Source organism: Oryza brachyantha, chromosome 3, assembly GCF_000231095.2.
Source record: "Oryza brachyantha chromosome 3, ObraRS2, whole genome shotgun sequence".
In the NCBI taxonomy this organism is placed as follows: Eukaryota; Viridiplantae; Streptophyta; class Magnoliopsida; order Poales; family Poaceae; genus Oryza; species Oryza brachyantha.
This window is the reverse complement of record NC_023165.2, coordinates 23,343,098-23,450,793: the sequence shown is the minus strand read 5'-3', so window position 1 is coordinate 23,450,793 and position 107,696 is coordinate 23,343,098. Positions and strand designations below refer to the sequence as shown.

The window sequence follows — 107,696 nt, the reverse complement described above, 5'->3', positions numbered from 1 at the left end:
GGTACTTTGGAGTTGATAGCTAAACTGTTTTAGTGATAAGCAACGCAACTTGCTCGAGATTCTTCTTAAGCAAAAAGCTGCTCACATAAATCACTCAAATCAGCGATGTTTAGATAGCTCAAGTACGTACGGTGAAATCAAACATTGCCACAGGGATATATCACACGGCTTACGTGTCAAGCGTAGCTGCAGCGCTTCCTCCCTCCTGGGCCCTACAGGAGAGAGCCAAACCAGCTCGACGGATAGCCACGGGGGGCACCAAGATCGCGCCCGACGGCGACCGGCCCCTCCCCGGCGACGTGGCCGGATCCGCCCCATGCTACGCCTGTGGCCCGTACGCGACGCGACGCGTCGCGCCGGACCACGACCGCGCGTGGCCGAGCTGCGGCGAGCCGGCGGGCGGCATCGCCATAGGTTTTGCGCGCCCCCGTGCGGTGAAGAACAAGGCAGTCATTTTCCCCGGCTGCGCGAGCAAGCGCATGAGTTATCGTGCGGGTCGCCACCGGGATGGACAGGTTCCGATCGGTCGCGGTCGCTGCCATTTGCGACCTCCGCTTGGGTCGGCAGAGAAAAGGGTGGAATGAGGAACAAAATAAAATAGTTTTTTTTCAGATGTGTTTTTTTTTTTTGTTGCTGTTGTTCTTTGGGGTAGTTGGAGAGGCAGCAGCTTGAGAGAACAGAATTAATGATTGGTGTGGTGAAGACAAGAGAAAATACTGTCGATAATGTGACTTTGGACAGGTTTTGTTTGGTGAATCCTGTTCAGGCAAAGCTCATCAGGTCTGATCTGTACTTTTCCGGGTTTGGAGTATTAGAGATGAACCACTAATTCCTCTAAAAAAATTAGACCACTAAAATTAGAGTAGCTGTTGTGTTAGTAGAATTTTCCGTTTGAAAATGTTGGTATTAAGTAGGGATAATGTAAATGATAACTCATTTTGTTGACTCATTTCTTTGTCTTTTGTACAACCATCATCGTCATGTGTGCATTCAGAACGGCAATTAGTAGTACAGCAGTTTACATAACGGCTCAAACGCAACACCACGCCTCATCTGGCCATTTCCATCCACCCCGTCTCCAAAACCGGAAACATTTTCCCTATTTATCTACAGAAAACGTATTCATCAGGCATCTAATGGACAAAGAATACAAGTCAACTATGGGTTCAGTCATGATCCTATGCAAAGATTCCTGAGATCAAACCCCAGATTTTGGTTTCAGCATGATGAAGTGAAAAACTGACAATACCCTCACATGGAACTTCCAGCTTGATTTAGAGCGCACGGGGTAGCGTCTGATTGCCAGCATCCAGGATGATTTCATCATGTGCGGGTGTGATGCTGTGCAAAATATTTCATGTTAGTCATGCTCAGCAACACAGTTCAAAATTTGAAAAGGCGATGCATGCATACCTGAGATAGCTCAAAGCTGACATTCTGTACAGCAATGTAAATACAAGGAGATGCAATCCAATGGTGTAGAAGAATATAAATGTCCGGGCATATCTGTGAATACAACGGAATACATGTTACATGAGCTACTTATATCATTTCTGCTACATGGGAGTAATTTATAAAGATAAAAAGGAAAGAAAACTATACCAACAGATCTATTATGCAATTGATTGGTGTTTCCTGGTTCACCCACATAGATTTACCCTCACATGAAAGGGCTACCATTAATAAGAAGCAACTGGTTTAAACATGCTACCGTAGACAGAATAGTATGTTTTGATGGCCACAAGGTGCATGAACTAAATTCATAAGTCATCGTGCCAATTTGCAACTAGTGTATCTCCACGATGGCATTTTTCAAATTTACTACAAGTCATAATACCATTAAACACAAGATCATAATATTGGGAATGGTCAAAACAGAGAAATTCAACATGTATAGCGCTAACTACTGTTTGCCAGTTATCATCAGAGATCAGGATGTGCCAAAAAACAAAAAAGTAAAGCCTGGAACCCAAAGAAAAAGATGGTGGCATACTTGTTACCAAGAAGAAAACGTCCACTACTCAGAGTGATTTTATCTCTTAAACCAAGTTCCTTGTACCGTTGGTCCTTTTCCTGGATATGGAAATAAAAATATGGATAAGCTATATGGAGTACCACATATGACAATTTCTCATAAAATGTAAACATTTTGTTTACCTTCTTCGAAAAAGCAGCAAAAGGATTTATGTCATCCTCATACATTTTCTTGTACTTCGTCTCGACATCTGAAGAACCACTTTCAATATCTTCTGCATACTGCAAAGCACAATGTAAAAAAGGTCAAAAGATAGAATGTTGTAGATTTTGCTATTTTCCCTCGTAAGGATGTGTATAAACCTTCTTTGGTCCTCTGGAAACAATCTTCTCATGACTGTAGTCTTGAACGTATCGAATCTTCCCATACAGTTGAACATTATCCGCTTTAGTTTTTTCCAATTCTACAACTAGCATTTCATACTTCTCTTTTAGTCTTCTTAGTTCCTAGGAGACAAAAAATGGTAACAAGTCAGTGGTACAGCACAATATGACAATAGGTCCATCTACATTAAAAAGAAGAGAAATATGAGATAAAAATCAAATTAACACATCCACAACTTCAAAGAAAAATCAAGGGCATGACTTTCTCTCACTATCCATTAATATAGTAAAAAAAGGCTATGGCAAATTAGCACATCATGCCGTTTCTCATCTGATTCACATGAGAAGTGAGAACTACACTATCTCTATTACTCTAAACAGTATGGTGCAGTCACTTTTCACAATTCCATGAAATGTACCTCCTCAGTTTCACGCAGACGTGTACGGAAACGATCCCTCTGATTGCAAATGACCTTAAGCATGGAACTTTGATCTTGGTCTTGTGGTGCATGCCTTGGATCAGTACCCTGAAAATAGGTATTATGCAAAAAGGGGGTGAAGTGGTCATTCTATAATGCAATTGCAACTAACTGAAAATAACTAGTACACATTTGGTAGAAATTGAAAAGGGACATTTTTAGCACAATTTGGTTGTTTGCATTATCACAAGTATATTGATATATATTAGTTAAAAAACAAGGCGACTATTGTTTGTTAGCTTAATTACTGTCTTGGACAGGCAAGACAGATTTTAGGTTAAAACATAAGTTACGAAGCGATTGTTCTGAACTTCTGACAATAGTTATGAAAAGAGTGAATATGAAAATAACGTGCACAGAAGACCAGCGATTATTTAGTTCTTCAATGCTCTGATCACTGCTACATATCCATACTTTCTGATAAAGAGGTTTAGTACAGCATCTCCTTACACTGACAACATTCATGGTAAATCCTCTTTATGATAGCATCAAGAGTAATTTAAAGTTGAACTTTTCAATTGAGTTTCTCTTGCATGTTTTGTCCACAGCTGAGTTAAAGCAGCCATTATACATTATATAACAAACAGATAGGTTGCTTTGAGGATTGGAATTTTGTAGAATAGGGTTTTTTCCATACAAGAGCCTCCATTCTACAACAAACTTCAACGAGATACTGTGTGACTGTAGCATGTTTTGCAATAAGTGAATCTAACCTAGAAGGCTAGAAATTACCTCTGATACTTCATTTGAGCCGATCTCTTGGAGATCCCAATCATTCAAAAGGGAAGTCCTCCTATCAGTTGAACTATAGCCCTGCAATAAAGCTAATACATTACTAGCAATTATATGTACTTCAGAAGATGAAAGTAAAATAACATTAGTAAAACATTTGATTTTCATGTTCTATATCATTGTGGTATCATTATTCAAATTCACATGCTACAGTAAAGTTGTCTATAAGTACAATATCCATAAGGATCAATTGCTACTGATTATCACAGAATCATGAAAAGTAACCTTTAGAATGTCGTCCTCAAGTTTCAAAATTAACTTCTGCTGCTCTTCAGCCTTTGCGGTTAGTTCAGCAATCTTTTTTTCAGCTTCCTCAAGAAGATCTGATTTCTCTGATATTTTGACCTTCAAGAGAGAAAAACAAGTTTACCTTGTATTTTCATATGCATGTGGAAAATCTGCTGCCCATACAGAGAAGGAATTGTCTACAGCACAGCATTTTAGTATCCAAACTAAAGACCAGCCAACCTTCAGCTGTGTTAGTTCATGCTCCATTTTACGGTTCTTGTCAAGAAGCAAAGCTTCCAACTTGCTCATTTCTTCACCATTTGTTGCTAGCTCCCAGTCTTCGGCTTCAATGGAGTTGTACCCTACAGCCTAATGGAAACAACAATAGTATGTCATCAGGAACAAGTATAGTGAGGAAGAGATGACACGTGGAGGGATAATAAAAACAACATAATGTTATCACACAAACATTATTTTAGAATAACCACCAACAACATGATGAGGGTTATCTACTAACACAGCTGCATGAGGTAACAAGGAATTGCTGATATTGTGTACAGTATAGGATATGCAAAGGCATCAAAATGGTATGCAATGATTGTCGAACTAACTTGTGGATGTAATACAGAGACAGATCAGAACTAAAGAAGTTACCAGATGTAGATGGTTCAATATCATGATTTGGGGTTAAAATGGGTGCTTTCTATATACTAGTAATATACATGTGCATTCCAACAGGTCCATACAACTGACGATGGATTGCACAGCCCATAGAGAAGAAATGGTCCATACAACTGAAGAAAAGGAACAGTTTTCTTAAAGAAAACACACGAATTTTTTTTCTGGTTTTTCAAAGCAGGGGTTCTTCCATGACGTTGGATGGAGAGGACTGCAGGACAGACAACTCCGCTTTTAAGTAGTAGAGATACCTGCAAAATCTGAACCTTTTTCTTGAGGTCATCTACCAGTCTTCTTGTTGGTCTTTCTTGGAGTTCTTTCTTCAATTCTGTCAGAGCATTTTCCTACAAATTGAAAATTGATTAGAAAAATAAAATAGTGGGTAACATACAGTTGGACAGAAATAAACCATTCCAAATAATATATTCATGGTGTTCGGTACATCAATCCGCATTTCTAATATATGACTAATAAATGTAATAGAAGAGGTAACGTCTATTAAACCCACATAACAACAGAGTCTGGTGTAATAGAAACAGATAGTGATAGAAGCAAAGAAATTAACATATACTCCCGCCTTCCAAAAATCTCCTATGTACAACTTTTATCGCCAAGACCAAGGAAACTCTCACTCCTTAGATCCATTTACTCATCTATATCAATTTAGATGCAGTCTCAAAAGGAAGTGCCATGCATGCCTGGCATCCTGCATGTGGTGACTGGTGAGCAGCAAACTTATCTTTGTTTAAAGGAAGTGCATGCTTTCTCAGGTTGCAGGCCATGAAATTAATCCAGCCATGAAACATACGGCTGCATGGCTGATTGGCTACTCCTTTGGGGCACAAGCAGAATGCGTACATCTTTTTTGGAAAATCTTCAAAACATTATACATACAAGATTTTTGGATGGAGTATCAAACAAATCAACAATGGATTGTAACAAATAAGTAAATAGACAGAGGTAGATGACCACTATAAGGTTGCTATCTACTACAGTACTGCTCCTTTGTACAAAGGCAATTTTAAATGAAGGATCTCTACATAAGAAAATATATGAATCCCTTCCATATTTGCACTAGTCTATGTTCTTTTGTTAGATGAAGATGAAAGATAAAAGATTATCTAATTTTTGTGATAGCTATTTCATGTATAAACAATGGAATTAACTACTTAAGAAATGTGGTATGATCAACTTCCATATTGAAACTTTTTGTAAAAAAATATCATTTAGCAGTTTGGGAAGTATGCAAAGGCCGAGAAATAATCAACCCTAAAAGAATGCAGCCTTAATGAATAAAAGCAAACTTAAACAAGTACATGTAGACCTTTGTCCACATCTTCAAGAAAAAGCTATCAAGTTCACATAATAAAGTCTTCTAATGACAGAGTACCTTCTCACTGAGCAAACCAGTCAACTTCTTTAGTTCATTAACATGTGTTTCTCTCTCAGAAGATAAAGTGCTCTCAATATTGCGCAGTTCTGCATTCAGTTCGGAGATGATCTTCTCCTTGGCATTCAAGGAACTCTCAAGTATATCACTTGAATCCATATAGTCACTGCAGCATAACATGATTCAGATAATAAGTTTAGCATTAACTTTTGGGTAAGCTTAAAAGCCCAAAGAAAATGGTAATAAACGGCAATACTAGTGAAAGGCATTAGTATCACTGATGTATGAATCATGGATGACCTGACAAATCTACACAATCCAAATCAATTATATATGTGTTCTTAGCAACTTACTCCCTTTGTCCCAAAATAAAACCAACTTTGAGTTTAAACTTTGTCCCAAAATAAATCAACTTGTACATTCTTATCTACCATCAGTTCATAAATCGAGAAATTTTATCCCTTCAACACCCCTTACCTACCCACCAACCAACAAGATTCACATCCTCTACCATAATGGTAGCCTCATTATAACCATTGGCATGTGGGCCCATAGGAGGGTGGGACTCACATGTCACTATGTCAGTGGTCGTACTAACATAATGGCAGGGGATCCAAGCCCCAACCAACAATACTTTCACATTAAAGCCAATGCTGAAAAATAAACTACGATGGAAAAAACAAATCAACTCTAAAATTAAGTTTAAAAATTCAAATTTTGGATATGGCTGAGAAGCTGAAGAGCAAACGATGGAGGTGCATAGACATAGAAAATGCACATAAACTAACCTACTATTGGTTGCATCTTCATTTGTTGTTTGCAACTGAGATCGTAAATCACCCTGCAGAAAAAAAATAAAGGCATAAAACGTGGCATTCCGGATCAGGCGTGGCAAGCAATAGTTATGCAAATTTCATCTACAATCGTATGTCGAAATTTTTTTATTAAATAAACCTTTTTAGCAAGTAATTTTATTACTAAACCACTGGACAAAATTTTTCCAAAACTGAACCTTTTGGCCACACCAGTGTGGGTGGCGTGGCAAGACAACGCTGCCACGCCGCCTGATCGGCATGGCAAGCCGTTTCACCACGCCAATGTTGGTGCCGTGGCCAAAAGGTTCATAAGGTGAAAATATTTTTCCCGAAGGTTTAGTAATAAAATTATTTATTAAAAAAGTTTAAAAAATAAAAAAATTTCTCGTATGTTAGTCCCTCAACTTCATCATGATAGATATTCTAGTTATTTGATTCTAAAACTCCCTAGTTTGGTTTCTCTGATATAAAATTAGACAGTAGTTACACAATGTCTTGTATACCAAATGTCTTAAGAGATTTCTTAATGCAGAAGCTGCATGAATCAGGACCTTTGCATATGGTTCAGTTCCAAAGGTTCAGCAATGATAGATCTTAAAAACAACCATGTATTTGGTTATTGGTAATAATGGTCATTGCATGATTATTAAAAAATGGATAGCACTACTAACAATGTTATGTTCAAATATATGTCTAGTCAAAAACATTGAGCTCGCATTTCAAAACATGAAGATACCTTTTCTCTCTCAAGACTGACTAATCGTGCTTGGGCCCGTTCAACTTCATCCAACAGAAGATTGACTTCAGTTTCCTTCGCTGCTCGGTCCTCCTCTGAAAGAAAGATGATACTTCATCACAACAATGAAACCTTTGAAGTACGAAAACGTATCTAACATCAATTCACAAAGACATTCAAGGCTACACAGTTAAAATAAAAGTAACCTGATTGAGTGCGAAGCTCAAACAGTTGACTTTGTGCTGATTCATGTAGCTTCTGCATATTCTTTACACTTTCTGTGGCTTGTCTGAGCTGGTCCTGCAAGGACCGCTCCCTACAACCATGAAAAACTAAAGGTGAAAATATGCTTCAGAAGTTCAAATAAAGATAAATGCAGTGCAATCATGATGGTAGATAAGTTATATTCCTGTTTACCACTAATTCACAATACCTGTCTTTCAGAGCTTCAAGAGTTTTCTGGCTATCTTCTGCCAAACTCCTCTGCTTCATTTCAACCATTTCTCTGACTTTTTCCTCCATCTAAAATTATTAAACAGAAGAACGAATATTGCAAGAGAGAACTTGAGAACAATTGAAGAATGGTGCTTGAAATAAATTGGAGAAAGAATCAGCAGGAATTTTTTTTCTACAAAGGTTACTATTCCAAGAATGATTAGCCACAACAGGCATATTTGAACAAATATCTCACTTCTAAACAAATTCAAGAGCCCTTACATAAGACATATTTATGATATAGTTTTGATCAATTGCGTTATGCTCAGAAATCAATATTAGTATCTCAGAATATCAGCAGGATAAAAACATACGTATATTGCTACTAGGTAAAATATCACATTTGTCTCTAGAATGAACGTAAAAGAAATAGCTAATACAGTGCCTATTGTGAGTTTCTGAAACTTGGTTGAAAATAATTTACACAGATGAAGCTTCCAAATTATCAGAAAACAGTATTCCTAATCAAGCAATCACAGTACTATCATATGCACAAAACACTATTTACGACTGAGAAAACAAAGGTATCCTACGAACTTATCCTTTTACCGCTTTACCTCCTTCAAGGAGAGAACAAGAACAGAAGAAAAAAAATATTTCTAGCTGAGAAAAGAGAGCAAGCAACTTAGTAGCATCTGAACAGACCTGTTGTTCTAGTTGGCGGTTTCGCTCCTCAAGTCGCCTAATTGTTGCTTGCTGATTCTTCAGGTGGGCAGCTTCTGCCCGGTACTCTTCAAGCTCGAGTTTCATCTTCCGATTTTCAGTCTCCAGTTCAGATAGTTTCTGGTCTTGTTCCTGAATGGATTGAGATCATAAAAAGGACATGTTGGGGGAAATGTCAATACCATGAGATTGAACCCTATCTATTATACTGGAAGCACCTAAAGTTAGAGAAATCAGGCTTTGCTAGAGAAATTGCAGTACCATCCCATAAAATTGAATGCTCTCCTATCTACTTGTAATTTTAGCAGTTTACTTTACTACTTGTATTATGCTGGGGCAAAATGTCATCTATATTTTGCAGTTTGACAAAATTACAATTATACTTTCAAATTTAGTAACTGGCCATATTATTGCAATTAAGTGGTGGCCGCAGGACTTTGGAGATGGGGGTATGAAACGGAGTATTTGTTCTATATAAAACTAAATACAATACCCTTGAAAAGTAGATATTGTAGGTTCATCAAAAACTTATGTTTCACTTTTCTTCTATTAACTGGTTCCTCTTTTTGTTCTCATTCTTTTTCAGACATTGATATCTATAATAATTGAATAAAATCTATTTTTGAATCAGCACATTTCTTTTTAACAGAGCTATGAACAAAATTCACATTTCACATGTTGACAGTAGAATAAACCGTTCCATTGCTTAGTGCCACTATTTCAAAATTTTCCAATCAATCCGTGACAACAGAGTACAAGTTAATATCAGAGTTTTCAAATTTCCATATGGTTTGTTGAGCATGCATGAGCATCAGCATTTGGATGCTGCTTGCTACAGCCCACTCTGTACACCATGGTCAGCTACATGGGCTAAGATTGATAGCCGTCAAGAGCCATAAGCCCATGAGGGATGGAGTTTGGTTGTCCTGTATAACTTTTAGGTGCAAAAACTCATTTTGGCCCAACTAAAAGTATTTGTGCCTAATATGCATAGCATATACTAGATTTTAGTCAAAAAAAATTTGGGGGGGTGGGGGGGGTACAGATGTACCCCCATGTCCCTATACAGGGTCCACCCTTAATAACTTCCTTGGTTGTTCAGGGGTGAGCATACAGCTAAGTAGCTACAGAAAAATAATGTTATTCTAACTACTAAGGTCAGACACAACCACAGCTCTACAGGTATATACTTAGGCTACGATAACAAGAGACAAGGCAAAATGTTAAACATTAGTGGAATGGTTTTGGCAAAGTTACTCATAACATAGCATGAAAGGAAATTCAGAAAGAAGCTACGATAGATGACATAAAGAGCATACAGCCATAGAAGCAAGAGCTGGATATGGATCAGGGGCTTCATAGAGTTTCTGGTAGATATTGAGGAATGCATTTTCTCCAAACTTTGCTCTCTTTGTGAGATTATCAACTTCCTCTTGATAACTCTTCAGTAGGGAGTTGAATAAACTAAGCTTATCATCTGAAGACGCTTTCTTAAAATCCCTAGTGCTCTCAGCAAGTCGACGTCTGTTCTTCTGGCTGGTCTCTTGATTCTCTGCGATCTTTAAACCCTGCTCATCCAAACCACTTCTTTCCTTCTCCAAATCAAAATCTGAAGTGAAAAATAAACAATAGTCAGAATATCCACAATGGATAGCGCAAACATTTACATCATACCAACCTGCATCCACATGCAAGAAAACATAACAAACTCGCCATGATATTCTTCTATAGTGCATTACCATTCATACTTGGTAGATAATTAAGACCCTAGTAGAAATTACTCAATATGATAGTCATTTTGGGTGTGTCCTAAATCAAACCTTTTCAAGTATAACCAAGTTTATGGAAAAATGCAGCATCATTTCCAACAAAAAAAATAAACAAACTATAAGAATATATTCAATGTATTTAGTGAAACTAATTGGTGTTGTAGATGTTGCTATTTTTTTTCTGTCAACTTGGTCAAACTTTAACTTAGGACAAACCAAAAACGTCTTATAGTATGGAACGGAGGGAGCACGGTCAGGAGCAAAGCAGCATGCTACCCACACGGCCACACCTACTAACTTGTTATCATTAAGCAAATGATCAGGGCAGAATCAAATGCACAGGAAGGCTACATTCATCACTAACATTGTACAAAGTTTGCTGTTACATCATCACATATTCACATGGCTATAGAGAGCTGGTTTAGGACGCTAAATGCACCTCAATGTCTATATTATAGAAATTTCTCAGCAATAGATTAGAACGGAGGTGCCAATTTGCTCAACATTTCACTGAGACTAAGATCTCTCCGCTGGCGATCAGTAACAATATACCCAAACAAATCTAGACTCATGGGGCAGAGCGGGAAACTGGGAATCACTATTCCCGGATGCTTTAATCGGAGGCGATCCAATCCATTCAGTACTCTAGACTCACCAATTCGAACCAGCATAATCTCTTAACCGACCAGGTGGAAGCGCGAGGGGGAGTAATATCAGGCCGGACCTTTCCAGAAGCTGCAGACGACGGCGAGCGGCGACGACATCACCGCTGCGGCCGACGACGACGACGACGACGACGGGGGCGGGGGAGGCGGCGGCGGCGGCGAGCGGTCGCGCTCCGCCGCGGCCGGCGAGGGCTCCATGGACTCGGGGATCTGGGCCTCCGGATCTGCGCGGTATCCGGTGGGGCGGCGACGGCGGACGGTCGGAGCGACGATGCGATCTGCTGCTGCGCGAAGTGGTTTTTGGCGCAGTTGGTCTGCTGTTGGTGCGGCCTGGTCCGGTCCGTGTGTGGAGAGTGCGCCGGGGCCAACGCGTTGGCTCCACTGCAAGCTTCTCAACTTAATAATATAGCCACCATAAGATTTTTTATAATTTTTTTAACTCATCCATATGGTAGTTAGTTCTTCATCATTAATATAGGACTCACATGTTACTCTTGGTTCTTATGCCCGAGCTGACTACAAGCTTACAGCCCGCTTACACTCTCTCGCATCCTCTCTATCCTCCACATAAACATTTAACCAATGTATAGCCTGCTATTATACTTGCTCATAGTGGCCTAGCTTAAGAGCATTTCGCAATACAATAACTATAATAGTTTTTTTACAGAATTAAATCAATTGTTATATAGAATTCTATTGTTTTCATCATTAAATAGCTATCAAAAAAATCAGACAATCTTTCGTTTTTTATCTTCAGCTAGAAAACAATACAGCCCGCTTACACTCTCTCACATCCTCCCTCTCCTTCACATAAGCATTTAGCCAGCTTATAGCCTGCTATTATACTTGCTCATAGTGGCCTGGCTTAAAAGCATTTTGCAATACAATAACTATAATAGTATTTTTACAGAATTAAATGAGTTGTTATATAGAATTCTATTTTTCCATCATTAAATAGCTATCATAAAAAATCAGACAATCTTTCGTTTATCATCTTTCAGCTAGAAAACAATACAGTCTAGATCTGGGACATGTGGACATTCAGCTCGTCTTAGAACCACAAACGTATGCCTGCATCGTCTCCATCAACCTCCATCTCCACTTTTGTTCTAATCTAATAATAATAGACTCATCTTTTTTCTTCGCCTTATACTTATAAGCCAAATTTAAATTTTCAGTCCTAAATTTGTAGTTGGTTTTAGTTTTTTATCATATATATTTTATTTTTTAGCCGCTAAGAATACATATATGTTATTTGCTTTTTCACGAATTAGTTTTCGCTACTTTATAAAATATCATTTTACGGAGAAGGCATCCATAACCTCTAAGCCAGCGAAAACCAATATGGTTTGGTCCAAGACCGTAAATTGAACTATTTTGACAATTGCGAGATATTCAATGCCTAGTTTTGGAGTTCAGGAGTTGAGGGATATAATTTACACACATGCAGAAGGGCAAATTTGACTTATCATGAAAATTAAAGGTATTACTAGTACAATGGGAGTCGGGATTATCGCTTGTGTTACTAGCTTCATTTTATGTGTGGCCTAGTGACTCAAATATTGCAAAACATATATTATTAATCCAAAACGGACGTCTGATGCATGTCTATATATCTATAACGTGTACTCCCTCCATTTTTAAATATGTTATTTTTAATTATGTATTGGATATGGCGTTTAATTGTCTTACAAAAAATATATACGTTTTATATTATAAGTTATTTTAGTTATATCCCAAGTCAACTATTTTCATATTTGACAAAGTTTATAGAAAAATATAAATATATTTTCAACATGAAATAAATATATTATAAAAATATATTCACTTATGGAATTAATTAAACTCATGTTGTGTTTTAGATGTTAGTTTACTTTTTTCATAAACTTGATTATACTTGAAGAGATTTGACTTAGAACAACATAAGAATAGCTTGTACTGTTATAATATAAACCTATTGTAGCTTATAATATGAAAGGTTGGAAGACTAATTTAAACAAATAAATCATTTGCAAAATATCTTTAATGGGATAAATAAGTCATAACAAAATAAATGATATTTATCATTTTAATCTTTTGTTTTCTAGATAATTAGAGCGGAATCTTATATTATCACCAGCTCAACTAACTCGACTTCGAGTAAAAATAGCTTGCTCATGTGTTCTATAGTTACTTGAAAACAGGCATTGAAGAGTGATTATAAAGTGAAGTAGGCAAGAAGGGTAGTTGTAACAGTCGTAGGCTTGTACTTACCTTGAACATCTATGTAAACCATTACTCACTTCCCATCCTACTAGAAAATTCAACTTTTAGACAGGAAACACTTAATAAGTTGCAACTTGCAACATCATGGACATGTTTCAGTTTCACATCGAAATATGCTGATAGCCATCGTCAGCACGAATCCATGGATGGACAGGATGCCGAGTTGCCGACTGTGCAAACATGACTCCAATTGTTCGGCCCGTTCAATGGAGGTCGAAGGCAACCGGCCGCACATCTCGCTATCTATTGACAAAACCAAAATATGATGGCGAAATTTTGGCAAGGTCAAAACTTGCAGGATATGTTTAGTTTGATATTGTGCGAAATTTTGTTAGTTTTATGAGTAGCTGGTAAAATTCCCAAATATTGACAAGATTATAATGTAAAATTTTGTGTAGTTTATCCTACCAAAAATTTTGGCATGCCAAAATTTACAAGTTGATTTTTGTTACAAACTAAAATTGCCCTTAACATGCATGATTAATTAAGTATTAACCAAACTCAATGAATTTATTTTTAACCAATTTTTATATAAAAACGTTTTTCATTAAAAAAATGCAACGTTTGCTTAAAAGCTTGGAAACGATAATCTAGCAGAAAAGAACTGGGACAGGGATAATGGATAATAAAGAAAGCGGACGTGTCCAACATCGAGCATACAAATCAAGACAGACAATGCCTGGCATGTATTCTCAATCATAACCAGCCAATGGAAAATGCTAATACAGCGGTACTAATAATGTGCTGCAAAATACAGGAAGTCCTTGAACGTTGCTAATTAACTAGTAAATAAGTCACAGAAGCAATGTAGTGCACATAACAGTGTCCACTGGGTACTTCAGCTCGACATATTTTGAAATACGCACTTAAGCAGCCCTACATCTTATGATTCCACATGGCAATCGATCCTAGTACATCTTATGATCCCGTAATACAGATAGCTGAGTAAATGGACTCAGAAATAGACTTCAGGTCTGATTAGTGACCCTCTCCTTCAGGCTTCGCCGCTTCCTTGATCTCGTCACCACCGTCCTCCTAAAGGGAGATAGCATAAGGTATGTAAGACCACATGGCGTTACATCGGTTGTGAAATTACAGTATGATAAGTACAAAATAAACATATTAGATTAATACCGCATTGTCGGAGGTCCAGAGAGTCAGATTGTCACGAAGAAGTTGCATGATCAAGGTGCTGTCCTTGTAAGACTCCTCGCCGAGGGTGTCCAGCTCAGCAATAGCATCATCAAACGCCTAACATACAGACATGGGGTTACCGTCACTCCAGATAGTACATACAGGCATCTTTCAGTACATCACTAGTTGACATGTAAGAAATCAAGCTCTAGTCTCAAGGGACGCGAAGCTTCAATCGGTGAGGTTTCAGATCAAAAACTCCTAATATCCAAAGCTCTAATGACGTGAGAAAACAAGCTCAAACATAGACATGAAGCTCTAACAGGGTCAACGTGTCCTTTTACAGATGTAACCTGATGAAAAAACGAAGGAATTGGTCTGTTCCTATGTTCTAAAATGCTCCTGCCAGTATAACTTCCAAATTTCAGTAGCCATTAATTTAATGTGATGTGCTAAAACTAGAAGCATGCCATAGAACCGGAAGAAATACACATCACATACAGCGCAGTACACATACATATTGCAAATAAATCAATTGCATGTGTCATGGCTAATTAGACCCCATAATAGAATTCTGTGCATGGCATTCAGGTTAGTTGAACAGACTACTGGTAGGAGCATAGCATATCTAATCAGGGTATTACTTCAATGTACTTATCCTAACATGCATAGTATGAACAATTTATCAGTTATTTTCCCCTGCAATAGACCAGACAAAAGAAATCAATGCTTATGCTGTTATGCATGAATTTTTGCTACATAAAAAATTGCATAGCTAATGATGAAAAATAGCAATCAAGCACCTTCAATTTAAAATATGCAAGATAGCAAGTAATACAAAGTACCATGAGTAGGTACAGACTTGATAAAAAGGAAAAAAGAACAGAAAAACTAACTTGCTTTGCAAGGTTGCAAGCACGGTCTGGTGAGTTGAGAATCTCATAGTAGAACACTGAAAAGTTCAGTGCAAGTCCAAGCCTTATCGGGTGAGTTGTAGGCAGTTCAGCAAGTGCAATATCCTAAAAAAGTAGTCAAATATCATCCTGTCAATCTTTGTTGATACATAAGCATAAAAGATCCATGAAACTGATACATGAAAATAAAACAAAGGTTGCCACATAATACATGCCATATCTAGCAGCATATGTCACAAACATGAGCACATGTGCATCACATGCATGAAAACTGTATTTTTTTTCTATAGCGAAAAAGGACACAGCATGAAGGGTACAATCATACAACATCACTGTAAGGAATGACATAAAAAAGACTAATTGTTAATCTACTCCAAGAAAAAAAATCATAATATAGCAAACTGAATGCCACTGTACACCATACATATCGGCAGAAATACATGGAGGCCAACCTGAGCAGACTTGTATGCCACAAGAGTGTTCTCAGCTGCTTCCTTCCTCTCAGCTCCTGACTTAAACTCAGCAAGGTACCTAGACATTCAAAGTAAGAAAATAAACATCAGAAATCCAAAACAAGTAAATTATTAGCTACTGCTAATTCCCAAAATACCAGAAATTAATACCTGTGGTAATCACCCTTCATTTTAAGGTAGAACACCTTAGACTCTGCAGCTGTGGCAGAGGGGACAAGGTGGGAATCCAGAAGCTTGAGGATACCATCACAGATCTTGCTGAGCTCGGTTTCAATCCTGCTACGGTACTCCTTAATTGATGCAACGTATGCCTCGTTACCACGGCTCTCCTCCTTCTGCTCGATAGAAGAGATGATCCTCCACGATGCCCTCCGAGCGCCAATCACATTCTTGTAAGCCACAGAAAGCAGGTTACGTTCCTCAACTGTAAGCTCACCAACATCAGCGGTCTTTGCCACCTTCTCCATGAATTCAACCATTTCCTCATAACGCTCAGCCTGCTCGGCAAGCTTTGCCATGTACACATTCTCCTCGCGGGATGCCTCCGCAGGCGACATTTTTCCTCTCCTTTGTTCCTCGACACAAACTTCGTCTGACCTTGCGTACCTGCTAATAATGCATTAGAGCAATTGCTTAATTTTAAAATGGATCAGCCCTTGCACAGATACAACCTATATCACTTGTGGACCATTTACAAGAATATATACCATTCCCTGAAAACCAGCCCAAGTGGAAATCAACATAATAGCCACCATCCACCCATGGAACAATGAACGAAATCCAAGCAGATCATACAGATCATCCTACTTGTGCCGGATTCCAACCAAGTGGATGGCACTCTACTTTCCCAATTAGATAACTAGCGCAAGCTTTTTCAGTGAACAAAGGGAATCGTTCCCACACATCTAAATATTCTAGTCCATCCCCTTCCACTGGAGTACTTTCTCCATTTTATTTTCTTACTTTTTGAGTGATTCCGTCAGACAAATCAACAGGAAAGTGGTTGTCAAACCAATGATCTAGTCCAACACCACCAAATTGCAAGCTAGGAAAACGACAAGGCACTGCTGCTCCTTCCACGGAACAGCAAGCAGACAGAATAACAGTTGAAAGCCAACATGAACACCAGCGGAAATGACTAGATCTGCAGTTCAACGTAGGCATGCTGCATCTAACAGTAGGAGAAAAACGCTCGACGGAGCAACCGAATTAGCTCAAACGGCAGAGAGCTACACTTGCACATTTCGTATGAAAAATCAAGCACGGGCTTTCCTCCACGCAGATCTCAAATCCTTGCTAAAACCCCCCGAATACGATCTCGAGTAAACACAACGCATCCAGCTACGAAGGAAACAACAGGACATCTCACAATCACATCCCGAAAGCTGCGCATCAGATCTGGCCTCGAACCCAACCCAACCATACTCCCCAACACTAGATCTAACGCGATTCGAACAAACATCCCTTCAAATCCATACCCGAAACGAGCAAATTAGGCAACACCGCAATCTATCTCAAACCTCGGAGCAGTGCAGTGCGGCGCAGGGAAGATCGAGGACGAACACTTTCAACCTCCCTCGGATTCACGCAACCAACCAACGCACCCACCAAATCCCCCCAAATCCCAGCAACCGTAAAGGTAAAAAAAGACACCAAAGAAAGGGAAAAGGGAACGGGGATAGAGAGAGAGAGAGGGAGCACCTTTCCCTTCGCGCTCTTTCCCTTGCCTCTCCTCACGAGCTCGCTCTCGCCCTGGCCGCGGATTTGTTCGCTGCGGCTGTGGGAGTCCGGGGCGATCGGGACTCGGGAGCGGGTAAAAGAGGAGGAGGAAGGAGAGCGGAGGAGCGGAGAGCGTGGGGAGGGGGCAGTGGTGGAGGAGAGCGAGAGAGAGAGAGAGGGGGGCGAGAAAAAAAAATTAGAAAGCGACGGGTGCGGCTCCTCGGGAAGCTCGCCTGGCCTCTCTTGCCGCGGCCGGCCAATGGGGTGCAACGCGTCGCGCCCGGGCGACGCCACGAGGAGGGCTGGAGCCGCGAGCGCGAGGCGCGGTCAAACCGAACCGGGAGTCCGCGCGGGGCGGGGGGGCGGGGGGATGCGTGGGACGGGCGCACTGGACCGGCTGAGGGGAAGGAGGCACGTGGCGGTATTCCATTGGACCGGCCGCATCCCCGGCGGCTTTGACCTGAGGGGTGGGGCTGCGGGCTACGGACCAGGGAGGAAGCCGTGCGCCGATCACGTCACGTGGTTTCTGCGGCTAAACAACTGCACCGACCTTGTAGCAGCAGTGAAATTACTGTAGAACGTAGTCTTCCCATGTGGCATACAGGGATTTTTTTAATACGTTCCATCGAATATTTAAATACTAATTGTATAAAATATAGACTATTAATAAAACTCACTTCATACTCTGGACTATTTTGTGAGACGAATTCACTGAGTCTAGTTAGTCCATGATTAGCGAATGTGATGCTACAGTAAACATTTGCTAATTGTGACTTAATTAGACTTAAAAAATTTATCTAATGAAATAGCATGTATTTATCTAATTAATTTTGATATTAGTCTATATTTAATACTCTAAATTAACGTCCAAACGACCGATCGATGTGACAAGGGAATATAAAAATCCGTATGATTAGTGGGCTGCGTTCATGTCTCCCAATTTTTGACAGAGTTATTAAATATGGTCTAATTATAAAATAAATTTAGATTTCGTCTAAAAACCACGAGATGAATATTTGAGCCTAGTTAGTCCATCACTAGCACATGTTGGTTACGGTAGCACTTATGGCTAATTATGTACTAATTAGGTTCAAAAGATTCGTCTCATAATTTTTTCCATAAATATGTAATTAGTATTAATCTTCGTGTATATTTAATGCTTCATTTAGGTGTCCAAATATCCATGTGGTGTTTTTGAGAAAAAATTTTGGGAACTAAACATGGCCACCCGATTTGTTTTCACGACTTTTTTAGTCTCTATCATATCAATGTTTGGAACTAATTAGAAGTATTAAATATAGACTATTAATAAAACTCACCTCATACTCTGGACTATTTCGCGAGACGAATCTATTGAGCCTAAGTAATCTATGATTAGCGAATGTAATGCTACAATAAATATTTGTTAATCATGGATTAATTAGCCTTAAAAATTTTGTCTAATGAAATAGTCTTTATTTATGCAATTAGTTTTGTTATCAGTCTATATTTAATACTCCTAATTAACGTCTAAACATCCACCGTGACAAAAACTAAAAAAAGTCTATCGATCCAAACAGCGCCTAGATCTTGAATTTTAAAATTTATACTTAAAAGTTGATTTTTGAGGTTTTAGGTTATATTTCAATCTTTGATTTAAACTACTTAGAATGCATATATTAAAAAAATGTGTCCATAAATTATTTGTAATACTCCCTCCGTTTTATGAGATTTTGGATCATTTGCCATCCTTCCGGAAGGCGTATTTCCAAATGCCACTCTCTTCGTCAACTTTAACTATTTGCCACTGGTATAATGGTTTTCAGTGTCACTTTTGTCTAGTTTTGTAGTATTATAGCTATATAGGATCATTTATCTTGATAATAATTATTTTTTAATTGTTAATTTGAATTTAAAATTTTCTAAATTATATTTTTACATGGAACCCATTTACCTATATTCTAAATTGTACTGGTTCGTAAACTATTTTCTACATAGTATTTAATTTATAATTCGAATTCTAGATACTTCTAAATTGTATACAAATAAAACAATTGATATTGAGGGAAGAGTCCATCTACAAATACAATTTGTAAACAACTAAAATTTCAGTTAAAAAGAATCAGATTAGAAATACAATGTTGGTTACTGTAGCACTCATGGCTAATCATGGACTAATTAGGCTCAAAAGATTCATCTCAAGATTTCTTTCATAACTGGGCAATTAGTTTTTTGGTTCATCTATGTTTAATACTTTATTTAGGTGTCTAAAAATTTGATGTGATGTTTTTGAAAAAGAAATTAGGAACTAAACAAGACCTTAAACCTTTAATATATAAAACTGGATATACCATTCCTTAAAGTACGGAACTAGTTCAAATACCCCATAAAGTGGTTTTATAGGTGGTTTTGTCAAGTAGATGTTGACGTGGTAGCGCTATTGCTTACCTGTCATAAAGATTGACCTATTAAACATAAGTTGAACCAAATATTATTTTTCAGTAATCCTAAAAATTGCATATTATCATCGATGGGCGATAGTGGTAGAGGTGGCCATCGGATTTCCATTGTATGCTCCACGCTCGATTTTCCAGCAACACAACTCCACTGTCTTTCTCTGCAAGGCCACCAATGCTTGGTGAGATCCAGCAGGATCTGGTGAGGAACACCTACCCCTCCATTCATCATCAGCTCCTTCCTATGCTAGCCACCAATACAAAGAAGAGGTGGCACACTTGTGAGCGAAAAGGGCAATGGCAGATGACAGTGCTGGGGAGAGGGGAATGACGGTGATGGAGGGGACCGAGGAACGACATGAAAATGAGGGAGATGTGAGAGGGGTGAGCGGTAGATTTTATATTAGTTTATGATCTTTAAGGTTTTATTGTAAAGCTTTGGATTTTCATATAAATAGGGAAAAATATGAGACTAGAAAAATACGAGAGGTAGATTGTGTGTGGCCTACGCCTCGATGGCACTAAGCTGGCTGGAGTGTGACAATGTGTGGATGTATGTATTTACCCTGGCGACAGATATATGGTTACGATTCAAAGGTTTGTTTCCTTGATGAAATGGTCTGATGTGCTTGCCTCAAATAACTATTGGTTCAAACTACGAGTGAGTTGAAGAGCAAGTGAAAAGAAACAAGACCACTTCAGACAAGATACCTTATTAGTGAATGATAAATTAAATAGTAGTCATTATATATTAAAAATAGATCAGTACTTATCCGTATTTTAATAGACAATGTTATTGACTTTTTGTCACACATTTGACTATTCAGCTTAATAAAAACTTATATAATTATTATTTACTTTGTTATGATTATATTTATTTGGCAAATATAGAAAAATATGGTTATAATTAAAATATATTTTGTTATAAATCTAACCACAATGATATGAATAATGATTATAGAAGTTTTTTAATAAGATAAATAGTTAAAGGTGTGGCAAAAGTTAATATCGTCATCTCTTACCATACATAAGATAGTATGATTTTTAAGGAAATTTTAAATACATAATTTTTTAAGTGCAAAATTTAATTCATTTTTAAAAAACTTTTAATCGTTTAGTAAACATGCCTAGAAAATGAGGACTTTTACTCTTTCTCTTCCAGTAACAGTCGCCCAGATTTTTTTTCTTTTTTTGGCAATAATGCGCAGCATGTGCAGCTGTACACCACCAGCTCATCGACAGTTTAGACGGTTGTGCTTTAGCGGTGTCACTGGGCCTGGCTAAAGTGTGAGCATTCCAGCGTGCAGGCTGCGGTTGCGTCGGAAAATCATACGACGGCGCCTGCCCGAAGATGCGATATGTTCAGAGTTTTCCAAAAGGATATCCTGAAATCCATAGGGCGATAGGTAGCAACAGAAGTTCCGGTTGTTGCTACGGCTACAAGCAAATTAGGTGGTGTTTACTTGCCAAATTTTTTTTTTTAAAAAACATTATATCAAACGTTTGATTGGATGTTAGGAGAGGTTTTCGGACATGAATGAAAAAACGTTTGATTGGATGTTAGGAGAGGTTTTCGGACATGAATAAAAAAACGAATTTCACGGCTAGCTTATAAACCGAGACGAATCTTTTGAGTCTAATTAATCCGTCATTAGCACATGTTGGTTACTATAGCACTTATGACTAATCATGGATTAACTATGCTCAAAAGATTCGTCTCAAGATTTCTCCCATAATTGTACAATTAGTTTTTGATTTATCTATGTTTAATGCTTTATTTAGATGTCCAAAAATTCGATGTAATGTAACAAAGCCTTAGTTCGAACATAAAGAATGCCTGCGTCTTCACATGTTGCATCGCATATTCGCATCGTGCCGATTTCATTATTTTCGGGTCGGCTTTCTTGACTCGTGATCATTTGTGTGCACGACAATGGTCCAGACTATTCAGTGCAGCTTCCTAACGAAGCGCCGGAGGAAGCGGTACCAGTTCTGAATTTCTGGTACGGTACAATAATTATTTTATTGTAAACACGTAGCTTTGCTTTTTTTTCTGCGCCGGAGTAATGATTAATACTGCCTGATAGCAACAGTTCTCTCCTCCAATCTCGTTCCACGGTCGTACACTATTAATTTTGTAGCTCACACATATAAGAAGAGGCTCTAATTTTTAGCCTATTACATCATGATAATAATATTATATTTTTATGTATCCTATCACCTCTCTTTCTTTATCTTTTAAGTGGTACTTTTTCATGATTTATGTGTGCAACCTGGCTCTAAATTAAACATTTATCCATCTTCTCTCCCCTACTTTGTTTCTGTCAACTTGGTAATAATTTTTTTGGAGTCTGCTCTTAGCTTTGTTTTTTTCTTTTTTTGCTGGAACGAGTACTTGTTCACTTTCACAAACATAAAGTTTGTTTAATCAGGAAGGTGATAGTATCTTCGGTGATACTCTGGTCTCTGAAGTGGTTATTATTGGCTTATTAGAAAAAAAAACTATCATATTTACCCAAATAATAATAATTTATGAACAAACTTTTTATATATAAGTTGTTAGTGATATACTAGAATCATTGAAAAAAGATTACGATGAAAAAATATAAAATTAATTTTAAATTTAAGATATAAAATTTGAATTTTATCATTTAAATATAAGCCTATGAGAAAAGAAAAAAGACTGCTACTCCAGATTACTTTGGAAAGTCGCTTACGCCTCACGCGGTTACCCCAGTCAAAGTCGCTTAAGAAAGAAGTCCCCAGATGCATCTACGTGCTTGATTCAACGGTCAGTTCCGGCTCATTGCAAACATCTCCAGAAGCTTCCCTTTGTTTTTCTTTACTATCGGTAAAGAAACTTTCGGTCCCGTTTTTTTCGTTTTTATTTATTCTTACAGTTAAAATTTAAAACTTTAATTTTTTAAGTTGATTTTAAAGTTCTTTCATCATAATTTATTTTTTAACAATTTAAAAGATTGGGTAGCGTTTACTTTTAAATTACTATAAACATGTATATAAATTATTGTTTGTTTGTAAATATATCATTTTGTTTTTTTAAAAAAACCAAATGATGACCACCGTGAGTAGCACATAGGTTTTGACAAAGGACATACCTTCTTTTCAAAAAAACATACAAATAAATAGTAATAATAATTTTTGAGATGAGTAAATAGTCAAATACTCTCTCCGTCAAAAAAACGAATTCTTAGTTTCCGTGTCCAACGTTTGACCATCTGTCTTATTTGAAAATTTTTTAGGAAATTAGAAAAAAATTAATCACACGTAAAGTACTATTCATAATTTATCATCTAATAAAAACAAAAATATCAATCGCAAAAAATTTTAAATAAGACGAAGAGTTAAAAATTAAAGTTAAAAAGTGAAAAATTGGTTTATTTTGGGACGGAGAGAGTATGTGTTAAATAGTTAACAATGTTATCTATTAAAATACAAGTGATAAAAAAGTTAGCAATGCTATCTATAAAAATAAAATGGGTATAAAATAGAGTGCCATAACCCCACACCCACCCCCTCCCCCACAAATCAAGTTACGTTCTTCGTATAATAGTATAGATATGTGGTAATTTTTATCCATTTGGCTCTGTGGAAAATTTGCAGGCCTCGTGACTGTTTTGAGTTCAGCTATTTTCAATTCGCTGACTCCATCTCGTCTCGTGGTCGTGGCACGTCTCCAGCACGAATCTTTACGGCAATGATCTGGATTAAACACCCGATTTTGCCCGAAAGATTAGTCGGCCCCCCTGTGTTTATCTACTACTACTCACCGTCTCACAAAGCACTTGTTTATCCTGTTGTTCCTCTCGACGTTCCTTGAAAGCCAGGTACATGCATGCCTGCATGGCAGAGAGCTTGTAAGACAATTATGATGCATAGATACCTGCCTGTATCAGTTCTTTATCCCTAACCCATTTTAATCTAACTACCCATTAGGCCAATCCTCCGAATGGAGAATTTTATTTTGCTGTTTCCAAGAGTGCGTGTCATATAAAGTGTTCTGAGTTGATGAACAAAACACTCTCCAGCAATGTCCACAGAGAAACTAAATACTGGTTCCAAAAATTTTCTACGTGAACTACAGCCAAATCAAATTGTATAATAGTTATACATAAATATATATTATATTATTCATGTATAGTTCATTTCTCATACACACAGTACTGGAGTTTGTGTCGTATATGACTGTAAATTTGTAACTTATTTTTCTTCTTTCACATTTTCTCCCTTCTTCATGTAAGCATAAATATAATATGATAATTTTTAAAACTCGTTTATATTTCTTATTGTACTCGCTATAATGTATATTGCCATGTCATGATTTTATAAGATGACTATAGTTTTTAATGCAAAATGCATGTATCGAAGGTTTGTTGGCTGAAACTTGTCCCCAATGCCATTGTGGAACGATATAGTCTGACCGGACAATTTTTTCTCGTAGGTGCAATAACCCCCGTTATTTATATGTGACTTAAATAGATACAGACTGTTTTGAAAATGATGGCAGTCGCCTCTTATCTTTTCACTTATGCACAATTTTATTTTAACCTTAAATTTAGAGTTACTTTTTAATGTTTTCGTATAATTTTATTTTTTCAATCTTGGCTTTTAAAATCGCTAAGAATATACATATAAAAGTGCTATTTATAAATTATTTATTGTTTGTAAATATACGATTTAACTTTTTTTTCATGAAAAGAATCAATGCGCATCACAAATAAATTTTATCATTTTTTCTGATATACAGATCGAATAGATCACGTTTAAATTTATAAGTGTGTAATGACTTATAACAGGGGCGAAGCTATAGTAGCCATGAGGGTTCCCACATATCCGGTCTAAAAATTTTTTAAGTTAAAGTTAGTGTATTAAGAGACGCCCTCAATATTCTATTCTAGCTCTGTCTAGTTTAATATTATAATCTAACCTATTAATTTTTATAACTATTTATGACACGCTAGGTTACTACACGTATAGGTTCAAGAAAAAAAAAAAAGAGACTTTTTTGCTCCGAATCTTTAAGGCTGATGCCTATATAAAGCAAGCGTCCGATGTGCCGACCAGCTCGCCACTGCTGCTGTTCAATTCTCTCCTCGTCTCCCACGGGCAGATTCCCGGCCGCGTCCTCCTCCCCTCCTCCGATCCTATACATAGGCGTCGTCGCCGCGTCGGCTTTGCCAACCTCGTCCAATCCCCCCCGCCCCCGCCTCCGCACGCGCCGGTATATTTCTTGGGGGCGCGCGTCCATCCCGCGCCACGCGCGCGCGCGTCCTTCGGCCCCCTTCCCGCACCGTCCGTTAGCGGGGGTGCTTGGCTAGTTTGGCCGGCGCGCGCGGGGAGGTGACAGGCAAGGCGGAAGGGACATGCTCGGGTTCAGGTCGCAGATGCCGTGGTCGGCTGCGGCGCCGGCGCCGGCGGAGCCGGTGTGCGACGCGGCGGCCGCCGTGGTGGCGGCGCGGAAGGGGATGGAGACCCCGCTGACGGCGGTCGCCGAGGCGTTCGAGGAGCTGGCGCGGAGGATGGAGGCCGACGGCGGGGAGCTCCGCCTCGGGCCGTTCGGCGACACGTGCGCGCTCGTCTCCGTGCTCTTCAGCTGCCTCGGGATCGCCTTCAGGTTCGCCGAGATCGAGTACGTCGCCAAGGTAACGGCCGCCCCATCCATCTCATACCCATTTCTGAGTTCTGTCTCGAACTCCTGATCTGGTTCATGGCTGTTGTTGGTAATTTGTTTTCTTTTTCAATTTTTCTTTTCTTGGATCCCCTGAAAACGCATCCAAAAACAATTTTTCTTGCGGTGACGGAGGTAGAAGAACAAGAACCGTGCGAGCAACGCATCGATAAAATAGAACAGATACCATTTTCGCGTTTGACTTTGGTTAAGGTGGTGTCTAATTGTCAAAATTTTTTTTAAAAACATTAGATCGAACTTTTGATCGGATGTCAAAAGGGGTTTTCGGACACGAATGAAAAAACGAATTTCACGGCTAGCCTAGAAACTGCGAGACACTGCGAGACGAATCTTTTGAGCCTAATTAATTCGTCATTAGTATATGTTGGTTACTGTAGTACTTATCGCTAATCATGGACTAATTAGGCTTAAAAGATTCGTCTCAGGATCTCTTTCATAACTGCGCAATTAGTTTTTTGTTCATCTATGTTTAATGCTCTATTTAAGTGTCTAAAAATTTGATGTGATGTTTTTGAAATTTTTTTTAGAACTACTCAAGGCCTAAAATCAATTCATTTCTTATTTATTTTTGCTGTTAATCAAATTTCTTTTTGTTTTTTTCTGTCGAACACCTTGGGTGAGTGTATCGGCTTTTTACTTGCGCTTGCACGCCTTTAGATTATCGTCCAACGACCGTTACCGAATTTAACTGATAAAATTAAAAATTTTAAACATTTGATCATTAGACTGATCATTCTTATTTATTTATTATTGCTTCCCTGATTTTCATTAGATCTTGCAGCGTTCACCATCTTCTCCTGCGTTGGAATATCCTTTCCCATTTTTCGTACGCTATAAAAAAAGCAAAACAAAACAAGAAAGAAAACGAATCGTTACTCTTCCATGAAAACGCGTTCGCAGCTTTGCGTCTGTGTGCTTTTCTAATTGGCCACGAAGAATTTCTTGTGGCGGCAAGAAACATAATGGCGATTTCCAATTTTCCATCATCCAGGTGAACGACCTCATCGGGGCGGCAAAGTCGTACGGCACGCTGAACGACATCCTCGACAAGGACGTCGAGAACGACTGCGTCAAGAAGCAGGGCAGCCACTCCCGCAACCTGCGCAGGGTCCGGCTCGGCCTCGGCCTCATCAAGGTTCTCTTCGAGCAGTTCCTCTCCACCCAGTACGTCGCCTCCTTCTCACCCCCAAACACGAAGTTTTTCAATTCGAAATCTGAAGCATTTCATGCGATCTAGGACAGTTCTGAACTTTGTCTGCATTACTGCGTAGCAAATTACTGGTAATATTTATTCGTCAACTTGTCAGTGTGCCTTTTGTCTTCCTCTGAGACAAGGCAAGCCGGCGACAATTGCTACATTTCAGCCAATGTGTCTGCGTTGGTAGAATTATTCGCCAGTTGGCATTCATAATTCACAAGATACAACTGACAGGTAGTTCTGCTACAATGGACGACAGCTTACGGCCTATCTGGCATTCATTTTTTCTGCAGGGGTTGTTCACTGTATGATGCTGCCACGACAGCTTACGGGCAGGTTTGCGCGCCGTTTCACAGCTGGGCAGTCAGGAAGGCTGTTGGTGCTGGGATGTACACTCTCCCAAGCAGGGAGCAGTTGATCGTCAGACTGAACGAAACAGGTAGCCAGATGCGATTTCTGAAGAACCCTGAACTTTTTAAGGGATTAACGAGAATTTTCTCCGTTGGGTGATGATCTTTTTGTTTGCATTCTTTGATGTTAAATAGTTGTACGTTGCTCTTGCAGATTGCTCTGTGCAGAAGGAGATGAGGAGATACATCGATGCCTCTAGCCCCATCATAGACTACATCGATAACCTTTTCCTCGCGAGGAACATTAGCCTAGACTGGTGAAACTGAACTGAATTAAGTTCATATTTGCAGCTGTTGACAAGCTGTTGTTATGCCATTGTTTTGTTCTTTCCATAGTTATTATGTAGCCTTGGTGGGTGGTGGATGCTCTCACTGACTCATTTCAGAGTCTTGTGTAATGTATAACTGTGTGGTGATTCAGCACGATCATGGGTAACCTGTTTTGCCACTTGTACGCCTATTGCACATAGAAATGGTTTAGGAATTCCATGTTTACAAACCAGACATAATTGGGGCACACATTGATTTGACAATACACTTTGAAAAATTCTTTTTACAGGAATCAACTTTGAAAATCCGTTATTTTCAGCTTATTGACAGGGTTATCGTCGCATGTTACTTTTTTCACGCTTCTAGAAGCGCGTTTCTCAAAAAGAATTTCTTATACACTCCAATGTTTAAACTATTTATTATAAGCTAGTATTTGTTCATTTTATTTATTAAAATATTTAATTTATCCTTATAATCAAGTGGATGATCCGAAACAGTCTCATATGAATAATCAGTTCCAAACGCCATTATGATGTCATATGTAACTAGATAGTAGAAAACTCATGGTTTCATAGAAGCCAAAAACTTAGCTTTGACACAACTAGGGGCACAAATGGATCGAATTTGGATAGATTGTGGTCATACCGGATCCTAAGCCATAATTCTAAGCAAATTCAGAGTCGGCACAGATGATGTATGAATGCATGTACGAAGCAGATTATTTCGTATGGTAGATACGGTGTGGAGTCGGTTCATAAACGAATTAAAATTATTGGATATGACGTGTATATACAATCGATACATCATTAAGTCATGATAGGCAATAATACATCAACAATATCACAGACACTACATAGCAAGTCTATATGAATACAACGATACTAATAAAATGCAACTTGTACAGATAGCATTGGACAAACGACAAATATTTATAGTTTTGGATCTCGGTTACAAATACACAACATTATAAGAATGATATATAGATGGTTGATTGGGCTTGGGTTGAAGTGATTGCATAGGCTAAAAGTTAGATTACCCACAAAAACAACTATGGGATAATCTGTATACGCATACTACTGTCCACGTCCATAGGATATCTAACGTTTGCACCCCTAGACACAACCATTATATTAATATAACAAGATTTCTATTCAAAATATTTTAACTTTATTATTTAGTTTGAAAACATACCAATGGTATATGTAAGTTTGTTTTGTAACATAATTTTGTAATCTCATAAGCTTTGGTTGGTTTGAGCTACAACTAATAAGCCATAAAAAATATGAATGAAGCCAAAAAAAATTATAAATAAAACTATATATATATACACACACATATGCATTTTAAAAGTATGCCAAAAATATATTACGAAGACAACGTAACCCTAAATCAACTTCAAAATTAAGTTTAAAAATTAAATTTTAGCTGTGGCTGACAAATCAATAACAGAGGATGAAAAAAATACAAATTTATTTTATAAACTTATTCTGATAAAAAAAATATGATAGTTATACGATGCCAATGCCGAGGAGAGTACAGGATCTACCTAAATTAACTCATGATTATTTTCATGAAAATCTCACACAGTATGACAGATTGCCAGTAACATATTTTGGGAAAGCCAAAATAGAGAAGCGGCAAGCGCGACTAGAAAACGGAGGAGGAAAAGGAAAAAAAAGAAAAAAAAAAGGAAAATATCTTATCTCATCTCCCTCCTCCCGGCCATCAGAGATCCTGAGAAGCGTCGACAGCCAGGAGGAGCTCGCGGCTCCAGCCTCTCCTCTCCACCTCCACGTGACCTCTCCGGCGCCGGCTCATGTCTCTCCTCGCCTCGCCCACGCCGTTCGGCGCGGCCGTCCGCCGCCGCGCCCCGGCTGCGTCCGCCGCCGGGCTCATCCCCCTGGGCGGCCGCGCCGCGCTGCACGTGGCGCTCGCGCGCAGGGGCGGCGTCTCGTCCCGCACGCAGCGGCGCCTCGAGGAGCGCGGCAAGAAGCGCCGTGGGGGCGCCAGCGTCACCGCGCCCGCGCCGCCCGACATGGACGAGGAAGCCGCCGGTGGCGGGGTGGACTGGGAAGGGGAGCCGCTGGGGTTCGAGGTGTCGACGACGCCGATGCCCGAGCTGCCGGACCCGGAGAAGCCCGACTTCTGGGAGGGGTCCCAGTGGGACGCCCTCGGCTTCTTCGTGCAGTACATGTGGGCATTCGGCGTCTTCTTCGGCGTGAGCACCTCCTCCCTCCTTATTACTTGCCGCCGTGCAGTTGATGCGTTTTAGTTTGTGCAGTGTTATGATCGGTGCTCTGTGCTTGAAAATTTAGTAAATCTTTAGCTTCCTGCAGCTGGAGAAACTTAGTTTGCAGCTAATTGATACGTAGTACATATTAACCTGAAACTTAAACGTGCAACTGTGCAAAAGGGAAGTCAGCATTCGACGAGCACTTTCAAATGTGACAACCGGTGCCATACTGCCATGGCACTGTCCGGGTCCGACGTTAGAGGTTTTCAAATTGTAAAGTGATTATGTGAGCTTCATGTGCCAACTATAAATCATGGAGTAACAGGCTTCATGCTCATTCAAATTCATTTCCTGTCACAAAAGTTTAACTCTATGCACACCCATCTTTTGGTCTATGCTTATGTTTATAAGCCAAAAGTTTAAATTTTCAACCTTAAATTTAGAGTTGATTGTGCGGTTTTTTCATCAAATTTTATTTTTCAGCGTTGCCTTTTAGATCACTAGGAATACATACATAAAAGTTTTATTCACAAATTATTTTTCGTTTGCAAAATATGCCATCAAACAATCATCCCTATAATGTTTATGATCTGGTCTCGTTGTTAGCACTTAGCACACTGACTACTTGACATATCTAGACCAAAAAGTGGTTCCATGATAGTGTCTAGTGGGTTACAAAGAAAGTGCATGTAGTTCATTTGCTGAGTATGTGCTGTTTATCAAGACATGATCTAACATTTCTACATTGAGTTAAACTGATGATGGCATGTTCCTGACGTTTATTCATTGCATGCATCAGTCTAACATTATCGAGGCAGGTCTCCACTTGATCTGCAGACAGAACTTGTCTTTTCATTTCATCCTCTTACCATCAAATCATTTCCATTCATGTTAAATCTCAAGCAACTGATAACGTACAGTCTTATCTTAGCGCACACTCTGTATCTGACAATTCACGTTGCATACTTGTGCAGCTGGTTGCCTGCGGGTTTGCTGTGGCTACGTACAATGAAGGGGCAACAGACTTCAGAGAAACTCCTTCTTACAAGGAATCAGTCCAAACGCAGGAGTTCCCAGAAGAGTCAGAATCATCAGGCTCCGATGTGTTTGAAGGTAACCCAACTGAGGTAGCACCGGCTCTGGAGTAGGAGGTTGAGAAGGCGTCGCAAAGGAAACTGAAGGCTGGCTACTGGAGCTATAAGATTGTGCAGGAGTCAGCAAGACATGTACACGACCGTACAAGAACAAGGTTCACTCAATTGGAACGGGGTAGTTTTATGATAATTAGCTGGAAATTACTGTGTACTAAAAATTTCCCTTGATTATCCTATGTTGGAAATCAGAAAACACGGATATAGATCATAGCGGTGATGAAATTCAGCAGTGATATTTATTCACGCTTGTTGGTTGTGCTCTTTTGCACATATTTTTTATCGGTTTTGCGCGCACGCTTTCCGAATGGTTAAAGAGAATGTTAAAAAGTTCATGTATATAAATTCATCGTCTTACATTTCTAAAGTTAATTTTAAATTTTTAGTAGTTAATAATATTGTTTATATTATTAAATAGCTATAAAAGAATCGAATATTCTTTATCTTTCATCATCTTATAGTAGAAGAACAGGAACTGTCTTTGTGCATGAATCTCTTTGCATACTCCAACTGAAGTGGCTCTGGCTCAGCCAATCAAGTCTTAATGCTCTCTGTAATTCTCCTAGGGTGCATTTAGTTGGTGGCTTGGGACGGGTTAGTTTGAAGCATATCAAATTTTTGGGTTATTTGTTTGGATACGTGTGAGATGAGTTGGACCTTAAAGAAGGATATTATTTCTAGATCCGGTTCTGACTAATCCTTAAAATAAGTGACGAGCAAACTCGACCCGCATGGATAGCATTAGCCGGTGCTATTCACTCGTCACGGAGCCACCATCTACCTATATCGTCATGGTTGTCGCTGCTCCATCACCCCTCATCGCCGCCTCTAGATCTACCGTTGAGTTTCCATTTATTTGCCTGTCCTACGATGGGGGAGGAGGAGGAGGCTCGGTTGATGGTGTCAAGCTCTTGCGTGTTGACGGTCGACCCCGCATCATCTACTGCCATGGCGAAGGATAGGGGGCACATGTGACAGGACCGTATGCGGAGGCGGTTCTAGAAGGATGGACGAAGAGAATGAGTCTCACCTTTGGCACCGCGCTCTACTCAAGACGTTGTTGGCCTCTAGGTTGCATATACCACGAAGTGGCCGTCCCTCCGAGGCACTGAGTTCATCGTTCTTTGTCACTGTGAGCCACCGTCGTCACCGATCACTTGATGTCGCCTCAAACGGGACTAACGTTGAGCGTACCACCGCAATCGTACCCTCGTCACATCCCAACCCATTCTATCAAGTATAAAATTAGATCTATATCATTTTACAATAAACACACAAGTGAGATAAATCACATCACAAATGGTCTGAACCCATCCAATCTCGTTCTCAAAAATCTCGTTCTCAAACGAAACACGCCCACAAACCCGGTTAGGCCGCGTTTGCTCGGTTGATAAGTTAACTCATCCCTTTCGTTTTTCGTGCGCACGCTTCCTGAACTGCTAAACGGTGTATTTTTTGCAAAAGAATTCTATAGAAATGTTGTTTTAAAAAAATCATATTAATCCATTTTATATTTTCAATAATTAATAATTAATTAATTATGTACTAATCTATTATTACGTTTTTCGTGCCAGTAAGTATCGATACCTCTATCGAAAGCGGCCTTAGTACAGTTTATTGCGCGTCCGAATGTAGCATTTAATCCTTGTACTTTCGTGCGTCTCGTGTATCGACTACTACCAAACTTCCAGCGAGTAATGAATCGCCCCATCCAGCCAATTACCCCATGATACGAGCACTGGAGAGTGATTCCCACAAGGCCAGGGAACCGTAAAGCTGAGACGACGAGCGACAGACAAACACGCACGAGAACGCAGCTAAGCTCTCCCGGGTTCTTGGCTTTTGCTTTTCATGACCCGGGGAGCCGAAAGACGGCGAGGCCCGCGCGCCCCGGCTGCTCACGCGATCCATGGCCCGGTGGTTGCGCACGAGAAAGCTACGCGAGGCGGACCTGTATATATGTAGGGGCGCAGCCGCCGCCGTCGCCGAGAGGCCGTGGGGCGTGTACAATCGCTGGGAACCTTCTGACTTCTGTGCGGTGGCCGGCTGCCGCGCGCGCGCGCTATGATGATCGCCGAGAGCGCGGCGCAGGTGGCGTCCTTGCTGGCGCCCCTGCTCGTCGTGGTGCTCGTGGCGGCGGTGCTCGCCTCGTCGCGGGACGGCGGCGCGCGGGAGGAGGCCGAGGCGCAGGTGGACGCGAGGGCGAGGGAGTGGGCGCGGTACGTCTTCGGCTCGGAGGCCGACGGCGGCGAGCACGTGGTGGCGCCGCCGCCGAGACGGCGGCTCCTCGTGGTGGCGCGCCAGGATGGGTGCGGTTGAGCATGCGATGCGGTGCGAGTTGCCCTGGCTCGCATTTGTTCGTTGCTGATGATGTCACGATTCGTTGGTGACATGTGTAAATGTCGGTGGGCGTGCTCGTCGTCTCGTGCGTCGGATCAAAGTTATTATTAAGGATCCAGCGTTATTGCAATTTACAAGTGTGTTAGTGCGAGCCACTTCGCTAATTGTTTATGTGACCTGTCACCTGTGTTAAAGTGTAGGGCCAAGAAGCACAAGATTTATCGAAGTGCAAGGCTTCCATTTCGTTATTAATCCTCTAGGTGATGAATAGCTTAGATACTCAAAGCTTGTCCATTGATTCAATCTAGATTAATAATGCTAATTAAAACACAAAAATATTAGTGTCTAATGATAAGAGATTAAGAGGCTCGTGTACACCATTTGTCCTTCCCTAAGTGGCGGACAGAGTGAACTATACATGGAGCGGCGAGAATACTCTAGAGCTCATTCACATCGTCGTCGTCTGCGGCGCCGCCTCCGCTCCGCTCGTAGACCTGCTTGATGATCGGGCCGCACACCTGCTCCACCTCCTTCAGCTTCTCCTCGTAGTCGTCCTTCTCCGCCGCCGTACGCGCGCCGCCGTCGTTGTCCTCTAGCCACTCCAGCGCCTCCGTCAGGGCGGCCTCCATCCTCTCCTTGTCGTCGTCGCTGATCTTGCCGGCCATGCCGTCGCGCGCGGCGCTCCGCATGCGGTACACGTAGTTCTCGAGCCTGTTGCGCGCGTCGACGCGCTCCCGGACGCGGCGGTCCTCCTCCGCGAATTCCTCGGCCTCCCGCACCATCCGGTCGATCTCCTCCTGGCTAAGCCGGCCCTTGTCGTTGGTGATGGTGATCGACTTGGACCTCCCCGCTGCCTTGTCCGCCGCCGTCACGTGTAGGATGCCGTTCTCGTCGACCTCGAACGTCACCTCGATCTGCGGCACGCCGCGCGGCGCCGGCGCGATGCCGGACAAGTCGAACCGGCCCAGCTCGCGGCAGTCCTTTGTCAAGCTCCGCTCGCCTTCGAAGACCTGAATACAAAATCCAGAGCTACGTCGGTCTCAAGAACCGATCTTGGCAGACCGACAAACGCGTGAGCTGAGAAATGTGTATGCTTGCCTTGATCGAGACCGTGGTCTGGTGATCCTCGTAGGTCGTGAAGACCTGAGACTTCTTCACCGGGATCCTCGTGTTCCGCGGGATCAGCTTGGTCATCACGCCGCCGGCAGTCTCAATCCCGAGCGTCAATGGAGTCACGTCGAGAAGCAAGATGTCTGGCCATCAGGACACCAATGTGAGGACTCATGGCGTGATGATCAAGCCGAATTCGCTGACAATTCAAACCGCATGGCGTTACCTTTCGTCTCGGCGCCACCCTCGCCGCTGATGATGCTGCCCTGGACGGCGGCGCCATAGGCGACGGCCTCGTCGGGGTTGATCCCCTTGGTGGGCTCCTTCCCGTCGAACATCTCCTTGAGGAGCTCCTGCACCTTGGGGATCCTAGTGCTGCCGCCGACGAGGACGATCTCGTCGATGTCAGACTTCTTGAGCTTGGCGTCGGCGATGGCCTTCCTGACCGGTCCCAGCGTCTTCTTGAAGAGGTCCATGTTGAGCTCCTCGAACTTGGCCCTTGTCAGCGTCTCCGAGAAGTCGACGCCGTCAAACAGCGCCTCGATCTCGACGCGGACCTGGTGCTGGCTGCTGAGGGCGCGCTTGGCGCGCTCGCACTCGCGGCGGAGCTTGCCGAGCGCGCGGCCGTCGTTGCCGATGTCCCTGCCGTGCCGCCGCTTGACGAGGCGGATGAAGTGGTCCATGACGCGGCGGTCGAAGTCCTCGCCGCCGAGGTGCGTGTCGCCGCTGGTGGCGAGCACCTCGAACACGCCGTGGTCGAGGCTGAGCACGCTCACGTCGAACGTGCCGCCGCCGAGGTCGTACACCAGCACGTTCATCATCTCCGCGCCCTTCTTGTCGAGCCCGTACGCGATCGCCGCCGCCGTCGGCTCGTTGATGATCCGCGGCACGTTCAGCCCGGCGATCGTGCCGGCGTCCTTGGTCGCCTGCCTCTGCGCGTCGTTGAAGTACGCTGCGAAATCACCGATCGATCAGCCACGCCGCACAAGTCATCGTCAACCTCTCATCAAACAAACGGGCCGGCGGCGAGTGGCAAGAGATCGAGCTGCACTACGTTACCCGGCACGGTGACGACGGCGTCGGTGACGCGCTGGCCGAGGTAGGACTCCGCCGTCTCCTTCATCTTGGTGAGGATCATGGCGCTGATCTCCTCGGGACTGAACACCTTCCTCTCGCCGCCCTTGACGCGCACCTCCACGTAAGGCTTCCCGTCCTTGCTCACCACCTTGTACGGCAGGTACTTCACGTCTCGCTGCACCTCCTCGTCGTCGAACCTGCCGGCCCGCCGGCGACCAGAACCGACCGGAAAAAAAAACATCCGATCAACCACCATTCCTCCGCTGTATCGAAACAAGCTTTCGTGGTGAATCTGCTTCGGCTTAATTACCTCCGGCCGATGAGGCGCTTGATGTCGAAGATGGTGCGGTCCGGGTTGAGCGCCGCCTGGTTCTTGGCGGCCTCCCCGACGAGGCGCTCGTCGTCGGTGAACGCCACCCATGACGGCGTGATCCGGTTCCCCTGGTCGTTGGCGACGATGTCCACGTGGCCGTTCCGGTACACCCCCACGCACGAGTAGGTCGTGCCAAGGTCGATGCCGATCACCGGCCCCTTCGTCTTCTTCCCTCCCTTCGCGCCATCTGCCAGCCCCCACAGGTACCCTACTCAAAGCCGCACAAGAAGAAAACTCCATCAAAAAACGAACACATTGCAAATTTGATAAAAGAAAACATATTTCAAACCAAACCAAGCATTCTAAAGGTGTTCATGATGCAAACCTGAACAGAGGAGCGCGAGCAGTGCAATGGCTAGAGCAGAGTGGCAGCTTCTCGCCATGTTCAAGTCGTTTCTCGCTTCCACAGGTACACTTGAATCTGGGTCTGTGGGAATTTTGTGATTTTGTGAGGTTTCTAGTGCAGTGTGAAGTCGATCTGAATGCGATCGTGAGCAAGGCGGCAGTACGTGCTGGGGCTTAAATAGGTTCTGGATTATGGAGAGGAGAATGAGATGAGATTAGTGTAGGACTCGCTAGAGTGTTCTGGCCCGTGTACGAGCTCCACGTCACAAGGCACCCCGTGAAGACGGTCCACGTGAGGAGCCCAATCGTGGGTGGACACGTAGCGGGGCGGTCTTGGTGTGGGCAGGTCCGGCGATCTAGCCAGAACGTTCCGACAGGTGGGCCATCCCAAACGTTGGGCCTGATAAGCTTGGGAGAGGATAGTTACGAAAAAGTTTTGGGTCGTCGTGGCAATAACAGTCCGTCCAATTGTCGGAATGTATCGTCTGGCTGGCTGGTTGGGCTAATATTCGTACTAGAATTTTGTGGCCCAAGCCAATTGTTTCGTTGCTTTCGAGCATGGAAAAGAATGTATTTTATGCCCCACAACTCAACTATAGGTATATAGGGCGAGTTCGATTTTCGTCTTGAATCGTAAAACATGTATCTCTTATATTCTAAAACCAGTGTGAATAAGGTCATAAGATATTATTGAAATAATTTTTTGTTGCATGCCAATACGTGACTAATTTAACTTGGGCCTCGTCTCACGTAGCACTCATTCAGAACTAGAAGCAAAATTTAAAAAATTAACACATTAAAATAAATTATATGAAGCTCACATGTTAGTCAAACAAAAAGATTAAAATATAATAGGGCCCACATGTCAAAGGGTTCTAGCCACTCCGTGTCACCCTTCCCTCCTTTATCCCTTCATCTTCTCTTTTCTCTCTTTCCCACCTCTAGCAATGCATGACAGGAAAGCAGTGGCAGCCCGTGAGCTCGCACAAGATCAACTCGTCCATGCACCCATGGAAGGGAGGGGATAGTGGTGGCCGTCGGTGAGCACCAGTGAAAAGTGGTGTGCGGAGGATTGGGAAAAAATGGAGCTCACCACTGATGTTGATGGGGGTAGAGAGGTGATTAGGACTACAAGTTTAGCCTTTAAGCTACGATGATCAGAATGAGAAAGATTAGCTCAATCTGAATGTCGGTGGTGACGAGAAGAAAGGTGGCTAAAGAAAGGAGTCAGCAAGCTCAATGCTGAGAAGATTACCTCTCTTCGTCTGGGAAAACCAGTGAGCTTGATGTGGTTAAGATCAGGGGTGCCTAGGGAAATGGTGCACCAAGAGGTTGTCATCTTCACAAACTCGCCCTTCCACCACTCATCCTCCTTCTCCATCATCTTTGACCATCGCTTTATCGATCTATTCATTTTCTTCCTATCACCGTCTCCCCTAACCTCTTCCGCCCGTAGGACTCACCCTTCGTACATGGAGAAGGCGAGGATGAAGAAGAATCTATTGTTGAGGTCCAACAAAGGAGGCGAGTGGCAACAAGCAAGAATATGGCGAGGGGACCAATAGATGTGGAAGGAAGAGAGATATAGAGGAAAGGACAATCTGAAGAAGGTGGGTCCCACTATATTTATTTTTTTTTAACTTTGACGTATGGGACTTGCATATTTTATAATTTTAATTCACATCAAGTAGAATGAGGATCAACTGATCAAATCAAACTAGTTATTTATGCACCACATAAAAAAATTAGTCTCAATATTATATCACGACTCATCTGCACCGGTTTTGTAGGTGAGGAATGAAGGTCGAACTTGTCCATCGAGAGATCTAAAACACACAATTTTTTCATTACATCCTATGGAATCTTTTTGAACGGGAACTTTTTGAAGGATTTCATTCGAATCGAACTCCTTTCTCAATAAAGTTATGTAGAACTTTTGCGTTTTAAGCCTTAAATCTTGTAGAAGTTGGTTGATCTGAGAAAAACTTTGAATGGCTGAATCTGAACCGACTCGAAGGGAAGGGTGGGGAATCAGCCGCGTGCCCGTGTCCGAGTCCAACGGTCCGCGTGAAGCAACCCTCGTATTGGTATGTCTCGCATGATCGCACCTATCTCGGCGACGCATCATCGATCACGTCGCGACTTAGCGAATCCGTTCCCGGGCTCGCCTCCGTTCTCCAAACCGACGTCGCCACCTCGCCGCGCCGGCTCTCCCCTCCTCTCCTCCGCACCAAACCCTAGCCCTAGCTCGTGCCCGCGGCCTCCATGGCCATCGAGGAGGCCTCCCGCTCGCACCGCTCGCCACGCAAGCACCGCCGCCCGCCGGGCGACGACGACGACGCGGAGGGCGCCTCCTCCCCGAAGCGCCATAAGCGCGACCACCATAGGGGCGAGGTACCGGAGGATGTGGCGGGTGTTGCGACGATCGCGGCGGAGCCACGGAAGGCCGAGGGCCAGGACGGTGAGATACTGGACCAGGCCACCGCAGCCGTAGGTGTGAGGAGGGGACTGGAGATTAATGCCGGTGAGGCGGAATTGGCGTCCGGCGCTGTTCTACCTGCTCCGGTCTGTTCCGATCCCCGTGCATTCTGTTGCCGTTGGTTATAGGTTATTTTCGTTATCCCTTGATCCTTGTTCCGGAGTTCTTTATTTTCATGTGAATTTGGGCGAATTTTGTTCTGTTTTTATTCTGGACTACTAGTGTAGAGTATGCTATTGTTAACGATAGGAATATCAATTCATAGAACGAGTAATTTTGGAGCTAGAGTTTACATTAAGGAAGTAATAAGACAATGAAGGCACATTTGATCATTTATTCATGTGTTACCCATTGTCTAACATGAAAGAAAGGAAGTACGAACTAAAATAATAAATTAAGTTTAACTTCATAAGAACATGTCTGAATATAAATGTGAGCTAATGACTTATGAGCAAACCCGAGGATAATGCTTGCATGCATTTATCATTTTCTTAGTTAATCTTAAACGAATTTGTTAATTTAATCTAAAATAATCTGTAAGCACTTAGCTAATCTAAGCTTACCATGAATAAGGGAGCCACTTTTCTGTAGTAACAAGGGATTCAAAGTACTGTTTGTTTTGCTCAATTTTACCAATTCGTGACCGATCATCCTGAAGCAGAAAAAAGAAGCCTTTGAAATTAATATTGTTCTTTAGCTAGGATCTAGTAGTTGAGTAATTGACTATATTTTTTGACAGAAATTTAATTGACAATACTATTAGCATGTGATTCGAAACATCGGTTATATATATTGTTAGCATGTAATGTAAATAATATGTTAAGCTTCGTTATAATCTCACCGCAGCCTATTCTGTTCTTTTGTTCCCACATTTATGCAACTTCTACTATTCATTGGCGAGCGCACCCTCTGCTGCTGATTGCAAAAGTCTACCTGAAAGAAGAAAACCTTTTTTTCCAAGCTTCCTGATATAAAGCTTCAAATTCTCATGAACAAATTTGTAATATCATAGTCAATGAAAATTGTGTTAGGAGGGAGATCTCCTTGCTTGCTTCATGTTTTTCTTGTCAATTCTTGCTTCTCAGTTCTTCTATGGTAACTTACATTTCAATTCATTTCTAATATAGGAACACCATGATAACTCCGATGCAGACTTGAATATACATGTAAACGAATTACATGCCTCCCAGCTAGCTACAAACCTATCTCAAGAGCATGACTTAAAAGACAATGAAGAGATTGCAAATAACCATGAATTATCACGTGTGTTTGTTGGTGCGAAGTTCTATAATGTGGGAAAGTCTCCTCTGCGAAAAATTTCAATCAGCTTGGGGATATCTGATAATAAGAAGGTGACAAGTGCTTCAGGTCCTCTGGAGGGTATTCCCATGGTAATGATCTTTGTCATTCAGTTGCTTGTTTCTTTAGAATTCAAAAAGTTATTGTAACACTAGTCTGTCCAGAAATTTTACTCGGCATCGTTGAAATTTTCAGAGTAAAAAACCGGACATTGTTGGACAACAACTTATTGGTCAAAAGTTTCCAGAGAGTAGAAAACCAGATATTGTTGCACAACAACCTATTGGTCAAAAGCTTCCACAGAGTAGAAAACCAGATATTGTTGGGCAGCAACCTATTGGTCGAAAGCTGGTATGTTCTTACTACTTGTACTTACGAATAATCTTCAGTCACAACTATTACTTCAACAAAAAATTATTTTTAACTTTCCTTTTTTTTGTTCACCCTTTTTGTATTTTATGTTATTGCCAAAGTTATCCCATTTACTTTAACTTTCATGCTTAGTTGTAGATACTTGTGTTCTGTAGGACAAGGAAAACAGCATGCCCATCAAGAAAAACACTCTTCATAAGGTCAAGGAAAGCAGTATGCTCATCAAGAAAAACACTCCTCGTGACAACTGGGAAGATGAAGAGGGATACTACAGTAAGCAACGCCACCTATATATTCCTTACAATCTTGTGATCTTTCCATTTAGTTATTTACTGATGTGTTCTATATTGTTTTACTATTTGGCAATTTTTATACAGTTTATCACTCTGGGGAAGTCCTACAAGGCCGTTATGAAATTATAGCCGGCAGTGGGAAGGGAGTTTTCTCAACTGTTGTCCATGCGAAGGATCTTAAAGCTCACAAGGATGGTCATGGAGAAGTAGCTATCAAAATTATATGTAACAATATTGAGAAGTAAGTCCCTTTTCTCAAATTATAAGTAAATCTTAGCCCAACCCACCCCCTTATTTGGGGAAATATATCTAACGGGGAGAAAAATGCCTTCTGACCTTGTAAATCATCACATTCATTATACAGGTACAGGTCTGGTAAGAGGGAAATTTCTATATTGGAAAAATTGGCAACTGCAGATCGTGAAGACAAACAACATTGTGTGCGGATTATTTCTAGTTTTATGCATCAAAATCATCTGTGTATAGTTCTTGAATCTCTCCATATGAATCTTCGTGAGGTTATAAAGAAATTTGGCCGTGGCATTGGGATTAAACTGACTGCTGTAAGGGCATATGCAGAGCAGATTTTTATGGCGTTGAAGCATCTGAGAAACTGCGGTGTTCTCCACAGTGACATCAAACCGGACAATATACTGGTATATCATCTCTCTCTGCAGTTTTTGTTCTCATGCAGAAATTATGACTTGTTTAATGTACTTGATAGCTGGGAAAAGAAAAGTCTAAAAATGACGTAAGCACCTTTTGTATTGCATATATGGTAGAAGAGTTATTTAGTATATCTTTTTTAATGTTTGTTACTTTATAGGTAAATAAAGATAGCAATTCGCTGAAGCTCTGTGACTTCGGTAGTGCTATGTCTGCAGGAAATAATGAGATCACACCTTATCTTGTGAGCCGCTTCTATCGAGCACCTGAGATAAGTGAGTTGTTTGATTTATTCAGTATTCCTTTGACATTTTTCCTTCGACACTGTTTTCTTTTGCAGCCAAACTCGGAAAAAAAAATCCCCTCTTTGTAATGCTCGATTTCTCAACAGTTTTCAGACAGATAAGTGATTTGTTTGAAATTCTTCGTGCAGTTCTTGGGTTGCCTTATGATCATCCGTTGGATATATGGTCAGCTGGGTGCTGCTTATCTGAGCTTTACACAGGAAAAGTCTTATTTGATGGCTCCACAAACAACGACATGCTTCGCCTTCACATGGAACTGAAGGGCCCATTCCCTAAGAAGATGCTTCAAAAGGTAAGAATTTACAAACATACTGAGATTTCCATTACTTTATTGGATTTCTATGTATACTGAGCGGATAAAGTATCCATGGTAGTCTGCATATTAATTTTTTAGTATTAAACTGTTCCTACTAATGAAAAGCATCTGACAAGATAAATGTAAAATGTGTGCTCCTAATTAAACAGGGTGCCTTTACAACACAACACTTCGACAAGAACTTGAACTTTATCGCTAGATTGAAGGATCCTATCACAAAAACGGTACGCCTCTTATCTACACTGACAGTGATACTCATTTTACTATTTTTCTGTAAAAAAAGAAAGACTAAACTTAGCACCTTTGTCTCTTGCAGGTTAGGAATAGGTTACTTTCGAACATTAAACCGAAGGGTGTTGGTTCTGCAATTTTAAGTCGCCCTGGGGATGATCCAAAATTGCTGTCCAGCTTCAAGGATCTCCTGGAGAAAATGTTTGCATTAGATCCAAAAAAGAGGATTACTGTGTCAGAGGCACTTAGGCATCCATTTCTCACTGGCAAGTGAAATTAATATGATGATACATATAGGTGTTTTTTCTCTTTACTTCTGAACATGTAGGCCTTAATTTGTCTAACCGGTTGACATTTTTGTCTCTGGCGCCGGAGCAGCCATACCACAATACATTGTTGATGATTCCCCACGGCCCACGATATGTGAAGTTGACTTATATTTCTTTTTCTTGAAGTTGAATGGGAAACTGACATATTCTGCTGTGCCAATGAGCGTACATAATAAGAGTATTCACTTTGATTTTTCTGTTTTAAGATTTTCTAACAGTTCATACTAAATGGAACACAAGGGTAAGAGAAGTTTTTTTTTTTTATCACTGGACCCTCGATCACGTTTGCCGAAAAAGCACATCCCTCAACTTGTCATTAAGTAAAAAAATTGATTCTAAACCGCGAAATTAGATAAGATGCATCTCCAATCTTATAATCCTATTATAAGTTCTTTTGAGATTGTCTAGATTCATCCATATATCCCTAGATTTATTACCATACAAATGAATTTAGAAAAACCAGAAAATCTTATAATATAAAACAGAGGGAATAATACTAAGGGGTGATCAGTGAGAAAGCCAAAAAAAAAAAAAAAAACTAAGGTCCTTCCCATAAAAACTAAGGTCCTAACTCCTAAGATAACTTCCGGTTTTGGCTTAAGTGGTATCTATGCAGTACTCCAATAAAAAAAAAAAAACAAAGTGGCTCTACATGTCACTGAAACATTCATACTTTTCTCCTTCTACGCACCTCTCCTGCGGCAGTCGGTCAGCAAGCTTAAGTTTCTGCCTAGCCGTTGGTGGGTGAAGAAGAAAAAGAAGCCGGTCTGGGTTTTCGGCGGCGATAACGGGAGCTTGAGGTTGGGTGGAGCAGGGTGCCACCAATAGCCGTTAGACTACCTCTAATGGATATATATAAGGACGTCCTCATTAGTACTAGCTAGGAGATTGGACAAAATAGCTGATCCAAAAAATTATCTACTAGTACTAACTATTTCTACTTTGCTGCATAGGAGAAAACTGATCTAACACATTGTGCAGTGTGTGAGATGAGCGACAAGGGAGTCGCTGGCTCGATTTTTTTTACACCTTCTGTTTCTTCCACGTAGGATACATACTGACGTTTACCACTAAATAGCTAGCTGACTCACCCTTATTACGGATGCCCTAAGCTATCTATAAGGTATACTATATAATTTTTTTAATAGAAGAGAGATAAAATCTATCTCTTAATCAAGAGATAGTCTCTTGCACATATTTTAATATCAAGTGAGAATGAATTGTAGGATTATTTATATTATGAGTTATTTGCTAAGAGCTAGATCATTAAAGAAGTTGTCTTTTAGAATGCTTAAAGATAGTATAGAGGTGATCTTAACTCTATTTCGCGCGAAATAGCTGGTGACAACATCACATATCTCGAGCGGCTGCCAGCCTGCCACGTCTCCTCTCTTCGTTCCAAGTGACATGGCCAACGTTGAAACAGGAAGTTGAAACAGGAAGTCGGCGATGGAGAGGCATACGAGAAGCTATGGTGGCACAGGAGTAGGAGAATTCAAGGCTACAGTGCATGGGACTCAAGCTCAATGAGGGAGCACCTAACCTCGATGAGCTCCTGTGGGTTGGAGCGGCCAGGAGCTCCTCCAAATCTATGGTCGCGGACTCCTTAGCGTTGCTGCCTCCTTGAGCTCACCAACTTTCTAATGTGCTGATTCACCGTATCGGCCTTCATCTGCCTTGGTCAACCTTCATGTCCACTTGCCACCCGGCCGGTGGCCTCGCCGTTGTCGGCCTCCCACGGGATGGCGCTATTGCACCGTCTCCCTTTACTCGTTAGGGCATCGTCTCTCGTTGTGTCTTCATCCGATGGAGAGACAAAGGAAAAGAAAGAGAAGGGAGAGAAAAGCGGAGAAGAGCGAGGATGACATATGAGTTTTACTTTTGTTTTTCCATGAAAACGTCTACGAAGTACTTCGTCAGCAAAATACGATCAATATTATCTTTCAAACCTGTAGACCCCGGTTAACCTGGTATTGTAAGATTTAGGATGGGTTATAATAATAATAATAATAATAATAATAATAATAATAATAATTATTATTATTATTATTATTATTGAGTAAGGAACGTTACTTAAACTCGACGACAAAGACAATGGATTTAAAGTAGACTTTCTCCCATGTTCGTTCTCTCTCTAATTCCATGGTGTGTGGGCTTTTGATGGGCTTTTACCAAGTGCAGCCGCTTCTAGAACAGGGCAACACGCGCCGCGTGCTCCAGCATCTTTGGCGGGAAAACCCCAGCCACCGACCTCGGTGGGCCCTCCCGTGCAGTGACTCGCATCAACAAAATAGTACGAGTTGCAATTTCGAAAAAAAATCCCCAAACCCTTCCCTTTCCATTTCTCCCCAAACCTTTTCCCCCTCGTCGGCGGCGGAGCGGCGATGCCTCCCAAATCCGATTGCGTTGAAGGTACGTGCTCCGCCGCCCGCCGCCCTAACTGGGCTCCTGTGCTAGCTCCCCAATTTTGCAGTTGCAGCCATCCTAGCGATACGCCTCGATCCTGTTCATCCTTTGATCAATCCTCTTACTTACGCTCATGTTGTTTCCTTTTCAGGAATCGTCCTCACCTTCGTCAATGAGGTACCGCCCCCTTCCGCTAAAATCCCACATCATCTCCTGCTAATTGGCTCCTGTCCTTCGGTTATCTGATTAGAGGTTTCTGGATTGTGGGGGCTAAGATGTCATATTGTTCTGCGATGGTGATGACCTGTTTCACGTTTTGTTCGGTGGGTTACGCAGCAGTGAGATGCTTGGTAGTAACACCGAACTACTACTACTCCACGAACAAATATTCCACAGTCATATGTTGGTTTTGATCCATATTATCTATGTGAGACGCAAATAAAACCACTTTGGATTTGTTGAAACCCACGATCATCATCCTAGTTTACCAGCTGATTTCTTTATGTGCTTAACTCTGAAGTATAGTAGTAGCCTAGCTTGGAGTACCCTTGATCTGATTTGTATGCTCATTGCTAAGGTTGAAACCTGTAATCTCATTGCCAAGATTGAAGAGTGCTACACTGTTTCAGAGTACAAAAATAGAGGCGCCTTTGGCTTATTTCATTTTTTTTTATTGAATCCAAAAATGATTGAAGTTTTTCATCTGTTCTTAGCAGCAACTTATTTTCTTTGTGTGGAAACTTTTCTGCAATATATAGAAATATATACATTTAGATATGTTAATAAATGGAAACTCTAGCATGCAAGCTGTTTTAGGTGAGTTTCTAGCCTTTGCTCATCATGTAGACTATTCCTGTCACATGCTTTGTAAAGCAGTCATGCTATGTATCGCCAGTATGTGTGCTTGATATATCATCCATATTGCCTGATCGGGATGACAAAAAAATTCTTCCTTTTGAGTTAAAACAGGATCAAGAGAAACCGTACTTGATTCCTTTCACATGCTACTCTTGGTATACCAACGGCAACACATCTGGACAGAGGTGGCCAAGGCGATGGCAGAAGAGGCAGTTCTCTGGTGTCTAGCCAAAGCAGCTATGCCGTGGCTCAGCTTGTAGTGGTAGAATCCAAGGTTGCCATTTTGTTGTAGTGAGGCGAGAGTAGTCCTTTTGTTTGAGTTTTGCTCTTTTTTCATTGTTTTTATACTTTATTTCTCTTAATGCAAAGATGCACAAGTTTTTTTTGTGTGTATTCCCCCCAAAAATGCTACTCTTGACTTGATATTTTCAAAATTAACACAGTTTTAGTTTGTGACTAAATAAGTTGTGTGATGTGCTTGAATTTTGTGAAAATCAAAAGTTGTGAATAAGACTGTAATGTGACCAATTTAGAGGATTTCTAAATCTTTTGATATATTTGTTATACCATAACTCCAGTTGTTTTTTATAAGCTCTGTACTCTTGAGTTGATTATTGTCTTGACTCTACAGCAAAATAGGCCATTGAATTCTCAGAATGCAGCTGATGCGCTGCAAAAATTCAACCTCAAGAAGACTGCAGTGCAGAAGGCATTGGATGCATTGGCTGACAGTGGACAGATTTCCTTCAAGGAGTATGGCAAGCAGAAAATATATCTTGCTCGGCAAGATCAATTCGACATCCCAAACGGGGAGGAACTTGAGGAGATGAAGAAAGCAAATACCAAGCTACAGGAAGAACTTGCAGATCAAAAGAAAGCGATTAGTGAGGTAGAATCTGGTAGGTTCCATTCCGTACCATGATCTTATTAATGATTTATTTACTGCATAATGCAACCATCAGAGTTCAGAAATGTCTAATTCAAATCCTATTGCAGAGGTACGAGGTCTGCAGTCAAACTTGACTTTGGCAGAGATCAAGTCAAAGGAGGCTAAATTACAAAGAGAAGTAAGTGCATAAACGTGTTTTTTTTATGCATACGTGTTCCTTTTATCTTTTATGGTTATAATTGCTACCTTGTATTGTTTGCAGGTCCAGGAAATGGAAGAAAAACTAAACAAATTGAGGAGTGGTGTTATCTTGGTGAAACCTGAGGACAAGAAGATTATCGAAGAGAACTTCACTGAGAAAGTTAACCAGTGGAGAAAGCGAAAGAGGATGTTCAAGGAGCTATGGGATAACATCACTGAGAACAGCCCTAAAGACCAGAAGGAATTTAAGGTTAGTGTTTTTCTTATTGTTACCTTGTGCCTGCACTTATTAGGCCGTGTTCTTTTGAAGGGTGATAAGTTAACTTATCGGTGCGAAAAACGTCGATTAGTACATGATTAATTAATTATTAATTATAAAAATATATAAAATATATTAATATGATTTTTTTAAAATAGCTTTCCTATAGATTTTTTTTTGCAAAATATACACCGTTTAGCAGTTTGTAAAACGTGCGCGTAGAAAACAAGGGAGATTAGTTAACTTACCAGAGTAGTCGAATGCGGCCTTAGGCCATCCTCAATGTAAGTTTTATAGACATGATTACGTAAAGTGACATGTTATCTAAAAAGTTTAAAACTAGGATAAAACGCTTCTCTCTCAATGCATAGTTTCATCTATTGTTGTTTCTTAGGTTACATGTAAGACACAAGCTGTCTAGATAACAGTGCATAGAATGTTTCATCTTCATGAAACTCATTTCATCTCTCTCTTCATTAATAATTTGCCACATCATCAAAAATATCTATATAGCATCCTAATTATTGCCCATAAAACTCTCATTGAGATTGGCCTTAGTATGTATTACTAGATGTTTCTCTTGGTAGGAAATATTTTTTAGTTGCTGATTATTTTCATTTCTGAAAAGTTACTTATTCTCTTTCAATTGCTAAGCACGGTCATCTTTGCGAATGCATAATATATATCTGTGCAGGAAGAGCTTGGTCTCGAGTATGATGAAGATGTCGGTGTAAACTTGCAGTCTTACAATGACATGCTAACGAGTCTCAGTAAAAGAAGAAAAGTGTCCCGCTGATGATGTAGCATAGGGGTTTCTGAAATCAAATCGTGGTATACAGAAGTTTCACTAGCTACAGTTCATGGACTTACTATTTTCTTAAGGTAGTTCACCCCGAAGAATCCAAATTCCAGACCGGTCATATCTGCTGTTGAAAATTCTAGTAAATGCATATAAGTTAAGCCTGGTTTAGTTCCCAAAATTTTTTTCCAAAAAACATCACATCAAATCTTTGAACACCTAAATAAAGTATTAAACATAGATAAACCAAAAAACTAATTATACAGTTACGGAAGAAATCTTGAGATGATTCTTTTGAGCCTAATTAGAAAGTGATTAGCCATAAGTGCTACAGTAACCAACATGTGCTAATGACGGATTAATTAGGCTCAAAAGATTCGTCTCGCGGTTTCTAGGCTAGCCGTGAAATTCGTTTTTTCATTCGTGTCCGAAAACCCCTTCCGACATCCGGTTAAACATTTGACGTGACACTTCTCCAAAAAAATTTCTCGATCTAAACACACCTTAGTAGCATCAATGCAAGTTTATTTCCCCGGAGGCAACGAGATTAAGAGTATTCTGGTCTCAGTTGTTGTAATAGAAAAATCATTCATCCTCTAATATATCTACAAGTAATGATGAAGCCTAGCTACCATCAATATACAATGCTGACTTCTGCTCCCCTCTACTAATTGATGAATAATATCTGAATCAAGTTCTCTCTTTTTCTTTTTTACCTCATTTACAGTACATACATGCAATGGCCTACAGGCCTAGGATCTAACGAACGATGAATCTGCAAAATTATAACAGCAACTTCATATTACGAATTCAAGAAACCGTCTCTCCTCTTTGTTGCCGCCATCTGGTTGCAGCTAACTTCCCCTCTTTGTTCTGACTGATACCGGCATGCTCCTGGTCAGACCCGGCTGCTTCGACTTCGACTTCGACTCGTTCTCTGCAGCCTTCTCATGGCGGACTAGCTCGTCGTCAGCCGAAACCTCGATCTCTGAACTGTAGTTCCGGGCAAGGCTGACACGTCCGATTCTACCGGACTTCTTGCCATCACCCAAAACTTCGCCGGCGGCGAGCGTCTCTTCGTCGGTCCTGTGGGCATGCACGCCTCCCGGGCTCCTGCTGTCATCGTCGCCGGAGCCCCTGGACTCGCCTCGCGAGAGCTCCATAGCGGCCTTGGCAGCGGCCGCCGCGGTGGCCGCCGACTCAAACGCGGCCTGCGCCGCCGCCTCCACGTTTCTGTACCTCGAAGAGCCTTCTTCCTCGAGGTCGACCTGCGGTTGGTGCACCCTGTGCCTCTCGTCGCCGTGCCTCTTCCTCCTCTGGCTTAAGCTCGAGTCATCGTAGGAGGAAGGCTCGTGGACGACGTGCACGACGCCGGCGATCCCTTTCTCCGCGGCGATCTCCTGGAGCACCATCTGCCTGCTCTCCAGGCTCGGCTGCTTGGTCGACAGCTTCTGCACGATCTGCAACAACCGTTCGTTCAGGCGTCAGTTACACTCGGGTTAGGATCAGCTGCTCCGACAAAGCGTGCCGGATTCTTTCAGACTCCTCACCTTGGCATTGATCCCGCAGCCGCTGCGGAGCTCGGCCGCGGCGGAGACGAACTCCCTGCCGAACTTGGCCGCCATGAGGCGCTTCACCTCCTGCAGCTCCGGCAGGTCCCCGCACCTCGCCGCCACGTAAATCAAACCCGCCGCCGCCTCACGCAGCTCCTCGGGACACTCCCTGCTCGAGAAACAAAAACAACCGGGGTGATCAACACGACGCAAGCATGGGCCTGTCTATAGCTAGCACTAGCAGACGCGACGGCATGCATCGTCGGCGCATGCTTTGTCGTGTTCCCGCCTCACCTGTGCGTGTCCACGAGAGCGGCGCGCTCGGTGATGAGGTTGCAGTAGGCCTCGAGCATGAGGAAGACGTCGAGCGTGTTCTGCTCGCGGATGACCTGCTCGGCGCGGAGCAGCGCGCGGTCGGGGTGGCCGAGGCGGAGCAGCTGCTCCACGTCGCCGCGCGCCTGCGCGCACCGCACCTGCCTGTGCCCGCGCAGCACGCCGAGGCGCGTCACCGCGAGCCCCAGCATCGACTTGAGCCGCACCGTCTGCTTCGTCGTCCGCCCCAGCAGCACGTCCAGCGTCCTCCCCATGGTCGGCCGCGACGCCCGCCGGCCTCGCACTGCCCACACGCACAAAACGCACCAACTGCTGCTCCACGCACTCCTGCGACTTCCCTCGGTTCGGCTTTTATGTACCCTCCTCGTGTGGCGCGGTGTGGAAGCGCGAAAAAAAAAATGGAAATTAAGGCGATGCGATGGCACGGTTGATTAGTTGCCACCCGAGAGTCCGAGACTGGTTTGCTTTGTGGCGAAGGCGTTCGATGGATCGTCGCCGTCGAGCGCGACGTGTGGTATTTAAGCCGTTCCGAGTATAAGCAAGACGCGTGCGGGCCAGGCGCCCCCGCTCGTGACCCGTGTGCAGAGGCGCACGCGACTGGTTCAACCGCGCCGTGGTGGACCGCGCCCGCGCAGCCGGCTCGCTGGCTTGGCTGGCTGCGGCGCTCGCACCCCGCCTCTCGCGCGGCACGGGGCGCATGCGCCCGCGGGTTTTGTCCTCCGCGACCGAGCCGCTCAGGTGTCCGTGTGAGTCGTGTGACCGTGTGGTCCGGACTGGTGGTGGCGCGGCGCGTGAGTCGACAGACAGCTGCGGTTAATCGTCCGGATGCCAAACCGCCGGCCGGCACGTCGTGGGGTGGCGAATGATTTCGATTTTCTTCGTCTTCCGATACGGTTGGATTTGACCGGGCAATCGGTCCATTGAGAAATGATCGGTAAAAGTAAAACCGAGTGGTGTGCTGAGAACGACGGCGCAGCAGCTACGGTTGAAAAATCTGAAGCGCGCGCCACAAAATTGGGAGTTCGGACTTGCGAGTCTTCCGTCCAGCGAAGGTTCGTTTCCTGCTAGTACCGCTCGTGGTCTTGGAGTTTTTGTGGTTGGGAACTTGGGATCAGGGGAAACGGATGACTACGGAGTACGGTTTCGTACAGTCTTTTATCATTGAGATGCTGTTACAGTCGGGTTATAGTTGGAGTGTTTGCTACGGTAAGAACGTATGGTACCTGCACTCATGACACACTGGGCTGTTGAGTGACCGAGATAAATTATTTTATGCGGGTTACTATGATCTGCTTATGGTTAATGCTCAAATTCTTAGAAGATTGATTTGATACAACATTCAAACGACATGTTTTTCATGTCGGTACGAAGTACGGCCATGTTTAGTTTCTAAATACATCGTATCGAATCTTTGAACATCTAAATAAATCATTAAATATACATGAACATTAAAACTAATTACTTAGTTATGGGGAAAATCGTGAGACGAATCTTTCGAGCCTAATTAGTACATGATTAGTCATAAGTGCTACAGTAACCAATATGTGCTAATGATGAATTAATTAGACTTAAAAGATTCGTCTCACGATTTCCAGGCAGAATCTATTTTTTTTTAATTAGACTATGTTTAATACTTCAAATATATGACTGTACGTGTTGATGTGACATCTCTTTCAAAAAATTTTGGAAGCTGAACGCAGCCTTATACTCCCGCTATTTCATAATATAATGCATAACTATTTTTTTCTTTATCCCGTAATATAAGATGTGCATGCAAGTATGCATTAATTAGCATATTTTTCATCATCAAAATATCCAACCACATTACATGCATGTATACATACACCTGATAATCTAAATGAGAAGGTAGTTATAACTCTTTCTTGGTCTTTAGGTTAGTGGTGATCGTGCTTTATATTATGGATGAAGGGAGTAAATGATGAACCTCGGTGCTACTTCCTCTATTTTAAAATATAAGACATACTTTCAAAATTAAAGGATTCAATTTCTATATGATTTATTTACAGTCCACGCTTTTGGATTGGAGGGAAAGGGCATTGGAATTACATAGGAATTTGAACATATTAGAATATCCTTTTTACTTTTCTTTGAGAAGTCCAAGTCGAATCGATGCATGCGACTTCAAATAATCATAGTTTAAACACTCATCAAAGCAATAAAAACTATATATTGTATTTAATTAGTAAGAATCATGTGTTCCAAATAATATGTGATGTTTTCCTGCCATTTTCGATCCATTGTTTCCGTATGCAATTCGATCCTATTTCTGTTTGTGTTTTTTTTCATTCACACGTTTCAAAGGAGCCCTAGGCATTTCAAAGATTTAAATCTTGCGCTAAATTGTGAGCATTTCTAACACTGTTTATCACGCTAATTATCCCATCAATCACTTTATATTTAAAATTCTTTCTGTTTTATCATTACCTACTCTCCCATCCCAATCACTCCTCATTTAAAGGTATATTGTAGTCTATTATTCTTAACTTTAATCACTGTAAGCAACCTATAAATACTTATATTTTAGAATGAATGCAGTAAAAATGTAAATAGATTTCATCGATGATGGTAGTTGTATGGAAAAATGTATAGCAGAGTACTCCCTTCATCCCACGAAAAACCAACTTTTCGGTTTTTATGTTAAGCATTTGACCATCCGTCTTATTTAAAAAATTTTCAAGAAATTTTAAAAAAATTAGTCACACATAAAGTTTTATTTATGTTTTATCATTTAATAAAATAAAATTATTAATTATAAATTTTTTTAATAAGATGAAGAATTAAACATTGTATAAAAACTGAAAAGTTGATTCGTTTGGGTACAGAGCAGTACTGGTGAAGTGGTGATTAAAGGCAGCGATAGATTACTGATCTAGCAAGTCACGTCCTTACTATACAGTATACGTACACCCATTCCTACTATTCTAAACGACCTGGGAAACTCTGCGTCGATATCATTGTCATTTTGAATGCTTAATGAGATATGCAAATCCTGATTACCTTTCATAGTAGAAAAAAACGACCCAACTTATAGTAGTTATTAAGGCCGCGCTAGCGATCGTTCCATCTACAATGATGTTGGAAGGGTCCCCATCGAGGATGCGCCATTGGATCGTTCAGTTGGCATCTGGCAACTGTGTGCCTGACTATCCTCATCACCGTGTCAAATGGCCGCAGTAACGCATGACCATACGTTTCTTTGACCGGTACAACGGTACAGGTCTCCTGCTCGTGCGCCTTCCACGAATAGCACTAACGTACATCCTAAGACGTCCTCCTAACTTATAAAAAAACATGTTGTCTAGTGGTGCAGTACATCCTAAGACGTCCTCCTAACTTATAAAAAAACATGTTGTCTAGTGGTGCAGTGATCTGAGTAGTATTCTAAGGTACTAAATTATTTGGAAGACTAAATTCTCGTTAAAACGTCTCTCTAAAAGAATTATTCTAAATTAATTACAAATTTTAAATTTTGGCAGCGTAACCGAAAAGCCAAGGACGAAAGCCAACAGGTATAACCGTATCTCTGTGTCTGATGCCCTGTTCTCCGGGTCAAGTCGCAAGTCGTGTGCGGTTTTGCCCTGTAAAATCTCCCAGTTTTCGTGTGGTCCGAATCAGAACATCGCACAGGTTTTACCGTGAAAATGGGGGTCTCTACGCCTATATGACAGCATGCCACAGCTCACGTCTTCCAGAACGCGACGCGCGCCGGCGCCACGCAATCGCAGCCGCAGCCACAGCCACGGCGGCGGAGCGGCGTCACACGAAAGCGAGTCGCAAGGCCACCACCTTTACGCTCGCTCCGCGTGGCGCGCGCCGCACGCTTGAGAATTCGCTCGCTAACTGCGTGTTAAGCCGCTGGTTTATGGTACAGCAGGTCGGAGATGTATAGAGTTAGCATCTCATTGCATTGCCTTCGTCTCTATCTGGTGGTGCCAGCTAATTGATCCTTTTCTTCGTCTTTCATGGACGTACCCCGTGTGCTTTCGGTTAAAGTTCACCCTAAGCATAAATAAACAGACAATTAGACATGGTACGCGATTTCAGCAACCCAACTGGACAACAAGCAAGCCGGGAATGAAAAATCCACTAAAAGCAGAGACAAAGCAGGAAAAGCGGAAACTTCGGGGTAAGTTTTGATGACCATCGAAAGAAGAAAGTTCATAAATATATGGCTGGCAAAGATGATGTTAATTTCTGCACGTAAGTTCTACAGCCCCATCTTTTTCTTCTCATGTATACTTATAAGACAAATTTTAAATTTTGAGTAGGTTTTAGAGTTTTTCATCGCAATTTACTTTTCAATCTTGTATTTTAGATTGCTATATATATATATATTATAAAATATTTTTTGTTTATAAATATATTGTTTGTTTTTTTACTGAAAAAAGCAAACCATCGTGTCATCTTATTTACATTTCAGAGGACTGCAAATTGATTCCGCATCCCCGACAATATCTACTCAGCTGTGTCGCACCAAATCATTCATTATGCTGAGTTGATTAATATATTACTCCAGTGAAATCGCTTGAAGTGCGTATCTGTATTCTGCGCCAAGAATGTTCGCTCGATAGTCGATACGTACAATTTACTTCTACGGCCGTGGCCCTCAGCTATCAGCACAGTACACTGTACACTGGCACTTTTTTTTTTTTTGAATACTTGTACACTGGCACTTGGATTGCCTGCCTCTGCTGTTGCGCAATAGACAACTGCTTTTTCGTTTTCTTTTTTGAAGAAAAAGCGAAACATGTTTCTACAAACATGTGTGCTAATTTTTTTTAAGTTTTTATATAAATTTTTCGAATAAGACGAATGGTTAAACGTTAGACACAGAAAAACAAAAAATAAAGTTACTATGGGACGGAGGTAGTAATACGGTTATATATATATTCATGACGACTTAAAAAAAGTTATAAAATAAATCATAATAAAAAATCATAAAATCAAATCTAAAATTAAATAATTTAAATTTTGGCTTATAAACCATTACAACTATGAAACTATGAAAACCAACACGGGAAGCGGCCGCTGTTGCGGTGGACTCATGGACAGGCCAGCCGAAACTACCACGGGCCCAATACGAGGTCCCACTTGCGGTACTCTTGTGGCGTTTTGGGTGACTTCCGTGCTACTGCGCTAGGATGTCATCGTAGTTGTCCACTTGGCCTGTTAGCCACCGGAAAATTGTGGTTCCTCCACTCTCTTTGGGCTATATTCGTCCCCCTTGCTAGTCAGGCCGTCGCACTTGCCATGGAAGCGTCTCAGGCGTGAACAAAACTGGGCGCAATTTTCAGGACCCTTTGGGCTGCTGAATGCACGATTGATGGCCCCCAAACAAACATCAATTAACATCTCGTTGGCCGAACTTGAGCGTCGTAGTTTGCTTTCGCTCTCGGTTTAAACTTGTTAGGCCTTGTTTCATCACATGTAAGTGTATATACTCGAATTCTTAGAGGACTCGGCCTATTATCTTGTAACATGAGTACATCATCACACATTCACACATATGAGCACCCTGTACTCGTATAGGCGTACGTGATCATGACGCCCGGGCGACCCGCAACGACGACGCGCGCGCTCGCTCGCGACGCGCCTCCTGCGCAGCTTCGCATCGGTACGCGCTGCGCCACATGTGCGCACCACCGTGCGGGCGCCGAAACGCCGGCATGCACCACGCGCGGCAGGCATGCACATGTTCACCGTCACACACACCGGCTCCCCTCCACCACCACCCGATCCAAGCACCACCCGCACCGAGTCGTCCCCCGCCCCCTCCTGGTAAAAGGCCGACGACGACGGCGATCGAGCGGCCGCCGGGTGACGCGCCGCTCAGACTTCCCCCGTCGCGCGCGCGCGCGCGTGAGACGTACGCTCCGTCCGCCCACCGGCCCCGCCAACCACGGGGTGGTAGTGCGCGCGCCCCGCGGCTCGCCGCTCGCTAGTGCGTGGGGCTCTCCGGCCGATAGCGCGCACGAGCAACAAGTAACTCAAGTCAGCCAAGTGGGCGCACCTGGGCGTGTACTTTGGGGAGGATCGATCGCCAATCGCGTGGTCACGGTATATCTCGCGGGTGCGGAACGTCTGTCCGGGCTGTGGACGCTGTGGAGCCAGCTACATCGATCGATCACCTGGCGCGTCAGGAAGCATCTGCAACGGCATTTGATCGTCGTGGCGCATGGGAGTGGGACTATTCCGTAGGATTGGTAGGTGAAGTCCGTCACATCACAGATGATGTGTGTGCATTAGCAGAGGGCGCCAATCATGCACGGCAACAAAAAGCAGCAGCTTCTCGAGTGGATGGCCTTTCGATGATGCGTGAGATGGGCTCGAGGAGTTGCACGATGAGTATTACAGTAGCTAGTACGTAGTAGGTGCTTGCCTGTTGACCCCCGGAGCTCTCAATGCTAAAGTATTTCTATCATGTAGTAGCTGTGCGAAACGGGAGGACCATATTGATCCTGTTTGTAATTTGCGTACTAATTAATGAAATGGCACAATTGTGTATGTAATGTACTGTCCAAGGTGGCAAGGTCCCACGGTGTCTTATGAATGCACAGTCCAGTGTAGTGCGCAGTGTAGCTTTCTCGTCTTTCCTGTGTGCCTGTGGGCCAGATTAATCGATGAGCACACCTAAAACAAGGAACTTTAATTGCACCCTTAAGAACTGTTGTTTAATTAGCTCCCTATCACGGTGTCGCATTCTACTAGCTATACATCTGGATCAACCACTGTTGGCTCGATAGTCGGACCGTTTTCCTACTACTTTTAGCTACTTCATCCAAACAGTTCAAGAGCACCGTAAACAGGCATGCGAAAGCCGTGCATCTCGTAGACTCATAGGTAAGCATATATCCACAGGTGATCCAAAAGGGACATTTCGATCTACAACTATATATGTTTTTAGACAAAAAGGCTCAGGATGAGCCCTGCTTTTACTGAAAGCATAGAAATTGTTGCTGGGATTACCAGCTTACACTTCAAAATTGCAAACATTTGGGAGATAAACATGGGCGCGCAACTGCTACCCCAACACACAGCAACCACTAGCACAACTCTTACTGCTTATTACAAAAACAAACAAAACAGAACAACAAACTTAAATTTTAACCAACACCCATCCTGTTGCTTCGGACCATCTGATTAGCTATCTTCTGCAATTCCTGGATCACCATCTCCTGGGCTTCCCTTTCTTGCATCTTCAAAAGCGACTTCCAGTTCTTGAGAAGTGAGATAATGCGAAAAATAATTGTTACAGGAGAGGAAACCAGTTTTTTTCCTAAAAATCATATCATTTCTTGTCATCCACAAGCTCCAGCTAACTGCTGCTAATAACATCACTCTAATTCTATTTTTTTTATTAGACCCCCCCAAAACCCTCCAATTAAAATGTTCAAAATTTCTGGGGATAAAATTCCAACCTAAGGCATCTCTGTAAGCACACCAAGCGAACACCGCCATAGGACATTTAAACATAATATGATTGGTATCTTCCACCTGATTACAAAGGTTACATAACTCTGAGCCATCCCAACCTCTTTTTTTCAAATTGTGAACTGCTTGAATTCTATCTTTTTCAGCCAGCCATAAGAAATGCTTAATTTTTAACGGGCAAGGAGCTTGCCAGATCTCTTCCATTCTAACATTTTTAACCCCACCAAACGTTAAAGCTCTATACATCGATCGGACTGTGTATCTTTTATTTTTCTCCAAATCCCACAATAAAATATCTCTCTCAGTTAAAACCGTGACATCTCTAATCTTCTCTAGTAGTTCTTGCCAACAGCTGAGATCACTAACACTAAAAGATCTTCTAAAAGTGAGAGTATTTAGGGAATTATCAACCATATCTCTAACGGTCACCTCTTGCTGATTACAGATTCTGAAAATGTTATCAAATTCTATCTTGAGGGGACATTCCCCCAACCAAACATCATGCCAAAAACTCATGTGGTCACCACTACCAACTCTCCATTTACTGCCTACTTTAATCCAACTCTTTATGTGAATCAAGCCCTTCCAAAACTGAGACCCACCAGCTTCATCTTGTTTGAAGAGACTTGTTCTCTGAAGATATTTTTTCCTAAGCAAATTTAGGCAAGGACTCTCTTTATCAGAATACAAATCATAAATCCACTTAGCCAACAGAGCTGTGTTCATTTTCCTTGTATCAATAAAGCCTAAACCTCCAAAGTCTTTAGGTAAGGTCAGATCTCTCCATTTAATCATATGATATCTCGTTTTCTCCCCGGACCCTTTCCAATAGAACTTACCTCTAATAGAATCTAACTTTTTATGAATCCCTTCAGGTAGCAAAAATATGTCGGTGTGTTTAACATCGGCAAACATCTCGAGCGAGCAGAGGTTAATCATGGGGACATGAAGATTATAAGAAACGGTGGCCCTACAACCATATATCATGTGACCCAGCCCTCTGGAATGTTGGGCCTATGACTAAGATTGTTATTATCGGAATATTAGATATTATCATTTTTTCAAAAGTAGTATCGAATCATAGTAGTGCCTCGAACAAGGTAGAGTAGGGCCCATGGCAACAAGGAGAGAGCTCACGAACAATTGGCCAACACTATGTCACAACGGGAGTACCATGTGCCTTTGTGTGAGTCACGAGTGTCACACAGTTTCCGACCAATCATTTCTTGTGCATGTATTTATTTTCAAGGTTTAGTTAACTCAACTTATATCTCTTATCATAAATTATATGTCACATTACCGTTTTTGTCTATATGGCATATAATTAATGAGATTGAAACCCCCATAAAATCTCATTGAGACCGGCCTAAATAGTTATGTGGTATTCTTGGTGATCACATGAAGAAAGATAAGGGTTCAAGGAAGACACATTAGTTTTTGATTTTGTTTCTGAGTCCTACGACAGTCGTATTATTAAGAGAGACTCATGCATAGCTCGTCATTTATGTCCAAATGTTTAAAGATATTATTGATTTTAGAATGATAGACATAAAGCACTAGACTCACTATGAAAAATGGTTCCTTTTAATAAGTGGTGATCAAAATTTCTGGTCGGGATGGCTGAAATCCTCTATTTGGTCAAGAGACTTGATCAGGAGATCCGGTGGTTGTAATTGAAAGTTCTGGTCCAGTCGTTTGAGAGTTTTTCTAAGCTTTGATCGGAAGTTCCGATGTTTGAATCTCTAATAACGACTAGTTTTTTGAGTAGTGCAAGTATTTAACTCCCACTCACCCTATTTTGAGGGGTTGTTTGTCACATCTTTTAGACTTAACCTCTTAGGATTTCTAAGGTTTCCACACCTCTCTTTTTTGAATCTAGAGTTTCTTTGTGCATGTGAGTTGGAGATTTGAAGATTGATTGAGCACTTGGAGATCAATCTCAAGCTATGTATTGGAGGTTATTACTCTTGGAGGTTGTCCTCCTAAAAAACTAGGTGCGCCCATGAGTATTCAATTCTTGTGGATATCCCGAAAAATGTTGTACGACTTTCCCTCAATTCTACCAGGAAAAGTGGTAACTTTACTAGAAACTAAGTTTCATCTTGGACGTTGCCAAGTTACCAAACTTCATTGAATATATTAGCTATTGCCCTTGCATGGACCTAGGTGGTTAATTGGGAATGGAGCTTTGTTTTGGTGATTGTTTGAAGGACTACGTTTCTTACACGTGCGAGCTTGTGTCGCTTGGGATCAAGTGGGTTTAACTCCTTGGAGTTATTCGGTAAAGAGTAGGATCTTCATAATTTGAACTTTAGTGAAAAATCATGTCTCCCTCTCTCTTGCATTATCTTAATGATTTTCTTGCTTGATAGGTGTTCTTAGGACAAAAGAAAAAGGCTCGAAGCTCGTGAGCTACACGAGCTTGGCTCTTTTCAGACTTGATTCTAGCTCTGCTTGAGCTCCTAATGAGCCAAGCCCGAGCTTGAATTGAAGCTCATGAGTTTTGTTGAGCTGAACTTGAGCTTCTCACGAGCTTAGCTATACATGCTATTTTTATTTGTTTATTTGATGAGATAGTAGATTAAGTATAAATTAGTGTATATTTAAATGATAAACTAATACATGTTGATATTATTGACTTAAATTATTATTTTTGTTAACAAATTATCATCAATATATATATATATATGTATGTATATATCATATCATGTACTCAAGACGAGCCTATGAGCCTAACCGAGCTTGAAGGTCTGGTAGGCTTGATTCAAGTTCAGGTTGAGCTTGTGTTGTCCTTGAGCCTAGGCTGATTGGCTCACTAGAGCTCGGTTCGTTGACAACTCTAGGAGTTCCTATTTATACAATGTTATTTAATTTCCTTAACTCATTCTTGATGTGTGAGAGTTGCCTTGATTGCATTCCTCTCGAGTGACTGAACCTGGGTATTGGAATTTCCGATCAACCTCGTCAGTGAGATAGAGAAAGCCGATCGAAAGTTCTTATTGTTCTGATCGAATCTAACAAGTAATTTAATTTCACTGCTAAGTTAGATAACTCAATGGTACTACTTTCAAGTGTATCACCATGCCTTTTTTTTCAACTACTCTACCTTCCTAACAAGAGGTAAAGTACATGCCATATTTGTACGTCTCATGAGTGGCAATGATGCCGATGCATGTCGGAGATGGGAGGGTGACAAGTAGTAGGAGGAGCACAATACAAAGTGATAGGGGCAGTTCACACCCATATACCCCCATATGTTCGCTGCTGCTTATATTTATATGTTAAAATTTAAAATTTTAAACTTAAATTTAAAGTTGATTTGGGTTTTTCATTGGAGTTTATTTTCCAACATCCACTTTATGCCTATCTTTCGGGCAGTCAACCACTTCAACTTGCTCGGGTTTTAGTTTTTTTAAGAAAAAAGCCAAAGAGCTATTTAAAAAATATAATTCGTAAATAAAACTTTTGTATAATATTTTTAGTGATTTAAAGGCAAAGGCTAAAAATAAATTAAAATAAAAAATTAAAATCAACTCTAAATTTAAAATAGAAAATTTAAATTTTGACATATAAGTATGAGTAGAGGTGAAAGCATAGCGGCGCAGAAGTTTAGGACCAAACGTGCGGCGATAGCCCTGCAGCATGGGAGCGATAGATCCAACCGTTCGCTTTGAATGTGATCTGAACTTGCACTCAAATAGTTGGACTTTCGGGACTCAAGTTGACTCGCTTTCTTTGGCAGCTTCGCATCAAGGATAACACATTAAGAAAAATAGGGTGGAATGGTAAACGTTCTGGAAGTACATCGAAAGCAAATCGGTTAGTGGTTGGCGAGGAGACATTACGCATGCAAAACTTCCGATTCTGCAAGGAGTTTTTCTTGGCGTGTTTACTAGTGTGTATGCATTATCTCCGCACTATAACAAGTACAATTATATAATTTAACTTTAATTTATAGGACTGTATTTAATCATTTAAAATTTATGGGATTGAGTAGGCATAGAGTCCATGACAGTGCAGTATTGTAGCAGAGGTGAAGAGTAGCAGTTACATTAATCGAGCGTAGCATCATAGTGTTAATGGCAAATACCAGCCGCAAACCAGTCAATTAAATGTGAGCCAGTATCGAATTGGCAACCTCCATAATCATTCAATTAATGAAAGTTCCATTTCCAGCCCAGTACATGACGCTGTACCCCTGACCTAAAACTGAAAGAGAAACCTGTCCCGGGGTGCAATTTCAGTAATCAAAACATGCCTAAATTAAGGGGCTGTTTAGATGGAGCTAAACTTTTTAGCCACATCTCACATCGGATGTTTGGACACTAATTTGAAGTATTAAATATATACTAATAAAAAACTAATTTCATAAATGATAGCTAATCCGCGAGATGAATTTTTTTAAGTCTAATTAATTCATAATTAGCAAATGTTTAAGCATCACATTGGCTACTCATGGATTAATTAGGCTCATTAGATTCGTCTCACGAATTAACCTAAGATTATAGATGAATTTTATTAATAGTCTACGTTTACTATTTATAATACGTGTCTAAACATTCGATGGAACAAGGGGCTAAAGTTTAGTCCCTTGTCCCAAACACCACCTAATATAAGCACGGCCATCCTCTGATGGCAAAACCCTCTTGCCCCAACGCGTACGTTATTCAGGTGACCACTGACCAGGGCAGGCAGAGAGAGAGCAAGGACTCACCCCAACAAAATCAACGCGAACCGACTTGACCTAACTGGCGGTGCACGCTTTGATCTGCGAGGTCGACCAAAATGGAGACGTACCAGACGAGCATCCGGGGGACAGCGAGGGTACCCGGCGTCGTACGCCCCAACCGTGGTCTCCGTTTCCCATCGCGGCGGCGTTTGCTCCTCGCCTTTTCCTCGCGGGCTTGACTACGGCCGCGTTCGTTTGTCCCTGGCAAATTAACTTATCCCCGTGTTTTTCACGCACACGCTTCCTGAACTATTCCCCGATGTATTTTTTGTAAAAATTTTCTATAGCAAAGTTATTTTAAAAAATCATATTAATTTATTTATATTTTTTTAATAATTAATAATTAATTAATCATGTACTAATCTATTACTATGCTTTCCATACCATATTCTCGACGTTCTCCTGTTGTTAGTCCAAAAGTCATTTGGCCACTCCTCGGTGCCGCCGTGTGGGTAGTTGGCCTAACAAAGGCATAGGCTCTGCATGCAAAAAGCAGTAGCAGATTATCGTATGACTAATTAATTATTCTCTATAAAAAGCTCAAAAATAGATTTATATGATATTTTAAATACTTTTTATGTAACTGTTTTGAAAAAAAAATATGTTAGTAGAAAACGAGCGAATATAGGTTAAAATTGAGGGTAAACAACGTGGCCATAGTGGTTTCCTCTCAGTTGCTAGTTAGTAGCTAGCTTGTTTTCACTGTGTCGCCGGCGACGATTTTGTCATTCCCAATTCCCACGCGATTATCGGCTTGCTAAACTCGTGGAGCTCTCGTGGACTTGTGGTCAGTGGCGTTCGCAGTTCCACACACGTCAAATTGACAGCCACAAGTGTGGTATATGGTATTTCATGGCATGTAATTGTAATAATGATGGCTAGGTGGGTGGGTGCATGCCATGGTGTGCTTTGCCTATAAAAGGAGTATCGTGTGCCCAGCACTTGGGCACCACGACCACTCAACTCACACTGGCTCAAGTGCTCAACCAGCTTTGCTTAGCTAGCCACCCCTTGCACCTCCTCCCTGATCAGTGGCTAAACGACCAGCCGCTAGCTAGCGATCGATCGAGAATATGGCTCAGGGAAGGGGCAGTGCTGCCGGCGTGCTGGCGTTGGTCCTCCTCTGCGTGCTCCTCCACGGCGAGCTCGCCGAGTCGGCCGTGTACACCGTCGGCGACCGCGGCGGCTGGAGCTTCAACACCGGCGGCTGGCCCCGGGGCAAGCGCTTCCGCGCCGGAGACGTGCTCGGTGAGTCCTGTCCACTGAGCTAGCATAGCGCTCTCGTCCGTCGTGTCGTCGCGTTTAACCGGTTTCGGCGCCAACTAGCGCGGCGCGGAAGCGCTGCGCTACCTAACCTAACCGTGCGTGACACGTACGTACTGGTCGCGATGCGGGAACCAAACCACCCCCACGATTTTTTTATTTTTAAAACCCTTTTAGTAAATAATTTTATTACTAAATCTCTGAGAAATATTTTCAGTTTATAAAACTTTTGGCCACGCAACCAATATTAACGTGGCGAAACGGTTTACCACGTCATTGTCAGTGGTGTTACATCATTGTCTTGCAAGACTGTCACGTCATGCCACGCCGATTAGGCTGCGTAGCAGCGTTGTCTTGCTACGTCACTAACACTAGTATGACCAAAATATTCAGTTTTGACAAAATTTTGCCCAATAGCTTAGTAATAAATTTACTTGCTAAAAAAAGATGTATTTAATAAAAAAATTTCGCCACCCACCAACTCGTGCCCGGCTCGGCCGGTGTGGTTGCTTTGCTTGCCACTAGCCCAGCTTTTGTTTGTGCCGAGTTCGGAAATGTCACGTCGACTGTATACGACGTGCGAAACACAGCCTCTGCACGATGCAGCAGGGCATCCCAGTTCCCCCCACCCCTTTTTGCAGAGCACATGGTGCCAGGGTTTAACGAACTGTTGAAAACCAAGCCAAAACCAAGAGGTGTTGAGTGAGATCACGAACCACTTGGCAGAGCTGTTAGATTCGAGCTGAAATTTGTTTCTTTTTTTGACAAAATTTGGTTGAAATTCACCTGTAGTCAATGGTTTTCATAAAAACCTGGGTTATTTGGTTTTGTAAACACTGCATGGTGACATGGTGCGGTATATACAAGCGCAACTAAAAAACTAACAAAGTTGGCTACCAGGTTCGTCTTTCCGTTTATGTTTATACTTATAAGATAAAATTTATTTTTTTAACCTTAAATTTTAATAGACTTTGAAGATTTTTTTTCATTATAGCTTTCTTTTCAGTCTTACTTTTTATATCGTTAAAAATATAAACATATAAATTTTATTTATAAATTATTTTTTTATAAGTATGCTGTTTGGTTTTTCCCTATACGTGACAAACGATCACCCCAAATTAGACTTCTTTAGACTGCATGAATTTTTATAGGAAAAAAAAAACTCTGAAATTGCTTTGTTCTCTCGCGTTGAACTACGTGAAAGTGGGTAAGGCCACGTTATGTAAAAGTGAGTACTTCTTTTCTCAAAATATGGCGTGTTTGTGCATGCGTGCAGTCTTCAAGTACAGCCCATCGGCACACAACGTGGTGGCGGTGAACGCCGCGGGGTACAACTCGTGCAGCGCGCCGAGGGGGGCCAGGGTGTTCAAGTCCGGCAACGATCGCGTCACGCTGGCGCGCGGCACCAACTACTTCATCTGCAGCTTCCCCGGCCACTGCCAGTCCGGCATGAAGATCGCCATCACCGCCGCCTGATCGATCTGGTGGCTCCGCGCGCCGCCGCCGGACGCCGGCGAACTTAATGTTGACTCATTTACTCTACAATCTACATACATGTCCTCCGTCAGGGAAGTAGCTTCAATAATTCTGTCAGTGTCTTCGTTACTGACTGGCCGTCGTGTTTAGGCCTCTGCTTGTATGTTGCAGGTTAGTTGATTGTTGGAAGTATAGAGGAGTATAATTATGTGATGTGTATTTTGAGAAGAACTTAATAAAAGCCATACAGATGCGTTCTGACCCACCCTATATAAGTATTACAAGGTTTTGAAAAATTGCTGTGCGTAAGCATGTACAATAGTGAGACAGTAGCTGTCTATGTGCGTCCACATCAGATTATTCATCCTACGTGGCATCATTAAGTCAAGAAAAACTAGATTGTTGTCTCTTCGTTCGTTTACGGCTTAGACACGTGCTCCCAAGTTGCATGTAAACTTTTTCTAGAGAAATACTTCATATATTAGTTGCATGTAACAAATACAAACATAAAAAATGATGTATTAAATATGCTATAGGTAGCCAAATAGATAACCTATTGTACATATTATTTATTTAATTGTTTCTATATATCAAATAGACAGCAGTCGTCTATGCTGTTGTACGTGTCCGGGTGGTTTCTCTCTGTTTGTACCATCCTACATTCTACGTTCACCTGTGAACATTGAGAACCTCGCACTGCCGTCTTGAACAACAGCTATTGCTCTGTTCACACCATGAAACCCCTTTGTTTTCCTTAATATATTCATTCGCTACGTCTCGAGCTCTCAACTGCACCGAGCCTTTCAGGGTGATGGTTTGGATTTTTTTATTTAAAAAAATTTAAACGGTATATTTATAAATAAAAAATAATTTATGAATAAAATTTTTATATATGTATTTTTAGAGATTTAAAATCTAAAGCTAGAAAATAAACTTCGAGAAAAAAAATCTAAAATCAACTTGAAAAACATATATATTGTATAAGCACAAAATAAGAATATTCTGGAGTCGCACGTGTGAACCACGTGATTGCCGCTATTCAATACGGCAGTGCGAGCTTTTCAGTCTTGACACTAAACGTTTGAGGGTTATCAGCATCTGGACTAATTTGGTATACCGGCACATTTCTAAACTCCTGCAACATGTGGCTTCATCACTTACAGACAGCTCTCAATTCTCATCACCAAATTATACAGTGCACCAACATCATTTATCTTCAGATAATGAGTAGACAATCATACTGTAAAGTTTACACCGAGTATCTAACAATAATCTTTTTCCCATGCGCAACTGGGTTACAGTGAGCAAAGATATTAAAGAGCTACCATGTGCTTGACTCCATGGGTTTGGACCGTGGTTGATGTCAACATTGTATGGTTTCAATATTGTCGTCAGATCATCAAATATTCCTCCCGTTTTATATTATAAGACTTTCTGGCATTGACTAGATTCATTAATTAATGAATCTAGAAGCATATCCAAAACATATATATATACATACATATATATATATATATGGATGAACTTAGTAAACTCAGAAAGTCTTATAATCTGAAAGGGAGATTACTTTTTCTTACCATCGGGTGAACCTGGGCTGAATTTTACTAATGAACAGATTACAAAATAAATTATGCCGGCAATAAGGGTACCAACTATACAGAAACTTTGATGCCAGATCAGCTGATAAGATTGATATTTCTGCTGTGACAAAAACCTGCAACATCCGGCAGGACTGGTGGCATTGCCTTAATTTTCAGGACTTGCAGCCTCGTAGCATGCTCCATGACCTCAAGCGTGCTACAGAATTCTGCACACTCATGGATTGCGAAGCGGGTGAGATTCCGAAATGAGCCATTCCCCACATCGAACACCCTAAGCTTCCCCAGTCGACTGATTTTAAGGTACCGTAGCTCAGGGAAACTGTTCTGTGAACATGATACCACTGAGCAACGGAGTGCATCATCCTTTAGCTTGAGTTCACAAAGAGTTGCGAGTGAGCCCAGTGATTCCATTGGACTTGAAGCCATCCATGAGCCAGACAATGTGATGCTTTTGATGCAACTGAAATGTAGATCTTCTAGCAGGAGATGACGTGCTAATCCTTGTAGATTCAACTTCTGAAGTTGCTCATGGTTCGTTACTGCTTGAATTATATCTGAAGTAATTCCTCGAAATGAGCTAAATGGCATCATTATAAATATTGAGTTGAGATTTCCCATCTGAATCAAAGATTCAGCTATTGCAGGGTTTTCATTCACCACATCTAATCCTGCAATAAGCTGATCCAAATCAAAACCATCTGAAAACTCTGGTCTGCATACATTTCCATAGCTGGTCTTAAAATGTAGTTTCCTCAGATTTGTTAGTGCCATTAAATCCCTTTCAGCTTGTGTATCATGAATTACAGCTCCATGTAATGTTTGTAAATTAGTAAGGCGACTTATGTTAAGAGACACCGTCCAATTCAGGTAAATGTGCCGAAGAGAATCAAGGGTCTCAAATATAACTGGAAGCCGGTTGATAGACGTCCCCCTTATATCAACTGTTTGTAGCAATGGAAAATTGCTTTCAGGAAAAGGAAATTCACCAAGATTAGTATTTCTCAGACTCATGTATCTCAAATGGTTCAGATTACTTTGGACACTTTTGAGGTTATGAGCCAATATCTGTTGTCCTTCAAGTTCAAGAACTCTTATGTATTGCATGTTTGTCTTATGTTCCAAAAAATTGTGTGGAATCCAATGATGAAACAAAAAGAAAATTTGGCAAAACATGTTGCTAAAAGGCCTGAATGCCTGGTGACCAACAGTAACCACACGAGATTCCACTACACCTGGAAATATTATCAGAGATCTTAGTTTCTCACTGTTACTTAGTTCACAAAAATCATCAAGTTTTGTATGGAGAGCAAGCCTTCGATAATATTTTCTTTCCTGTCTTGGGATTGCATCACCACGTCCACAGTAAAAGAATCGACTCTCTCTTGCTTCCAATCTTGCTAGTTCAGATAACATGCCATGAATTCGAACCCTCTTGAAACACTGCCTGTGTGCAGACTGCAAAGGTTGAACTAGGCACCTTTGTATGAGTTCATGTAAATAATCAGTGGCTGTTTCCTCCTTTGTTTTTCCATCTTGCTGGGGTATAAAGTCATCTCCGATCCACAGTCTTGTCAATTTAGAGACACTGATTTCAGTTCCTTCCTCGAAAACACCTAGATACATGAAACACAACTTCATATGATAAGTCAAGCAGTTGTAGCTTAAGGCCAGTATTTCCAAGCACTGGTTCCCAGCTTCGGAATCGTTCCACTTCATGCTCTTCAATATGCTCCTCCAAACAATGACTAGCTTTTCCTTCCCTGACAGTAGTCCTCCCAATACCACAAGAGCAAGAGGCAACCCTCCGCATTTCTTTGAAAGTTGGTGCCCTACATCCCTCAGCTGTGGCGGACAACTTGTTGTGTCAACATGATCCAGCCCAAAAACTTTGGAAATAAACAGCTGAAAGCTCCGTTCTTCACTAAGTGGATTTAGCTCATAGGGAAGGGAAGATGGGTCAGCAGAAACCGCAATTTCCTTGGAGCGAGTGGTCAGCAAGATTTTGCTTCCATTCGTGTTCTTGGGAAAAACTTCGCTTAACTCAAACCAAGTTTCTGTCGTCCATATATCATCCAGTACAATCAAATATCTCTTATGCTGCAGAAACTGGAACATAGCATTTTTCGCTGCAGCTATATCTCTCATGTTCAACTTAGCGCCAATTTGGATTGATGTGATCCTCAAGAGGCCAAAAGCTTCTGCGTTCTGCCCTACTGGGACCCAAGCACATGCATCAAAATATCTCTCCAAGCTACTTTGAGAACCTGTTCGTTGAGGTGAATCAGGATGTAGTGAGGTGCTCCCTGTTTGGATTGCAGAAACCTTATTGTAAACTAGAGATGCAAGTGTGGTTTTTCCAATCCCTCCCATTCCCACTATCCCAACCACTTCACGGTGCGATGTAAAGTGAAGCAACCTATCGACGATTATGCGGACCTCATCCTCTCGACCAACAACAATGTCGTCACCGACGTTGTAAGAAGAACGCCTCCACAAGGAATCGGCAGCAGATGCAACAGTGGCTGAGATGCTGCTGTTGCTGATATCCCTTAGCTCACGTAACATGGAAGCATTCTTAGCCCAACTATCTATGATGGATTGGAATCTGGATTTGATCTCGTTGATTTCCTTTGCAAATCTGTAGGAGTTCAAGGGCTGGAGGAGAGGGTTTAGAGTGTAATACCTCCCCTCATGGAGCTCGACGCTCTCGATGAGGTCCTCAGCATCGTAGGCAGCATCGCGGAGGGAGTGTAACCAGAACCAGTTGTTGGATGTGGAGCGCCGCCGAATCTCCCTCAAGTCAACATCCTTGAGGAAGCATTCCACCGCCTGGAGCTCGTGAATCAGCGAATCTACCTGCTCCTTCACGCCCCACAAGGATGTGATACCCGACAGGGCTGCGGTGCTTAGACGGTCAATAAGGCTAGAGAGGAAAGCACCTTCCGCCATGGCTGGTAGCCTCTGTTGCTGCTACTCCTCACCCCTTTGGTGATCCTACCATTTGAGGAATTAAACAGCATGTCAGCAACCACGGTATTTCCTTATACTCCAGGTTTTTCCAGGTTGTTTAAGGATCCTTCTTCAGAAGTTATGAGAAGGTATTTTATATTTTCTTACCATCTCTAACCACTTCCTGTCCTTCTCATTATCATATTTATAAGCATTGTCAAGACTATACAGGCTACCCATCTGCATCAAAAACAGAAAATTTGGCCATCAAGTCATACCCATCCACTCAGTTCAAAGTCCAACAGCTGATCAGCTTATTTTTATCTCATGTCATTGTCAGGTTGAACCAGCCAACGCTTAAAATATGGATGAAAGTTGATGGATGATCTAATAAATTAAATATTAGAATATAATATGCAAAAATCAATGGTGTTATATATTTAGGACTTGTTTAGTTCCCAAATTTTTTTTCCAAAAATATAACATCAAATTTTTGGACACCTAAATAAAGTATTAAACATAGATAAACCAAAAAACTAATTGCAGAGTTGTGGAAAAAATCTTGAGACGGATCTTTTGAGCCTAATTAAAAAGTGATTAGCCATAAGTGCTACAGTAACCAGCATATGCTAATGACGGATTAATTAGGCTCAAAAAATTCGTCTCACGGTTTTCAACCGGAATCTGAAATTTGTTTTGTAATTAGACTATGTTTAATACTTTAAATATGTATAAAAACTTGATGTGATGTTTTTAAAAAAATTGTGTAAACTAAACACCACCTTAGAGACAAAGGCAGTACAACTAGGCTGGTCATAACAGTAGCTGTTTTTACGATGTTCAGTGTTTGTTTAATACTCAAATTAGCACAGTGTACATGGATTATTATCTTTGCATCTGTTATAGCATGTTTGATGATCGGCTTTGTCTCTAGAAATTTTAGCAAATCGATTTAGCATGACGGAACAGAATAGTTTCATCTATAAATCGGTCAAGAACTCAGAAAACAATGCTCTCGAACACAGACAATAGTAGTAAGCTTAAATATCCCAATTCTTAACAAACAGAAAGAGCATACCATTCGACATTGGGACATTGCGCGAGCTTTACCGTCCATTGGCCAATGCCAGTAGCCAACGCCAATCACGCCTAAACCATCACAACAAAGTCTTATGGAGGAAACAATGGACATGGACACGGTGGTAGAGGGTTGTGTGCGGCTCCAGCATTCACCCGAGCGAGGCGAACGCAAATGCTCATCAGGATCGCGGGAAGAGGGGAGGGGGAGATTCACACAGAGGCGCAAGAGGGCCGTGTGGCCCGTGTCCGAGGAGGATGGGTGGGGGGAGGGAGAGAAATCTCGTGCGCTTGCATGTTATATAAATAGTTATTAGAAAATATAAAAAAAATTAATAAGATAGATTAATATGATTTATATCACTTCACAAACATGCAAGTTTAAATTTAACTTCTACACGTTGTAGAAAAAAATAAACAAAACTGAAACTAAGTATATGCATATTCATAATTGTTTTTGTTATTTTTGTTACAACTTATAGAAATTGAATTTAAACTTGCATGTTGGTGGAGTGATATGACTTATATTAAACTATCTTGTTAATTTTTTTCATATTTTTTATGATTATTTAGATGACATACAAGCAACGAATGTACGGTGTATATACACCCGTGTGCTTAAAAAATTGCTTCAGGGGAGAGAGGGCGATGTCGTCGACGAGTAGTAGCGGTGGCATCCGGATCCGGGGCAAAGCCAAGGTGGGCACTAGGGCTTGTTGATTCGGTGAAGGGGCGCCACGGCGAGCTCATGCGCGATGAATTCGGCCTCCCTGCAAGGTGGCATGCTCCCGCGGCCCACCACATGAGTATGGCCCAATTGAGGCCCACTGATCTATCGGCCCAAGACACACTCAGTACTCAGCAAAGTGAATCCAATTTCAGGCTCAGTTCAGTTGTCAAAAACATCGCATCAAATCTTTTGACATCTAAATAAAACATTAAATATATATGAACATTAAAACTAATTACATAGTTATGGGAAAAGTCGTAAGACAAATCTTTTAAGTCTAATTAGTACTACATGATTAGCCATAAGCGCTACAGTAACTAACATGTGCTAATGATTGATTAATTAGACTCAAAAGATTCGTCACGCGGTTTCCAGGCGGAATCTAAAATTTATTTTATAATTAGACTATGTTTAATACTTCAAATGTATGATCGTAATCGATGTGACATGTCTCCCAAAAATTTGTGGGAATTGAACGCAGCCTCATTTCTACAAACCAAATTCAATTCCATTTGTACGAAACAAAAGCGTCCAAAGTAATCTAACCCATTTGAGATACATGAGTCTGAGAAACGCTAATCTTCGTGAATTTCGAATCCCGGAAAACGTCCATCGCTACAAACATTTGATACAAGGGGGACGTCTATCACGACGCTTCTAGGTATGTTGGTGACCCTAATGCTCTTCGGCGCATCTACCTAAATTGGATGGTAATTTCAGCATTGGCTCGAATTATATGGATGTTAATGAATTTAAAAAATATAAACAATGTATATTAATCATTAGATAAATTTAGATATAACTAAAAAGTTTTATAATATGAATCGGATACAGTAGGTCCCTGGACTAACAAATATGAGGAAACTACATTTTAAGGCCAGCAATCAAAGTGAATAAAAATTAGAGTTTTCAAGCCCATCCGATTTGGATCAGTAAATTGAAGTATTGAACTATCGGATGACAGGAATGAAAACTCTCGACTAACAGAGATTTTTTTAAAATTAATATCCCTTTAATGGAAAATCGCATTAAACAAGGAAAATCGTGAATTTAGGGGTCTATCGAACGGTAGGAGTTCGACTGAGGCCTGTCGAACGGAGGGAGTTCGATAGGGCCCATCACCCGTTCGACTGCTGAGCCAGCCGGGCCTGTTGAACTGCTGCAATTCGATAGGGGACCCTATCAAAAGTTTGACAGCCCCCTGTCGAAAGTCCGATCTTCTTTTCAATTGCGTGCTGGCCGTTCGATAGGGCCCTTATCGAACTACATCTTTTCGACAGGTATATATATTCACGATTTTCTCCGGTTGACCACTACTTTTATGATTTTGCATTAAAATAATATTAATTCTCAAAAAAATTCACTAACAGAACCATTGAAACAGCTCGGAAATCATAACTCAATATTTTTATTAGAGACTTCTCCATATTACTGAGTTTGACACGGTTCAACAATTTGCCATTCATATTGCCATTTTCTACAGCATATCAATAAGTTTGTCAATTATTCTACGATATGTCTCTAGGCCGATGATTTTTTTTTTCAAAAATACCTGGAATGTTCTTATATACATGCAAGGTTAATAATTGATTTACACATTTAAAAGTTCCAAAAAGATTATGATTTCTTTGCAAAGCCTGCTGCCACGATATGGAAGTTTGTGTACATACTTCCATACTTTTTTAAAAAAAGAAAAGTATATGCTATGTTGCACATAATAGATCAATTATATTTTACAAACAACAATAAAATCCAAAAATGTGAATCAATTTTTTTACTGTTCTCAGAAAAAAGTATATCGAGTTATCACATTTTTTAAAACTTCGTAACTGATACAAGGTATCGTATCAGAATTTTTTTTTGAAGCAATCATATCAGAATTTTGCATCTCACTGTACTTTTTAAGAGGGTAAAAAAAAAACCTTTAACCAAAGTCGGGCTCTCGGATGTACCTATTTGCAAAATTCCTACATGGGCCGAGCCGGGCTTATGAATCAATTAGGTTAGATGGGCTTTAATTGCTCTATGTCCACGCCATGTTGCGGCCCACATAAAACTGAAATGGCCCATTGCCACTGACCGTTCAATCCAGGCTAACACATTGATCTGACGGCTAGTGATACGCCACGTTGTACTTACTCGCATTTCAATCGGAGTGATTTGCACGTCAATCCCCACAGATCAATTTGCAAATTACTACTCCTCCGTCTCATAATATAATATAAGATGTTTGACTTTTTTCTTCTAATGTTTGATCATTTGTCTTATTCAAAAAATTATGAAAATATGACTTATTTTACTTTTGACTTACTTTATTATTACAAGAACTTTAAGCATGACTTGTCATTTTTTATATTTGTACTAATTTTTTAAATAGGACGAATAGTCAAACGTTACAACCAAAAAAGTCAAACATCTTATATTATGAAACGGATGTAGTAGCTGCTAGTAGTTGTGCGTCGGCGGCTCTTCGCCCCCATCCGACGGCGCAGGTGACTGCCTCCGCCGCAGGCGCAAGGTCTCTCTCCCTTCGAACCAAGCGAGAAAATCGAACAATATATTTATAAATAAAAAATAATTTATAAATAAAACTTTTACATGTTCTTTAGCGATCTCAAAAGCAAGATTGAAAAATAAATTACAATAAAAAATCCAAATTTAACTTTAAATTTAACAGTAAAAATTTAAATTTTGGCTTATAAATATAAGAAAAATGAAAAGATAAGACTGCAAATATCATTAGTTCCACACTCTACATGTGAGATCCTCCACCGCTCGTGCACCCTCCCATTTTTCGCTTTTACCTATGCTTATAAACCGAATTAGTGAATCTTAAAATTGAAATTGTTTAGGGTTTTTTTACCGAAGTTTAATTAGTGTTCAGTCTTAACTTTTAGATCACCAAGAATATATATATATATATATATATAAATGTTTTATTTATAAATTATGTCATTTGGCTATCACCCCATGTACTCAACCGTCACCGCCGCCGGTGTCGAAGAATCGTGCGGTCAGGTGTTGCCATAGTGCCTTTCCCGGGGGATTCGGTGACGGGTGACGAATCAATACTTCTTGAGAATTAGGATTCACCTTGCCCGGCGAAGCGCGGGTATCACGTGATTATCGTGGTTTTTCGTGGTTTCGCACCATAACAACCACGATAACCTGTGGCGGAGAAGGCCACCGGTTTGGTGAACCATGCTGGATGACAACAACAAAAGATACGTTCTTTGTTCATCGATCATTTCCTTGTAGCGCCGTAGCAGTGGCACCCAATACCCCAATGGTGATGGACGATCCGATAGCCCTGCAGGCTGATCAGCAGCTGTGCAGTTCTCGTGAGGCCGGTCATGTGATCACGGGCCCGTGTCCTTTGCTGCATTGAAGCGCTATACTACATTTACAGCTACACTTTTTACAGTCTTCTGCCACCGCTGCTACCCGTATCTGCAACACATTGATTATCAGACATTCAGACCAGCATCCAGCTACACACTGCACTCCATTTTTCAGAATTTACGCACATATTTGAAACTAAACATAGTTATAAAATAAATTTTAGATTTCACCTGAAAACCGTGAGATAAATCTTTTGAGTTTAATTAATTCATCATTAGCACATGTTGATTACCGTAGCACTTATGGCTAATCACATACTAATTAGGCTCGAAAGATTCGTCTCACGATTTCCCCCGTAACTATATAATAGTTTTAATATTTATGCATATTTAATATTTTATTTAGGTGTCGAAAGATTCGATTATGTTTTTGGAAAAAGTTTTTACAACTAAACAAGCCTTATTATGCTTATTATGCTTGCTTTACTGCTACCACTGACATGAGTACTTACTTCAGTTCATTAGCTGGCATTGTTGCCTCCAGGCTCCAACTAGTGCAGAGATTTCTCATTTCTTCCCTTGCCCAGCATCCTGGCAGCAGCATCACTCCATTTCTCATTTCTCATTTCTTCTCACATTTCAACTAGGGCAGTGACAGCAGTGTAGTGGATTGCAGTGAGTGAGTGAGTGAGTGAGTGACAGTGGCCAGCAGTGAGATACTGGGATCAATGGCTCGGGGAAGAGGCAGTGCAATGCGAGGCGCCGTCGCCGTCGCCGTCGCGTTTCTCTCCGCCGTGAGCTGCTTCCTCCTGTCCGGCGTCGGTGTCGCCGACGCCGCCACCTACTACGTCGGCGACAGCCTCGGTTGGTCTTTGGGCAGCGGGAGCTGGCCCAGCGGGAAGAAGTTCCACGCCGGCGACGTCCTCGGTAACTAGAGCAACCGCCACCAAATCTCTGAAACATTTCGATTTGATCACCCCAAGCTAGCTGAAATGGGGTTGCACTTGCACACGCACGCGCGCATCGGCGCATGCCAGTGTTCAGGTACTTGCCGTGGATGCACAACGTGGTCGCCGTCGACGAGGACGGGTACGCCGACTGCAACCCGCCGCCGTCGTCGAGGTACTACACCTCCGGCTCCGACAGCGTCAAGCTCGCCAGGGGGGACAACTTCTTCGTCTGCACCCGCTACGGCCACTGCAACCTCGGCATGAAGATGGTCATCACCGCCGTGTGAAGACTTCTCGCGCGCGCGGCATACGATGAGCTGTTTCGTCTCGAGCGAGCGGAAAATCCGGTGAAATAGATCTCTAGCTTGTTCCATCCGGCTCGTTCTCGTTTCTGCATTTGTTTCATTAATTAGAGGATTTTCTCAAGCTGTTCTACGTTGGCGTGAGTGCGTGACTAGATTTTTTTTCTTTTTTTTTTGCGTGCAATGTTAAATCTGACAGACGTATTTGTTCTGAAGAAAAGTCCCTGACTTTGATATCTTACTGCTTTTTTTAGCCAACTTGGCAGACATGCACGGATTCTGTTAGGCCATCCCTAACCCCTTCATGTCATCTAGTTTCATTAGCACTAAATACATTGCTTACTATGTGGCAAGGTAATAAGAAGAGAAGAAAAAAGATAAAAGAAATCATTTCTCATGCAAAAAACCATCTCTATAAAAAACCGAGAACAGAAACAAGGTAATATGAAAAGAAGAGAGATGAGATATGATTGGATGAGAATTTAATTTAAATATACCATTCATTAAATACATAATTTTTACGCATAGCCGTCTATATGATATAATAAGTATGAGAACTACTTGATACACTTGATAGTTTCTCGTTTGAGAATGGCATTAAGCAGCTACGATTACTGATTACTACATTGCGCATTGAAGTTAGTAAGTAATATGACATCAGCCGATTAGTTGATAGTCTGATCCAAATCTTTTGTTGACGTCTTGTCGGTTTTCCTTGGCATCATGTGGACATTTGGTACACCTGCTTGAGCTTTTCTGAACATACTGAACTCGTTGCGACTTGAACTGCAAGTGTACGATCAAATTGCTCTACCAAACTTGTGCTGCAAGAGTATGAACAAATTGACCATGATTTTGCTCCACCAAACTTGTGCTGCAAGAGTACGATCAAATTGAGCCACGCTGTGTTTTTTTGTAACAATAGATAAAAAAGATTAACTAATTTTTATGATAGCTATTTAAAGATATGAAATGATAGAGTTAGGGGATGTTTAGTTAGGAAAATGAAAATTTTTGGACGTTTGACCGGATGTTGGAAGGGGTTTTCGAACGTGAATGGAAAAACAAATTTCTTAGCCCACTTGGAAACCGCGAGGCGAATCTTTTGAGCCTAATTAATCCGTCATTAGTGCATGTTGGTTACTATAGCACTTATGGCTAATCATAGACTAATTAGGCTTAAAAGATTCGTCTCACACGATTTCTCACATAACTGTGCAATTAGTTTTTCTTTTCATATTTAATGCTCTATTTAGGTGTCTAAATATTCGATGTGATGTTTTTGGAGGAAAATTTTTGGAAACTAAACAGAGCCTTATTTAGGTAAACGTCTATTTAAAAGGATGAGATAATAAACTCCTTAAATCTTTTTGCACAAACATATTGTGTATTATTTTGAGAACAGTGCTGAAAATTTGACACTTTTGTCCTTTTAAAAAACTTTTTTACAAATAGACCCCTAAAAACTTATGGCATGAATAGATCTTTTTGACTGCGCCAACGTCATTAGCGCCGTCGTTGAAAAGGACGGCGCCAACGATATTGGCATCATCCTATATTCGACGATGGCACCAATAACGTTGCCGCGGTCAAAAAGATTCATCCATATAATAAGTTTTTTCTTTAAAAAGTTTTTAAAAAGGACCAACATGTCAAAATTACATAGAACCGTGCGTCAATGTTTTGAGAAAGGAACACAGTCCGTCAATGTTTTGACAAAGCCAAAAATAATACCGCTAGCTGCTCCACCAGTTGCGCGTGGAAAATACATCCTGGGAGGCCAAATGGTTCAATCCATAAGATCTATTAACAACCATTGTCTTGTCGTAAGCAAGGCATGACACACGTACGAAATTAACGAGTTTATCTCATCAACTTGAAAAGGATTTACAGATTACACTATCCCCCACGGGTAAATAAAAATGATAGCAAATCCCAGGCCATCCTCTCTTTCTTTCATCTTACATGATGATCTGTTTAACGACTTAATGTAATTTACTGAATCAGAAATAGCAGACCTACTCATTTCTGACTGAATTTATCTTTTTGGAAGAACTCACCATACTGTCTCATCGAATGAAAAGAAAAATTCAGCTGAATCCAGAGCTTGTCTGCATCTCTGATCTCCCCCTTCGTAGATATCCAATGGCTCCAAATTTGTAGACCTCTACTTGTCGCCTGTGGTCCCCAAAAAGAACGAAATGAATTTCCTGTTTGCTGATAGTTTCAGGTCGACGATTAGCCCATATTTGCGCTTATGGTTACACGTATAAACCAAAACTTAAATTTAAGATTGATTTTGAGGTATTTTATTATGTTTTTTAATTATGCTTTTAAATATAAAAACGCAAATATATAAAAGTTATCTATAATTTTTAATCGTTTATAAGCCATTTCGTTTGTGCCTAATCTAAAGATGAGGCTCTTTGAATTTTGAAGACATCCAGTGGACATCGGGTGCTCTCGTTCAAACACACTGAATATCCTTTGCAGCGGATCGGTATGGATTCCTCACATCAGGCATGACGTATTGACTACCGAAAAGTGCAATCAACCCCTCATTGACTTTGAGCATATTTTACTCAAATAGATACTTGATCATCTTTTTAAAAGACAAACGAGATATTTACAAACAGATAATAGTTTATAAATAAAACTTTTATATATATATTCATAGCGATCTAAAAATTTTGACTAAAAAATAAACTACAATAAAAAAACTCAAAATTAACTTTAAATTTACAATTGAAAATTCAAATTTTTGGCTTATACCCATAAGCAAAAGACAAATATGGTGACTCCTCACTTTAATAAATATAGCAACGTTTAGTAATCAGATTTTGTCCTAAAACATAATTACCTCGCCTATTGTCTCATTTAAATCAATCAAAATCTTCTCTTATTTATTTTTTCTATTTATTTTCTCATCTTAAACAACCACAATCGTCCTATTTAATTTCACATATATATCAAAGGCAGCGTTCGAGACTACTGGATAGCAGGAAAACTCCATTTGTTTCTTGTGAACACTCTTTCCAAACCACTAAATGACAGTGTAAAAAATATAAATAAAGGTCACTTTAAAAATTGTATTAATCTATTTTAAGTTTGAAATAATCAATACTCAATTAATAATACACTAGTAACTCATTTCGTTTTGTGTATCTTCTTCTCTTCTTTCCCTCCTTCCGAAACTCACCCGGAGCGTTGTTTAAAATAGCTAAGATTGAAACATGGAAAAACTATATGATATCTATGATAGCTATTTGAGCATGTAACGATTGAATTATCTAATCTTTATATCTCATATTATAAGTCACTTGTTTATCTTAAGTTAAGCCTCATTGAACTGGACCAAATTTATAGCAAAATACGACAAGATTTCTAACCCAACATAAACATACTATAAATATATATAAATATATATTCATTAGTGGATCTGATAAAACTAATTTGATGGTGTGGATGTTAATATATTCTCAATAAATTTGGTCTAACTTCAAAAAGATTAACTCAGAAAAAATTCAAAGAGAATTATTTTTGTTACTTAGAAGCGAAGTCGTTTGTACTCTCCCCCCTGCAACGTCGTACAAAACGACCACCTCCTCACCCCACACATGTAAAAATCACCACTTCTACTAAAACTTTTTTAAAAATTAAGTGGTTTCTTTTATATATATATATATATATATATATATATATATATATATATATATATATATATATGTTTTTTCTATGGGCTATGAACTCGTGCAGTCCATTATAATTAGATTAGCTTGTTGCAATACATGGATATATTAGAAGTAATATGAAACAGGGAGTGTATTAAAGGGGAAAAATACTTTAGAATAGTCAGATGATAATTTTTTTAGATAATATCTTTTACTGGAAGAACACTGATTAAGAGCTTAACAATGTGTCCGTAAAAGTTCAAAATCTCCCATAGAAAGCAACAGGGACCTTAATCCCTTAAAAAGGTGACAGAGGGAATTAGAAACAACTCTCCAGATCGATCGATCATTCATTCGATACTTTTCTTCCAAGACAGTGTTAGCATCCTGGGCTCCTGGCTGTTTTTTTCCCGTATTATTCTCAACTTTTTTTTCTCAGCTTTTATACACATGTTTCTGAAACTAGCTTATTTTCTATAGTTCACCATTTTATCTTTTAAAATAAGTTTTCAACTTTGTAATAGTTAATTTTAATATTTACATTATTAAATAGTTATCACTAAATTCAGATAATTATTCATCTCCAACCAAAAAAGAACGCAGTCCATGGTGAAACTAAAACCCTGTAAACAAAATTTGTCTTTATAAAAACTAGGAGAAAAAAAAAAGACAGAAAATGGTAAAGTCAGGCCCAATAGAGCAGATGGGTCAAAGGAATTGGTCATAGCTTTCTTGGGCCGGAGGGTTGGCACAATGGCACGAGAATAAGATTCTGGAACCTTCTAGATGCATCCCGCTCGTATAAGATAACCACCACGTCCGCATGAGATAACCATCCCGCCCCGCACGGCCTCTCCACTAATCCCCTCCTCTCCAATCTCCATTTCCTCAGAACGATTTCGGAAACAGGAAGGAGAAGGCAGCCATGGCGGTGTCGATCGAGCTGACGAAGGAGTACGGCTACGTGGTGCTGGCGCTGGTGGCCTACGCGTTCCTCAACTTCTGGATGAGCATGCAGGTCGGCAAGGCCCGGAGAAAGTGAGTCTCTCTCTCCTCTCTCCTCTCCCCCTCTCCTTCTCCTCAACCCCCTCGTCCTGATTCGGATGAGCTCGGTGGGGGATTTCTCTGATGTTCTTGGCCGATGTGTCGTCAGGTACAAGGTGTTCTACCCCACCATGTACGCCGTCGAGTCGGAGAACAAGGATGCCAAGCTCTTCAACTGCGTGCAGGTCTGCCTGCCATGTCACCCCACATCGGATGATTGTTCCTCGATCGATCCGCTCGCTCTCTGCGCGCGTCGGCCGGCGGTAGGCTGAGAGGGCCCCTGTTCTGACGAGCTGAATCTTGGTGGTTGTGCAGAGGGGGCACCAGAACTCGCTGGAGATGATGCCGCTCTTCTTCGTCACGCTGCTCGTCGGCGGCCTGCAGCACCCGGTCATCGCCGCCGCGCTCGGCGCGTTCTACACCGTCGCGAGGTTCTTCTACTTCAAGGGCTACTCCACCGGCATCCCGGAGAACCGCCTCAAGATTGGGTATGTTTACTACTGATTTCCTATCGAGATTCGAGAATCTGAGATATGGTGTGCTGGTTAAACTGTCACCATGTAAAGAAAGAAAAATAATCCATATGCATATAAGTAATAAGATCATTTTTTTAGTTTTTTTATACAATACTTTGGCTCTTTGTCTTATTTAAAATTATTTTATGATTAATATTTTTATTCTTACTAGATGATAAAACATGGATAGTATTTTATGTGTGACTTAACTTTTTAAAGTTTTTTATAAATTTTTCAAAAGTTTTTTATAATTTTTTTCAAATAAGATGAATGGTCAAACGTTGCATATGAAAAAATGAAAAATAAAGTTATTATTGACAGTTCAACTTAACTTGATTTCTAGTCCTGTGTGTTTCATGGATAGCAATCCAGCCAACACGTGTTAATTTTGACTTCATTTATGAATGGTGGCCAAAGTACCGGTAGTAAGTGGAGTAGGTAGTCAATGCTCAATTAGTGGAGGACTAGTGCAGTATAGTACAGTACAGATACAGTTGGTGCAGTACACAAAGGAAAATGTCAAAAGGTGTGGTTCTTGGTCATCTGTCAGATTGTGCATATTTGAGTGGGTGACAACATGGAGGAGTAGCTTTCAAGTGGATCATACTGTAGTATTCAATATGTTATGGATTGGGCGCGCAGATGTTCGCAGCTCTTCATTTTATAACCCATTTGTAGTCAAGATCTCGGCTACTTCCTTGCACGACCTTGTTTAAACTTTCCAATGTTTACACAGATTTGATTACTTATTTCTAGAGGTAGGTAAAGTGTGTTCGTGACTGCTTGAGAGTCGTTGCTGATTCGTTGTGAAGTCTGGATTGACTAATACGTCAGTAGATAATGCAGATTGCAACCCTACACCAATCACTACAGCAGTTTATGATAGTCGATATGTGTGCTTTGGAACGGGTTGCAAAGGAAGGAACACTTTAACTGAAATTTTATCTGAATCTGCACTAAATGACACTGATACACCTGATAAATCCGTCCTTGAGATTTCCAGACTATATTCTTGAATGAAAGCATCTCATAGCTCGGTTTCTGATCGATCAAAGGGGTTCTAAACTGATCAAATTAAATTTCTGCGAATGCTGCAGGGGGCTCAACTTCTTCGCCGTCTTTGGGCTGATCATCTGCACGGCGTCATTCGGCATCAACCTGATCATCAGGGAATCCCTCTGATCTGCTCAATTGATCCATGAGCTGACCTGCTGAGAGCTTCCGTTGCTTGATGTGATGTTGCCTATAGGCGTAGGTCTTTTGTGACTTCAGTTAGCTAGGTTTTGGTATCTTTCCTTTGGTGTTTGCTCCTTTGTTGTTAGCAAGCGATGTGCACCCGTGCTAAAAATAAGATTGGTTTGTAGTTCCATCTGAGAGACACGACTACATGGCATGGAGATGGATTGCACTTCCAGCTTCATGCTCCTCTCTGCTTCCTTTGTAGAGGGGTTGTACTCTTAAGAGTGACCTTTCACAGCATCAGCCAGTGTTAAGTACAGTTGTAAATTTCTTCATAAATTTGTCATGCCCTGTCCTACGATGGTGAGGAATGATAACAATGTGAATGCAGTACTGTTCGTACCAACACTTGAACGTACATTCCAACATCAAACACTCCGGTCCAAGACATGTGTGAAAGAGCTGTTGTCAACTTGTCATTTACCATATCGTCCAAGACGTCTCTGATGGAACGAGCGAGATTTGCTAAGTTTTTTCAGCCATTGGCGTTCATTGGAGCTGTCGACAAAACGCATTGACAAACGAAAACCTGTCAATACGATGTGAAGAAAAATCTGGTAAATCTTGCCTGGAAACCTGAGGTGCTGCTAATATATTTATCAGTACATGTCAGTAGTGGAGCGCATGTGGAGATCAAATTTGTCTATGCAATACAGCCAAGCTAGTAGTCCAAGGTGCCCGAGTAAACAATAACAGGCAGTACATGAAACTATACGCGACATGGAAAACATCGAAATTATATAGCCTCCCAGGCCATCAAATATCTTCATCGGCTTCTAGCGGCAGTGAATCTCCTTTGGGCTGGTGTGGCCCTTTTGCTCACAACATGCCTGCGCTTCCCTTCGTATGGCAAGATATCCTCGTTGTCATCCTCCCTAATGTTGTCCTCCTCGGGACGAAAGTCAAAATTTTTACTCTTGCCTGTGGATCTCCTATGGGTTGATGTTGCCCTGCTCACTGCACGCTTGTGTTCACCATCATCTGGATCAGAGCCATCGTCCTCCTGATCGACAAAGTCAAAACTTCTGCTTCTGTCAGCCCCTCTCGTGTTCCTCAACCTATTGTATCCGAGCTGACTGTCTTCGGTATCATTTTCAGGGCGTTCATGCTGGCACTTCAGGCAGGCCTTGTTGCGTCGAAAGTTGAGAAAACTACATCTATAGAAGCAGAAAGTGTCTGATTAGCATGTTGAGAAGAGAACAGTAGTAACACAGATTGAGATGGTCACACATACGATGGGCACTCCCATTCTCCAGGATTGAGCTGCCTCTTTGGTCTAGATTCTTCACATTTAAAACACTTCCTATTCCGTGCAAAGTTCATGAAGTGACACCTGAAACAAAAATAAATAAGTGATCAGGGCAAATATAATAGTATTGAACAGTAGAAGAAAGCATATATAACATTCGATCATTACTGTGGACAAATCCAGTCTCCCTCTTTCATTTCAGTGGTGGCTGCTTGTAGCTTCTTCGGTCCATCTGCTTTGCATTCAAGGCAGTGCCGATTTCGAGCAAAATTTAAGAAGTTGCAACTGCCAAAGTGAGAGGATGTTACTACTATGTTAGTACCAGGTCATTCACAAGAAATAGCTTGGCATCAACAGTCCAACACACACTCACGCTGAGGATGAGAATAACAGCGAAATAAACAATAGAAGAGACCATTATATATTAATATTAACATAATCTTCAAAAATCATAGTTTAACAACCATAACCTGATATCCTCTAAGGGCTGCCTATCTAATCCACAGTAATACTAAAAGGTTTGGTGTAAATCTAACCATTTACTCAATATTTACTTTAAGTACCATGCAATTTCCTTTATTGAAGCAAAGACATATTACACTACCAAAGAGCGCCTACAAGCCTGAATCCCGGCTCATTTGGACACACTCATTAAGAAACTGTTAAAACAAAGCATAAAAGGAATCCTATAGGTTTAACTACAACAGCAGGCATGAGGCTTCTAGGTTAGTATGAATAGTTTCTTTCTACTTCCAGTATCCACGTTGTTATAATCAGAGCATTGTGGATAAAGTAGGAAATAGGAAATGATATCACAATATATGGATTTTCAAGCATGTACTTTAAAACTCGCTGTATAAATAATCAATGCTTCTAGATTTGGTTCAAATTTACATACATAGGCTATTCTGCACATGCAAATAGTCTTTCTGCTAAAATAATGCATAACGGTAGAACATCTGTTGCTGTCCTCTTTGATGGTATTGCCAGCCCTTTTGGGCTAAGTTTATAGGCTTATCTCATGCTACAGTACAACGCACTTACAGCTTATGCAAGAATCAAACATACACAGAACTACAGCAGAACATATTGGAATACGAAAAAAAAACATTGATCAAGAGAAAATCTTAGCTATCAAATAGTAGTACAATCAACAGAACCATGTAGAGTTATATAATTCTTTTCAAATATGGATGCATATAGCCATGACATTGTATTATGATTAGCTACATTTCTATGGTAAATGGTAAACAGCCATACAAGCCAATGACATGACGTGGCATGGCTTCTTTGATAAAAATTGGTTAACAACATTCAAATGGGAATAAGTATGAATCCAAAATGCTAGTCAAAGATGCCCATGTGCAAGAGTGCAACATGATGCAAAGTTAAATATCACATTCTCTTAATCGTGACAACCAAAAAGAGTAAAATACTTCATCAGAACAAGATAAACCTGGTTAGAAATAACTGGTGCTCTAATAGTGGTATTGGTCCCAGGGAATCATTATAAAGCCAAGAACAACAAGCAAGTCCAATTGACAATTTATGCCCTTAGCCCCTCATACATTTCATAAACTACCAGAGGGAATCATCATAAAGCCAAGAAAAACAAGCAGGTCCAATTGACAATTTATGCCCTTAGCCCCTCACATATTTGATATGATAATGTATCTAAGTTATCTTACAGTTAAATATAAAGAATAAAAACTGATAGGCTAAGAACAACACACATGGAATCATTAAATCATAACACTAAGTCACTGTAGTACTGTGCCATAGAGACCTTACTTTGGGCATAGCCAATCACCCATCTTCATTTCTGTTGCAGTTGTTTCAGTACCCTTTCCAGCTGAGATCCAAGAATTTACAACTGAGTTTGTGCCCTTGTCAAAAATTTTGGTCAGTGACACCTTCTTGCTAGAAGTTTGGAATACAGGTTTAGGAATAGATGGATCAATTGTTGTGTCACTAAGCATAGTAAGCTCTGAAAGAAGCTTTCTTGCGGATTCTTGGACACCACCATTAACAGAATTTTCTCCTGAAAGACAGGTTGGATCTATTGCATAATTTAGCAGTATGCGCACAACATCAACAGTACGAGCTTCGTCCTCAGCGTTTGGAATGACATAGGCTTTATCACAAGATCCACGTAATTTGCATGCACTGCAAGCCTGTATAAAGCACAAAATACTGTGAGTGTTGTTGCAAAGTCAAAGTAATTGTGACGAAATGAAGAAACATGTTACGTGCAGAAAAAAAATCAAGAGCCTGTTACATGGACAAATGTGATATTTGCAAAGAAAAATCAAGAGTCCACTGCAGGAAGAACAGCAATATTCACCTACAGTATGTCCAGAAAAAAACAACAGTTAACTTACATCTCCTTCATCGACCTGAAGAAACTCTCTCAGCCTTTTTGCAGAATTCACAGGTTTCCGGAAGATGTTGGGACAGCCACACTCAACAATAGCTTTAATATCCTGCTTAGGAAGGGAGCTGACCCAATAATCCAGTCAAATTAAAATCCAACCAACATAGAAAGAAATGATGCTTGCAAAAATAGTGGGCACAAACAGTCCAAAGAATCATTTGACCTTAATCATAATCTACACTGATAAGCATGACCTTAACTTTATTATGGCTTCTGTGGATAATAATACTCCCTCCGTCTCAGAATAATACAAATTATGACATTTTTTGAAGAAATTAAGGTTGAGGTTGAGAAATGGTTGTGACTGGTCGAGGTGAGAAAGTAGCGGAAGAAATTAAATGGGAGAAGGTTTTGATTGGTTGAGATTGGGAGCTAGGTGGACAAGTAGTAATATTGTGAGACAAATTTGAATTTTATTAATTGCAATAGTATTTTGAGACAGAGGGAGTATTTTTTTTTATGTTAAGCATATAGCACTAGGATATACATAGATTCTCCTTGACAAGGAGTATTTAGCTTACTAAACTAATGCAGACACAGAAAAATCGATACATCATGCCATTCTCAGGGCATTATGACTACGTTATTGCAACCCTCCTTCCGGACTCCCAGATCACGAATGCCCAAATTTTCGAATCCCACTGCCTCTCTACCAGACACATCATTTTTGTACCAATTTGAGGTGAATGGTTACCACAAAACCTCATCGGCTACAGAAAGTAAGAAACTAAATAAACCCATGTTAATGTAGTTCATGTACAGAAACAAAGCGCGAAAAAAAAAATTGTAAATCACGGCCAAGTAACCTGAGGATATCGAAGCGCTCTCGCCCGAACTTGAGGCAGGCGTTCTTCACCCTGTTCAGGTCCTTGAAGGGGTAAGTATTGGCCGAGGCCACGGGCTCCTCCTCCGCGGCCGCCGCCGCAGCAGCCACGTCGCCCTCTGCAGCATCAGCGCGGGAGGCGAGGGTGGGCTGCTCGAAGTAACCCTTCGCCCGAAGCTTCTCCAGGAAATCGCGCCACTCCGGCCACGGATGACCTGCCGCTGCTGCGTCGGCGGCGGGAGCGTCGGCGGCATCGACCGCGGCGGAGCAGAAGCGGCGGTAGAGGAGAGACCCGGAGAGGAGGCGGGACGGACCGGGCAGGAGGGAGGAGGAGGAGGCGAGGCGGTAGGAGCGGAGCAGGGAGGAGGTGAGGGTGAGGGCTAGGAGCTTGGAGGAAGCCATGGCGGATGGGGAGGTGTTACTGGGGAATCAGGCGAGCATGGATGGCTGGAGGCGGGAGCGGAGGAGGGGGAGTGAAGAGAGAGGGGGGATTAGGGTTTAAGGGTTTAGAAATGTCGTTGTCTCCTTGAGCATACATAGGAAACGCCGTGGATATGTATAAATCACAAATAATTCCCCAAATAGGTATTTCTCGTTATTTTGCTGTAATATCTTCGTATGAACTCTTCTAACTATGAGCCAAATAGAACAACTAAAAAACTGTCCCATGTTTGTTTAGATTGTTCTAATGTAATAATAGTATAATTACACTATAACTTTTATCTTTTTTCTGGTCGTATTGAAATTTGTGCAATAAGAAGAAAAAAAATCAAAATCACATTTAAATCATATGGATGGAGAATAAAAAAGGATTTGTATAATTTGTTGGAAGTTGACACGTCATAGGCAACTGCTAGAATGTTCTAAAAATGTCGCACGATGAATAAGAACAACAGCTTCGGATGGATCAAAGCATGCCGATGGTGTTGTCTTCAAGGAGATTCACGCTCTCGCGGAGGTGCACAGGATGGATGCGGCTCCCCTCGAACACTTGTATCCTTGGTGCGCTCGACAAAAAATGAACAGCGGGCTTATATGAGATGTCTCTCTCTATACAAAACTATTATATGTAAAATTAGATGGAAAACTTTTGTGGCTTAAATAGCTTGGTATCTCAACAAGAAAATCTTATCTCTAAGCTAGAGAATAACCAATCAACTATTTTTTCATCGGCGTGAAAACTCATGAAGATTAAAAAAAAACTTATATTCCCCGTACATATAACAATATACAGTCAAAACCAAAAACCAAAAATGGATGACAGAGCAAATTTCAGAAATACCGTTCTGAACAAAACCGAAGACCCGCTTCTGGAGCAACGACTGAAATCAAGGAAATAAAATCTGAACAAACTAAAACATCGTTTGTGACTTTTATTCAAAAATAAGCAACAGAAAAATATTTGAACTCTAATAATAAAACATTGCGGATGCAAATCAACATTAGTTTGAATATAAGATGAATACTAAATGTGAAGATGTGTCAAACCAAAGTAAATATAGTCGGTACTTTGTATATTTACTGAACACCAAAAGTAGGGTTAATTGTTATTGAGAGTGTTTATGTAAAATAAATTATCATTATGCTTTATTTGAATAATGTTAATGGGAAAATCTTTTCGAAAGATTTCTTACGATCCTAGCCATTATCCATTTGATCATTTGATTGATCATATCTCATTTAATCTCAACCCTTCGCTCATTTTATTATCTCAATCCCACCCATCCTAGTTCATCATCTAAACAAGCTCTTAGGGTTGAATACGGTTTTCACAATTTATCATTTGCTGCGTGTGGTACATTATTTCAAGACGGTTGGTCTCTTTTTGACTACCAATGTTTATATACAGTTTCTGTAACCGAGCAGAGCAGCTCTTTTTTGTTTTGATTCTCGTTTTTCACACGTATACTTTCCAAACCGTTAAACGGGATGTCTTTTATGAAAATTTTTATAGCAAAATTGCTTAAAATTATATTAATCTATCTTATAATTCTTTTATAGTTAATAATTAATTAATTATATATTAACTACTATATTTTTAGTGTCGAGTAACTAACCCCTTTAATTCTAGATTTGGAGTCGAACGTGGCCTTAGACCGTGTTCGGTCACCCCAAGAAGTTAAGTCTTACTCAATTTTCGCGTGCACGCTTCCTGAACTGCTAAAAGATGTATTTTTTACGAAAATTTTCTATAGAAAAGTTGTTTAAAAATCATATTAATCCATTTTATATTTTTAATAATTAATAATTAATTAATTATATAGTGATCTATTACTACGTTTTATAACGTACCCCTACCGAACAAGGCCTTAATCCGCTACCAAAACCACCGTGGCCACTGAGTAGAGGTGGTGGTTCGTCCTTTGGCCGGTGGGGGAGGGCGGGCAGACCGGTCCACGCATCAGCCTCCCCAAAATCCCAATCCCACCCGCTACCACGCCACCACCACCGCGCACACAAACCAGAGCCCACGAATTCCGGCCGAGCCAACCAATCCCACGGATCTGATCCAGGCCTAGCTCGACCCTCGACCTACCCGTCGCGTCTCCATCCCACCACCTCCCCCTCCCGTCCGGCCGCGCCGCGCCGCAACCCCCCACCCCACCCCCCGTCTCGTCTCGTCCCGTCGCGCCCGCTCGCCCTCCGCCTCGGCCTCGGCCTCGCGACGCTCGATCCGTGCGCGCTAGGTCGCCATGGCCTCGGACCAAACCCTCCCGGTTCCCGTCCCGGTCGCGCTGCCCCCCGCCGCGCCCAACCCTGACCCGACCGCACCGCTCGCGGACGACCCGACCGCACCGCCCTTCGCCGGGGCGCGCAAGCTCCCCGTCAAGCGCCGCTCCCCGCCGCCGCGGCCGTCCTCGCCGTCCTCCTCCTCACCGGCCTCCGCCGCCGCCGCTGTTGCCAGCGCTGGCAAGCAGCCGCAGCCGCAGCCGCAGTCGCAGCCGCCGTTCAAGTTCCAGCGGATTTGGTCCGAGTCCGACGAGCTCCGCTTCCTGCAGGGCCTCCTCGGCTGCGGCGCGCAGGGGCTCGTCTTCCCGCGCGACCTCAACGTCTTCTACGACCGCTTCTCCGAGTCCATGCCCCAGCCCTACAGCCGCTCTCAGCTCTCCGAGAAGCTCCGCCGGCTCAAGAACAAGTTCCGCGGCATGTCCGCCCGCGTTGGCCGTGGTCTCGACCCCGCCCGCCTCGCGCCGCATGACCGCGACGTCCTCCACCTGTGCTCCCGCCTCTGGGACACCGCCAACGCGGCCACCTCGCCCTTTGCCGCCGGCGATGCCTCCTCAGGGAACAAGCGCCGCCGTGCCGCCCCACGCGCCGGCCAGCTAACGCTCCCGGACCCCTCGGGGGACAGCAATTCCCATGATTACAATGGCGTTAGCTCTGGTACTCCAGGGGCCTTTGAGGATGGACACGGTGAGGAAATGATGTATCTCGAGCAGGAAAGTGCGCACTTTGGTTATCATGGGGATACCGCTACCGTGGATGACGGAAGCCTTCATGGGATCGTGAAGGAGCAGCCTGACGCTCTCTTTGCTCTCCCCAATATTGGGGATGTTGCGGTTCCTATTGAGAATGGGAACGGCAAGGCCGTGGTGCCACACAGCAATGAGCATCTCATGGCAAATGCTGTGCTTGATATGTTTGAGGAGTGCTTAAGAGAGGTGAAGTCCAATGGCGTTTTCTGCAGTACTAATGTGAATGGGAGCGCTGAAGGCAGTGAACTTGCAAAGCGGTGGAGAGCGCAGAGGATTGATGAGCTTGATGTGTTGAGCCGGAGGCTAAGGTTGCTCGTTGAGGATGCTGCAGCGGCTGGTCGCTAAGTGGAGATGCTGGTGGTTTGGGTGATATGCTTCAACCCTTCATCCCATCTGTATAAAATCTAGATTATTATGCTATGCATTTTCAGTTCCTCACTAAGCTTGAGCCTTTCTTTAGTTAGCTTATTATGCCTATTATTTATGCCTATGTAAATCTTCTACGGATATTGCTGTCTAGTTTAATCATTTCAGCAGCATAATATATATGGTTCCAGTATTGTTATCATTATGGAAAACTAGTTCATGTAGCCTCATACATTCACCTTCTACTGCTTTCATCAGAAACTGTCGCAAACTGTTACTTAATAAGCTGCGAAATAACAGTTCTGTTTCCTTATCAATCCCCCCCCCCTTTTTTTAACCAATCTCAGTGGTATTTCTAAAATTGCTTAAGCCTGCTATATAATCACGAACAATCGATGTCATTGCATGGAAAATGTTTTAGCTTTATATGTGCAAAAGAAATTTAGTGGTAGCCAGTATGAAGTCTGTGCTTTTCATTTGGTTGTCATGTGATGCTGCTGTAGACTTCAGTACTGATATGTTCGGTTTTGTTGTCACTGATAGGACAGTCAAACTTTATTTTCTAGCTCATTCTGTATGCTGATCCACTTGGTTCATTTCAATGAAGACATTGTAGTTGGGTGTAATTGATTGTTTTACGCATCTATCAGATAACCATTTTAAGTCAGTAGTCAGTTACCTTTTACAGTTAAGCCTGCTAATGGGCAGGAGTCCAGTCCAAATCCAACCCACCCCATGCCCTTTAGAAACAACTAACCAGTCCAACCCAATTTGCCACCCCTAAGATCCAAACTGAACCAACCCACACAAGATTTCAGACCAAACCAATACAACCCGTTATTCTCAAATGGACTTGAACCATTTCCAATCCATGGGTTGAAACCATACCACATGCAGGCTTCCAGCCTCAGACTCTCAGGCCACCGTCTCTGCTGACTGCATCAATCTTCCGCAAGCAACATGCAGCAACAGCTGCTGCCGGTGCAAGAAACTCCTCAATTCCTACAACGATTGACGTCTTGAGATAGAAAAATTAGGAGTCAGACAGGAATTGGAACAAACATAACTTCATCAAATCCAACATATGCCTCTCATCTTTTGCCTTGTGAGCTATGCTCCAAATATACAGGTACCAAATTGAGAATGGTTGAGCTAACAAAATGAGTAATTCCCGGTCTTATCTCAAGAATCAATCAAATTAGTGAAAGAAAAAAAATCAGAAGCCAAATTCTTGGCACCACAACAGCCAAGGGAATCAATCCAATAAACTCCCACAAATAAAAAAAAATTGCTATGCCTTTTCTCTCCCTCATGGCAAAGACAAAATCAGAATCAAAAGAATCAGAGGAGCGATAATATCCATTACTTTCACTTTCTTTAATTTGCTGAAATTTTTCAGGATTTCAGAAGACGAGACTTGAGAGAGAAATCAATAAATCACCCAATCAGAAAGCTTAGGGAGGAGAATAGTAAGATGAAAGTAGTGATCAGTCAAGCACCATGAACCGGAAGAGCAGATCCATCAACACCTCACCGTGGAGAACCAGTGGAGGGAGTTCTTGCTGCCATTAGTGGAGGTGGGTTGGAGGAAATCAGGAGGAGGAAGGTGGAGATGGGCACCTGGTGGAGGAAGGGAGCGAGGGATGGAACAGGTGGTGAGTGTGTTAGCTGCCATGGCTTTGCCGAATCGAGTAGTCGCAAGTGGGGATCGGGACTCGGGAGACAGATGGTGGATTGGGAACAGAATGAGGGATTGGAGGCGGTCCATGGATCGGATCCATTTCAACCTGAAAATTCTGAACCCATTCCAACCCCATCCAACCGCCGCCATCTCTGTTAAACCAATCCAATCCAACCTGAAATTCCAACCCACCCAAACCAAATCCAAATAACAATGCAATCCATTATATCCATTTGAACCCGCCCTAATAGCAGGCCTATTTACAGTTTCACCCTGATTATATTAGTGAAAAAGGAGAACAAAGTAGAGAGGTATATACCCATGCCTGAGTCTGAACAAGGTTGGGAGTTAGATGAGTTCGGTATCAAATAATTTGGGAATATGGCTGAATAAATTTATTTTTTCAATAATAATTTCCTTGCCATCTTGAGCAGACTATCCAACAGTGTTTCCATAAGTAGAATATTTAGAAGCAAATTATGTTTTGAGTTAAAGCATTATATATGTGCCGATAGTACATGGATAGAAATTCCATAGTGGATGCTGGTAGTGAACTAGTGATTGGTCTGCATATTTGATCACCTTACTGTGGCGGAAAGCATAAAGGCCAACCGATTACCTGCTTTAAACAAATCGAAGAAAATGAGTAGAATTTACAATTGGTGCCTTTGCATCCCAGTCTGATTTTGCATCCAATATCAGAGTTCCTTCTTATGATAATTGAATGATTACAATCCCTAAATAGATATCCTTCTGAAGTATCTGGTTTGAACTGAAGCTTGGCATGGTTAGCTTAAAGATAGCATACATTAAGCTTCATATCTCACTTCCTCATGTCATTCAGGACGTATAGCAATGCAGTCCTCATTTGCTTTACTATATTAGATCCCTTGTCATTGTGAGATCGCGGTATAACAAATCCGCTTGATCGAAGTAGGCATTGGCTGACTGACCTGACTAAACTTAAGGCTTTTCCAAGCCTTGCCGATAGGCCGCCCTCCTGCCCGCAGCCCTATTCTAGAAATTTGGCGAAGAAAATGAGTAGATAAACAATTGGTGCCTTTGTATTCCAGTCTGATTTTACATCCAATATCAGAATACCTCCTCATGATAATTTAACGATTACAATCCCTAGCTAGATATGCTTCTGAAGTATCTGGTTTGAACTGAAGCTTGGCATGGTTAGCTTAAAGATAGCACACATGAAGCTCCATATCTTACTCTCTCTTGTCATTTCAGGACGTATATTAGAATCCTTGTCATTGTGAGATCACATCATAACATTACAGGTATGCTGTACTAGGACTAAGTCATCCCTTTCAAAGAAAGAACATCATTCTTCATACACAAATGTTTTTGTGCTAAACGCAAGCATGTCCTTACAAATATCAGTGTGCATGCTTGATTAATGTTATGCAAGTGAATTGATCTTTCGGTAAGATGGTGCTTCATGCGTTTTTTTTTTTGGTACGTGTACAATTATTATGAGATGTTTGGAAGCTGGAGCGGCATTTTACTTTGTTTTTTTTGTCGTCCTGGCAAAAGGTCGGCACATCCATGTACTCAACCGAATGTGTTCATGTTTGTATTATGCTTTAGATTTTATCTTTTTCTGTATAACTATTGTTGGTTTCCAGTGGTCTGTGCACCACCATGCCGTCGACCAAAGGTCTTGAACAGCTGTTGGATGGAATTTCTAGCATGGTATGTGTACACAAATAAGGGAACCTGTGTGTGTCAAAAAATGGAGAAAAGGTGACACCGTTTGCAGTTTTGAATTAGCCTTTTCCCCCCTCAAGTGACGTCTAAAAGAAACAGATCAATCAAGTATTTGAATGGCACTGATGATTGAGTTAATCAAAACCTGTAAAGCTCGGTAAAAAATGAAGGGATCGCTCAGATTTTTGCAGTCCGTGGCATTTCGGGGATAATTTGAATTGTTCTCTGCATGTTGATTCCAATTATGGAATTGTTCCATGATTCATGAGTTGATAACTTTGCATCCTTCAGCAGAACTGCATAATGCAAATGGGTCTCGGCAGAAGAGAACATGCAATTACTGATGTACCACCTTCCCAGTTTTGCCATGGATGTCAGCAAGGTTCCAGGGATTAACTTGGATTTATTTCTCGGAACCTAGGGAAATCTTGTCTTTGAATATTTGGACACAAACATGTTGTGTATCCTAAAATTGTAATACTAGTACACCACTAGTAGATGCACAACTTCCACTGCTTATTCCTCTTTACAAAATTATAGTACTAATATTGAGAGTAGACTTATGTGCTTTACCCCGCTGTTTGTAGTCGGACCGGTTGTAATCTAATCTATGGTATGGGCAATTTGTTTGTCTAGTGGGCTACGGGCTATGCTGCACTTCCTACTGCAACCTGATGACAAGTTTTTCCTTTTTTCCTTTTTGTTGTCCCCGCTGTGTAATGTAGAACCCCTTCAGGGCGAGGTACTCGGGTTTACATTACCACGGAGCTCTCTAAAGCCGCCGCTTTATTGTGGTTTTGTACTGTTTTACGCCATGATAATCGTGGTTATCGTGATAACAATGGCAGAGCTCTTAGTTTGGTGAACGTTGGAGGTAACCATTTTTATTGGTCCTCCAAGCATGTGTCAGGTTTTGGGTTTGGGACGCGTGTTCGTTTAGTTGATGAAGATTATCTAGTTTTTTATGGCTATTTAATAAAATAAAATAAACTACTGCAAAATTAAAAATCTACTCTACATGATAAACTTTTATTTATATATATTTTTTTAAAAAAATCGTTTCGCAGTTCGAGAAACGTGTACGTTAAAGCCGATACTCTGACCCAAAAGTAACATAGCCAATATGGATGAATTAGGATGAACTCAACTATCTATTGGTACTCCATCTATCATAAAATATAATTATTTATGATTACAGACATCAAGTTTAATGTGAGAAATAATCGTGATTAGTTGACATGAGAAAGTATACGAAGAAATCAAAAGTTATGATTATTTGATATGAGTATGTAGATAGAGAAGCAGTTACAGTTAGAGAAATTTGAATCATAATGTTAATTATATTATGAGACATAAGGAGCACTAAGGATGATCCTAATGGGATGGTATGTCCCACGTGCCAGTGAGAGGAAGTGGAACAAACACAGGAAAAAAAACACTTAATGTGCTGATTGTGTAGAACAAATATTGTGGCCTTAGCTATAATTAACAAATAAACATCAGAAACCAACTGGATTGCTGGACGTACATAATGGGTTTCTTTGGGCCATTGACTCATTAAATTTTGGTTAATTATGGTTATATGGTTTCCTGGTAGTTTTGAAAGAGTATATGCAAGCAAAATATGCTGAATCCAGTTTTTTAAGGCACTGTTGATTTTAAGTTATACTAGTAGTTGAATTGGACAACAACAACAACAAAAACACTCTCTTTATCCCTGACATGATTCTAGGTGTCCATTTCTTAAAACTAGCATGATTTAATTTAATTTTCCAACGATTACACGTGCGTGCACTAACATTGTAATCATGCACCACCATGACATCTTCGATGAAAACGATATATTTTTTATCGAATCATTCTGATTTGAAAAGTACAGAACAACTCTGACGATATTAAATTAATCTGAATGCGGTTTCTTTTGGTTTTGATATGATTTAAGAATTTTCTGTTATTGGGAATACGTACGTGCGAGCAAAGTAAAGATGAGCTTTAGCAAGCTGGACGTTGGAAAGCTACAGATAAAGTCACACTTGGGCGCTTTGTCACCTCTTGATGAGTAGCCGAAAGCAAAAGATACTTGGGGACCTCTCAATCATATCCGTTTTGTTCATGCCATATAATCAGGGGAAATTCTATATTAAAATTCCCATTCACTTACTTACTTATGATGATGTCAAGGAATGTTTGGGATCAAAATAGTGTAGCGGGACAATTTATTACTTTCCATGGCTTTACTATGTTGCTCTCTTAATATGCTAACTTATTAGTTAGAAAAATGTATTCCCATAAATCCATAATACTGCTAGTGTTGCTTTTTTTTTTACCAAGCTTGATGTGACAAATGTGTGTTATTAGTTAATACTCCCTCCATTTCACAATGTAAGTTTTTTTAGCATTGTCTAGATTTATATAGATGCTAATGAATCTAAACACATATATAAAATATATACATTCATCAATCAATGAATTTAGACAAAGTCAGAAAGACTTACAATATAAAAACGAAGGTAATATGAAAAAGTGGTCGAAGATATTAAATAGGATGGTGATTGCAATTGGTTACTGCGAAAAGGCAGATGGAGAGACGTACAAAATGCCATATTTTGTGAGAATTGGTTTTGCTATAAATCACTCGAGTGTATATTGCATTTAAATTACAATATAACTATCATGTAATTATTATGTAACAATCATTAAATTATGGGAATTTTTTATTTACATGAGACTTTAATGTTAGTTATATAGTAGTTATATTTGTGCTACATGGTAGTTGAATTGTAATTTCACTGTAATTATGCTATAGTTACATGATTTTAAGGAAAAAAATCACGTGGGTGATATATAGCCACTCCCTGTGAGAATACTGGGTTGTTTTGATGGCTTTCACAATTTACCTAAAGTTGCCACGTCTTAAGTTACGCAAGTTTGAGTAACTTGGGTGATTTGTTTGGTTAATCGTCTATGACAAGATTTTTTCTCTATTATATAGGTTCTACATGTGATTGAGTCAAGAAAAAATGTGACAAGTGTCTTATGCTAGCTGAATTGTTACTCTAATTTTATTAGCCACAACTTAGCCAAGTTGGCCAAAAAGTTAAGGCGTACTTCAAATACTCACCAGGCAAGTTTGGCCATGTGGCGCATTTTCTTAACAATGATGAATTAGGACATTCTCAGTGTGCAGTTTTACCTTTTTTTTTAAAAATTTTTTGCCACTGCTTGCCAATACCACTTAATCCCTCTCACAACAAGAAGAGTAGCAAAAGATTTGTCACTCGTCCTATAAAAATGGCAAATAGTTAAATTTTCCGTTATTTTCAAGAGGACCATATAAGCAATATAATATTTTATTTAGTTGATGATTGAAATAGTTCATATAATACATGAGTTTTATTTTGTTGTTTCTTATGCAAGAGATAGACTACATTCATCATAGTGTATATATGGTTTTATCTAAATGAAACTCATATCAACTTTCTTTCATCAATACATTACCACATCCTCCAAAAAAATATTGACATGACAATTTATTTAATAAGAATAAAACTCTCACTGGAAATGACCTTGGGGCTCTTCCTTGCTACATTTTATTTTTTGTTACCATATTTTTCATACTGCTAAATGATATTTTTTAAATAATACTTAAATACAAGTTGCTTTAAAAATCAAATAATTTTATTTTTTAAGTTTATAATAACTAAAACTCAATTAAGTTTCATGTGATGTTGTCTCCCTTTTTCTTCTCTCTCACCCTCAGCCTAAATGGACTCAAATAACGCAACACTGCAGTACTGAACCTGCCTCTAGATTGCCAAACTTGCGGCAAATTACACACAAGGTATATATATATACTGGCTATCACGTGTGTGTTTTCTAGGGCAGTTCAACATCTTGGTTTCCGAAATGAAATATCCCCGCTGTTTTTGTCCTTGCCAACAGCAGGTGACTTGATTCCAGCTCTTGACAGTATGATTTTCCGTTTCTCCGTTTCGTCCACGTGAGACTTCTTGATCCAATGCATTCAAATGTCACGCCCCACCCCACCTGACCTGTCGCAAACTCATCACTGCATTATTCAACATTGAATTCTTTGTGCCCAGATCGCGGAGCATGATTTTTTTTTTTTTACTTGCTTGAGTCGAAGATATATGTGCATGAGAATTTGCTTGTTTGAGAATTTGCTCACCCGGAGATTAGCCAACATGTTTATACCGAGCCTTTTGATGTCTCCTTTGACTAGCGCATTGCTCGTACTATTTTATTAAAAAAATATTATTAGCATGCTATAATATTATTTTTTTCATGTATTATCTCTTAATTACTCTATTATTTGTCTATTCGTTGCACGGGAGGCTGATATGTAGTTCTATAGTCATTTATTTTCTTTTAAAAATCAGAGAGTTGGTGGAGTGAGCGGTAGATCACTGCCACCGCCCACCACCATTAGTAATGCTTATAGGTGTAAAGAAATGTGGAAATTTCATAAAAATAACTGATAAATCTCGCCTACACAAAGGTTTTTTACTCTGGTCGGGATTGAACAAAACTTGTTGGACAAAACTTGTTGGTTGTTTCTAGGGCCATACTAGGAGTATGGTAGATTGGGCTAGAACTCTACTCTATGCTTAATTATCTATTAAAATTATAATTTAGAATTTTAAAATAAATAATAAAAGATAAATTTATGTAGATTATACTAATTCAGAGCAAATTTTAGTTCCACCCATGTTGTTTCTTGTGATTTCCAAGCTAATTCTGGATATTGACAAATACTCGGTTTCAAACGTCATATTTTTCTTTTTTTATTAAACATATATTTTTAGCACAAAATTCAGCTTTTCCAACACACTTGCATAACACATGTACTCCATCAATTCCAAGGTGACACAAGAGGTTGTTTTCTTTCTTCGGTAACTGAGGGAGTATCCAGCCTGAAGCTGCCTCCAATTCTTTAGCTTATGTTTATACGTAAGCCAAAACTTATTTAAATTTTAAATTTAAAGTTAATTTTATGGTTTATTTACCTTGGCTTTTCTTTAGCATTTACTTTTAGATCAACATATATACAATGTTTTATCTATAGAAATTTTAATTGTTAATAAGTGATTTCGTGTATATCTATTAAAAACAAAATATTAAGGCTTGAAAATACTCAGACAAGTTCAGAACCCCATCAACTGATCCGCACGCATTCACAGAAGTCGCGCAAGGAGTGGCTCATCAAAGCCAGCCCCGGTCAAAACTCAAAAGCGGCAGGATTTCGCTCTAATCGCCGCCACGTTCGTCCAGATCACGACTTCTTCGGGTCAGGGGCTCACGGCAGCGCAAGAAAAACGGACGATCCACTGACGATCCAGTCGTCTTCGGCTACGAAACGGCCCGTTTTTTGCTCCCATTTTTTTCTGTACCGCCACCGCTGGTCGGTTACCTCCCTCGCCGACGTCGCCGTCCGATTGAGACCGAGCCGCAGAATCTGTGCACCCTGTGGCCGTGGCGCCGTGCTGCAGCAGCAGCAGAAAAAGGAAAAGGAGAAAGAGAAAGAAAAGCAGTGCTACGTGTACGGTGTAACGGGTCGTTTTTTTCTTCTGCGTAATGTCTGAATTCACCGCCTTAAATCCTCAAGCACAGGGTGAGTGAGTGAGAGAGATTGAGATTTGAGAGAATGTCGTTAGCATTTGCGACAGAGATGAAATGTTGCAATTAACAGCTAATTATGGCGTCACTCCAACGTTCGGCTTCGTGCTTTTCTTGTCTAGGGCGACTTGATTACAGCCATTAGGGCTTAATAATGCGGATTAGTAGCTCAACCATCCCCCCACAGCATTTTTTTTTTCTTTCTTCTTTATTTCATTGGTGATATTTCTCTGCTTCCAAGGCTTCTTCTTGCCTAGCCATTCTTCCTCTCGTCTAGTCTCTTCAGCTTTTTCACCAGACTCCCCCTTTCCTCCTCTCCCTCTCCTTCCTCTTCCTGTTCTTGTGAATACCTACATGATATCATCCTGTCACTGTCACTAGTCCCACTTCTTCTCCGCGTTTAGAGATTTCAATCCCTAGGTTTCTGATCTCGTTTGCAAATCCAGATTCCGTCTGTAAAAATGTCGTCTTTGGTGCAATCTGGAATAGTCTCTGAGGTTCTTCCGCTTTAGGAGGAGGAAGTGGAGCAGGCTTTGGTTTTTTGTGATTGTTCATCTTCTTCTTCGATCGAGATTTGTTGGTAGAGTGGCTTGTTGCTCTACGAGAAATCGTGGTTGGATCGTGTTCTTCGCTCCGTTCCAGTCCGATTGGCGACGGCGCCGCGGGATTTAGCGCCAAAAGCACGATTATTATTTTTTTGTGCTTTTCTTCGGTTACACGGCGAATTCTGGAGGGAAAAATTTGGCATCTTGATTGCATTTTGTATCCGGTTGCCAAAAACCGAGTTGGGAGATGGTATCGGAGGCGCGGGCGCCCATGGCGGCGGGTGCTGTCGTCACGGCGGCGCTGTGCAAGAGGAGCAACCGGGTCGCGCGGGTGCTCGCCTACGCGCTCCTCGAGTGGATCCTGATTGCTCTCCTCCTCGCCAATGGCGTGTTCTCCTACCTCATATCGAGGTTCGCCGCCTTCTTCGGTCTGGCGCCGCCGTGCGCCCTCTGCTCGCGCCTCGGCGTAGACAGCCTCTTCGAGCCCCGCAGCCATGGGCAGGGCGCCGGCACCGAGCCCCTGCGCCGCGTGCTGTGCGAGGCGCACGCCGCCGAGGTGTCGCGCCTCGGGTACTGCCGCGCCCACCGGCGGCTCGCGGACGCCGGGGACATGTGCGAGGACTGCGCGTCGTCCGCCGTGTCGTCGTCCGGGAAGGCGCTGCTGTCGTGGATGAGGCGGAGCGAGCTCGGCGAGAGGGACCTGGCCTGCGCGTGCTGCGGCGTCGCGCTTGAGAGCGGCTTCATCTCTCCGGCGTTCTTGTTTCCCACGCCGGTGGCGTGCGATGTGGACTGCGGCCACAAGAGAGACGCCGCCATAGCAAGTCTCAATGGCGACGTGGTCTTCGTGTCCGAGAAGGGCCCTGTGATCGAACTTTTCGATGAGAAGCCATTGGTGGAGGAGGACCCGATTGCTGCCATGGCGGGCTTGGCAGCTCAATGTGCTGAGATTGTTGGCAATGTCCTGCAGCTGGTGCCTCTTCAACCCACTGACTCGTCAACTGGCAACACACGCTCAATGCCATCTCGATCCCTTGGTGAAGGCAATGAAGCAATTGATCATGTAACTTTGAAGCAGCATGACGGGGTCAAGAACATGGATAACACCAATGATGAGAAATCTACCGTGGCCTCTGATGATGACAAGGTGGGTGATATGGTTAGTAGGATGATCGATGAAGAGATTACTTCCTTGGTCCTCTCCCAGGCTTGTGTTGAGGATGGATTCAACGGTGAAATAGATGGAGAAACTGAAGAGGGCTTAGTTGATCAACAGTGTAAGTCGCTCTTCCTCTCATAAACTTGCATGGCATTACTGTTTACCAAATCTGTCAAGAATGTCACCTGCTATCGCTTTGCTGCATATGTTTTGATTGTACCGCCATTTTTACTACATATATACTAGTTTTGATAGCCATTTTGATCCTAAAATTTAATGCAGTTTCTCTTGCAAATGGCTATGTTACTGTGGTGGGGATGTTCATTGAATACGTATGCCTAGATTTCAATTTTGTGCTTTTGCACTTTGATTGGTATTCTAGACTTCAGTTAGCATTCATTTTTCCATCTTGCCTGTACTGTCACATTTGTACTGATGAACCTTTATTGAAAGAAAAATGAGAACTGTCTTAACTAACTGAATGTTGATAGGATGAAATGGACGTCCTAACGAAATAGAAATAAACGCATGTCACTTACTGTCCTTAGAGTTGTTCCGTGCTGGTAGTTTTGTATATTTAATGTTACTAGCTAAATGCGTGTGTGTTGCAACAGGTTATTGAAAATAGAAAAATTAAGTATTGTTGAAAAAATGTTTTTGATTGGTTGAAACAAGTTCACATGTGTGTTATAATACAAAAAATATTCCATATGAAAAACAAAAATACCATGCTTAGAAAATTGATTTGTAGAGCTGCGCATGTACAAAGAGCAGCTAGAGCATTCACACATGTTATGCTGATATAATGACTCACTTAGCAGAGGTGGTGGTGGTGGCAGACTCACCATCACCACTACTGTCTTCTATAGTAGTATAGATACTAAGCAATCCACCTTGATTTTTTGTTGCAAGCAGTTTGTGAGGAGGATAGTGGATTGAATGACACAAACCAGGAAATATTAATTCAAAGTGAGACATCTGAGAACGAGCAAGGTTATGTAAAACAGGAATTGTTTTCCATGCTGACTAATCCAAGGGAGCATGAGTTTGCTATTGAAAGTTTAGAGGAAATCATCGAAACAGTTCATCAGGTTGATCTCAATAATGGATGGAATTCGATGCCGATGGAAGCTGCAGGGCATACCTCTGGAACTTCAACTGGGAACACTGGGGAGGAGTGGGTTCAGCAAGCTGAGCTGAGTCAGCAATCAGATTCGATGCCAATATATTCTAGGGAGCATGCTGATGAAGAAATTGAAGAGGGGAAAATTTCACCGACTGAGATAAAACAAAGATTGGACCCTGTGACAATTGATTCTTGCAAAGAAGTTCATGTGATTTCAATTGATAGCACCAGAGAGAATCAGATTGAACAGCCTGAGGTGAAGCATGCATTAACTTCTATGACAGTAGGTGCAGTTGATTATGTGTCAGACTTGTTTGATGCTAACATCAGTGCAGGCGATGGTAAGAAATAAGACTTTTGTTGTTCGGTTTGTATTTTTAACTTCTCTAGTGTGATAATCCAATATTCTAATCTGTTGTTTTAAATAGATCCAGCTGATCCAACAGAGGTTGCTCCACCAAGCTTGCACCATCTCTCTGATGGGCCATCTACAAGCTTAAATGAATTATGTCCTGACTATAATGATATTGAATCAGAGAGAGCTTTGGATATACCAACTCATATTGAAGATATCGATGGTTTACAGGAGTTGCCAGACCATAAAGCAATGACCTCTGATACCAAGTCTGTGGATTCGTGTATCGCTGCCATGTCAGTTGATCTTGAAAGTATTGAACTGGTGAGTGTTGATCAGTTAAAATATGCTTTGGTGTCTGCCCACAAATCTTTGAGCACCCTATATGCTGAGTTTGAAAATGAGAGGAGCGCAGCTGCTATAGCCGCTGATGAGACTATGGCAATGATAAATCGCTTGCAAGAACAAAAGGCGGCAATGCAGATGGAGGCGATTCAGTACCAGCGACTTATGGAAGAACAATCGGAGTATGATCAAGAAGCACTACAGAGGTTGAATGAACTAGTTGTGAAGAGGGATAAGGAGAAGCAAGATCTGGAGAGAGAGCTCGAGTTGTACCGACGCAAGGTTCATCTCTTTGAGGCGAAGGAAAGGAGAAAAATGTCCAGGCACAAGGGTGATGACCATAATGGATCGTCCTCAGCATCGTCAAGTGCTGAGGACAGCGATGACCATTCCCAAAGTTTCTATGAAGGTGATGAATCTGCCCATGGTCTTAATGGAAGCAATAGTAGTATCCCAACTGATGCTGTTTTACAAGAAACTGCTAGGCATCTGGGGACACTTGGTTGCTCACTTGCAGATTTTGAGGAAGAGAGACTCTCCATACTAGAGCAGCTCAAATTGCTAGAGGATAGGCTTTTTGACCTTGAAGATGAAGATTCTGATGGTGTTAAGATGGACAAGCAATTCTCAGAAGAAAACCATTTGATCGGTGCCTCAAATGGTTTCTCTGATGATGACAGCAGCTTCAAACTTCATGACAAAAGAAAAGGTGTAAACTATAGGGGAAAAAAACTCCTCCCATTATTCGATGACACTACTGTGGAAAATGGGAATGATCTAACAAGGCAAGATCCCGAAGCAGATCGTTCTACAGATGTCATGTTGGAACCAGCTAATGAACAAGATAAACTTGCAATTGCCCATGAAATCGATCAAGTTCATGAGCGACTGCATGCTCTTGAGGCAGACAGGGAGTTCATAAAACAGTGTGTGAAGTCTTTGAAGAAAGGAAACAAGGGGTTTGATCTTCTTCAGGAAATCTTGCAGCATCTTAGAGACCTGAGAAGGATTGAGCAGCGTACAAGGAACTCTGAAGAGCTCTCACCACATTATCTGCATCCTTACACGGATTAAAGGTAAAAGGGTTCAGTTCATATTGATAACTTGATTAATTTTCTTCCAAATGAAGTATACTGCAATCATGGTTTGTTTTTTTTATTCCATATGGATGTTGGTTTAGTACAAACTCTTTATTTCAGCACTTTGAATAGACAAAATACTGCTTTACTAAAAGCAGCTGTGCACCCACGCAAACTCCTTTTTACAATACTAAATGTTCACCAAATATTCATGCCTAACATACCACATTCTATCCAAATTGAATTATGCCAAAACTTCAATTCTTTCTTGCTGGTCCCAGATCAGGCGCAGAGCGTTGTGGTCATGTTCGAGGAAAATGCATCGAAGATGAAAGCTATAAAACAACGAAAAAATGATAGCGGACTAGTATTGTCATGCCAGAAACGTTCGGCTCAAACCAGATGGAAAGGAGATCCAACTGGTGCTCAAATCCTACAGTTGGTTCGGCGTTGCCATCGGGATGGCAGCAGATCATGGAGCAATTCTGCCTTCCAAGGTCCAGCTTTTTTCCGCGACCACTTTGCACGTCCTTTTCGTTTGGTTTCATTGTATGAGGGTATTGGGGGGGGGGGGGGGGGGGGGGGAGGGGGTTCCAAACTTTTACTCAAGAACATGGTGGTTGGTGATCCGCCCCCATGAGGTGTGTTTTTGTGGCGGAAACCATGGCTTGTGAAATGCTTTGGAATTCATTAGCACGAAACATGCCACTGCCAGCTTTGGTGCCAGGTATAGAGTGAGTATAAAAAAGAGAAAGGCTAAAGAAAAGTAGTCTCAGTGGCTTTCTTAGTTGTTCTGTTCATTTTTTTTTTCTGCTGTAAATTTTCTAGTTGTATGTAATGCTTTTGGAATGTGAGGTGTTCTTGAGTGCATTGTGCATAGCATCATTGTCTGATGAGCATTGCTGTACCTTGTACGGTTATGGTTTGCTTATCTATTCCTTTTTCTCTTGTTCCTTCATATACAAAATGCAAATACAACACAAGTGTTTAAAGAAAGCAACAGGTCTTGCATGATTTGGTTTAGCTGTCAAGAAATCATGGGATGGACCATTTGGTCACCAAACAATCTGCTATTGTGTGGACCTGCCAGCTCCCTGCTATGCCCTACCATGTTATCCATTGTTCTTTGCAATTCCTCTGCAAGCTTGACAAGATCAGCTGCTGCTTCGTGCATTGAAAGCTAGCTGCTTGATTTAATTTTCTCTTGACAAACCACTAAGCTAGGAGTCTGGATAGTGCAGGTTGGATGTGTCGGCACGCTCGTACAGTAATTGCTTGGGGGGCCCACATGTAAGTGATGGTGTTAGTCCTGATCGGACAGGTTTGCGAGCTGCGTCGCATCTACCCAACTGATCCGACAGTGATTACTTGCTTTGGCGTTAAGCATGGTTTGATTAGGGCAAGACCAGTTACACTGACACATGGCCCCACTGCTTCTCCATCCCACTGTAGACGCAAGCTACCAGTACTGTCTCCGGCTCACAAAATTTTCACTTTTAACTTCCCTCGTTTCTCCTAAAATCCTTTATTTATCAGTTATTCCCTTGAAATTTGATAGAGTATTACATAAATACGTTGAAATTTTTTTAAAAATAGAGGATAAATGCATTAGGATTTTCAAAATAAAGGATATTTTAGTCTTTGTGGCATTGTATTAATTTGTATGAGATAGTTAAAAGTAAAGTCTTTATATGATGGGGGGACAGCAAACAATATAGTCGTCATGAACTCGTATGTGCCACGACGTGTAGTTAATTAGCATCTCTAGTAAAACGAATTTGAAATTTAGGATTTAAGATAGTCTACTAAATTTAGTCCTTTGTGCTGAAGGAACTTCAAAGTAATTTGAAAGAAATTAACTAAATCTTGCGAAAATCCAATAAAGTGAATGCATTTTTTAGAGCTCCAAACAAACAGAAAAAGGCTTTGTGCATTGGCATCCTAACGGGCTCACGGGGCAAAATTTCAAGCATAATCTAATTCGCCGAACCGCCACAGGATCCGCACGAATTCATTCAGAGATGAAAAAAAGTCTGCCACGGCTATCTTTTTGCTTTTGTTTAGGTTTATAAGTCAATATTTAAATTTTCAATCTTAAATTTATAGTAAATTTTAAGAGTTTTTTATCGTATTTTACTTTTCAGCATTGACTAGAACATGTTTATAAAAATTTGATTCGTGAATTATTTTTTACTTATAAATACGTTGAATAAGACCAAGAACACCTCCATAGTCAGAAAACCATATCCCTAAGCTCGTTCCTCTAGCTTTAGATATGAAAATTCAAGCAGCCGCACCCAAACCCTACATAATTGAACCGTCACCTTCTCCACCTACACATCGCTGGGACAACCGGACAAACAAACATCACCTCCCGGTAGAGGTGGGACTTGGGGCCGACCTATCGTACTTCGTGCCAAAATTAGTCGTGATGGTGTAGCCCGACTTGCTCACCGTGTTATGCCGTGCCGGTACGTGAGGGTGACATCACGGTCTAAACATGGCCTAAAAGCATATCGTGTCCATGCCGGTCCAAACACGACCCAGTACAGGTTGTCTAGTCTGCCATCGTATTGTCATATCATATTACGGTCGTCCATACGTCAAAGGCATTAATCCACCAATGTCGTGTCGTGTCAAAGCACCGAACTAGAGGAATCGTCCGATTGACAAAGTGGTCGCGTCATGTGAGTGCGTGACAATGTCCGTGAGACAGGCATGCTGAGTTGCACATGGATATGGCATTAACATGACTAATGGCCTAGAAATAAAATCAACTTATTATAGAAACATGGTCCAGAAAGAAAATCGATCTGATGTGAATGTTTCATACCTCTTATGGGCCGTGTCGGCCCAAGCACGACCCAATGATCGTATCATGTTGTGCCGTCCTACGTGTTTATATTCCAGACCCAAGTCTGGCTCGTGGTCTTGTCGTGCTAGCCCAGCCCAACTCGTGTTAGGCCGTGTCGTTCTATCGTGCCAGACCACCGTGACTTAGGCCGACCTATAAAGCACGGTCCAATTTCCAGATCTACCTCCAATACAAAGAGATAGCATGAGATCCACAAACAACAATGTTGTTACGACTTGGCGACCATACCAACGTCTTCGTCTTGCATCGATCTTGTACGGGGCAAAACTAATTAATCTTTCGATCAGCCGTCTCAAAACACGGAGTGGCATGCGTTTCAGTTCCGATCGATTTGTATTTACAACTGCTTATAAACCAAATTTTAAAATTTTAAATCTTAAATTTAGATTTGATTTTTTAGTTTTTTAATCATGGTTTATTTCACTGTTTTCGTTTTTTAGTCACTAGCATGATATAAGTTTTATATGTATTTTTTTTAAAAAAATGTGATTTCGTTTTTTCTTGCAAAAAATGAAACGATAGGAATTTCTACGTTCCTCGTCATCAGCGGTCACGAGCATAAGTGGTGCTGAACAGCTAAAAGCACACACACAAAAAGAACTGTGACTCTAGCTGCGCCGAGTAGAACAGAATTAAACATCATGCCACAACTTATAACAGAATAATAACATTGAAAAAAAG

At 41.2% G+C, this 107,696-nt stretch overlaps 15 protein-coding genes across 17 annotated transcripts; 9 read left to right on the top strand and 6 right to left on the bottom strand.

Moving 5' to 3' along the window:
• Nucleotides 1-959: 959 nt before the first annotated feature.
• LOC102711138 (protein CASP) lies at nucleotides 960-11,402 on the bottom strand. The gene is made up of 18 exons (XM_006650422.3): nucleotides 11,128-11,402; nucleotides 9,954-10,243; nucleotides 8,617-8,766; nucleotides 7,910-7,998; nucleotides 7,683-7,792; nucleotides 7,477-7,571; nucleotides 6,714-6,766; nucleotides 5,926-6,091; nucleotides 4,787-4,879; nucleotides 4,098-4,226; nucleotides 3,855-3,974; nucleotides 3,570-3,650; nucleotides 2,778-2,885; nucleotides 2,338-2,481; nucleotides 2,158-2,256; nucleotides 1,994-2,073; nucleotides 1,414-1,506; nucleotides 960-1,341 (listed from the first exon to the last, which is right to left on the bottom strand). The coding sequence occupies exons 1-18, from the start codon at nucleotides 11,264-11,266 to the stop codon at nucleotides 1,275-1,277; spliced, it is 2,106 nt and encodes a 701-aa protein (XP_006650485.3). The 5' UTR covers nucleotides 11,267-11,402; the 3' UTR covers nucleotides 960-1,274.
• Nucleotides 11,403-13,990: 2,588 nt separating this feature from the next.
• LOC102710857 (14-3-3-like protein GF14-F) lies at nucleotides 13,991-17,727 on the bottom strand. 2 transcript variants are annotated; one of them, XM_006650421.2, is made up of 6 exons: nucleotides 17,556-17,727; nucleotides 16,005-16,463; nucleotides 15,834-15,912; nucleotides 15,364-15,486; nucleotides 14,468-14,584; nucleotides 13,991-14,368 (listed from the first exon to the last, which is right to left on the bottom strand). In XM_006650421.2, the coding sequence occupies exons 2-6, from the start codon at nucleotides 16,409-16,411 to the stop codon at nucleotides 14,312-14,314; spliced, it is 783 nt and encodes a 260-aa protein (XP_006650484.1). In that variant the 5' UTR covers nucleotides 16,412-16,463; nucleotides 17,556-17,727; the 3' UTR covers nucleotides 13,991-14,311. The 2 variants fall into 2 exon arrangements, with proteins under 2 accessions (XP_006650484.1, XP_015690686.1); XM_015835200.1 differs by having other exon boundaries at nucleotides 16,005-16,460.
• A 7,388-nt stretch (nucleotides 17,728-25,115) lies between these two features.
• On the top strand, nucleotides 25,116-27,777 carry LOC102712348 (ACD11 homolog protein). Its single transcript, XM_006651675.3, has 4 exons — nucleotides 25,116-25,668; nucleotides 26,707-26,879; nucleotides 27,207-27,352; nucleotides 27,478-27,777. Exons 1-4 carry the CDS (start codon nucleotides 25,390-25,392, stop codon nucleotides 27,582-27,584), a joined length of 705 nt encoding a protein of 234 aa, XP_006651738.2. The 5' UTR covers nucleotides 25,116-25,389; the 3' UTR covers nucleotides 27,585-27,777.
• A 1,480-nt stretch (nucleotides 27,778-29,257) lies between these two features.
• LOC102712071 lies at nucleotides 29,258-31,223 on the top strand. The gene is made up of 2 exons (XM_015835276.2): nucleotides 29,258-29,811; nucleotides 30,801-31,223. Exons 1-2 carry the CDS (start codon nucleotides 29,410-29,412, stop codon nucleotides 30,972-30,974), a joined length of 576 nt encoding a protein of 191 aa, XP_015690762.2. The 5' UTR covers nucleotides 29,258-29,409; the 3' UTR covers nucleotides 30,975-31,223.
• A 2,305-nt stretch (nucleotides 31,224-33,528) lies between these two features.
• Nucleotides 33,529-36,387, bottom strand: LOC102710571 (heat shock 70 kDa protein BIP2). Its single transcript, XM_006650420.3, has 6 exons — nucleotides 36,203-36,387; nucleotides 35,815-36,085; nucleotides 35,487-35,701; nucleotides 34,654-35,379; nucleotides 34,416-34,570; nucleotides 33,529-34,327 (listed from the first exon to the last, which is right to left on the bottom strand). The coding sequence occupies exons 1-6, from the start codon at nucleotides 36,258-36,260 to the stop codon at nucleotides 33,755-33,757; spliced, it is 1,998 nt and encodes a 665-aa protein (XP_006650483.1). The 5' UTR covers nucleotides 36,261-36,387; the 3' UTR covers nucleotides 33,529-33,754.
• A 1,966-nt stretch (nucleotides 36,388-38,353) lies between these two features.
• Nucleotides 38,354-42,673, top strand: LOC102711795 (serine/threonine-protein kinase prp4). Its single transcript, XM_015835275.2, has 10 exons — nucleotides 38,354-38,787; nucleotides 39,829-40,092; nucleotides 40,196-40,351; nucleotides 40,528-40,645; nucleotides 40,750-40,906; nucleotides 41,030-41,321; nucleotides 41,492-41,606; nucleotides 41,765-41,928; nucleotides 42,102-42,176; nucleotides 42,269-42,673. Exons 1-10 carry the CDS (start codon nucleotides 38,488-38,490, stop codon nucleotides 42,455-42,457), a joined length of 1,830 nt encoding a protein of 609 aa, XP_015690761.2. The 5' UTR covers nucleotides 38,354-38,487; the 3' UTR covers nucleotides 42,458-42,673.
• A 2,174-nt stretch (nucleotides 42,674-44,847) lies between these two features.
• LOC102710285 (homologous-pairing protein 2 homolog) lies at nucleotides 44,848-48,141 on the top strand. Its single transcript, XM_006650419.3, has 6 exons — nucleotides 44,848-44,924; nucleotides 45,070-45,095; nucleotides 46,408-46,675; nucleotides 46,773-46,843; nucleotides 46,928-47,116; nucleotides 47,820-48,141. Exons 1-6 carry the CDS (start codon nucleotides 44,897-44,899, stop codon nucleotides 47,919-47,921), a joined length of 684 nt encoding a protein of 227 aa, XP_006650482.1. The 5' UTR covers nucleotides 44,848-44,896; the 3' UTR covers nucleotides 47,922-48,141.
• A 351-nt stretch (nucleotides 48,142-48,492) lies between these two features.
• LOC102710004 lies at nucleotides 48,493-50,229 on the bottom strand. Its single transcript, XM_006650418.3, has 3 exons — nucleotides 49,772-50,229; nucleotides 49,475-49,646; nucleotides 48,493-49,384 (listed from the first exon to the last, which is right to left on the bottom strand). The coding sequence occupies exons 1-3, from the start codon at nucleotides 50,062-50,064 to the stop codon at nucleotides 48,779-48,781; spliced, it is 1,071 nt and encodes a 356-aa protein (XP_006650481.2). The 5' UTR covers nucleotides 50,065-50,229; the 3' UTR covers nucleotides 48,493-48,778.
• A 12,718-nt stretch (nucleotides 50,230-62,947) lies between these two features.
• On the top strand, nucleotides 62,948-64,993 carry LOC102709723 (chemocyanin-like). Its single transcript, XM_006650417.3, has 2 exons — nucleotides 62,948-63,239; nucleotides 64,531-64,993. Exons 1-2 carry the CDS (start codon nucleotides 63,065-63,067, stop codon nucleotides 64,728-64,730), a joined length of 375 nt encoding a protein of 124 aa, XP_006650480.2. The 5' UTR covers nucleotides 62,948-63,064; the 3' UTR covers nucleotides 64,731-64,993.
• Nucleotides 64,994-66,303: 1,310 nt separating this feature from the next.
• LOC102709446 (putative disease resistance RPP13-like protein 3) lies at nucleotides 66,304-69,301 on the bottom strand. Its single transcript, XM_006650416.2, has one exon. It carries the CDS (start codon nucleotides 69,278-69,280, stop codon nucleotides 66,407-66,409), a length of 2,874 nt encoding a protein of 957 aa, XP_006650479.1. The 5' UTR covers nucleotides 69,281-69,301; the 3' UTR covers nucleotides 66,304-66,406.
• Nucleotides 69,302-74,963: 5,662 nt separating this feature from the next.
• On the top strand, nucleotides 74,964-75,901 carry LOC102709160 (basic blue protein-like). The gene is made up of 2 exons (XM_006650415.2): nucleotides 74,964-75,355; nucleotides 75,466-75,901. Exons 1-2 carry the CDS (start codon nucleotides 75,157-75,159, stop codon nucleotides 75,663-75,665), a joined length of 399 nt encoding a protein of 132 aa, XP_006650478.1. The 5' UTR covers nucleotides 74,964-75,156; the 3' UTR covers nucleotides 75,666-75,901.
• A 4,274-nt stretch (nucleotides 75,902-80,175) lies between these two features.
• On the top strand, nucleotides 80,176-82,542 carry LOC102708880 (microsomal glutathione S-transferase 3). Its single transcript, XM_006650414.3, has 4 exons — nucleotides 80,176-80,389; nucleotides 80,505-80,580; nucleotides 80,711-80,883; nucleotides 82,008-82,542. Exons 1-4 carry the CDS (start codon nucleotides 80,277-80,279, stop codon nucleotides 82,090-82,092), a joined length of 447 nt encoding a protein of 148 aa, XP_006650477.1. The 5' UTR covers nucleotides 80,176-80,276; the 3' UTR covers nucleotides 82,093-82,542.
• Nucleotides 82,543-82,661: 119 nt separating this feature from the next.
• LOC102711522 (zinc finger protein VAR3, chloroplastic-like) lies at nucleotides 82,662-87,164 on the bottom strand. The gene is made up of 6 exons (XM_040522194.1): nucleotides 86,639-87,164; nucleotides 85,780-85,897; nucleotides 85,190-85,572; nucleotides 83,567-83,683; nucleotides 83,384-83,482; nucleotides 82,662-83,306 (listed from the first exon to the last, which is right to left on the bottom strand). Exons 1-6 carry the CDS (start codon nucleotides 87,055-87,057, stop codon nucleotides 82,916-82,918), a joined length of 1,527 nt encoding a protein of 508 aa, XP_040378128.1. The 5' UTR covers nucleotides 87,058-87,164; the 3' UTR covers nucleotides 82,662-82,915.
• Nucleotides 87,165-89,290: 2,126 nt separating this feature from the next.
• Nucleotides 89,291-90,812, top strand: LOC102711246. The gene has a single exon (XM_006651673.3). It carries the CDS (start codon nucleotides 89,349-89,351, stop codon nucleotides 90,474-90,476), a length of 1,128 nt encoding a protein of 375 aa, XP_006651736.2. The 5' UTR covers nucleotides 89,291-89,348; the 3' UTR covers nucleotides 90,477-90,812.
• An 8,508-nt stretch (nucleotides 90,813-99,320) lies between these two features.
• LOC102710966 lies at nucleotides 99,321-104,719 on the top strand. Of its 2 annotated transcripts, none has more exons than XM_040522149.1 (4): nucleotides 99,321-101,353; nucleotides 102,151-102,702; nucleotides 102,790-104,137; nucleotides 104,427-104,719. In XM_040522149.1, exons 1-3 carry the CDS (start codon nucleotides 100,327-100,329, stop codon nucleotides 104,133-104,135), a joined length of 2,925 nt encoding a protein of 974 aa, XP_040378083.1. In that variant the 5' UTR covers nucleotides 99,321-100,326; the 3' UTR covers nucleotides 104,136-104,137; nucleotides 104,427-104,719. The 2 variants fall into 2 exon arrangements, with proteins under 2 accessions (XP_040378083.1, XP_040378082.1); XM_040522148.1 differs by having other exon boundaries at nucleotides 104,422-104,719.
• The last annotated feature ends 2,977 nt before the right edge of the window (nucleotides 104,720-107,696 follow it).

Bases quoted from the DNA above. Each gene is read 5' to 3' on its own strand.
- LOC102711138 (XM_006650422.3), bottom strand. From the start codon at position 11,266: ATGGAGCCCTCGCCGGCCGCGGCGGAGCGCGACCGCTCGCCGCCGCCG. The intron at 7,572-7,682 runs GTTACTTTTATT...TCTTTCTTTCAG, and splicing joins TGAGCTTCGCACTCAATCAG to AGGAGGACCGAGCAGCGAAG. The intron at 3,651-3,854 runs GTTACTTTTCAT...GCTTTATTGCAG, and splicing joins TTGAGGACGACATTCTAAAG to GGCTATAGTTCAACTGATAG.
- LOC102710857 (XM_006650421.2), bottom strand. From the start codon at position 16,411: ATGTCGCCTGCGGAGGCATCCCGCGAGGAGAATGTGTACATGGCAAAG. The intron at 15,913-16,004 runs GTATTAATTTCT...TTGAATGTCTAG, and splicing joins ATGAAGGGTGATTACCACAG to GTACCTTGCTGAGTTTAAGT. The intron at 14,369-14,467 runs GTATTAATCTAA...ATCTCCCTTTAG, and splicing joins TCTGGACCTCCGACAATGCG to GAGGACGGTGGTGACGAGAT.
- LOC102712348 (XM_006651675.3), top strand. From the start codon at position 25,390: ATGCTCGGGTTCAGGTCGCAGATGCCGTGGTCGGCTGCGGCGCCGGCG. The intron at 26,880-27,206 runs GTACGTCGCCTC...TTTTTTCTGCAG, and splicing joins GAGCAGTTCCTCTCCACCCA to GGGTTGTTCACTGTATGATG. The intron at 27,353-27,477 runs GTAGCCAGATGC...TTGCTCTTGCAG, and splicing joins CGTCAGACTGAACGAAACAG to ATTGCTCTGTGCAGAAGGAG.
- LOC102712071 (XM_015835276.2), top strand. From the start codon at position 29,410: ATGTCTCTCCTCGCCTCGCCCACGCCGTTCGGCGCGGCCGTCCGCCGC. The intron at 29,812-30,800 runs GTGAGCACCTCC...ATACTTGTGCAG, and splicing joins CATTCGGCGTCTTCTTCGGC to CTGGTTGCCTGCGGGTTTGC.
- LOC102710571 (XM_006650420.3), bottom strand. From the start codon at position 36,260: ATGGCGAGAAGCTGCCACTCTGCTCTAGCCATTGCACTGCTCGCGCTC. The intron at 35,380-35,486 runs GTAACGTAGTGC...GTGATTTCGCAG, and splicing joins CGCCGTCGTCACCGTGCCGG to CGTACTTCAACGACGCGCAG. The intron at 34,571-34,653 runs GTAACGCCATGC...CCTGATGGCCAG, and splicing joins GGGTGGCGCCGAGACGAAAG to ACATCTTGCTTCTCGACGTG.
- LOC102711795 (XM_015835275.2), top strand. From the start codon at position 38,488: ATGGCCATCGAGGAGGCCTCCCGCTCGCACCGCTCGCCACGCAAGCAC. The intron at 41,607-41,764 runs GTGAGTTGTTTG...TTCTTCGTGCAG, and splicing joins CTATCGAGCACCTGAGATAA to TTCTTGGGTTGCCTTATGAT. The intron at 42,177-42,268 runs GTACGCCTCTTA...TGTCTCTTGCAG, and splicing joins AGGATCCTATCACAAAAACG to GTTAGGAATAGGTTACTTTC.
- LOC102710285 (XM_006650419.3), top strand. From the start codon at position 44,897: ATGCCTCCCAAATCCGATTGCGTTGAAG. The intron at 46,676-46,772 runs GTAGGTTCCATT...ATCCTATTGCAG, and splicing joins GATTAGTGAGGTAGAATCTG to AGGTACGAGGTCTGCAGTCA. The intron at 46,844-46,927 runs GTAAGTGCATAA...TATTGTTTGCAG, and splicing joins AGGCTAAATTACAAAGAGAA to GTCCAGGAAATGGAAGAAAA.
- LOC102710004 (XM_006650418.3), bottom strand. From the start codon at position 50,064: ATGGGGAGGACGCTGGACGTGCTGCTGGGGCGGACGACGAAGCAGACG. The intron at 49,647-49,771 runs GTGAGGCGGGAA...TTTCTCGAGCAG, and splicing joins GCTCTCGTGGACACGCACAG to GGAGTGTCCCGAGGAGCTGC. The intron at 49,385-49,474 runs GTGAGGAGTCTG...CGGTTGTTGCAG, and splicing joins GCTGCGGGATCAATGCCAAG to ATCGTGCAGAAGCTGTCGAC.
- LOC102709723 (XM_006650417.3), top strand. From the start codon at position 63,065: ATGGCTCAGGGAAGGGGCAGTGCTGCCGGCGTGCTGGCGTTGGTCCTC. The intron at 63,240-64,530 runs GTGAGTCCTGTC...GCATGCGTGCAG, and splicing joins CCGCGCCGGAGACGTGCTCG to TCTTCAAGTACAGCCCATCG.
- LOC102709446 (XM_006650416.2), bottom strand. From the start codon at position 69,280: ATGGCGGAAGGTGCTTTCCTCTCTAGCCTTATTGACCGTCTAAGCACC.
- LOC102709160 (XM_006650415.2), top strand. From the start codon at position 75,157: ATGGCTCGGGGAAGAGGCAGTGCAATGCGAGGCGCCGTCGCCGTCGCC. The intron at 75,356-75,465 runs GTAACTAGAGCA...GGCGCATGCCAG, and splicing joins CCACGCCGGCGACGTCCTCG to TGTTCAGGTACTTGCCGTGG.
- LOC102708880 (XM_006650414.3), top strand. From the start codon at position 80,277: ATGGCGGTGTCGATCGAGCTGACGAAGGAGTACGGCTACGTGGTGCTG. The intron at 80,390-80,504 runs GTGAGTCTCTCT...ATGTGTCGTCAG, and splicing joins GTCGGCAAGGCCCGGAGAAA to GTACAAGGTGTTCTACCCCA. The intron at 80,581-80,710 runs GTCTGCCTGCCA...GTGGTTGTGCAG, and splicing joins AGCTCTTCAACTGCGTGCAG to AGGGGGCACCAGAACTCGCT.
- LOC102711522 (XM_040522194.1), bottom strand. From the start codon at position 87,057: ATGGCTTCCTCCAAGCTCCTAGCCCTCACCCTCACCTCCTCCCTGCTC. The intron at 85,898-86,638 runs GTTACTTGGCCG...TTATTGGGTCAG, and splicing joins GAGCGCTTCGATATCCTCAG to CTCCCTTCCTAAGCAGGATA. The intron at 83,307-83,383 runs GTATGTGTGACC...CTGCTTCTATAG, and splicing joins GGAGAATGGGAGTGCCCATC to ATGTAGTTTTCTCAACTTTC.
- LOC102711246 (XM_006651673.3), top strand. From the start codon at position 89,349: ATGGCCTCGGACCAAACCCTCCCGGTTCCCGTCCCGGTCGCGCTGCCC.
- LOC102710966 (XM_040522149.1), top strand. From the start codon at position 100,327: ATGGTATCGGAGGCGCGGGCGCCCATGGCGGCGGGTGCTGTCGTCACG. The intron at 101,354-102,150 runs GTAAGTCGCTCT...TGTTGCAAGCAG, and splicing joins GGGCTTAGTTGATCAACAGT to TTTGTGAGGAGGATAGTGGA. The intron at 102,703-102,789 runs GTAAGAAATAAG...TGTTTTAAATAG, and splicing joins TAACATCAGTGCAGGCGATG to ATCCAGCTGATCCAACAGAG.